Source organism: Somniosus microcephalus, chromosome 12, assembly GCF_052327205.1.
Source record: "Somniosus microcephalus isolate GS21.2 chromosome 12, FLI_Smic_1.0, whole genome shotgun sequence".
Lineage (NCBI taxonomy): Eukaryota > Metazoa > Chordata > Chondrichthyes > Squaliformes > Somniosidae > Somniosus > Somniosus microcephalus.
The window spans coordinates 184,005,680-184,127,743 of record NC_140998.1 but is presented as its reverse complement, the minus strand read 5'-3'; the positions used below and the strand labels follow the sequence as shown (position 1 = coordinate 184,127,743).

Genomic DNA, 122,064 nt, shown 5'->3' with positions numbered 1-122,064 from the left:
CCCCCTCCCCTCCCTCACCTTCACTCCCCTCCCCTTCACTCCACTCCCCTCCACTCCACTCCCCTTCACTCCACTCCCCTTCAGTCCACTCCCCTCCCCTCCCTTTCACTCCCCTCCCCTTCACTCCCCTCCCCTCCCCTACTTCCCTTCAATCCCCTCCCCTTCACTCCCCCTCCCCTCCCCTCCTTCACTCCCCTTCAATCCCCTCCCCTTCACTCCCCTCCCCTCTTTCACTCCCCTTCACTCCCCCTTCTCCTTATTCCCCTCCCCTTCACTCACCTCTCGCCCCAAACCTCATCTCTCCTACTTCCTCACTCCCCCCTCCTCACTCCCCTCCTTCAAACACCTCCCCCTCACTCCCCTCCCCCTCACTCGCCTCCCCCTCACTCGCTTCTCCCTATCTCCCTCCCCTTCACTCCTCCCCCCAGCTGGTGCCCCATGCTATCCAGAGGCCGTGTGGACAGTGCTGCTGGTGACGCGCGGTGTGTGAGCGGGGAGTGTCAGCACCCCCTGCTGGTGACGGGCGGTGTGTGAGCGGCGGGGAGTGTCAGCACCCCCTGCTGGTGACGGGCGGTGTGTGAGCGGCGGGGAGTGTCAGCGCCCCCTGCTGGTGACGGGCGGTGTGTGAGCGGGGAGTGTCAGCGCCCCCTGCTGGTGACGGGCGGTGTTGTGAGCGGGGGAGTCTCAGCGCCCCCTGCTGGTGACGGGCGGTGTGTGAGCGGGGAGTCTCAGCGCCCCCTGCTGGTGACGGGCGGTGTGTGAGCGGGGAGTGTCAGCGCCCCCTGCTGGTGACGGGCGGTGTGTGAGCGGGGGAGTGTCAGCGCCCCCTGCTGGTGACGGGCAGTGTGTGAGTGGCGGGGTGTCAGCGCCACCTGCTGGTGACAGGCGGTGTAAGTGAGCGGCGGGGGTGTCAGCGCCCCCTGCTGGTGAAGGGCGGTGTCGTGAGCGGCGGGGGATGTCAGCGCCCCCTGCTGGTGACGGGCGGTGTGCGAGCGGCGGGGGTTTCAGCGCCCCCTGCTGGTGACGGGCGGTGTGTGAGCGGGCGGGGGTGTCTGCGCCCCCTGCTGGTGACAGGCGGTGTGCGAGTGGCGGGGTGTCTGCGCCCCCTGCTGGTGACGGGCGGTGTGCGAGTGGCGGGGTGTCTGCGCCCCCTGCTGGTGACGGGCGGTGTGGAGCGAGTGGCGGGGTGTCTGCGCCCCCTGCTGGTGACGGGGCAGTGTGCGAGCGGCGGGGTGTCTGCGCCCCCTGCTGGTGACGGGCGGTGTGTGAGCGGCGGGGGATGTCAGTGCCCCCTGCTGGTGACGGACGCTGTGCGAGCGGCGGAGTGGGGGGGTGCCAGCGACGGTCTCTCTCCGCGGGGCTCAGGGCTGCTCCAGCTGGCTGTCGCTCACCCTGTAGTTCGCCACATCCTGATACATGCACTGTTGGCCCCGCGTGATGTCCTCGTACGTCGACTGATCCGCTTGGTTGAGACCCTGCAGGGGAGAGGGAGAGCGTGAGGGAGGCACGTTTGAGAGAGAGGGACAGAGAGAGCGAGAGGGACAGAGAGAGAGAGAGAAGGACAGAGAGAGAGAGAGAGGGACAGAGAGAGAGACAGAGAGAGAGAGAGAGGGACAGAGAGAGAGACAGAGAGAGAGAGAGCCATAAATGTTTTTCGATGCTTTGGCAACATAAGATGTACCTTGTCATCATGCCAATAAAGCGATTTGAATTGAATTGAATTGAATTGAATTGAGAGAGAGCGAGAGAGAGAGAGAGAGAGAGGGACAGCGAGAGAGAGAGGGACAACGAGGAGAGAGAGAGAGAGTGACAGAGAGAGAGAGAGAGAGGGGGACAGAGAGAGAGAGACAGAGAGAGAGAGGGAGAGAGAGAGAGGGACAGAGGGAGAGAGAGAGAGGGACAGAGAGAGAGAAAGAGGGACAGCGAGAGAGAGAGACAGCAAAGAGAGCGAGGGACAGCGAGAGAGGGACAGAGAGAGAGAGGGACAGAGAGAGAGAGAGACAGAGAGAGAGAGAGAGAGAGAGAGGGAGAGAGAGGGGGACAGAGAGAGAGAGAGGGACAGCGAGAGAGAGAGGGACAGCGAGAGAGAGACAGAGAGAGAGAGGGACAGAGAGAGAGAGAGGGACAGAGAGAGAGAGAGAGAGGGACAGAGAGGGAGAGAGAGAGAGGGAGAGAGACAGAGAGAGAGAGAGACAGAGAGAGAGCGAGGGACAGAGAGAGAGCGAGAGACAGAGAGAGAGAGAGACAGACAGACAGAGAGAGACAGAGAGAGAGAGAGACAGACAGACAGACAGAGAGAGAGAGGGACAGAGAGAGAGGGACAGAGAGAGAGAGAGGGACAGAGAGAGAGGGAGGGACAGCGAGAGAGAGAGAGACAGTGAGAGAGAGAGACAGAGAGAGAGCGACAGAGAGAGAGGGACAGAGAGAGTAGAGGGACACAGAGAGAGGGACAGAAAGAGAGAGAGAGACAGAGAGAGGGAAATAAAGAGAGGGAGACGGAGTGCAAGAGAGAGGGATAGAGAGAGAGGTGAACAGAGCGAGAGAGAGGAACAGAGAGAGAGGGGAACAGAGAGAGAGGGAGAGAGCATGAGGGGTGCACGGTTGAGGGGGAGAGTCACAGAGAGAGAGTCACAAAGAGAGAGGGCAGAGAGAGGGGCAGAGAGAGAGAAAGAGAGGGACAGAGAGAGTAACAGACAGAGAGAGAGAGAGAGGGACAGAGAGGGCTCGCCCATCTCACCGACACTCTTTAATATTTACATAAATGAATTGGCAAAACTACTTGAACAATCTACAGCACCCGGCCTCACCCTATATGAATCCAAGGTTAAATTCCTCCTCTATGCAGATGACCTGGTTCTGCTGTCACCAACTAAGGAGGGTCTACAGCAGAACCTGGATCTGCTAGAGTCATTCTGTCAGACCTGGGCCCTGACAATAAACCCCCCAAAAACCAAAGTCCTTGTGTTCCAGCAAAGATCCAGACATCAGGGACCCAGAATAAATTTCACACTAGAAACAACTAAAATTGAACAAACCACTAACTACACATACTTGGGCTTAAAAATCAGTTCTACGGGAAACTTTCACCTGGCTGTGAATGAACTGAAAGAGAAAGCAAGAAGGGCTTTCTATGCCATTAAAAAATCAATCCAAATAGAAATTCCAATTAGCATTTGGCTCAAAATTTTTAAATCAGTAATTGAACCAATTGCACTCTATGGCAGTGAGGTGTGGGGACTGCTAACACAACAAAAATTCGCAAAATGGACAAACACCCCATTGACATCCTACATGCAGAATTCTGTAAAAGTATCCTCCGGACCCAAAGGAAAACCGTAAACAATGCATGCAGGGCAGAACTAGGCCAATATCCATTAATAATTACTATCCAAAAAAGAGCCACCAAATTTTGGAAACACCTAAAAATGAGCAACCCCCAATGCTATCATTACGAAGCCCTGAAATGCCAAGAGAGGACCATAAAGAAGAATACCCTCAGTCAACTAGTCCTGGGACTCAGTGAAGTAACTACTAACACTACTAACAATAACCAGCCCCAGGACAGTGACATTGTAGCACAGAGAACTCGACCCAACACAATTGTCACTAAGCAAAAGGAAAAATATCTGTCATATTGGGGCAGAAACAACAAAAACCCAAAACAAACTCAATTGCTACTTGGCTCTAAACAGACAATACAACATGGCTGAATACCTGACCATGGTAAAGGATAGCAAACTGAGAAAAATCCTGACAATGTACAGACTTAGTGTACATAGCCTGGCCTGCAGTCAGGGAGTGGTGGAGACAGAGATGCACTTTCTCACAGCTTGTGGAAAATATCAGGGCATCAGGGAGAATTTCTACCCAAAATTCACAAAAATATGCCCTGAATTCAGAAATTTGAATGACGACCAAAAACTCCCATACCTACTAGGGGAACAGAGAAATTCTATAACTTTAGCGGCACACTATGTTACAGCTTGCCATAAACAGAGGGACAACCATTAAATCTGAAAAAAAGAGTATGTACAAATTATATGAATGTATATTTATACACTCAGGGATATATCTGTTTATACACTGTATGGATAGATCTGCGTTTATGTGTTCAACCATAAATGTTTTTCGATGCTTTGGCAACTGTGATGAAATAACTGTGTTCTGATATTTGTACTTGCACTTGTAATGTCTGGAATGTTCCACCAGGGGGAACCACTAATGCTCCTCCCTGGCCCCGCCCCTCTTCTGGTATGTTCTACCAAGGGCTCGGTCGATGATGGACTCTGTTAACTCTGCCATGATTCTTATTTAATAAAAGGCTTCAGTCTTAAGCTTTAACTTCGGATTCGGGCAGTTATTTGGCACATCAGCAACATAAGATGTACCTTGTCATGCCAAAAAAGCGATTTGAATTGAATTGAATTGAATTGACACAGAGAGAGAGTAAGAGAGGGACAGAGAGAGAGAGAGAGAGAGAGACAGACAGACAGAGAGAGAGAGGGACAGAGAGAAAGAAGAGAGGGACAGAGAGAGAGAGAGACACAGCGAGAGAGTAAGAGAGGGACAGAGAGAGAGAGAGAGACAGACAGAGAGAGAGAGAGGGACAGAAAGAAAGAGAGAGGGACAGAGAGAGAGAGAGGGGACAGAGAGAGAGAGAGACGGACAGAGAGAGGGACAGAGAGAGAGTAAGAGAGGGACAGAGAGAGAGAGAGAGAGAGAGAGACGGACAGAGAGAGGGACAGAGAGAGAGAGAGACGGATAGAGAGACGGACAGAGAGACAGAGAGAGAGAGACAGAGAGAGAGGACAGAGAGAGAGAGAGAGAGAGGGACAGAGGAGAGAGAGAGAGACAGAGAGAGACAGAGAGAGAGAGAGGGGGGACAGAGAGAGAGAGAGAGGGACGGAAGAGAGCGACAGAGTGAGAGAGACAGAGAGGATTAAAAGAGGGAAAATGAAGAGCAAGAGAGAAGGACAGACAGAGAGAGAGACAGCAAGGGACAGAAAGGGAGGGAGACAGAGAGCAAGAGGGAAAGGGCAGAGAGAGTGACAGAGAGAGAGAAAGAGAGGGACAGAGAGAGAGAGACTGACAGAAAGAGAGAGAGGGACAGAGAGAGAGGGAAAGCGGGACAGAGAGAGAGAGAGGGGGGGACAGAGAGAGAGAGAGGGACAGAGAGAGAGGGAGAGCGGGACAGAGAGAGAGAGAGAGGGAAATGGAGAGCAAGAGAGAAGGACAGACAGAGAGAGAGACAGAGAAAGATACAGAAAGGGAGGGAGACAGAGCAAGCGAGAGAGGGACAGAAGAGAGAGACACAGAGAGAGACAGAGAGAGAGAAGGACAGAAAGAGAGGGAGACTGAGAGAAAGAAAGACAAAGACAGAGAGAGGGACAGCCAGAGAGAAAGACGGGAAGAGAGACAGAATGAGAGAGAGAGCAAATGAAGTACTTTTGAAGTGTAGTCACTGTAGGAAACTCGGCAGCCAATTTGCACACACTAAGATCCCACAACCAGCGGGGGTGATAAATGATCTGTTTTAGTGATGTTGGTTGAGGATAAATATTGGGCCCCTGGACAGCGGGGAGAACTCCTCTGCTCTTCTTCCAAATGGTGGCAGTGGGATCTTTCACGTCCACCTGAGAGGGCAGACGAGACCTCGGTTTAACGTCTCATTCGAAAGACCGGCCCCTCCGACAGTGAGGGAGCCAGACTGCTGGCAAGACATCTGTCTGCATCCACACCGTGTAGGAGACAGACAACTGGGCAGAAGTCTGATCACATGGTGTGGATGACAGGCTGCTCGGGAGACGTCTCTCTAGTGCCAACCAGCGGGCGGGGGACTCGTACCTCATACAGATTCTCATTCTCCTCCTTATAACGCTGTATCCTCTCTTTCAAGCTTTTCTGTGATTTCTGTTTGAAAAGAAAAACACAAATGATCTCAGCGTCCCATCAAACACTCCCAGGGCAGGTACAGCAAGGGTTAGATACAGAGTAAAGCTCCCTCTACACTGCCCCATCAAACACTCCCAGGGCAGGTACAGCAAGGGTTAGATACAGAGTAAAGCTCCCTCTACACTGTCCCATCAAACATTCCCAGGGCAGGTACAGCACAGGTTAGATACAGAGTAAAGCTCCCTCTACACTGTCCCATCAAACACTCCCAGGGCAGGTACAGCACGGGTTAGATACAGAGTAAAGCTCCCTCTACACTGTCCCATCAAACACTCCCAGGGCAGGTACAGCACGGGTTAGGTACAGAGTAAAGCTCCCTCTACACTGTCCCATCAAACACTCCCAGGGCAGGTACAGCACGGGTTAGGTACAAGAGTAAAGATCCCTCTACACTGCCCCATCAAACACTCCCAGGGCAGGTACAGCACGGGTTAGGTACAGAGTAAAACTCCCTCTACACTGTCCCATCACACACTCCCAGGGCAGGTACAGCACGGGTTAGGTACAGAGTAAAACTCCCTCTACACTGTCCCATCACACACTCCCAGGACAGGTAAAGCACGGGTTAGATACAGGAGTAAAGCTCCCTCTACACTGTCCCATCAAACACTCCCAAGGCAGGTACAGCACGGGTTAGATACAGAGTAAAGCTCCCTCTACACTGTCCCATCAAACACTCTCAGGGCAGGTACAGCACAGATTAGATACAGAGTAAAACTCCGTCCACACTGTCCCTACCAAACACTCCCAGGGCAGGTACAGCACAGGTTAGATACAGAGTAAGGCTCCCTCTACACTGTCCCATCAAACACTCTCAGGGCAGGTACAGCACAGGTTAGATACAGAGTAAAGCTCCCTCTACACTGTCCCATCAAACACTCCCAGGGCAGGTACAGCACGGGGTTAGATACAGAGTAAAGCTCCCTCTACACTGTCCCATCAAACACTCCCAGGGCAGGTACAGCACGGGTTAGGTACAGAGTAAAGCTCCCTCTACACTGCCCCATCAAACACTCCCTGGGCAGGGTACAGCACGGGTTAGGTACAGAGTAAAACTCCCTCTGCACTGTCCCATCAAACACTCCCTGGGCAGGTACAGCACGGGTTAGATACAGAGTAAAGCTCCCTCTACACTGTCCATTCAAACACTCCCAGGGCAGGTACAGCACGGGTTAGATACAGAGTAAAGCTCCCTCCACACTGTCCCATCAAACACTCCCAGGGCAGGTACAGCACGGGTTAGGTACAGAGTAAAGCTCCCTCTACACTGCCCCATCAAACACTCCCAGGGCAGGTACAGCACGGGTTAAGTACAGAGTAAAACTCCCTCTACACTGTCCCATCACACACTCCCAGGACAGGTAAAGCACGGGTTAGATACAGAGTAAAGCTCCCTCTACACTGTCCCATCAAACACTCCCAAGGCAGGTACAGCACGGGTTAGATACAGAGTAAAGCTCCCTCTACACTGTCCCATCAAACACTCTCAGGGCAGGTACAGCACAGATTAGATACAGAGTAAAACTCCGTCTACACTGTCCCACCAAACACTCCCAGGGCAGGTACAGCACAGGTTAGATACAGAGTAAGGCTCCCTCTACACTGTCCCATCAAACACTCTCAGGGCAGGTACAGCACAGGTTAGATACAGAGTAAAGCTCCCTCTACACTGTCCCATCAAACACTCCCAGGACAGGTACAGCACAGGTTAGATAGAGAGTAAAGCTCCCTCTACGCAGTCCCATCAAACACTCCCAGGGCAGGTACAGCACAGGTTAGATACAGAGTAAAGCTCCCTCTACACAGTCCCATCAAACACTCCCAGGGCAGGTACAGCACTGCTGAGATACAGAGTAAAGCTCCCTCTACACTGTCCCATCAAACACTCGCAGGGCAGGTACAGCAAGGGTTAGATACAGAGTAAAGCTCCCTCTACACTGTCCCATCAAACACTCCCAGGGCAGGAACAACACGGGTTTGATACAGAGTAAAGCTCCCTCTACACTGTCCCACCAAACACTCCCAGGGCAGGTACAGCACGGGTTAGATACAGAGTAAAGCTCCCTCTACACTGTCCCATCAAACACTCCCAGGGCAGGTACAGCACAGGTTAGATACAGAGTAAAGCTCCCTCGACACTGTCCCATCAAACACTCCCAGGCAGGTACAGCACGGATTAGATACAGAGTAAAGCTCCCTCTACACTGTCCCATCAAACACTCCCAGGGCAGGTACAGCACGGGTTAGATATAGAGTAAAGCTCCCTCTACACTGTCCCACCAAACGCTCCCAGGGCAGGTACAGCACGGATTAGATACAGAGTAAAGCTCCCTCTACACTGTCCCATCAAATGCTCCCAGGGCAGGTACAGCACAGGTTAGATACAGAGTAAAGCTCCCTCTACACTGTCCCATCAAACACTCCCAGGGCAGGTACAGCACAGGTTAGATACAGAGTAAAGCTCCCTCTACACTGTCCCATCAAACACTCCCAGGGCAGGTACAGCACGGGTTAGGTACAGAGTAAAGCTCCCTCTACACTGCCCCATCAAACACTCCCAGGGCAGGTACAGCACGGGTTAGGTACAGAGTAAAACTCCCTCTACACTGTCCCATCAAACACTCCCTGGGCAGGTACAGCACGGGTTAGATACAGAGTAAAGCTCCCTCTACACTGTCCATTCAAACACTCCCAGGGCAGGTACAGCACGGGTTAGATACAGAGTAAAGCTCCCTCCACACTGTCCCATCAAGCACTCCCAGGGCAGGTACAGCACGGGTTAGGTACAGAGTAAAGCTCCCTCTACACTGCCCCATCAAACACTCCCAGGGCAGGTACAGCACGGGTTAAGTACAGAGTAAAACTCCCTCTACACTGTCCCATCACACACTCCCAGGACAGGTAAAGCACGGGTTAGATACAGAGTAAAGCTCCCTCTACACTGTCCCATCAAACACTCCCAAGGCAGGTACAGCACGGGTTAGATACAGAGTAAAGCTCCCTCTACACTGTCCCATCAAACACTCTCAGGGCAGGTACAGCACAGATTAGATACAGAGTAAAACTCCGTCTACACTGTCCCACCAAACACTCCCAGGGCAGGTACAGCACAGGTTAGATACAGAGTAAGGCTCCCTCTACACTGTCCCATCAAACACTCTCAGGGCAGGTACAGCACAGGTTAGATACAGAGTAAAGCTCCCTCTACACTGTCCCATCAAACACTCCCAGGGCAGGTACAGCACAGGTTAGATAGAGAGTAAAGCTCCCTCTACGCAGTCCCATCAAACACTCCCAGGGCAGGTACAGCACAGGTTAGATACAGAGTAAAGCTCCCTCTACACAGTCCCATCAAACACTCCCAGGGCAGGTACAGCACTGCTGAGATACAGAGTAAAGCTCCCTCTACACTGTCCCATCAAACACTCGCAGGGCAGGTACAGCAAGGGTTAGATACAGAGTAAAGCTCCCTCTACACTGTCCCATCAAACACTCCCAGGGCAGGAACAACACGGGTTTGATACAGAGTAAAGCTCCCTCTGCACTGTCCCACCAAACGCTCCCAGGGCAGGTACAGCACGGGTTAGATACAGAGTAAAGCTCCCTCTACACTGTCCCATCAAACACTCCCAGGGCAGGTACAGCACGGGTTAGATACAGAGTAAAGCTCCCTCTACACTGTCCCACCAAACGCTCCCAGGGCAGGTACAGCACGGATTAGATACAGAGTAAAGCTCCCTCTACACTGTCCCATCAAACACTCCCAGGGCAGGTACAGCACGGATTAGATACAGTGTAAAGCTCGCTCTACACTGTCCCATCAAACACTCCCAGGGCAGGTACAGCACGGGTTAGATACAGAGTAAAGCTCCCTCTACACTGTCCCATCAAACACTCCCAGGGCAGGTACAGCACTGGTTAGATACAGAGTAAAGCTCCCTCTACACTGTCCCATCAAACACTCCCAGGGCAGGTCCAGCACGGGTTAGATACAGAGTAAAGCTCCCTCTACACTGTCCCATCAAACACTCCCAGGGCAGGTCCAGCACGGGTTAGATACAGAGTAAAGCTCCCTCTACACTGTCCCATCAAACACTCCCAGGGCAGGTACAGCACGGGTTAGATACAGAGTAAAGCTCCCTCTACACTGTCCCATCAAACACTCCCAGGGCAGGTGCAGCACGTGATAGATACAGAGTAAAGCTCCCTCTACACTGTCCCATCAAACACTCCCAATGTCGGTGCAGCAGTGTAGAGGCAGGAAATTGAACCTGGGCCAATCCCGCTCTGTGTGTGCAGCTCAGTAACACTGCAAGCTGGGCACATGTCCACTGAGCCATCGAGAGGGGAAGCTTGCATACGCCTCAATGTTTGTTGCCCCCTCGTACTATTTATCTTTAAGGGTCTCCAATATTGCTGCAAAGAGTGGCACTGACCTCCCGGAGCAGAATGGTCCCGGGGATCACAACACAGCTGATGAGCAGAATCCCCTCCACCATCAGGATGATGTTCTTCACCGAGTCCCTCATGTTGAAGATGTTGGAATGAGATGTCCCTGGACCACAGAGATGAGGAAAGGAAGGATGCCATTTATCATGGGAAGTGAAGATTAGGAATAATAAACTCCCTACTGACTGTAAATATTGTCGTAAATCTCAATCCTGCTACCCTATCGATGAACTCTTCCCCCTGTTCCGCTCTCCTGGATGGGACACAACGGGCCCAATTGCTGATCCGCATCCCATCTCCTGGCTTCTTACCTCTCTTCCCTTGCCTGCCTCTCTCCATCTTATTGATAACCGTCCCCTGAACTCTCCTCTCTCCGCCCTTCTACGCTCCCATTCCCCCTTCCCACAAACTCTACCTCCTCCCTGTGTCGAGACTCATCGCTCCATCTCCTGCTCCAACCCAATCATTGCCCTCAAAAGCCTGGGACTCCTCACCTCGCTTGAACTGCCCTCCTCCTCTTCCTCCTCCTCCTTTTTCTAATCCTCCTTCCTCCTCCTCCTCTTCCTCCGCCTACCTCTTCCTCTTCCTTCCCCTCCTCTTCTTCCTCCTCCTCCTCCTCTTTCTCCCCCTCTTTCTCCTCTTCCTCTTCATCTTCCTACTCCTCCTTCCTCCATCTCCTCTTCCTACTCCTCCTTCCTCCCTCCTTCCTCTTCCTCCTCCTCCTCTTTCTCCTCCTCTTTCTCCTCTTCCTCTTCATCTTCCTACTCCTCCTTCCTCCTCTCCCTCCTCCTTCCTGTTCCTCCTCCTTCTCCTCTTCCTCCTCCTTCCTTCCTCCTCTTCCCCCTCTTCCTCTTCCTTCCCTTCCTCCTCTTCCTTCTCCCTCCTCCTCCTCTTTCTCCTTCCTCCTCCTCCCAAATTCCTTGATCCTACTTAATGTGGAAATGATGCCAAAATTTACACCTGTTTTTACGCCGATGTTTCCCTCAGGAGTTTATGACTAAATTTCCTTCCAATCTCTTTAGCAGATACCGGAATGAAAAAATCACAGTAAACCATCAGAAATCAGAGTAAACAGTCCGAGTCCAAGGACGAACTCTGTCTTCCCTCCCCAACCCCCGCAACACGACAATTAAAGTTTGAAGCGTTCAAATTGAATTTCACGCACATTAATCCCGGCGGCCTGGAGGTTCCCCCATGGGCACAACCAGAGAGTTAGACCCAGAAACGCCCATTCCCGCCCATTCCCCCGCCCATTCCCCCGCCCATTCCCCCGCCCATTCCCCCACATTCCCCCGCCCATTCCCCCGCCCATTCCCGCCCATTCCCCCGCCCATTCTCCCGCCCATTCTCCCGCCCATTCCCCCGCCCATTCCCCCGCCCATTCTCCCGCCCATTCCCCCGCCTATTCTCCCACCCATTCCTGCCCATTCCCCCGCCCATTCTCCCGCCCATTCCCCCGCCCATTCCCCCGCCCATTTCCCCGCCCATTCCCCCACCCATTCCCGCCCATTCCCCCGCCCATTCCCCCGCCCATTCCCCGCCCATTCTCCCGCCCATTCTCCTGCCCATTCCCCCGCCCATTCTCCCGCCCATTCCCCCGCCCATTCTCCCGCCCATTCCCCCGCCTATTCTCCCACCCATTCCTGCCCATTCCCCCGCCCATTCTCCCGCCCATTCCCCCGCAAATTCCCCCGCCCATTTCCCCGCCCATTCCCCCACCCATTCCCGCCCATTCCCCCGCCCATTCCCCCGCCCATTCCCCCGCCCATTCTCCCGCCCATTCCCCCGCCCATTCCCCCGCCCATTCCCCCGCCCATTCCCCTGCCCATTCTCCCGCCCATTCCCCCACCCATTCCCGCCCATTCCCCCGCCCATTCCCGCCCATTCGCCCGCCCATCCCGCCCGTCCCCTCGCCCATTCCCCAAATTTATCCCACCCATTCCCCCCACCCATTCCCCACCATCCCCCCCACCCATTCCCCCCGCCCATTCCCCTCTTCCCCCCGCCCACCCCTGCCCACTCCTCCCACCCATTCCCCACCCATTCCCCCTGCCCATTCTCCGCCCATTCCCCCTGTCCATTCCCCTCTTTCCCCCCGCCCAACCCCCGCCCACTCCCCCGCCCATTCCCCCCCATTCCCCCTGCCCGTTCCCCCCGCCCATTCTCCGCCCATTCCCCCCCATTCGCCCCGCCCACCCCCCGCCCACTCCCCCCGCCCATTCTCCGCCCATTCCCCCACCCTCCCCCCGCCCTTTCCCCCCGCCCGTTCCCCCTGCCCATTCTCCGCCCATTCCCCCTGCCCACCCCCCGCTCATTCCCCCTGCCCACCCCCCACCCACTCCCCCGCCCATTCCCCCCCATTCCCCTGCCCACCCCCCACCCACTCCCCCCGCCCATTCCCCCTGCCCGTTCCCCCCGCCCATTCTCCACCCTTCCCCGCCCTTTCCCCCCCATTCCCCCCCGCCCATTCCCCTGCCCACCCCCCACCCACTCCCCCCGCCCATTCCCCCCCATTCCCCCCGCCCATTCTCCGCCCTCCCCCCCATTCCCCCCCATTCCCCCCCGCCCATTCCCCCTGCCCACCCCCGCCCACTCCCTCCGCCCATTCCCCCCCATTCCCCCTGCCCACCCCCCGCCCACTCCCCCCGCCCATTCCCTCCCATTCCCCCCGCCCGTTCTCCCTGCCCATTCTCTGCCCATTCTCCCCGCCCACCCCCCGCCCACTCCCCCCGCCCACCCCCCACCCAGTCCCCCTGCCCATTCCCCCCGCCCGTTCCTCACCCATTCCCCCCACCAGTTCCTGCCCATTTCTCCCGCCCATTCCCCCGCCCATTCCCCCCAATTCCCGCCCATTCCCCCCACCCATTCCCCCCGCCCATTCCCCCCATTCCCCCGCCCATTCCCCCGCCCATTCCTCCCGCCCATTCCCCTCCCATTCCCCAGCCCATTCCCCCACCCATTCCCCTCCCATTCCCCTGCCCATTCCCCCCGCCCATTCCCCTCCCATTTCCTCCGCCCATTTCCCCCGCCCATTCCCTGCCTATTCAGGGCCTGAAGTGCCAAACTCCCACCATAAATTTAAGTGTGTAAATGGATGCCTCATTTAACCACCATTCGCGCACATCAGTGTTTAAGGACATGCGATTGGAGGAGCTGTTCAATTTCTGACAGGACCCAAAACGGACGCCATAAAAATCCATCCAAAGAAATGGACAGCACGGAGCGGGAACCAGTCCGGGCCAATCTCAAAAGGACTAAAAGCTCGAGGAATTACAATAAAGCACCAGGACAGTGACTCTCCTTGCTGCCGACCCCCTGGAAAGCTGATCGTAAGTGAAAGAGTCTCTGAGCGATCGGAGGAAAGTCATAGGTGGGGGAGTTCTGTAACTCGGGGGAGCGGCTAGTCTTACGGGCAGTGGGGGGGGTGGCTGGGGGGCTCACTTGTAAACGATCGAGGCTTTTTGGGCGTACTGCAGTTACGCACGGAACACACTCATGCCCAGAATATCTCCTTGCAAAGGAAATGGAATGGGCAGCTCTATGGGGAAAGGGCAGGGGGGGAGTGGGATTAACTGGAGAGCTCTACCAAAGAGCCGGCACAGGCACGATGGGCCGAAGGGCCTGCTTCAGCGCCGTATCGTTCTATGATTCTATAATTCCGCCATCTTTTTAAGTCGCTTATTCCACCTGCACGCTCCGATCGTGCGTGTATTTTGGCTGCAAGTACGCAGGAAATTCCAGGCGCAGCGTGTTTCAAGAACCTGTAATCGGGGAAGCTTTTGAATTTTTTTGCTAGGCTCTTTCCAATGCCATTAAAATGTGTTCAAGGGCACAGGATGTGCAGTGCAGCTCACGGTTATATATAAAGCTCCGGCCAGACCCCATCTGGAGTCAGTGCCTTCAGTCCTGGGCCCCGCACCTCAGGAAGGATATCTTGGCCTTGGAGGGGGGAGCAGCCCAGATTCACCAGAATGATACTGGGGATAAAAGGGTTAAATCACGAGGACAGGCTGCACAGACTGGGCTTGTAGACCCTCGAGTTTAGAAGATTGAGGGGTGATCCAACCGAGGTGTTTAAGATGATTAAAGGATTCGATGGGGGTAGAGAGAGAGAAACTATTTCCTCTGGTGGGGGGAGTCCAGAACAAGGGGGGCATCACCTTAAACTTAGAGCCAGGCTGTTCAGGGTGATGTCAGGAAGCACTTCTTCACACAAATGGTGGTGGAAATCTGCAACTCTCCCCCCAAAAAAGCAGTCGAGGCTGGGAGTCAATTGAAATTTTCAGAATTGGGATCGATAGATTTTTGTTAGACAAGGGTATTAAGGGATATGGAATCAAGGCAGCCAAATGGAGTGAAGATACAGATCAGCCATGATCTAATTGAATGGTGGAACAGGCTCGAGGGGCAGGATGGCCTCCTCCAGTTCATGGGATGTGGGCGTTGTTGTGTATGTAATATGTGTGCTACTTTGAACCTATGGACAGGACTGCACTACTTGTAGGGCGTAGTGATACGCAGTACCACTCCTGGCCATAGGGGTATAAATAGTACTGTGGGTACTGATCTCCCCTCAGTTCCTGCCTGTGGGCATGAAGTAAAGACCTACGTATAGTCCCTACCTCCAACCAGTAAAGACCTGTTTGAGTTATATGTTTAAGTCTTTGTGTTAATTGTTCAATACAATACACATACTTAACACTGGCGACGAGTCAGGTTCTTACCCTGCGGCAGTTGAAGAGAGGTTTCAAACATCACCACCCCACTAGAAGCGACAGGCTTTAGGACTCTGAAGCCTCCATCAGCGACTGAGCACTGGAGTGCAGCAGCCATCCTGACAGCTTCCAGCGACTGACAGAAGTCTTTCTGCAGTTTCCTTGTTCAACCTAGGTGGTGGGGTAAGCCGTGCAGCGTTGGCTGCAAAGACAGGGCTGGGGAAGTTGGAGAAGATAAGGGCGATCGCAATCCCTGATAAGAGCCGCGGTGAAACGCGTGAGCGGGTAAGCCAGAGCCCGGGAGGGAGCGAGCAAGAGCCGCGCGAGCGGGTGAGCCAGAGGGCGGGAGCCGCTTCAAGTGCGAGGCGCAGCGCGGGCCAGCGATCGGGACCAAAGATAAGGGCCGCACTCGGACTGAAAGGCGCGGCGGCTGCAGAAGCTCAAGGTGCGAGAGCCGCGGTGCACAGCGCGGGCTATCGATCGCGGCGAAGATAAGGGCCGCACTCGGGGGCTGAAGGGAGACGGCGTCGGGGGACGGGTGAAGACTGCCAAGCGCGGGAAAACCGCCATTTTGTGGGCGGAGGACGACGGCAAGAGCGGGAAGCCGCCATCTTTGATAACAAGTAAACAAAATAAAATCTGAGAAATTGCAAATCTACAATGCCTAAACACGGGAATATTAGCACCTTTGATAGTGACCTCGAAGATTGGGCCATATATGTTGAAAGAGTAAAAAATTATTGTAAGGCCAATAAAATTCGTGACCAAGATAAAGCTCTAACATTATTAAATTTAATGGGTGCGAAGACATATGGGCAATTGAAACACCTGTTATCACCAGATGAACCGGCGGATAAGACGTTCGATGAGATTGTTACTGTCCTGAAAGATCATCTAAACCCCACGCCGCTGATGCTAGCGGAACTATTTAAATTTTACGACAGAAGGCAGCTACAGCATGAAAGCAATGCTGAATATTTGCTGGAATTGCGTAAATTAGCGAAATATTGCCAGTTTGGAACGGGACTGACAGATGCACTACGAGACAAATTTGTGTGTGGTTTATTTAAACAGGATACACAAAAGCGACTGCTCGAGGAGAATGAGCTGATGCTTGAGAAGGCGGTCACTATGGCAGCAGCACACGAAGCCGCAGCGAGAGGCACGGCAGTAATGCAGCTACGGTCACCGGAGCTCAGTGCACACAAATTGGGTGTGAGTTCTGGCAAATGTTATCGTTGTGGAAAGACAACGCATGATCAGAACCAGTGTTGGTTTAAAAACCAAGAATGTAGAACTTGTGGTAGGCTTGGACATATAGTTAGAGTATGCAGGTCAGGGAAGAAGACCAGCAACAAGAAGTCACCGCAAGGAAAATACGCAAAGGTACACAAGGTGACCGAACAGGAGTCTGATTCAGACGCTAGCAGTAATGAACTGGCTAGCTTAAGCTGTAATGAACTGGCTAGCTTAAGAGTACTCAACGCTGGTAAGGGTGCAGACCTCCAGACAATTTGGGTCACTCTTCAGATAGAAGGAGTCCAAGTAAAACTGGAATTGGACACTGGATCGGCATTGACGGTCATAAATAAGAAAGATTACGGAAAGTTATTCCAACGTGTTCCCCTACAGGATACGGGGATTATATTGAAAACATACACGGGGCAAAGAGTGTACCCCATCGGGAAAATAGAGGTTGCAGTGGTCCACAAGGGCGAAGACAGTCAAATAATGGACTTATATGTGATATCTGAAGGAGGTCCTCCACTACTAGGACGGGAGTGGATTAGGAAAATGAATATGGACTGGCATTTCCTACAAACAATAACGAGTGAGAACTCGGTGAAGATAGTCGGCCCAGACTCTGGAACGGATGATGGTAAGCCCAACTCAGGTGCAAAAGACAAAGTTTCAGCACAGAATTTCACTGAGCAATAACAACATAGTTTAACTGTGGATTCTGAGTCTGGCAAGTCTACTGATGTGCCCATTTCTGAGGGACACCGGGCTCGAACTCAACTCCATTTCAAACTACAACAGCAATTAGAACAAATGCTTCGCCGTTTTGAGCAAGAGTTGAATGCAACGAAAGAGTTCTTTGATATAGAGTTGGAGAATCTGGAAAGACAACAGAAGCAGCTGATGGAGAAAATGGAGCAGGAGCACACAAAACGTCTGATGTCAGAGGAGTTAACGGTCAGCCAACTCCTGCATATGCTGAAGGACAGGACTCTGAAATGGGAAAAACTTGAACACGAACTTCAATATTCAAACAAAAGGGGTTCGGAGCTCTCAAAGGTTATTGGAAGAGCTGAGGTGGCAACACAGACTGAGATGACTGCAACAGAGCAGCCCTTGGATGCCAAAAGTACGCTGACTCACGTCAACATAGAACAACAGACCGCTGAAACAGCTGCTCCGGTAGAGGGATTGAATAGTCCGATCAATCAATCTCCAAAAGAAGTTGAAGTAGTAAAATCTCAAATGAGGTCATTAGTAAACGACTTGCTGAAAGCCCAGAAAAAGCTGGATGAAGAGGTACGCATGAAGAAGTCTCTTCAGGAAAGATGTCTGGACTTGGAACAAAAGCTGGCAGCTGACAGTGGAGCCCAGAGAGTCTCCAAGAAGCAGAAAAGGAAAAGTCAAAACAGAAGATGACCCATCTGAACCATTATTACCTCTACCAGATCACACACGTGGTCCCTCCGAACGGAGCCAATTCAGTTCGGAAGTTCAAACTGTTAAATCCATGGAAGGACTATTGAATGAGTCACTCCAGCAACGTGAACCGACTACACCACAGAGATTGAATCTGTGAACTGTTTTCCGCAGAGACTGAATCTGTGATCTGTTTTGACATGAAGTTATCTATGTATCTATGTTATTCTGTTATGTAAACCTGAAGTTATATATGTATATATGTTATTACGTTATGTTAAATGGGGAGATGACTGTAAAGCTAGGAAGGGAGGAATGTTGTGTATGTAATATGTGTGCTACTTTGAACCTATGGACAGGACTGCACTACTTGTAGGGCGTAGTGATACGCAGTACCACTCCTGGCCATAGGGGTATAAAAAGTACTGTGGGTACTGATCTCCCCTCAGTTCCCGCCTGTGGGCATGAAGTAAAGACCTACGTATAGTCCCTACCTCCAACCAGTAAAGACCTGTTTGAGTTATACGTTTAAGTCTTTGTGTTAATTGTTCAATACAATACACATACTTAACAGGCGTCACTGGCAAGGCCAGCATTTATTGCCCGTCCCCAATTGCCCCTTGAGAAGGTGGTGGTGAGCCGCCTTCTTGAACAGCTGCAGTCCATGTGGTGAAGGTGCTCCCACAGTGCTGATCGGGAGGGAGTTCCAGGATTTTGACCCAGCGACGATGAAGGAACAGCGAATTGAATGGTGGAACAGGCTCGAGAGGCAGAATGGCCTCCTGCCATTCCTACACGAGGGAGAAAGGAATAGAAGGATATGGTGATAGGGTGAGATGAAGTAAGGTGGGAAGAGGCTCGTGTGGAGCATGAAGCAGTTGGGCCAAATGGCATGTTCCTGTTGTGTAAAATCCCATGTAATTCCTCTCCTCTTTGACCAGCTGCACAGGAGAGGGCGGGAGTGGCAGAGCAGGAAAGGGAAGTGAAGGGAGAGGAGAGATGAGCTGGCCAGCAGCGAACAGGCTCGAGGGGCTGAATGGCCTCATCCTGTTCTTGTGGATGCTCAGTGAGGAGAATTGCTTGGAAGCTGTCCCCCGCCGTAATTAAAACTCGGGGATGTCCGGGTTCCAGGCGTAAATTCCTAAACCGCCACAAACCGCGTCCTTTGGCCGCTTGCGATGGGCACGGCAAGGTGCAGCTTTGTCAACGAGCGGCAGAATCGGCGCAAAAGGTGGAGGGTACATGGGCTTGAAAGCGGGCGTGAGTCACTAGCGCGTGATCGTCGGTGCCGCATGACGGTCTTGCGCCGACCTAACGGCGAGCGACACGAGGAAACACGCGGCCTTGGGGGATTGTGCAGAAGCATGGCAGATGCAATATAACGTGGATAAATGCGAGGTTATCCACTTTGGTGTCAAAAACAAGAAGGCAGATTATTATCTGAATGGCAATAGATTGGGAGAAGGGGAAGTGCAACGAGACCTGGGTGTCCTTGTGCACCAGTCGCTGAAGGTAAGCATGCAGGTGCAGCAGGCGGTGAAGAAGGCAAATGGTATGTTGGCCTTCGTAGCGAGAGGGTTCGAGTACAGGAACAAGGATGTCTTGCTGCAGTTGTGCAGGGCCTTGGTGAGACCACATCTTGAGTATTGTGTGCAGTTTTGGTCGCCTTATCTGAGGAAGGATGTTCTTGCCATGGAGGGAGTGCAGTGAAGATTCACCAGGTTGATACCTGGGATAGCAGGAATGACGTATGAGGAGAGATTGTGTCGATTGGGCTTATACTCACTGGAGTTTAGAAGAATGAGAGGGGATCTCATTGAAATTTATAAAATTCTAACAGGACTAGACAAACTAGATGCAGGAAGGATGTTCCCGATGGCAGGGGAGTCCAGAACCAGGGGTCATAGTCTAAAGATAAGGGGTAAGCCATTTAGGACAGAGATGAGGAGGAATTTCTTCACCCAGAGAGTGGTGAACCTGTGGAATTCTCTACCACAGAAGGCAGTAGAGGCCAATTCATTAAATATATTCAAGAAGGAGTTAGATATATTTCTTAAGGCTAAAGGGATAAAGGGATATGGGGAGAAGGCAGGGACAGGGTACTGAATTTGGATGATCAGCCATGATCGCATTGAATGGCGGAGCAGGCTCGAGGGGCCGAATGGCCTACTCCTGCTCCTATCTTCTATGTTTCTATGTTTAATAACCCCAGCTTGGTGCTGACTGGCGGCTGCTCTCCGATTGGCCCCATCTTCCGGCCTACCCTTGGCAAATTGCGGGGGGTTGGTTCCCCTTTGACCTTCCACCACCCCCGCGCCCTGCGGCCAACCCAAGAATCGACCTACTCACTGTAGACCCGGAGTCCGATCTCGCACGAGGTACGTTTGGTCAGCAGGTGCCGACAGCGGTAAATTCCCAGGGCAGTCTCCTCCACCTTCCACCAGGTGACCTCAGCACTGTCTGAGGGCACAGGTTGCCAGGTGGAGCCATTGTAGGCCCTCTTCTCCCAATTCACCGCCTTCTTGGACCCGATGTTGCACCGCAGCAGGAATGCACTCCCGATCTCAGCCCGCATGGAAGGCGCCTGAAAATCCATGGTCCCCACTGTAACCAAAAGCCAGCAGTCAACCTCACGACCGAACACCGGCATAGAATCTTCGAGCACAGAAAGAGGCTGCCCAGCTCTTTGAAAGAGCTCTCCAATTAGTCCCACACCCCTGCTCTTTCCCCATCGCCCAAGTCTTTATCCAATTCTCTTTTGAAAGTTACTATTGAATCTGCTTCCACCACCCTTTCAGGCAGCGCATTCCAGATCACAACAACTCATTGCGTTAAAAAACACCTCATCTCCCCTCTGGTTCTTTTGCCAATTACCTTAAATCTGGTTACCGACACTCCTGCCAATGGGAACAGTTTCTCCTAATTTACTCTATCAAAACCCTTCATGATTTTTGAACACCTCTATCAAATCTCCTCTGAACCTTCTCTGCTCTGAGGAGAACAATCCCAGCTTCTCCAGTCTCTCCACGCAACTGAAGTCCCTCATCCCTGGAACCATTCCAGTAAATCTCCTCTGCACCCTCTCCAAGGCCCTGGACATCCTTCCTAAAGTGCGGTGCCTAGAATTGGACACAATACTCCAGCTGGGGCCTAACCGGTGTTTTATAAAGGATCAGCAGGACTCCCTTGCTGTTGTACTCTATGGAGATGAAATTCGACTTGGGCAGGGTGGCAAGACTGACAGTATCGCGTCTGGTGCCCATTATAGGCTCTGCCCGATATTAAGTTTTATTCAGGTCAATGGAACTGAAAATTGGGCGGGACAAATAACGGGTGCCAGAGGCGACACCATCCGTTTTGCATTCCCTCCCCTGGTGAATTTCACCACCCCCCCCATGTCTCTATTCATAAAGTCAAGGATCCCATATGCTTTTTTAACAGCCTTCTCAACTTGGCAACTTGCCAAAGACTTGAGTACGAACACCCCCAGGTCTCTCTGTTCCTGCACCCTCTTTAAAATTGCACCATTCAGTTCATATTGCCTCTCCTCGTTCGTCCCACCAAAATGTATCACTTCACACTTCTGTGTGTTAAATTTCACCCGCCATGTGTCTGTCCATTTCACCAGTCTGTCTCTGTCCTCCTGATCTCTGTTACTATCCTCCTCACTGTTTACTCCATTTTCGAGATCTTTTCATCTGCAAACTTTGAAATGATGCCCTGTATACCCAAGTCCAGGTCATTAATATAAATCAAAAAGAGCAGTGGTCCTAATACCGCCCCCTGGGGGACACCACTGGATACCTCCCTCCAGTCTGAACAACACCTGTTCACCACTGCTCTCAGCTTTCAGTCCCTTAGTTAATTCTGTATCCACACTGCCCCTGGCCCTTAATCCAAGGGGCTTTAATTTTGCGAACAAGTCAATTATGTGGTACTTCACCAAATCCTTTTTAAAAGATCAATCACCCAGCACGGGTTAGATACAGAGTAAAGCTCCCTCAACACTGTTCCATCAAACACTCCCAGGGCAGGTACAGCACAGGTTAGATACAGAGTAAAGCTCCATCTATACTGTCCCATCAAACACACCCAGGGCAGGTACAGCACAGGTTAGATACAGAGTAAAGCTCCCTCTATACTGTCTCATCAAACACTCCCAGGGCAGGTACAGCACAGGTTAGATACAGAGTAAAGCTCCATCTATGCTGCCCCATCAAACACTCCCAGGGCAGGTACAGCACAGGTTAGATACAGAGTAAAGCTCCCTCTATACTGTCTCATCAAACACTCCCAGGGCAGGTACAGCACGAGTTAGATACAGAGTAAAGCTCCCTCTACACTGACCCATCAAACGCTCCCAGGGCAGGTACAGCACGGGTTAGATACAGAGTAAAGCTCCCTCTACACTGTCCCATCAAACACTCCCAGGGCAGGTACAGCACAGGTTAGATACAGAGTAAAGCTCCCTCTATACTGTCCCATCAAACACTCCCAGGGCAGGTACAGCACAGGTTAGATACAGAGTAAAGCTCCCTCTACACTGTTCCATCAAACACTCCCAGGGCAGGTACAGCACGGGTTAGATACAGAGTAAAGCTCCCTCTACACTGTCCCATCAAACACTCCCAGGGCAGGTACAGCATGGGTTAGATACAGAGTAAAGCTCCCTCTACACTGTCCCACCAAACACCCCCAGGGCAGGTACAAAACAGGATAGATACAGAGTAAAGCTCCCTCTATACTGTCCCATCAGACACTCCCAGGGCAGGTACAGCACGGGTTAGATACAGAGTAAAGCTCCCTCTACACTGTCCTGTTATGTTCATTAATAACTAGACATTCTTATTATGAACACAACTAGCTTCTAGCTAGTTATTTATTCAGTACACGTTCTCTAGGTACAGTATCTGTAGAGGCTTCCATGTGTGCTCCTGTGTGCAGGCTGCCATCTTGACTGCCTTGTGGGTAGCCTAGCCTCATGGGTAATGTAGTCTTATACATATAGCTAATACAGCTCTACTGCTCCACCTAGTGTCCACCACAGAATGACATGTTATTGATCATTACATCCCCCTTTCTTTGGAGGTTTAACAAAATCAATATCACTCAACTTTCAAGAAAACAATAAAGATAATATCAGTAACACTTTTGTTAGTGCTCTATAAACATAAACATTTTCAAAACAGTCAACACATTTTCAAAGCTTTACATTGCACTCAAAGATTAAGTCTATCAGGCTCTTTTACTTCACATGTGGATCTTCTCAACACGGGTAAGTCTGATGTGTCTTCATGAGATTGTTCTGGCGGTGAATGACAAGATGCAGTTGCGGCATTGTCATCAATCTGCTCTTGTATAGATCGAGGTCTCCTTGCGATCTTTGCTTGGAGAGGGTTTCAGTGTTTCCTTCACTCTTCATGCCATAACTCTCAATGTAGTCAATGCACTCTCGAAAAACTGCTGGCAGCTGGATCCCATCATACAGCATAGTCCTCTCAGCAGCCTCGGCTAATGGAACACCAAAGATTGGCCTGAGGGAAGAAGGAGTATCCACCGGAACTGCTTCCTGCTCTGGTGCAGGCTTCTTCTTTTTCTTTTTCTCTTTCCACTGCTTTTCTTTGACCTTAAAGTCTTTTTCTTTCTTCTTGGAGAAACTAGGCTTTTTGAAGACATGGATACCCATTGGCCTTTTCATCCTTGATGGGCTCTCTGCTTCATCACCTGAGTCATCTGGTCTGCTTATTGTTAAATCTGTGAGTTGTTCAAGTAATTAATACTCAGACTTAATCAGTAACAATAAAACAGGTCTTTACTGGTTGGAGGTAGGGACTATACGTAGGTCTTTACTTCATGCCCACAGGCGGGAACTGAGGGGGATCAGTACCCACAGTACTATTTATACCCCTATGGCCAGGAGTGGTACTGCGTATCACTACGCCCAACAAGTAGTGCAGTCCTGTCCATAGGTTCAAAGTAGCACACATATTACATACACAACATTCCTCCCTTCCTAGCTTTACAGTCATCTCCCCATTTAACATAACGTAATAACATATATACATATATAACTTCAGGTTTACATAACAGAATAACATAGATACATAGATAACTTCATGTCAAAACAGATCACAGATTCAGTCTCTGCGGAAAACAGTTCACAGATTCAATCTCTGTGGTGGAGTCGGTTCACGTTGCTGGAGTGACTCATTCAATAGTCCTTCCATGGATTTAACAGTTTGAACTTCCGAACTGAATTGGCTCCGTTCGGAGGGACCACGTGTGTGATCTGGTAGAGGTAATAATGGTTCAGATGGGTCATCTTCTGTTTCGACTTTTCCTTTTCTGCTTCTTGGAGACTCTCTGGGCTCCACTGTCAGCTGCCAGCTGCATGCGCAGTTCCTCCTTCTCTCCCTCCTTTTTCCGTAGTAGAGCCACCTTCTCCCGATGTTCCGTAGACTTTCGGTGCTCCTCCATGATTTCTGTATGGTGGGAGTCGAAGTTACAAGTTGGGCAGGACAGGACATAGTAATATTCGGTGTCGTCCTGATCTAGGCCAGCGAGAGGGTCTTCTATTTCCTCCATACCCAGCTGGGCGTTAGCCAGCTTTTGTTCCAAGTCCAGACAACTTTCCTGAAGAGACTTCTTCATGCGTACCTCTTCATCCAGCTTTTTCTGGGCTTTCAGCAAGTCGTTTACTAATGACCTCATTTGAGATTTTACTACTTCAACTTCTTTTGGAGATTGATTGATCGGACTATTCAATCCCTCTACCGGAGCAGCTGTTTCAGCGGTCTGTTGTTCTACGTTGACGTGAGTCAGCGTACTTTTGGCATCCAAGGGCTGCTCTGTTGCAGTCATCTCAGTCTGTGTTGCCACCTCAGCTCTTCCAATAACCTTTGAGAGCTCCGAACCCCTTTCGTTTGAATATTGAAGTTCGTGTTCAAGTTTTTCCCATTTCAGAGTCCTGTCCTTCAGCATATGCAGGAGTTGGCTGACCGTTAACTCCTCTGACATCAGACGTTTTGTGTGCTCCTGCTCCATTTTCTCCATCAGCTGCTTCTGTTGTCTTTCCAGATTCTCCAACTCTATATCAAAGAACTCTTTCGTTGCATTCAACTCTTGCTCAAAACGGCGAAGCATTTGTTCTAATTGCTGTTGTAGTTTGAAATGGAGTTGAGTTCGAGCCCGGTGTCCCTCAGAAATGGGCACATCAGTAGACTTGCCAGACTCAGAATCCACAGTTAAACTATGTTGTTGTTGCTCAGTGGAATTCTGTGCTGAAACTTTGTCTTTTGCACCTGAGTTGGGCTTACCATCATCCGTTCCAGAGTCTGGGCCGACTATCTTCACCGAGTTCTCACTCATTATTGTTTGTAGGAAATGCCAGTCCATATTCATTTTCCTAATCCACTCCCGTCCTAGTAGTGGAGGACCTCCTTCAGATATCACATATAAGTCCATTATTTGACTGTCTTCGCCCTTGTGGACCACTGCAACCTCTATTTTCCCGATGGGGTACACTCTTTGCCCCGTGTATGTTTTCAATATAATCCCCGTATCCTGTAGGGGAATATGTTGGAATAACTTTCCGTAATCTTTCTTATTTATGACCGTCAATGCCGATCCAGTGTCCAATTCCAGTTTTACTTGGACTCCTTCTATCTGAAGAGTGACCCAAATTGTCTGGAGGTCTGCACCCTTACCAGCGTTGAGTACTCTTAAGCTAGCCAGTTCATTACTGCTAGCGTCTGAATCAGACTCCTGTTCGGTCACCTTGTGTACCTTTGCGTATTTTCCTTGCGGTGACTTCTTGTTGCTGGTCTTCTTCGCTGACCTGCATACTCTAGCTATATGTCCAAGCCTACCACAAGTTCTACATTCTTGGTTTTTAAACCAACACTGGTTCTGATCATGCGTTGTCTTTCCACAACGATAACATTTGCCAGAACTCACACCCAATTTGTGTGCACTGAGCTCCGGTGACCGTAGCTGCATTACTGCCGTGCCTCTCGCTGCGGCTTCGTGTGCTGCTGCCATAGTGACCGCCTTCTCAAGCGTCAGCTCATTCTCCTCGAGCAGTCGCTTTTGTGTATCCTGTTTAAATAAACCACACACAAATTTGTCTCGAAGTGCCTCTGTCAGTCCCGTTCCAAACTGGCAATATTTCGCTAATTTACGCAATTCCAGCAAATAATCAGCATTGCTTTCATGCTGTAGCTGTCTTCTGTCATAAAATTTAAATCGTTCCGCTAGCATCAGCGGCGTGGGGTTTAGATGATCTTTCAGGACAGTAACAATCTCATCGAACGTCTTATCCGCCGGTTCATCTGGTGATAACAGGTGTTTCAATTGCCCGTATGTCTTCGCACCCATTAAATTTAATAATGTTAGAGCTTTATCTTGGTCACGAATTTTATTGGCCTTACAATAATTTTTTTTACTCTTTCAACATATATGGCCCAATCTTCGAGGTCACTATCAAAGGTGCTAATATTCCCGTGTTTAGGCATTGTAGATTTGCAATTTCTCAGATTTTATTTTCTTTACTTGTTATCAAAGATGGCGGCTTCCCGCTCTTGCCGTCGTCCTCCGCCCACAAAATGGCAGTTTTCCCGCGCTTGGCGGTCTTCACCCGTCCCCCAACGCCGTCTCCCTTCAGCCCCCGAGTGCGGCCCTTATCTTCGCCGCGATCGCCCGAGTGCGGCTCTTATCAGCGGATGCGATCACTGGATCGCGAAGCGGCTCTCGGCTCTTATCAGGAGATGTGATCGCTCCGTTGAAACGCCTCCCGCTCGAAGCGGCTCTCGCGCCCTATTCCTCCAGCTCCCCCAGCCCCGTTCGTGCGGCCAACGCGGTCGACTGCCTGTCGCGTCGCTGCCCGGCTCAGACAACGGCTTACCCACCACCAAGCTGGAGAAGAAGCTGACGGTCGCCGATGGAGGCTCTGAGGTCAGGATGTCTTCCAGTGGGGTGGAGAGGGTGGAAACCTCTCTGCAACGTCCTGGCTGTGGACGAAGCTGCCGTGGAGTGGCTGCCGCAGGGTCCGAATCAGACTCGTCGCCAGTGTTAAATCTGTGAGTTGTTCAAGTAATTAATACTCAGACTTAATCAGTAACAATAAAACAGGTCTTTACTGGTTGGAGGTAGGGACTATACGTAGGTCTTTACTTCATGCCCACAGGCGGGAACTGAGGGGGATCAGTACCCACAGTACTATTTATACCCCTATGGCCAGGAGTGGTACTGCGTATCACTACGCCCAACAAGTAGTGCAGTCCTGTCCATAGGTTCAAAGTAGCACACATATTACATACACAACACTTATGGCACAGTTTATACGGTAGACTCTTTTGACCAGTTCTAACTCCTCACAAGCTTTGTCACCCAGTAGTGAATCAAGCCTTTCAGCCACAACAGAAAACATGAGATGATGCACTTTGTCTTTGACTGTCACTTTAAGTCTGCATACACCTAAGCTATCTATTTTCTGTCCATTATTGTCCTTCAGTAGTACTGACTTTTTCTGTATTTTGGGCTTTTCTTTCATATTGTTAATGTCACTCAGACTGATTAAGTTTGCTTTTGCCCCAGTGTCCAGTTTCAATGTAACTAATGCTCCATTTATCTGCAGTGGGACCATCCATTTGTCCTCTTTTACTGCATTAACTTTATGTTCAGCATTGTCTATTTCTGAGGGCTGCACATTTTCTGTATCTTTTTTGCTATCGTCACATGACACCATTCGTACAAAAAATGTCTCACTTACATCAGTGTCCTCAATCACATTAACTCGTTGCCCTTTCGTCGTTTTTACTTTTGAAAAGCATTGTTTGGCAAAGTGATTCTTTCCATTACACTTTGTGCGCATTTTTCCAAATGCTGGGCATTGTCTGAACTGGTGTTTGTAACCACAGCGTTTACAATTAAAAATTTCATCCTCCGATTGCTTTTCATTTCTGTTCTGCCCACGTTTCTTCCCCTTGTAGGACACAGCACCGACAGCAGCATTATCACTCATTACATTCGCATCATTATTGATTTCACTGAAAGTCTTCGCGTGCTTTCGAGCTAGCTCGCTGGCTTTGCATATTGTCACAGCATTTTCCAAATTTAGTTCGATTTCTCTCAACAGACGTTCCCTGACTTTTTTATCATGAATACTAAGCACAATCTGGTCACGAATCATGGTTGCTTTGAGCTCAGAGAAATTACATGTCTGTGCTTTCAGTTTCAGATCAGTTATAAAGCTAACAAAAGTCTCATTTTGTTGCTGTGTCCGAGAACGGAAGATGTATCTTTCATATGCCTCATTCTTTTTGGGAGAGCAATGTGCATCAAATTTTTTTAGCACATCTTCTAATTTTTCTGTGTTCTCCGCTGGATTAAATACAAATGTATTAAATACCTCTATCACCTGTGGGCCTGCAACCGTAAGCAGCAACGCTATCTTCCTTGCGTCTGGCTTCGTACCGAATCCGATGGCTGCAATGTAGAGTTCGAATTGTTGTTTAAAAATCCGCCAATTGTAGTCGACATTTCCCTCGAGATTCAAACCTCCTGGTGGCTTCACATTCTCCATGTCGCTTTTCACAATTTTCAGCAGATCTTCACCACCCTGGTACCATGTTATGTTCATTAATAACTAGACATTCTTATTATGAACACAGCTAGCTTCTACGTGGTTATTTATTCAGTACACGTTCTCTAGGTACGGTATCTGTAGAGGCTTCCATGTGTGCTCCTGTGTGCAGGCTGCCATCTTGACTGCCTTGTGGGTAGCTTAGCCTCATGGGTAATGCAGTCTTATACATACAGCTATATACAGCTCTACTGCTCCACCTAGTGTCCGCCACAGAATGACATGCTATTGATCACTACATGTCCCATCAAACACTCCCAGGGCAGGTACAGCATGCGTTAGATACAGAGAAAGCTCCCTCTACACTGTCCCATCAAACACTCCCACGGCAGGTACAGCACGGGTTAGATACAGAGTAAAGCTCCCTCTACATTGTCCCATCAAACACTCCCAGGGCAGGTACCTCACGGGGTAGATACTGAGTAAAGCTCCTTCTACACTGTCCCATCAAACACTAACAGGGCAGGTACAGCACGGGTTAGATACAGAGTAAAGCTCCCTCTACACTGTCCCATCAAACACTCCCAGGGCAGGTACAGCAAGGGTTAGATACTGAGTAAAGCTCCTTCTACACTGTCCCATCAAACACTTCCAGGGCAGGTACAGCACTGATGAGATACGGAGTAAAGCTCCCTCTACACTGTCCCATCAAACACTCCCAGGGCAGGTACAGCAAGGGTTAGATACTGAGTAAAGCTCCTTCTACACTGTCCCATCAAACACTTCCAGGGCAGGTACAGCACTGATGAGATACGGAGTAAAGCTCCCTCTACACGCTCCCATCAAACACGCCCAGGACAGGTACAGCACAGGTTAGATACAGAGTAAAGTTCCCTCTACACTGTTCGACCAAACACTCCCAGGGCAGGTACAAAATGGGATAGATACAGAGTAAAGCTCCCTCTATACTGCTCCATCAGACACTCCCAGGGCAGGTACAGCATGGGTTAGAGCCAGAGTAAAGCTCCCTCTACACTGTCCCATCAAACACTCCCAGGGCAGGTACAGCACGGGTAAGATACGGAGTACAGCTCCCTCTACACTGTCCCATCAAACACTCCCAGGGCAGGTACAGCACGGGTTAGGTACAGAGTAAAGCTCCCTCTCCACTGTCCCATCAAACACTCCCAGGGCCGGTACAGCACATGTTAGATATTGAGTAAAGCTCCCTCTGCACTGTCCCATCAAACACTCCCAGGGCAGGTGAAGGACTGCTGAGATACAGAGTAAAGCTCCCTCTACACTGTCCCATCAAACACTGCCACGGCAGATACAACACGGGTTAGATACAGAGTAAAGCTCCCTCTACACTCTCCCATCAAACACTCCCAGGGCAGATACAGCACACGTTAGATACAGAGTAATGTTCCTTCTAAACTGTCCCATCAAACATTCCCAGGGCAGGTACAGCACAGGGTTAGATACATAGTAAAGCTCCCTCTACACTGTCCCACCAAACACTCGCAGGGCAGGTACAGCACGGGTTAGAAACAGAGTAAAGCTCCCTCTACACTGTTCCACCAAACACTCCCAGGGCAGGTACAGCACGGGTTAGATACAGAGTAAAGCTCCCTCTAATCTGTCCCCATCAAACACTCCCAGGGCAGGTACAGCACGGGTTAGATACAGAGTAAAGCTCCCTCTACTCTGTCCCATCAAACACTCCCAGGGCAGGTACAGCACGGGTTAGATACAGAGTAAATCTCCCTCTACACTGTCCCACCAAACACTCCCAGGGCAGGTACAAAACGGGTTAGATACAGTGTAAAGCTCCCTCTACACTGTCCCATCAAACACTCCCAGGGCAGGGACAGCACGGGTTAGATACAAAGTAAAGCTCCCTCTACACTGTCCCATCAAACACTCCCAGGGCAGGTACAGCACTGCTGAGATACAGAGTAAAGCTACCTCTACACTGTCCTATCAAACAGTCCCAGGGCAGGTACAGCAAAGGTTAGATACAGAGTAAAACTCCCTCTACACACTCCCATCAAACACGCCCAGGGCAGGTACGGCACAGGTTAGATACAGGGTAAAGCTCCATCTACACTGTTACACCAAACACTCCGAGGGCAGGAAAAAAATGGGATAGCTACAGAGTAAAGCTCCCTCTATACTACCCCATCAAACACTCCCAGGGCAGATACAGCACACGTTAGATACAGAGTAAACCTCCCTCTACACTGTCCCATCAAACACTCCCAGGGCAGGTACAGCACGTGTAACATACAGAGTAAAGCTCCCTCAACACTGTCCCATCAAACACTCCCAGGGCCGGGACAGCACGGGTTAGATACAGAGTAAAGCTCCCTCTACACTGTCCCATCAAACACTCCCAGGGCCGGTATAGCACGGGTTAGATACTGAGTAAAGCTCCCTCTACACTGTCCCATCAAACACTCCCAGGGCAGGTGCAGCACTGCTGAGATACAGAGTAAAGCTCCCTCTACTGTCCCATCAAACACTCCCAGGGCAGATACAGCACACGTTAGATACAGAGTAAAGCTCCCTCTACACTGTCCCATCAAACACTCCCAGGGCAGGTACAGCACGGGTAAGATACAGAATAAAGCTCCCTCTACACTGTCCCATCAAACAGTCCCAGGGCCGGTCCAGCATGGGTTAGATACAGAGTAAAGCTCCCTCTACACTGTCCCATCAAACACTCCCAGGGCCGGTACAGCACGGGTTAGATTCAGATTAAAGCTACCTTTCCACTGTCCCATCAAACACTCCCAGAGCCGGTACAGCACGGGTTAGATGCAGAGTAAATCTCCCTCTACACTCTCCCATCAAACACTCGCAGGGCAGGTACAACACGGGTTAGATACAGAGTAAATCTCCCTCTACACGCTCCCATCAAACACGCCCAGGGCAGGTACAGCACAGGTTAGATACAGAGTAAAGTTCCCTCTACACTGTTCGACCAAATACTCCGAGGGCAGGTACAAATTGGGATAGATACAGAGTAAAGCTCCCTCTATACTGCTCCATCAGACACTCCCAGGGCAGGTACAGCACGGGTAAGATACAGAGTAAATCTCCCTCTACACTCTCCCATCAAACACTCGCACGGCAGATACAGCACACGTTAGATACAGAGTAAAGCTCCGTCTACACTGTCCCATCAAACACTCGCAGGGCATGTACAACACGGGTTAGATACAGAGTAAAGCTCCCTCTACACTTTCCCATCAAACACGCCCAGGGCAGGTACAGCACAGGTTAGATACAGAGTAAAGCTCCCTCTACACTGTTCCACCAAACACTGCCAGGGCAGGTACAAAATGGGATAGATACAGAGTAAAGCACCCTCTATAATGTCCCATCAGGCACCCCCAGGGCAGGTACAGCACGGGGTAGAGAGAGATTAAAGCTCCCTCTACACTGTCCCATCAAACACTCCCACGGCAGGTACAACACGGGTTAGATAGAGAGTAAAGCTCCCTCTACACTCTCCCATCAAACACTCCCAGGGCAGATACAGCACACGTTAGATACAGAGTAAAGCTCCCTCTACACTGTCCCATCAAACACTCCCAGGGCCGGAACAGCACGGGTTAGATACAGAGTAAAGATCCCTCTATACTGTCCCATCAAACACTGCCACGGCAGGTGCAACACGCGTTAGATACAGAGTAAAGCTCCCTCTACACTCTCCCATCAAACACTCCCAGGGCAGATACAGCACACGTTAGATGCAGAGTAATGCTCCCTCTAAACTGTCCCATCAAACATTCCCAGGGCAGGTACCGCACAGGGTTAGATACAGAGTAAAGCTCCCTCTATACTGTCCCGTCAGACACTCCCAGGGCAGGTACAGCATGGGTTAGAGACAGAGTAAAGCTCCCTCTACACTGTCCCATCATACACTCCCAGGGCAGGTACAGCATGGGTTAGATACAGAGTAAAGCTCCCTCTACACTGTCCCATCAAACACTCCCACGGCAGGTACAGCACAGGTTAGATAAAGAGTAAAGCTCCCTCTACACTGTCCCATCAAACACTCCCAGGGCAGGTACAGCACTGCTGAGATATAGAGTAAAGCTCCCTCTATACTGTCCCGTCAGACACTCCCAGGGCAGGTACAGCATGGGTTAGAGACAGAGTAAAGCTCCCTCTACACTGTCCCATCAAACACTCGCAGGGCACGTTCAAAACGGGTTAGATACAGAGTAAAGCTCCCTCTACACGCTCCCATCAAACACGCCCAGGGCAGGTACAGCACGGGTTAGAAACAGAGTAAAGCTCCCTCTACACTGTTCCACCAAACACTCCCAGGGCAGGTACAAAATGGGATAGATAGAGAGTAAAGCTCCCTCTATGCTGCCCCATCAGACACTCCCAGGGCAGGTACAGCACGGGTTAGAGATAGAGTAAAGCTCCCTCTACACTGTCCCTATCAAACACTCGCAGGGCAGGTACAGCACGGGTTAGATACAGAGTAAAGCTCCCTCTACACTGTCCCATCAAACACTCCCAGGGCAGGTACAGCACGGGTTAGATACAGAGTAAAGCTCCCTCTACACTGTCCCACTAAACACTCCCAGAGTAGGTACAAAATGGGTTAGATACAGAGTAAAGCTCCCTCTAAACTGTCCCATCAAACATTCCCAGGGCAGGTACAGCACAGGGTTAGATACAGAGTAAAGCTCCCTCTACACTGTCCCACCAAACACTCCCAGGGCAGGTACAGCACTGCTGAGATACAGTGTAAAGCTACCTCTACACTGTCCCATCAAACACTCCCAGGGCAGGTACAGCAAAGGTTAGATACAGAGTAAAGCTCCCTCTACACGCTCCCATCAAACACGCCCAGGGCAGGTACAGCACAGGTTAGATACAGAGTAAAGCTCCATCTTCACTTTTCCACCAAACACTCCGAGGGCAGGTACAAAATGGGGTAGATACAGAGTAAAGCTCCCTCTATACTACCCCATCAGACACTCCCAGGGCAGGTACAGCACGGGTTAGAAACAGAGTAAAGTTCCCTCTACACTGTCCCATCATACACTCCCACGGCAGGTACAACACGGGTTAGATACAGAGTAAAGCTCCCTCTACACTATCCCATCAAACACTCCCAGGGCAGATACAGCACATGTTAGATACAGAGTGATGTGCCTTCAATAACCACAAAACTAGAAGTTATAGACTTAAGCAAGTTGGCTTTTAATCACTAAGATCAGAGCTAACACCTCAACACGCCGACTGGTTCACAGGAATGAATCATACAGATCTTGGGATCTTTATGTAAGAGAAATCAGGGGCGGAGCCAAGAGCCAAGACCTGGAAACTTCCAGGTTAGTCAGGAAAGAGGAAGTGAAACTATACACAGTGTGGGGGAGGGTAATATACATGAGTGCAAAACGAATACAGGAAATACAGGATCAAGACAAACAGATTTCATTACATTCACCCCTTCTTTAGATTTAGTCCATCGGGGTGATGTTTCTTAAGAGTTGGTATAAGTGAGTCTGTCAGGAGGTTTTGCAGTTCTCAGTGATCGGCGCAAAGCCGGTTGGGGTGCCTTTAGGGGAGTGGATCCTGGTTCCTCCACTGTCCGGACCTCCGCAGTGTCTTCCAGGTTATCTGCAGTGTCCTCCAGGTTAAAGTTGGGTATTGATACCTCTGGGCGTCCTGTCTCTTTGTAGTGTAGGTCTTCATCGGGTAGTCTCTCATCGTTCTCTCCGCTCCCCGAGGGAGCGAGGTCTTTTATGGAAACAGTGTCCTCTCGCCCGTCAGAGTATTCGATATAGGCGTACTGAGGGTTTGCATGGAGGAGCTGTACCTTTTCCACAAGGGGGTCCATTTTATGGCCTCTCACGTGCTTCCGCAATAGTACTGTCCCCGGAGACGTCAGCCACGCGGGTAGAGATATGCCCAAGGTGGATTTCCGGGGGAAAACGAACATCTTTTCGTGAGGGTTAGCGTTAGTGGCTGTACATAACAGAGACCTTATGGAGTGGAGCACGTCTGGGAGGACTTCCTGCCAGCGGGAGGTCGGAAGGCCTTTTGACTTTAAGGCTAACGTGACAGCCTTCCAAACGGTAGCATTCTCCCTTTCCACTTGCCCATTACCCCGGGGGATGTAGCTAGTGGTTCTGCTAGTGGCTATCCCCTTCGAGAGCAAGAACTGGCACAGTTCGTCACTCATGAATGACGTCCCCCTATCGCTGTGTATGTAGTTCGGCATGCCAAACATGCAGAATAGATTACAGAGACACTTGATGACCGTGGCACTGGTCATGTCTGGGCAGGGAATGGCGAAGGGGAAGCGGGAATATTCATCAATGATATTGAGGAAGTATACGTTACGGTCGGCAGAGGGAAGGGGTCACTTGAAGTCCAGACTTAGGCGCTCGAATGGCCGTGTGGCTTTGATAAGGTGTGCACGGTCAGGCCTGTAGAAACGAGGCTTGCATTCCGCACAGATGCGGCAGGCTCTGGTCATTGCCCTGACCTCCTCGATGGAGTGGGGCAGATTGCAGGACTTTATAAAATGGTATAGTCGGGTGACCCCTGGGTGACAGACGTCGTTGTGGAGACCCTGTAATTTGTCCGTATGAATGCTGGCACACATTCCCCGCGATAGGGCGTCTGGGGGTTCATTAAGGGCTCCCGGCCTGTACATAATATCATAGTCGAACATGGATAGTTCGATCCTCCACCTGAGTATTTTGTCATTCTTGATTTTCCCCCTTTGTTTGTTATTAAACATGAAAGCCACCGACCGCTGGTCGGTGAGCAGGGTGAAACGTTTGCCAGCTAGGTAGTGTCTCCAGTGCTGCACTGCCTCCACTATAGCCTGTGCCTCCTTCTCGACAGAAGAGTGCCTGATTTCAGGTCCCTGAAGGGTTCGGGAGAAGAAGGCCACAGGTCTCCCAGCCTGATTGAGGGTCGCAGCTAAGGCAAAGTCTGACGCATCGCTTTCAACTTGAAAGGGAATGCGTTCATCCACTGCACACACTGCAGCCCTTTCAATGTCCTGTTTGATACTGGTGAAAGCCTCCTGAGCTTCAGCTGATAGTGGGAAGGACATCAATTTAATGAGGGGTCGGGCCTTATCAGAGTAATTGGGCACCCATTGGGCATAATACGAAAAAAATCCCAGGCACCTTTTTAAAGCTTTGGGATTGTGTGGCAGGGGCAGTTCCTTTAGGGGGCGTAATCGGTCAGGGTCCGGTCCAATTACCCCATCTTCCACCACACAGCCGAGGATACAGAGACGGGTTGTGTTGAAGACACATTTGTCTTCGTTGTAGGTTAGATTCAGCTTTAGGGCAGTTTTTTAAAATCTCGCAAAATTTAGATCGTGGTCTTGCTGGTTGTGCCCGCAGATAGTGACATTGTCCAGATAGGGGTAGGTAGCTTATAGTTTATTCTCGTCAACCATGCGGTCCATCTCACGTTGGAAGACCGAGACCCCATTTGTTACCCCGAAGGGCACTCTGAGAAAATGGTAGAGGCGCCCGTTCGCCTCAAAGGCGGTGTATGGGCGGTCCTCCGTTCTAATGGGGAGCTGGTGATACGCGGATTTGAGGTCGATAGTCGAGAAGACTCGGTACTGCGTAATCTGGTTGACCATTTCTGATATGCGGGGTAAAGGGTAGGCGTCCAGCTGGGTATAAATATTAACAGTCTGGCTGTAGTCAATTACCATCCGTTTCTTTTCGCTATTTTTAACTATGACTACTTGGGCACGCCACGGACTGGTATTCCATTCAATAATGCCTTCCCGCAGGAGTCTGTCCACTTCTGCCTTGATAAAGTATCTGTCTTCCAGACTGTACCGTCTACTTTTGGTCGCTATGGGCCTACAGTTCGGAGCGAGATTAGCGAATAAAGAGGGCGGGCTGATTTTTAAGGTTGATAGGCCACAGGCTGTGAGTGGCGGCTGGGACCTGCCATATGCTAGCGTGACACTTTCGTGGTGGCACTGGAAGCCCAGGCCCAAGATTACATTAACACAGAGTTCTGGCATCACGAGGAGTTTAAAATCCTTGTAATCCGTGCCTTTTACAGTTAGTGTTACCACACAGCAGCCCAAAATGTCCGAAGTGTGGGGCTTAGCAGCCATAGCAATTCTGCTCTGTGTAGGGGTTACCGTTAATGAGTGCCGCCGTACCAGGCTAGGGTGGATGAAACTCTCGGTACTCCCACAGTCAATTAAACATTTCGTTAAATTCCCGTTTACCTGTATATCCATCATGGATTTTGTCAACGGGTGTGGCCTAGATTGATCCACCGTGATCGAAGCCACTGTTGGGCCCTGGGCGGCCGTTGAGTCGGGAAAAGATGGCGGATCCCAAGATGGCGGATCGCACGGCACGCACGAGGCAGTGACGGAGTTGGAAATCGGATTCCCCCTGCAGACTTTGCTAAAATGCCCCTTTTTCTTACATTTGAAGCATGTAGCGTCCTTCGCTGGGCATCGTTGTCTGGGGTGCTTGGCCTGGCCGCAGAAGTAGCATTTCGGGCCTCGAGACATTGCCGCTGTAGTAGGACTCCTGGGTGGACTTCTGTCTGGGGACTCCGGCGGCGTAGAGCTGGTCTGAGACCTGGATGGGGAAGATGGCTGATTCCAAGATGGCGGCCCGCTCGGCGCGCACGAGGCGGTGAGGGCCGCATGGCCGAAAGAATAAGAGTCAGAGTTTTTCTGGGCCACGTCCAGCGATCGCGCAGTGGCCGCTGCCTTTTTTAAGTCCAGGACCTCCTTCTCCAGCAGTCTCTGCCGGATATAATTCGATTTGAGGCCCGTGATGAAGGAATCGCGGACCAATTCGTCAGAGTACACGTTGGCCGTCACGGCCTTGCAGTTACAGTCCCGGACCAAGTCCTTTAGGCCCTGTAAGAAATCGTCCATTGATTCCTCAGGTCGCTGCCTGCGTGTAGCCAGCAGATGTCTGGCGTACACTTCGTTTACCGGCCTCTGGTATTAGGCCTTCAGGATAGTGATGGCCTCCGTGTAAGAGCTGGCGTCCCGGATGAACGAATAAATCCGATGACTAACACGAGTAGTCAGTAGACTCAGTTTATCTACCTCGCTAGCGGATGAGGCCCCCGCAAAGAGTTCGAAGCATTTGAGCCAGTGTCCAAATTGATTTGATGCTTCAGCAGAATGTGGATCCAAGTCCAGACGCTCTGGTATAAGGAGTCGATCCATCCTAGTATTCTTTAGTGATTAAAATTGATGTGCCTTCAATAACCACAAAGCTAGAAGTTATAGACTTAAACAAGTTGGCTTTTAATTACTAAGCTCAGAGCTAACATCTCAACACGCCAACTGGTTCACAGGAATAAGTCATACACATCCTGGGATCTTTAAGTAAGAGAAGTCAGGGGCGGAGCCAAGAGCCAAGACCTGGAAACTCCCAGGTTAGTCAGGAAAGAGGAAGTGAAAACATTACACAGTGTGGGGGAGGGTAATAATCATGAGTGCAAAACGAATAAAGGAAACACAGGATCAAGACAAACAGATTTCATTACACAGAGTAAAGCTCCCTCTACACTGTCCCATCAAACACTCCCAGGGCAGGTACAGCACGGGTAAGATACAGAGTAAAGCTCCCTCTCCACTGTCCCATCAAACACTCCCAGGGCAGGTACAGCACGGGTTAGATACAGAGTAAAGCTCCCTCTCCACTGTCCCATCAAACACTCCCAGGGCCAGTACAGCACGGGTTAGATACAGAGTAAAGCTCCCTCTAAACTGTCCCATCAAACATTCCCAGGGCAGGTACAGCATGGGTTAGAGACAGAGTAAAGCTCCCTCTAAACTGTCCCATCAAACACTCCCACGGCTGGTACAGCATGGATTAGATACAGAGTAGAGCTCCCTCTACACTGTCCCATCAAACACTCCCAGGGCATGTACCGCACGGGTTAGATACTGAGTAAAGCTCGCTCTACACTGTCCCATCAAACACTCCCAGGGCAGGTACAGCACTGCTGAGATACAGAGTAAAGCTCCCTCTACACTGTCCCATCAAACACTCCCAGGGCAGGTACAGCAAGGGTTAGATACAGAGTAAAGCTCCCTCTACACTGTCCCTTCAAACACTCGCAGGGCAGGTACTACACGGGTTAGATACAGAGTAAATCTCCCTCTACACGCTCCCATCAAACAGGCCCATGGCAGGAACAGCACAGGTTAGGTACAGAGTAAAGTTCCCTCTACACTGTCCCATCAAACACTCCCAGGGCAGGTACAGCACGGGTTAGATACAGAGTAAAGCTCCCTCTACACTGTTCCACCAAACACTCCCAGGGCAGGTACAAAATGGGATAGATACAGAGTAAAGCTCCCTCTATGCTGCCCCATCAGACACTCCCAGGGCAGATACAGCACGGGTTAGAGACAGAGTAAAGCTCCCTCTACACTGTCCCATCATACACTCCCAGGGCAGGTACAGCATGGGTTAGATACAGAGTAAAGCTCCCTCTACACTGTCCCATCAAACACTCCCACGGCAGGTACAGCACAGGTTAGATAAAGAGTAAAGCTCCCTCTACACTGTCCCATCAAACACTCCCAGGGCAGGTACAGCACTGCTGAGATACAGAGTAAAGCTCCCTCTATACTGTCCCGTCAGACACTCCCAGGGCAGGTACAGCATGGGTTAGAGACAGAGTAAAGCTCCCTCTACACTGTCCCATCAAACACTCGCAGGGCAGGTTCAAAACGGGTTAGATACAGAGTAAAGCTCCCTCTACACGCTCCCATCAAACACGCCCAGGGCAGGTACAGCACGGGTTAGAAACAGAGTAAAGCTCCCTCTACACTGTTCCACCAAACACTCCCAGGGCAGGTACAAAATGGGATAGATAGAGAGTAAAGCTCCCTCTATGCTGCCCCATCAGACACTCCCAGGGCCGGTACAGCACGGGTTAGATACAGAGTAAAGCTCCCTCTGCACTTTCCCATCAAGCACTCCCAGGGCCGGTACAGCACAGGTTAGATACTGAGTAAAGCTCCCTCGACACTGTCCCATCAAAAACTCCCAGGGCAGGTACAGCACTGCTGTGATAAAGAGTAAAGCTACCTCTACACTGTTCCATCAAACATTCCCTGGGCAGGTACACCACAGGGCTAGATACAGAGTAACGCACCCTCTACACTGTCCCACCAGACACTCCCGGGGCAGGTATAAAACGGGATAGATACAGAGTAAAGCTCCATCTATACTGTCACATCAGACACCCCCAGGGCAGGTACAGCATGGGATAGAGAGAGATTAAAGCTCCCTCTACACTGTCCCATCAAACACTCCCAGGGCAGGTACAGCATCGGTTAGATACAGAGTAAAGCTCCCACTACACTGTTACATTATACACTCCCACGGCAGGTACAGCACGGGTTAGATACTGAGTAAAGCTCCCTCTACACTGTCCCATCAAACACTCCCAGGTCAGGTACAGCACTGCTGAGATACAGAGTAAAGCTCCCTCTACACTGTCCCATCAAACACTCGCAGGGCAGGTACAGCAAGGGTTAGATACAGAGTAAAGCTCCCTCTACACTGTCCCATCAAACACTCCCAGGGCAGGTACAGCACGGGTAAGATACAGAGTAAAGCTTCCTCTACACTATCCCATCAAACACTCCCAGGGCCGGTACAGCACGGGTTAGATACAGAGTAAAGTGCCCTCTACACTGTCCCATCAAACACTCACAGGGCCGGTACAGCACGGGTTAGGTACAGAGTAAAGCTCCCTCTACACTTTCCCATCAGACACTCCCAGGGCAGTTACAGCATGGGTTAGAGACAGAGTAAAGTTCCCTCTACACTGTCCCATCAAACACTTCCACGGCAGGTACAGCACGGTTTAGATATAGAGTAAAGCTCCTTCTACACTGTCCCATCAAACACTCCCAGGGCAGGTACCGCACGGGTTAGATACTGAGTAAAGCTCCCTCTACACTGTCCCATCAGACACTCCCAGGGCAGGTACAGCACTGCTGTGATAAAGAGTAAAGCTACCGCTACACTGTCCCATCAAACATTCCCTGGGCAGGTACAGCATGGGATAGAGAGAGAGTAAAGCTCCCTCTACACTGTCCCATCAAACACTCCCAGGGCCGGTACAGCACGGGTTAGATACAGAGTAAAGCGCCCTCTACACTGTCCCATCAAACACTCACAGGGCCGGTACAGCACGGGTTAGGTACAGAATAAAGCTCCCTCTACACTTTCCCATCAGACACGCCCAGGGCAGGTACAGCATGGTTTAGAGACAGAGTAAAGCTCCCTCTATGCTGTCCCATCAAACACTCCCACGGCAGGTACAGCACGGGTTAGATATAGAGTAAAGCTCCTTCTACACTGTCCCATCAAACACTCCCAGGGCAGGTACCGCACGGGTTAGATACTGAGTAAAGCTCCCTCTACACTGTCCCATCAAACACTCCCAGGGCAGGTACAGCACTGCTGTGATAAAGAGTAAAGCTACCTCCACACTGTCCCATCAAACATTCCCTGGTCAGGTATAGCACAGGGTTAGATACAGAGTAACGCACCCTCTACACTGTCCCATCAAACACTCGCAGTGCAGGTACAAAACGGGTTAGATACAGAGTAAAGCTCCCTCTACACTGTCCCGTCAAACACTCCCAGGGCAGGTACAGCACGGGTTAGATACAGAGTAAAGCTCCCTCTACACTCTCCCATCAACCACTCCCAGGGCAGGTACAGCAAAGGTTAGATACAGAGTAAAGCTCCCTCTACACTGTCCAATCAAACACTCCAAGGGCAGATGCAGCACACGTTAGATACAGAGTAAAGCTCCCTCTACACTGTCCCATCAAACACTCCCACGGCAAGTACAGCACGGGTTAGATACAGAGTAAAGCTCCCTATACACTGTGCCATCAAACACTCCCAGGGCAGGTACAGCACGGGTTAGATACAGAGTAAAGCTCCCTCTATACTGTGCCATCAAACACTCCCAGGCCAGGAACAGCACGGGGTTAGATACAGAGTAAAGTTCCCTCTACACTGTCCCATCAAACACTCCCAGGACAGGTACAACACGGGTTAGATACAGAGTAAAGCTCGCTCTGCACTGTCCCATCAAACACTCCCGGGGCAGGTACAGCACGGGTTAGATACAGAGTAAATCTCCCTCTACACTGGCCCATCAAACACTCCCAGGACAGGTACAGCACAGGTTATATAGAGAGTAAAGCTCCCTCTACACTGTCCCATCCAACACTCCCAGGGCAGGTACAGCACGGATTAGATACAGAGTAAAGCTCCCTCTACACTGTCAATACAATACAATACAAATCGCTTTATTGGCATGATAAGGTCCATCTTATGTTGCCAAAGCATCAAAATACATTTATGGTTGAACACATAAACGCGGTTCCATTCATACAGTGTATAAACAGGTATATCCCTGAGTTTATAAATATATTTTCGCCTTGTTTATATATACTCTTGTCTTAGTTTACTGGTTGTCCCTCTGTTCATGGCAAGCTGTAACATAGTGTGCCGCCAGTGTTACACAGCTTCTCTCCTCCCCCAGTAGGAATGGGAGTTTTTGGTTGTCAGTCAGATTTCTGAATTCAGGGCATATTTGTGAGAATTTTTGATAGAAATTCTCTCTGATGCCCTGATATTTTCCACAGGCTGTGAGGAAGTGCATCTCTGTCTCAACTACTCCCTGACTGCAGTGAGAGCATATCCTGTCTTCTCTTGGCAGCCTGGTCTGCCTGTGTCTGCCTTTTTCGATCGCTAGGCTATGTTCGCTAAGTCTGTACCTTGTCAAGGTTCTTCTCAGTTTGTTATCCTTTACCATGGTCAGGTAATCAGCTATGTTGTATTGTCTGTTTAGGGCCAAGTAGCAATTGAGTTTGCTTTGGGTTTTTGTTGTTTCTGCCCAATATGACAGATATTTTTCCTTTTGCTTAGCGACGATTGTGTTGGGTCGAATTCTTTGTGTTACCCTGTCACTGTCCTGGGGCTGGTTATTGTTAGTATTGTTATTAGTTACTTTATTGAGTCCCAGGACTAGTTGACTGAGGGTATTCTTCTTTATGGTCAGCTCTTGGCATTTCAGGGCGTCGTAGTGATAGCATTGGGGGTTGCTCATTTGTAGGTGATTCCAAAATTTGGTGGCTCTTTTTTGGATAGTGATTATTAATGGGTATTGGCCTAGTTCCGCCCTGCATGCGTTGTTTACTGTTTTCCTTTGAGTCCGGAGGATACTTTTACAGAATTCCGCATGTAGGATCTCAATTGGGTGTTTGTCCCATTTTGCAAAATCTTGTTGTGTTAGTGGTCCCCAGACCTCACTGCCATAGAGTGCAATTGGTTCAATTACTGATTTGAAAATTTTGAGCCAAATGCTAATTGGGATTTCTATTTGGATTGATTTTTTGATGGCATAGAAAGCCCTTCTTGCTTTCTCTTTCAGTTCATTCACAGCCAGTTTGAAGTTTCCCGTAGAACTGATTTTTAAGCCCAAGTATGTGTAGTGAGTGGTTTGTTCAATTTTGGTTGTTCCTACTGTGAAATTTATTGTGGGTCCATGTTGTTTGGATCTTTGCTGGAACACAAGGACTTTGGTTTTTTGGGGATTTATTGTCAGGGCCCAAGTCTGGCAGTACGACTCCAGCAGGTCCAGGTTCTGCTGTAGACCCTCCTTAGTTGGTGACAGCAGAACCAGGTCGTCGGCATAGAGGAGGAATTTAACCTTGGATTCATATAGGGTGAGGCCGGGTGCTGTAGATTGTTCAAGTAGTTTTGCCAATCCATTAATGTAAATATTAAAGAGTGTCGGTGAGATTGGCGAGCCCTGTGTCACCCCCCGCCCCTGTGGGAAGTATTTTATTTGTTTGTCTCCAATTTTAACTGCACATTTATTGTTTGTATACATTGATTTAATTACATCATATGTTTTACCTCCTACCCCGCTTTCGATAAGTTTCAGGAATAAACCGTCATGCCAGATGGAGTCGAAAGCCTTCTGGAAATCTACAAAGCATGCGTAGATTTTGCTTTTGTTATGGTGAACGTGTTTGTCAATTAGGGTCTGTAGGGTGAAGATATGATCGGATGTTCTATAGTTTGGCAGGAATCCAATTTGGCTTTTACTCAAGACATTGTGCTCTTCAAGGAAGTTTATAAGTCTTTAGTTTATGATGCTACAGAATACCTTCCCCAGGTTACTGTTTACACAGATGCCTCGATAGTTGTTTGGGTCGATTTTGTCCCCACTTTTGTATATGGGTGTTATGAGTCCTTTGTTCCAGATGTCAGGGAAATAACCGACACTCAGAACCAAGTTGAAGAGTTTTAGGATAGCCAGTTTCAGTTTGTCGTCTGCGTGTTTAATCATCTCGTTTAGTATGCCGTCTGTCCCGCAAGCTTTTCCTGGTCGCAGGTCCTTGAGTTTTTCAAGAAGTTCTTTTTCTGTTATTATGGCGTCTAGCGGGTTTTGGTTATCTTTTATGGCCATTTCAAGCTTTTCAAGTTTTTTGCGTATTTGGTGTTGCTCTGGTCCAAGTGTGTTTTTCTGGTATAATTTTTCAAAGTGGTTTACCCATGTGTCCCCATTTTGAATGGACAAATCGTCGTGTTGTTTTTTGTGTAGTGTTTTCAAGTTGTCCCAGAAACAATTCGACTCAATGGATTCCTCCATGGAGCTGAGTGTATCAAACACTCCCAGGGCAGGTACAGCACGGGTTAGATACAGAGTAAAGCTCCCTCTACACTGTCCCATCAAACACTCCCAGGGCCGGAACAGCACGGGTTAGGTGCAGAGTAAAGCTCCCTCTATACTTTCCCATCAGACACTCCCAGGGCAGGTACAGCATGGGTTAGAGACAGAGTAACACTCCCTCTATGCTGTCCCATCAAACACTCCCAAGGCAGGTACAGCATGGGTTAGATACAGAGTAAATCTCCCTCTACACTCTCCCATCAAACACTCCCACGGCAGGTACAGCACGGGTTAGATATAGAGTAAAGCTCCTTCTACACTGTCCCATCAAACACTCCCAGGGCAGGTACAGCACGGGTTAGATACAGAGTAAAGCTCCCTCTACACTGTCCCATCAAACACTCGCAGTGCAGGTACAAAACGGGTTAGATACAGAGTAAAGCTCCCTCTACACTCTCCCATCAAACACTCCCACGGCAGGTACAGCACGGGTTAGATACAGAGTAAAGCTCACTCTACACTGTCCCATCAAACACTCCCAGGGCAGGTACAGCACAGGTTAGATACAGAGTAAAGCTCCCTCTAAACTGTCCCATCAAACACTCCCAGGGCAGATGCAGCACACGTTAGATACAGAGTAAAGCTACCTCTACACTGTCCCATCAAACACTCCCAGGGCAGGTACAGCACGGGTTAGATACAGAGTAAAGCTCCCGCTACACTGTCCCATCAAACACTCCCAGGGCAGGTACAGCACGGGTTAGAAACAGAGTAAAGCTCCCTCTACACTGTGCCATCAAACACTCCCAGGGCAGGTACAGCACGGGTAAGATACAGAGTAAAGCTCCCTCTACACTGTGCCATCAAACACTCCCAGGCCAGGTACAGCACAGGTTAGATAGAGAGTAAAGCTCGCTCTGCACTGTCCCATCAAACACTCCCGGGGCAGGTACAGCACTGGTTAGACACAGAGTAAATCTCCCTCTACACTGGCCCATCAAACACTCTCTGGACAGGTACAGCACAGGTTAGATAGAGAGTAAAGCTCCCTCTACACTGTCCCATCAAACACTCACAGGGCAGGTACAGCACGGGTTAGATACAGAGTAAAGCTACCTCTACACTGTCCCATCAAACACTCCCAGGGCAGGTACAGCACGGGTTAGATACAGAGTAAAGCTCCCTCTACACTGTCCCATCAAACACTCCCAGGGCAGGTACAGCACGGGTTAGATACAGAGTAAAGCTCCCTCTAGACTGTCCCATCAAACACTCCCAGGGCTGTTACAGCACGGGGTAGGTACAGAGTGAAGCTCCCTCTAAACTTTCCCATCAGACACTCCCAGGGCAGGTACAGCATGGGTTAGAGACAGAGTAAAGCTCCCTCTATGCTGTCCCATCAAACACTCCCAGGGCAGGTACAGCATGGGTTAGATACAGAGTAAAGCTCCCTCTACACTGTCCCATCAAACAATCCCACGGCAGGTACAGCACGGGTTAGATATAGAGTAAAGCTCCTTCTACACTTTCCCATCAATCACTCCCAGGGCAGGTACCGCACGGGTTACATACTGAGTAAAGCTCCCTCAACACTGTCCCATCAAACACTCCCAGGGCAGGTACAGCACTGCTGAGATACAGAGTAAAGCTCCCTCTACACTGTCCCATCAAACACTCCCGGGGCAGGTACAGCACGGGTTAGATACAGAGTAAAGCTCCCTCTACACTGTCCCATCAAACACTCCCAGGGCAGATGCAGCACACGTTAGATACAGAGTAAAGCTCCCTCTACACTGTCCCAACAAACACTCCCAGGGCAGTTACAGCACAGGTTAGATACAGAGTAAAGCTCCCTCTACACTGTCCCTTTCAAACACTCCCAGGGCCGGTACAGCACGGATTAGATACAGAGTAAAGCGCCCTCTACACTGTCCCATCAAACACTCACAGGGCCGGTACAGCACGGGTTAGGTACAGAATAAAGCTCCCTCTACAGTTTCCCATCAGACACTCCCAGGGCAGGTACAGCATGGGTTAGAGACAGAGTAAAGATCCCTCTATGCTGTCCCATCAAACACTCCCACGGCAGGTACAGCATGGGTTAGATACAGAGTAAAGTTCCCTCTACACTGTCCCATCAAACACTCCCAGGGCAGGTACCGCACGGGTTAGATACTGAGTAAAGCTCCTTCTACACTGTCCCATCAAACACTCCCAGGGCAGGTACCGCACGGGTTAGATACTGAGTAAAGCTCCCTCTACACTGTCCCATCAAACACTCCCGGGGCAGGTCCAGCACGGGTTAGACACAGAGTAAATCTCCCTCTACACTGGCCCATCAAACACTCCCAGGACAGGTACAGCACAGGTTATATAGAGAGTAAAGCTCCCTCTACACTGTCCCATCAAACACTCACAGGGCAGGTACAGCACGGGTTAGATACAGAGTAAAGTTCCCTCTACACTGTCCCATCAAACACTCCCAGGGCAGGTATAGCACGGGTTAGATACAGAGTAAAGCTCCCTCTACACTGTCCCATCAAACACTCGCAGGGCAGGCACAGCATCGGTTAGATACAGAGTAAAGCACCCTCTACACTGTTACATTATACACTCCCACGGTAGGTACAGCACGGGTTAGATACTGAGTAAAGCTCCCTCTACACTGTCCCATCAAACACTCCCAGGTCAGGTACAGCACTGCTGAGATACAGAGTAAAGCTCCCTCTACACTGTCCCATCAAACACTCCCAGGGCAGGTACAGCACGGGTAAGATACAGAGTAAAGCTTCCTCTAAACTATCCCATCAAACACTCCCAGGGCCGGTACAGCACGGGTTAGATACAGAGTAAAGGGCCCTCTACACTGTCCCATCAAACACTCACAGGGCCGGTACAGCACGGGTTAGGTACAGAATAAAGCTCCCTCTACACTTTCCCATCAGACACTCCCAGGGCAGGTACAGCATGGGTTGGCGACAGAGTAAAGCTCCCTCTATGCTGTCCCATCAAACACTCCCACGGCAGGTACAGCACGGGTTAGATATAGAGTAAAGCTCCTTCTACACTGTCCCATCAAACACTCCCAGGGCAGGTACCGCACGGGTTAGATACTGAGTAAAGCTCCCTCTACACTGTCCCATCAAACACTCCCAGGGCAGGTACAGCACTGCTGTGATAAAGAGTAAAGCTACCTCTACACTGTCCCATCAAACATTCCCTGGGCAGGTACAGCACAGGGTTAGGTACAGAGTAACGCACCCTCTACACTGTCCCATCAAACACTCGCAGTGCAGGTACAAAACGGGTTAGATACAGAGTAAAGCTCCCTCTACACTGTCCCGTCAAACACTCCCAGGGCAGGTACAGCACGGGTTAGATACAGAGTAAAGCTCCCTCTACACTGTCCCATCAACCACTCCCAGGGCAGGAACAGCACAGGTTAGATACAGAGTAAAGCTCCCTCTACGCTGTCCCATCAAACACTCCAAGGGCAGATGCAGCACACGTTAGATACAGAGTAAAGCTCCCTCTACACTGTCCCATCAAACACTCCCAGGGCAAGTACAGCACGGGTTAGATACAGAGTAAAGCTCCCTCTACACTGTGCCATCAAACACTCCCAGGGCAGGTACAGCACGGGTTAGATACAGAGTAAAGCTCCCTCTACACTGTGCCATCAAACACTCCCAGGCCAGGTACAGCACGGGGTTAGATACAGAGTAAAGTTCCCTCTACACTGTCCCATCAAACACTCCCAGGACAGGTACAGCACGGGTTAGATACAGAGTAAAGCTCGCTCTGCACTGTCCCATCAAACACTCCCGGGGCAGGTACAGCACGGGTTAGACACAGAGTAAATCTCCCTCTACACTGGCCCATCAAACACTCCCAGGACAGGTACAGCACAGGTTATATAGAGAGTAAAGCTCCCTCTACACTGTCCCATCAAACACTCACAGGGCAGGTACAGCACGTGTTAGATACAGAGCAAAGCTCCCTCTACACTGTCCCATCAAACACTCCCAGGGCCGGTACAGCACGGGTTAGGTACAGAGTAAAGCTCCCTCTACACTTTCCCATCAGACACTCCCAGGGCAGGTACAGCATGGGTTAGAGACAGAGTAAAGCTCCCTCTATGCTGTCCCATCAAACACTCCCAAGGCAGGTACAGCATGGGTTAGATACAGAGTAAAGCTCCCTCTGCACTCTCCCATCAAACACTCCCAGGGCAGGTACCGCACTGGTTAGATACAGAGTAAAGCTCCCTTTACACTGTCCCATCAAACACTCGCAGTGCAGGTACAAAACGGGTTAGATACAGAGTAAAGCTCCCTCTACACTCTCCCATCAAACACTCCCACGGCAGGTACAGCACGGGTTAGATACAGAGTAAATCTCACTCTACACTGTCCCATCAAACACTCCCAGGGCAGGTACAGCACAGGTTAGATACAGAGTAAAGCTCCCTCTAAACTTTCCCATCAAACACTCCCAGGGCAGATGCAGCACACGTTAGATACAGAGTAAAGCTCCCTCTACACTGTCCCATCAACCACTCCCAGAGCAGGTACAGCACGGGTTAGGTACAGAGTAAAGCTCCCGCTACACTGTCCCATCAAACACTCCCAGGGCAGGTACAGCACGGGTTAGATACAGAGTAAAGCTCCCTCTACACTGTGCCATCAAACACTCCAAGGGCAGGTACAGCACGGGTAAGATACAGAGTAAAGCTCCCTCTACACTGTGCCATCAAACACTCCCAGGCCAGGTACAGCACGGGGTTAGATACAGAGTAAAGTTCCCTCTACATTGTCCCATCAAACACTCCCAGGGCAGGTACAGCACGGGGTAGATACAGAGTAAAGCTCGCTCTGCACTGTCCCATCAAACACTCCCGGGGCAGGTACAGCACGGGTTAAACACAGAGTAAATCTCCCTCTGCACTGGCCCATCAAACACTCCCTGGACAGGTACAGCACAGGTTAGATAGAGAGTAAAGCTCCCTCTACACTGTCCCATCAAACATTCACAGGGCAGGTACAGCACGGGTTAGATACAGAGTAAAGCTACCTCTACACTGTCCCATCAAACACTCCCAGGGCAGGTACAGCACGGGTTAGATACAGAGTAAAGCTCCCTCTACACTGTCCCATCAAACACTCCCAGGGCCGTTACAGCACGGGTGAGGTACAGAGTAAAGCTCCCTCTAAACTTTCCCATCAGACACTCCCAGGGCAGGTACAGCATGGGTTAGAGACAGAGTAAAGCTCCCTCTATGCTGTCCCATCAAACACTCCCAGGGCAGGTACAGCACGGGTTAGATACAGAGTAAAGCTCCCTCTACACTGTCCCATCAAACACTCCCAGGGCAGGTACAGCACGGGTTAGATACAGTGTAAAGCTCCCTCAACACTGTCCCATCAAACACTCCCAGGGCAGGCACAGCATGGGTTAGATACAGAGTAAAGCTCCCTCTACACTGTCCCATCAAACACTCCCAGGGCAGGTACAGCACAGGTTAGATACAGAGTAATGCTCCCTCTACACTGTGCCGTCAAAAACTCCCAGGGCAGGTACAGCACGGGTTAGATACAGAGTAAAGCTCCCTCTACACTGTCCCATCTTACACTCCCAGGGCAGGTAGAGCGCGGGTTAGATACAGAGTAAAGCTCCCTCTACACTGTCCCATCAAATGCGGCAGCTATGTTGCACACAATAAGACCGCACAAACTGTATTGCTACATTCTATCATTTTTTTACTGATGTTATTTTACTGCTCCTCCGACAGTGCGGCGCTCCCTCAGTATTGCCCCTCCGACAGTGCAGCGCTCCCTCAATACTGCCCTTCTGACAGTGCAGCGCTCCCTCAGTACAGCCCCTCCGACAGTGCAGAGCTCCCTCAGTACTGCCCCTCCGACAGTGCAGCGCTTCCTCAGTACCGCCCCTCCAACAGTGCGGCGCTCCCTCAGTACTGCCCCTCCGACAGTGCAGAGCTCCCTCAGTACTGCCCCTCCGACAGTGCGGAGCTCCCTCAGTACTGCCCCTCCGACAGTGCAGCGCTCCCTCAGTTCTGCCCCTCCGACAGTGCAGAGCTCCCTCAGTACTGCCCCTCCGGCAGTGCAGCGCTCCCTCAGTACCGTCCCTCCGACAGTGCAGCGCTCCCTCAGTACCGTCCCTCCGACAGTGCGGCACTCCCTCAGTACTGCCCCTCCGACAGTTCAGCGCTCCCTCAGTGCCGTCCCTCCGACAGTGCGGCACTCCCTCAGTACTGCCCCTCCGACAGTTCAGCGCTCCCTCAGTACAGTCCCTCCGACAGTGCGGCACTCCCTCAGTACTGCCCCTCCGACAGTTCAGCACTCCCTCAGTACCGTCCCTCCGACAGTGCGGCACTCCCTCAGTACTGCCCCTCCGACAGTTCAGCGCTCCCTCAGTACCGTCCCTCCGACAGTGCGGCGCTCCCTCAGTACTGCCCCTCCGATAGTTCAGCGCTGCCTCAGTACTGTCCCTCCGACAGTGCGGCACTCCCTCAGTACTGCCCCTCCGACAGTTCAGCGCTCCCTCAGTACCATCCCTCCGACAGTGCGGCACTCCCTCAGTACTGCCCCTCCGACAGTTCGGCGCTCCCTCAGTACTGCCCCTCCGACAGTGCGGCGCTCCCTCAGTACTGCCCCTCCGACAGTGCGGCGCTCCCTCAGTACTGCCCCTCCGACAGTGCGGCGCTCCCTCAGTACTGCCCCTCCGACAGTGCGGCGCTCCCTCAGTACTGCCCCTCCGACAGTGCGGCGCTCCCTCAGTACTGCCCCTCCGACAGTGCGGCGCTCCCTCAGTACTGCCACTCCGACAGTGCGGCGCTCCCTCAGTACTGCCCCTCCGACAGTGCGGCGCTCCCTCAGTACTGCCCCTCCGACAGTGCGGCGCTCCCTCAGTACTGCCCCTCCGACAGTCCGGCGCTCCCTCAGTACTGTCCCTCCGACAGTGCGGCGCTCCCTCAGTCCTGCCCCTCCGACAGTGCGGCGCTCCCTCAGTACTGTCCCTCCGACAGTGCTGCGCTCCCTCAGTATTGCCCCTCTGACAGTGCAGCGCTCCCTCAGTACTCTCCCTCCGACAGTGCAGTGCTCCCTCAGTACTGCCCTTCCGACAATGCAGCGCTCCCTCAGTACTGCCCCTCCGACAGTGCACCGCCCACTCAGTACTGCCCCTCCGACAGTGCTGCGCTCCCTCAGTATTGCCCCTCTGACAGTGCAGCGCTCCCTCAGTACCCTCCCTCCGACAGTGCAGTGCTCCCTCAGTACTGCCCTTCCGACAATGCAGCGCTCCCTCAGTACTTCCCTCCGACAGTGCAGCACTCCCTCAGTACTGTCCCTCCGACAGTGCAACGCTCCCTCAGTACTGCCCCTCCGACAGTGCGGCGCTCTCTCAGTACTGGCGCTCCGCCAGTGCGGCACTCCCTCAGTACTGCCTCTCCAACATTGCAGCACTCCCCTCAGTACTGCTCCTCCGACAGTGTGGCGCTCCCTCAGTATTGCCCCTCCGACAGTGCAGCGCTCCCTCAGTACTGCCCTTCTGACAGTGCAGCGCTCCCTCAGGACAGCCCCTCCGACAGTGCAGAGCTCCCTCAGTACTGCCCCTCCGACAGTGCAGAGCTCCCTCAGTACTGCCCCTCCGACAGTGCAGCGCTCCCTCAGTACCGTCCCTCCGACAGTGCGGCACTCCCTCAGTACTGCCCCTCCGACAGTTCAGCGCTCCCTCAGTACCGTCCCTCCGACAGTGCGGCACTCCCTCAGTACTGCCCCTCCGACAGTTCAGCGCTCCCTCAGTACCGTCCCTCCGACAGTGCGGCGCTCCCTCAGTACTGCCCCTCCGACAGTTCAGCGCTCCCTCAGTACCGTCCCTCCGACAGTGCGGCACTCCCTCAGTACTGCCCCTCCGACAGTTCAGCGCTCCCTCAGTACTGTCCCTCCGACAGTGCGGCACTCCCTCAGTACTGCCCTTCCGACAGTTCAGCGCTCCCTCAGTACTGCCCCTCCGACAGTTCAGCGCTCCCTCAGTACCGTCCCTCCGACAGTGCGGCACTCCCTCAGTACCGTCCCTCCGACAGTGCAGCGCTCCCTCAGTACCGTCCCTCCGACAGTGCGGCACTCCCTCAGTACTGCCCCTCCGACAGTTCAGCACTCCCTCAGTACCGTCCCTCCGACAGTGCGGCACTCCCTCAGTACTGCCCCTCCGACAGTTCAGCGCTCCCTCAGTACCGTCCCTCCGACAGTGCGGCACTCCCTCAGTACTGCCCCTCCGACAGTTCAGCGCTCCCTCAGTACTGCCCCTCCGACAGTGCGGCGCTCCCTCAGTACTGCCCCTCCGACAGTGCGGCGCTCCCTCAGTTCTGCCCCTCCGACAGTGCGGCGCTCCCTCAGTACTGTCCCTCCGACAGTGCGGCGCTCCCTCAGTACTGCCCCTCCGTCAGTGCGGCGCTCCCTCAGTACTGTCCCTCCGACAGTGCGGCGCTCCCTCAGTACTGTCCCTCCGACAGTGCGGCGCTCCCTCAGTACTGCCCCTCCAACAGTGCACCGCCCACTCAGTACTTTCCCTCCGACAGTGCAGCGCTCCCTCAGTACTGCCCCTCCGACAGTTCAGCGCTCCCTCAGTACTGTCCCTCCGACAGTGCGGCGCTCCCTCAGTACTGCCCCTCCGTCAGTGCGGCGCTCCCTCAGTACTGCCTCTCCAACATTGCAGCACTCCCCTCAGTACTGCTCCTCCGACAGTGCGGCGCTCCCTCAGTATTGCCCCTCCGACAGTGCAGCGCTCCCTCAGTACTGCCCTTCTGACAGTGCAGCGCTCCCTCAGTACAGCCCCTCCGACAGTGCAGAGCTCCCTCAGTACTGCCCCTCCGACAGTGCAGCGCTTCCTCAGTACCGCCCCTCCAACAGTGCGGCGCTCCCTCAGTACTGCCCCTCCGACAGTGCAGAGCTCCCTCAGTACTGCCCCTCCGACAGTGCAGAGCTCCCTCAGTACTGCCCCTCCGACAGTGCAGCGCTCCCTCAGTACTTCCCCTCCGACAGTGCAGCGCTCCCTCAGTACTGCCCCTCCGACAGTGCGGCACTCCCTCAGTACTGCCCCTCCGACAGTTCAGCGCTCCCTCAGTACCGTCCCTCCGACAGTGCAGCACTCCCTCAGTACCGTCCCTCCGACAGTGCGGCACTCCCTCAGTACTGCCCCTCCGACAGTTCAGCGCTCCCTCAGTACCGTCCCTCCGACAGTGCAGCGCTCCCTCAGTACCGTCCCTCCGACAGTGCGGCACTCCCTCAGTACTGCCCCTCCGACAGTTCAGCGCTCCCTCAGTACCGTCCCTCCGACAGTGCGGCACTCCCTCAGTACCGTCCCTCCGACAGTGCGGCACTCCCTCAGTACCGTCCCTCCGGCAGTTCAGCGCTCCCTCAGTACCGTCCCTCCGACAGTGCGGCGCTCCCTCAGTACCGTCCCTCCGACAGTGCAGCGCTCCCTCAGTACCGTCCCTCCGACAGTGCAGCGCTCCCTCAGTACTGCCCCTCCGACAGTTCAGCGCTCCCTCAGTACTGCCCCTCCGACAGTGCAGCGCTCCCTCAGTACTGCCCCTCCGACAGTGCAGCGCTCCCTCAGTACCGTCCCTCCGACAGTGCAGCGCTCCCTCAGTACTGCCCCTCCGACAGTGCAGCGCTCCCTCAGTACTGTCCCTCCGACAGTGCAGCGCTCCCTCAGTACTGCCCCTCCGACAGTGCAGCGCTCCCTCAGTACTGCCCCTCCGACAGTGCAGCGCTCCCTCAGTACTCCACTGGGAGTGTCAGGCTGGATTTTGTGCTCAAATCTCTGGAGTGTGACTCGAACCCACCACCTGCTGACTCATTGTCGAGAAGGAGACTGCTATCCACTGAGCCAGCTCGACAGAGCGTAGAGTTGAGATCACAGCCCGCTGGTCCTGTGCAGTTTCAGGTCCTCTTTCAGCGCAGCTGTCTGTCTATATCGGCCTCACAATCTTGTTCAGAACTAATCAGAGCCTCCCCACTGCCCCCAGGGACCCAATGGGTAACGGTGGCTCGCGATGTGGGACTGAGCTGTAGCCACCCACAGGGACCCAGGTGCAATGCTGTGTCTGTGCTCAGTTCCCCCTGGCCCCACCCCCCCCGCCCCCCCACAGCTCACAGCGGAGACTGTCACTGGCCTCAGCACCTCTGGGTCGAGCAGGGGAAATAAAATCACAAAGCGTTCTTGCTCCTGGTCACTGTCCTGTGACCTTTGCTGGCTAGTCTGTGTGCATGTATGTGATTGTGTGTGTGTACGTGTGTGTGTGAGTGTGAGTTGTATGGAAGTGAATGGGTGTGTCTCGCTATGCCTGCGTGCGTGTGAATCAGTGAGTGTGTATGAGTGCGTACTTGAGTGTGTGTGTGTCTGTGTGTGTCTATTGGCCTGAGTATATATGTGGTTGAGTGTGTCTGTGTGTGTCTCTGTGTATGCGAGAATATGCATGTGAGTGTGTGTGTGTGTGTCGTGTATGTGTGTTTGAGTGTGAGTGTGTGTCTGTGTGTTTGTATGTATGACAGTGTGTGTGTGTCTGTGTGATTGAGTGTGTGAGTGAGTGTGTGTGTATATGTGATTGAGAGTGTGTGAGTGAGTGTGTATGTGTGGTATGTGAGTGAGCGTGTGTCTGTGTGTGTAAGAGTGTGTGTGCGTCTGTGTGTGAGTTTGCGTCTGTGTAAGAGTGTGTGTGTGTGAGTGTGTCAGTGTGTGAAAGTGTGTCTGAGTGTGTGTGTCATTGTGTGTGTGTGTGTGTCAGTGTGTCAAAGTGTGTCTGAGTGTGTGTGTCATTGTGTGTGTGTGTGTGTCAGTGTGCGAGAGTGTGTCTGAGTGTGTGTGTCAGTGTGTGTGTGTGTGTGTGTGTCAGTGTGTGAGAGTGTGTGTGTGTGTCAGTGTGTGTGTGTGTGTGTCAGTGTGTGTGTGTGTGTGTGTGTCAGTGTGTGAGAGTGTGTGTGTGTCAGTGTGTGTGTGTGTGTCAGTGTGTGAGAGTGTGTGTGTGTCAGTGTGTGTGTGTGTGTCAGTGTGTGAGAGTGTGTCTGAGTGTGTGTGTCATTGTGTGTGTGTGTGTGAGTGTGTGAGAGTGTGTCTGAGTGTGTGTGTGTCAGTGTGTGTGTGTGTGTGAGTGTGTGAGAGTGTGTCTGAGTGTGTGTGTGTGTCAGTGTGTGTGTGTGTGTGAATGTGTGAGAGTGTGTGTGTGTCAGTGTGTGTGTGTGTGTCAGTGTGTGAGAGTGTGTCTGAGTGTGTGTGTGTGTCATTGTGTGTGTGTGTGTGAGTGTGTGAGAGTGTGTCTGAGTGTGTGTGTGTCAGTGTGTGTGTGTGTGTCAGTGTGTGAGAGTGTGTCTGAGTGTGTGTGTGTGTCAGTGTGTGTGTGTGTCAGTGTGTGAGAGTGTGTGAGAGTGTGTGTGTGTGTCAGTGTGTGTGTGTGTGTCAGTGTGTGAGAGTGTGTCTGAGTGTGTGTGTGTCAGTGTGTGAGAGTGTGTCTGAGTGTGTGTGTGTGTGTGTCAGTGTGTGTGTGTGTCAGTGTGTGAGAGTGTGTGAGAGTGTGTCTGAGTGTGTGTGTGTGTCAGTGTGTGTGTGTGTCAGTGTGTGAGAGTGTGTGTGTGTGTGTCAGTGTGTGTGTGCGTGTCAGTGTGTGAGAGTGTGTCTGAGTGTGTGTGTGTCATTGTGTGTGTGTGTGTGAGTGTGTGAGAGTGTGTCTGAGTGTGTGTGTGTCAGTGTGTGTGTGTGTGTGAGTGTGTGAGAGTGTGTCTGAGTGTGTGTGTGTGTCAGTGTGTGTGTGTGTGTGAATGTGTGAGAGTGTGTGTGTGTGTGTGTCAGTGTGTGAGAGTGTGTCTGAGTGTGTGTGTGTCAGTGTGTGTGTGTGTGTGTGTGTGTGTGTGAGTGTGTCTGAGTGTGTGTGTGTGTCAGTGTGTGTGTGTGTGTGTGAGTGTGTGAGAGTGTGTGTGTGTGTCAGTGTGTGTGTGTGTGTGTGAGTGTGTGAGAGTGTGTGTGTGTGTCAGTGTGTGTGTGTGTGTGTCAGTGTGTGAGAGTGTGTGTGTGTGTCAGTGTGTGTGTGTGTGTCAGTGTGTGAGAGTGTGTGAGAGTGTGTGTGTGTGTCAGTGTGTGTGTGTGTGTCAGTGTGTGAGAGTGTGTCTGAGTGTGTGTGTCATTGTGTGTGTGTGTGTGTGTGAGTGTGTGAGAGTGTGTGTGTGTGTCAGTGTGTGTGTGTGTGTCAGTGTGTGAGAGTGTGTCTGAGTGTGTGTGTGTGTGTGCGAGTGTGCCTATGTGCACAGGAGGAAAATCTCTTGAGCAGGTGCCTCTCTTGAGACAGGATGTACGCAATCAGGAGCTGTGAAGGTCTTTCAGTCCCTCGAGCTTTGAAAAGGATCAGTGGAACAATCGAGACGGGTTTGGAATTTGCTGTTGTTGTCTTTGTCTGGAATTCGGTATCCAATCAGCTTCCTGTTTTCCTTTCTTACTTCTTTTCTTCTGTCTGTGTGTGTATGAGTGAGTGAGTTTGTGTGAGTGAGTTTGTATGTGTGTGTGTGAGTATGTGTTTGAGTGTGTGTGTTTCTGTGTGTGAGTGTGTGTGAGTGTGTGTAAAAGTGTGTGTGAGTGTGTGTAAGGGTGTGTGAGTGTGCTTGTGTGTATGTGAGAGTTTGTGTGAGTGTGATTGTGTGTAAGAGTGTGTGTGTCAGTGTAAGTGTGTGTGAGAGAGTGTGCCAGTGTGTGAAAGTGTGCCTGAGTGTGTGAGTGTGCCTGTGTGTGTGTGTCAGTGTGTGAGACTGTGTGTGTGTGTGTGTCAGGGTGTGAGAGTGCGTGTGTGAGAGAGTGAGTTTATGTGTGTGTGAATGTTTGTGTGTGAGTGAGTTTGTGTGTGTTTGTGAGTGAGTATGTGTGTGAGTGTATGTGTGAGTGTGTCTGTTAGTGTGTTAGTGTGTGAGGGTGTGTGTGTGTTTGTGTGTGAGTGTATGCGTGTGAGGGTGTGTGTGAGTGAGTGAGTTTGTGTGTGTGAATGTGAGTGTGTGTGAGTGGGATTGTGTGTGTGTGTGAGTTTGTGTGTGTGAGTATGTGTGTGTGAGTGTGTGTGTATGTGAGTGAGTGAGTGTGTGTGTGAGTGTGTGCGTCTGTGTGTGAGTGTGTGTCTGTGCAAGAGTGTGTGTGTGAGAATGTGTCAGTGTAAGAGTGTGTGTGTGAGAGTGTGTCAGTGTGTGAAACTGTGTCTGAGTGTGTTTGTAAGTGTGTGTGAGTGTATGTATATGAGGGTGTGTGTGTGAGTGTTTGTGTGTGAGGGTGTGTGTATGTGAGCGTGTGTGTGAGGAGTGTGTGAGTGAGTGTATGTATATGAGGGTGTGTGTGTGAGTGTATGTATATGAGGGTGTGTGTGTGAGTGTATGTATATGAGGGTGTGTGTGTGAGTGTTTGTGTGTGAGGGTGTGTGTATGTGAGCGTGTGTGTGAGGGTGTGTGTATGTGAGCGTGTGTGTGAGGAGTGTGTGCGTGATTCCGTGTGTGTAAGTGTGTGTGAGTGTGTGTGTGAGAAGTGTGTGTGTGAGAAGTGTGTGTGTGATAGGGTGTGTGTTTGAGTGTGTGTGTCTGTGAGTGTGTGTGTGCGTGTGCGTGCGCGCGTGTTAATGCGTGTGTGCATGTCTGTGTCTGTGTATTTGTGTGAGTGTGTGTGTGAGTGTGTGAGTGAGTGTGTGCATGTCTGTGTGTGTGTGTGTGTGTATGTTCATGGCAGCTCATCTCCCATCTGAAACTAGATACAATGCCCCCACAGCCTCAGCACCACTGATAGTGCAGCTCAACCCGGGTCCAGATAGGGTGGCACCAGGTTTAACCAACCGCTCAGTGTCACAACCTTCACTCCATATCTTCAATCCCACCATCACTCCAAATCCCTCAACTCCACCTTCTCTCCATATCCCTCAACTCCATCTATCCACCTTCTCCCTGTATCTCTCAAGCCCACCTACACCCCTTCTCCCCATATCCCTCAACCCCCCCTACCCACTTTCTCTCCATATCCCTCAACCCCACCTACCCACCTTCCCCCCATATCCCTCAACCCCACCTACCCACCTTCTCCCCATATCCCTCAACCCCACCTACCCATCTTATCCCCAATCCCTCAACACCAGCTACCCATCTTCTCCCCATAACCCTCAACTCCACCAACCCACCTTCTCTCCATATCTCTCAACCCAATCTCACCACCTTCTCCCCATATACCTCAAACACAAACTACCCACCATCTCCCCATATCCCTCCACCCCACCTAACTCCCTTCTCCCCATATCCCTCAAATCTCACCTACACACCTTCTCCCCATATCGCTCAACCCCAATGACCCACCTTCTCCCCAATCACTCAACCACACTTAACCACCTTCTCCCCATATCCCTCAATCCCAGCTACCCACCTTCACCGCACCTTCTACCCATTTCCCACAACCCCACCTACCCACCTTCTCCCCATATTCCTCAACCCACCTACCCACCTTCTCCCTGCATCCCTCAATCCCACCAACCCACCTTCTCCCCATATCCCTCAATCCCACCTACCCACCTTCACCCCATATCCCTTAACCCCACCTACACACCTTCTACCCATATCCCTCAACCCCAACTACCCACCTTCCCCCCAAATCCCTCAACCCCACCTAACCACCTTCTCCCCATTTCCCTCAACCCCACCTATCCACCTTCTCCCCATTTCCCTCAACCCCACCTACCCACCTTCTCCCCATATCCCTCAACCCCACCTACCCACCTTCTCCCTGTATCCGCCAGTCCCACCTACGCACCTTCTCCCCATATCCCTCAACACCACCTACCCACCTTCTCCCCAGTCCATCAATCCTACTTACCTGCCCTCCCCAATCTCTCAACCCCACCTTCCCCTCTTCTCCCCAACCCCTCAGCACCACCTACCCACCTTCTCCCCATATTCCTCAACCCCAGCTACCCACCTTCTCCCCATATCCCTCAACCCCACCTACCCACCTTCTCCCCATATCCCTCAACCCCACCTACCCAACATCTCTCCATATCCCTCAACCCCACCACCCACCTTCTCCCCATATCCCTCAGCACCACCTACCCACCTTCTCCCCATATCCCACAACCCCACCTACCCACCTTCTCCCCATATCCCTCAGCGCCACCTACCCACCTTCTCCCCATATTCCTCAACCCCACCTACCCACCTTCTCCCCATATCCCTCAACCCTAGCTGTGGTGTATGTGCCTTTAAGAGCCCCTGTGTACTGTAATGTCTGTAGTGGCCACTCGGGCTATATAAGCCTGTATAGTGTCTTGTATCTTTTAGTTCACCTCCAGACTTTGTTCAGTAAACACCTGTTAAACCAGCTCCTGCATTTCGTGTCTCCATTAACACACGGATACAACAGTGGCGACGAATTGGAAACGGACTTACCTGCAATTCGGCAGCACCTCAAGGAGATCGATTCCTCAGACGAAGGTTGAAGAAAAAAAAAAGAAAAAACTCTGGTTTCACCAGCTAGCCGGGCTGGTGGCAGGTACTGCAATAATCCTTCCTGGGCGGCGGGCTGGGGCTCGATCGGCTGGCTCTGCAGCGGGGCCGAGCAGCGAAGGCGGAGGCAAACAGAGACGGCGGGTGGAGCACTCGGGAGACGGCCAGCGCTGCAAAGCAGGTCGGCGTTCGGACCAAGCAGAGGGAGGGAAAAGTCCCAGAGAGTCCGGCGGGAACGAATCTCCAACTATTAAAAATATCTGTATAAATAAAAACCGCGGAGAACAGCGTTGTCAGCAGCGGCAGCGGCGGGAAAGCGCGGGAGGCACCTTTTTTCTCGGCAGGGAAGAAAGGAAAGCGCGGGAGGCGCCATTTTTTTTTCAGGATGCCTAAGACTGGCAATATTACTGCTTTCGATAGTGATGTAGAGGATTGGACCACATATGTGGAAAGAGTGGAGGTATATTGCACAGCGAATGAAATAGAGGATGATAAAAAGGCATCGGTACTTCTAAATCTAATGGGCGCAAGGACATACGGGCTGTTACGAAACTTAATCACTCCAGCCAAACCGATGGACAAGAATTTTAAAGAGATTGTTGATACCCTACAGGAGCACTTAAACCCAAAACTGCTGCTGATAGTGGAACAATTCAAATTCTTCAGGAGGAATCAGCACAAGCATGAAAGTAACGCTGATTACCTCACCGAATTAAGAAAGCTGTCAAAGCACTGCCAATTCGGGGCAGGACTGGCAGATTCTCTTCGAGACAAATTCGTCTGCGGTCTCCTAAGTGAAGGAACACAGAAAAGGCTACTTTCTGAGAAAGATTTAACACTGGACAAGGCTTTCAGTGTGGCTGTATCATACGAAGCAGCAGCAAGAGGAGCTGCAGAGATACAGCAAAAGCCACAGGACTTCGGCACCCATGAAATGACACAGGGTTTCGAGAGATGTTATCGCTGCGGCAGATCCACCCATGACCAGAGGGACTGCTGGTTCAAGGACAAAGCATGCAGGCAATGCGGAAAGATGGGACACATTGCACGTGTATGCCGATCTGGAAACAAAAAATCCACTGACAAAAAAAAAAGCAATAAGGAAAAGTACAGAAAGGTACAAATGATGACGGACAGTAGCTCCGAAGACCAGAAGAGCGATAGCGACTCCGGAAACAAGAGACTAAGCTGTCTCAAATTACATAATGTAATTGCCAAAGAAGATTACCAGACCATTTGGGTTACCCTCACGATAGCGGGGTCCCCAGTTAAAATGGAGCTAGATACAGGATCAGCTCTGACCGTCATAAGTCGACGGGATTACGAGCGGCTATTTCCGCATATACCTTTGAAAGACACATCCATTATCTTGAAAACATATACGGGGCAGAAAGTATACCCCAGAGGGAAAATAAGGGTGCCTGTTGTATACAACGGCAAGGAAATACAGAAGTTGTATTTATACGTTCTGCAAGATGGTGGTCCACCGCTGTTGGGACGTGAATGGATCAGGAAGATACGTTTAGACTGGCACTCCATTCAGGCACTGACGGTGACCAGTAAGAAAAAAAATGATGATGACGTCATACCTGAACGATTAAAAGACATCTTGGCCAACGCCAAAGAAGTGTTTCAACAGGAACTAGGAACCTTGAAAGGCGTCACCGCCTCAATAAAAGTGGAAGATGCGGCAATTCCCAAGTTTTTTAAGGCAAGGCCGGTGCCATACGCAATTCGTCCAGCAGCCGAGGCAGAGCTGGAGAATTTGGAAAAGGCAGGCGTGTTATCCAAGATAGATTGGAGCGAGTGGGCAACACCCATCATCCCGGTCATGAAGAAAACGTTGAATAATGATAAAGTTGAAGAACAGGGAAAAATTCGCATCTGTGGGGACTTCAAGGTGACTGTAAACCCGGTCCTTCACACGGTACAGTATCCTCTTCCGAGGATAGAAGATATTTTTGCCTCACTATCCGGAGGGAAACGTTTCACCAAAATTGACTTGGCACAGGCATATCTACAGATGGAGGTTGAGGAGGCCTCTAAAAAGTATCTCACGATAAACACACACAAAGGCCTGTACCAGTACAATCGACTGGTTTTCGGAGTAGCATCAGCTCCAGCTATCTGCCAAAGAGCTATGGAGCAAGTCCTGCAAGGGATTCCGGGGACTCAATGCTACCGAGATGACATCCTTGTAACAGGAGAAAACGACAACGAGCACCATCCCAATTTGGAGCAGGTGCTCACTAGGCTGAGAGAACGGGGCCTACGAACAAATCGCCCCAAGTGCGAATTTTTCCAGAAACAAATATCATATTGTGGCCACATAATTAACGAAGAAGGGTTGCATAAGTCACCTGAAATAATTGAAGCGGCCATAAAAGCCCCAGCACCTGAAAATGTCTCACAATTAAGGTCGTTCCTGGGATTGATAAATTACTATCATAAATTTTTACCGAACTTGTCAACTGTTCTGCACCCTCTTAACGAACTGCTACAAACGGGAGTAAATTGGAAATGGAGCGAAGACTGTAAACGTGCCTTCCATAAATGCAAAGGCTTGATCACGTCCAAGGAAGTTTTAGCTCATTACAACCCATCACTGCCAATCAGACTGGCGTGCGATGCATCCCCTTACGGCGTAGGAGTGCTATTATCGCATAGATTCCCTGATGTCTCAGAGCGGCCGATAGCTTTTGCGTCACGCTCATTGAACTCAGCTGAGCGTAACTATGCCCAGATCGACAGGGAAGCACTCAGCCTGGTATGGGGAGTGAAGAAATTCAACCATTACCTACACGGACAAAATTTTACCTTGTTGACTGACCATCAACCCCTCGTCTCCATATTCAACCCTAAAAAGGGGGTTCCCATTATGACAGCGCAAAGGCTACAGAGGTGGTCCCTTTTCCTAGGGGCACACCAATATGACATAGAATACAAAGGATCAAAACAGCATGGAAATGCTGACGGTTTATCGCGTCTACCATTGCCAACGGTAGAAGAGGCACCTACAGTGGACCCAGTGGAGATGTTCCACTCAACCATACCATTGAAAAGGAAACAAGAAATGACCCGACTCTCTCACGAGTCTACGATTTAACGGTGAAGGGATGGCCAGCACATGGCGAACCACTGTTGCCAGCATTCTCGCAAAGAAGAGAACAGCTGTCAGTGTGCCGAGGAACCTTGATGTGTGGATCCAGAGTGGTGATTCCACCCAAACTCCAGGATAAAGTGCAAAAGGAGCTTCACGGGGGGCATCTGGGTGGAGTGAAAATGAAGAACCTAGCCAGAGCGTTTGTGTGGTGGCCAGGTATCGATGGAGACATCGAAGAAATGACCAAGGGCTGTCTAGGATGCCAGAAGGTCCAAAACGCCCCACCACAAGCCCCTCTACATCCATGGGAGTGGCCCTCATCTCCATGGCAAAGGGTACACATCGACTTTGCTGGTCCATTTATGGACTCAATGTTCTTAATCGCGGTTGATGCACACTCCAAGTGGCCGGAGGTAATAAAGATGTCCTCCACCACCACGGAAAAAACCATCACAGTATTAAGGACCATATTTGCCAGGAATGGGCTGCCTGAACAGATCTGTTCTGATAATGGACCGCAATTTGTGTCCGAAGAATTCAGGAAGTTCTTAAAAAACAATGGGGTTAAGCACTACACGTCCGCCCCATACCATCCCACCACCAATGGATTGGCTGAAAGGTTTGTCCAGAACTTCAAGAAGGCCATAAAGGCCATGGGTAATGAAGACATAAATCTACAGCATAAGGTAGATAACTTCTTGTTTGCATACAGGAATGCAACACATGTGGTTACAAACCAAACTCCCGCCATGATGTTTTTCAATAGAAGACTAAGATGCCGGCTGGATTTGATCAAGCCAAACATCAGAACGGACGTAGAGAACCAGCAATTTCAAGGCATGAATGAAAGGCCAACTAGAACCTTCCAGATAGGTCAACAAGTTTTGGCCCGGGACTACCATACCGAGAAATGGCAGCCTGGAACTATTTGCACACGACTAGGACCGCTGATGTATACCGTGGACATTGGAGAAAGCATAATAAGGCGCCATGCTGACCAGATCATAGAGTCATCCGAAAAGAGACAACCTACACCACAACTCTATACGCCTAATGAGGAAGCAGAGATACCCATAGTATCTACCTCCGATCCGGTGATACTGGAACCAGATGAACCCGACACTGACATTCAAGCCGAATCGACCTTGCCAAAAGAACCTACTACACCACCGAAAACTACTACACCACCGAGGCGTTATCCGGACCGAGTCAGGAAGCCTCCAGAGAGACTGACTTATAATTGATTAACTGCAGCAAATGTGTAGATTATTGTTCTTGTAAACATGTTAATTAATGATTACTTAAAATGTTATGTACTGTTTGTCTAAAAGGGGAGGAATTGTGATGTATGTGCCTTTAAGAGCCCCTGTGTACTGTAATGCCGGTAGTGGCCACTCGGGCTATATAAGCCTGTATAGTGTCTTGTATCTTTTAGTTCACCTCCAGACTTTGTTCAGTAAACACCTGTTAAACCAGCTCCTGCATTTCGTGTCTCCATTAACACACGGATACAACACTAGCTACCCACCTTCTCCCCATATCCCTCAACCCCACCACCCACCTTCTCCCCATATCCCTCAGCACCTACCCACCTTCTCCCCATATTCCTCAACCCCACCTACCCACCTTCTCCCCATATCCCTCAATGCCACCGACCCACCTTCTCCCCATATCACTCAACACCACCTACCCACCTTCTCCCCATATCCCTCATCCCCACCTACCCACATTCTCATATCACTCAACCCCATCTACCCACCTTCTCCCCATATCACTCAACCCCAACTACCCCCTTCTCTCCATATTCCTCAACCCCACCTACCCGCCTTCTCCCCATATCCCACAACCCCACCCACCTTTTCCCCATATCCCTCAACCACACCTACCCACCCTCTCACCATATCCCTCAACCCCACCTACCCACCTTCTCCTCATATCCATCAACCCCTCCTACTCACCTTCTCCACATATCCCTTAAGCACACCTACCCAGCTTCTCCCCATATCTTAGGCTTAGAGGGTGCAGAATTCTTAAACTGCATGATGTGCCTCAATAATTCCGAGATTCGATGTTAGCGAAACAAAACAAGGCTTTTATTAACTTAGAAGGTAACACACAGTGGAGAGAGGTATCTTCCATCCGGAGGTCTGCAGTACTGGATATGAGGCAGGCTGAGCTTGCTTACATAGGGGCCAGGTATGGGCGGAGCCCTACACACAATACATTACAATATACAATACAATGGTGAGGAAACGGAACTGGGGTAAGGGAAATGAAACCGAAACTAAACCACAGTCACAGGCAGAGAAATACTGATTGAGTGATGAATGGCATATTTCATCACATTGCATCCAGGAGAGCTTTTTGAGCCAGCATGTAGAAAGTCCTACAAGAGAGGGGGCGGTACTGGTCCTAATCCTAGGGAATGTGGCCGGGCAAGTGGTAGAAGTGTTAGTAGGTGAGCACTTTGGTGACAGTGACCATAATTCGGTGAGATTTAAGGTAGTCATGGAAAAGGACAGAGATGGACCGGAAATAACAGTTCTAAATTGGGGGAAGGCCGATTTTAATATGATAAGGCAGGATCTGGCCAAAGTGGACTGGGATCAGCTACTTGTAGGGAAATCCACATCGGAGCAATGGGAGTCTTTCAGAAAGGAAATTGAGAGAGTACAGTGGCAACATGTTCCCGTAAAGGTCAAGGGTGGGACCAACATCCCAGGGAACCTTGGATGTCAAGGGATATACGAGAATGGATTAGGAAAAAAAGGGGGGCTTTTGGCAGATACAAAGGACTAAAGACAGAGGAAGCTCTAGAGGAGTATAAAAAGTGTGGGGGGATACATAAAAAAGAAATTAGGAGAGCAAGGAGGTGCTATGAAATTACATTGGCGAGCAAAATAAAGGAAAATCCTAAGGTGTTTTATAAGTATATTAAGGGCAAGAGGATAACTAGGGAAAGAGTAGGGCCCATTAGGGACCAAAGTGGCAATCTGTGTGTGGAGCCAGAAGATGTAGGTGGGGTTTTAAATGAATTTTTTGTATCTGTGGTCACTATGGAGAAGGACGATGTAGACATAGAAATCAGGCAGGGGGACTGTGATATACTTGAACATATTAGCATCGAGAGGGAGGAGGTACTAGCGGTTTTAGCAGGCTTAAAAGTGGATAAATCCCCAGGCCCAGACGAGATGTATCCCAGGCTGCTGTGTGAGGCAAAGGAGGAGATTGCAGGGGCTCTGACACAAATTTTCAAAACCTCTCTGGCCACAGGGGATGTGCCAGAGGACTGGAGAACAGCTAACGTAGTACCATTATTCAAGAAGGGTAGTAGGGATAAACCAGGGAATTACAGGCCAGTGAGCCTAACATCAGTGGTAGGGAAATTATTGGAAAAAATTCTGAGGGACAGAATTAGTCTCCACTTGGAGAGGCAAGGATTAATCAGGGATAGTCAGCATGGCTTTGTCAAGGGAAGATCATGTCTGACCAATTTGATTGAATTTTTCGAGGGGGTGACTAGGTGTGTGGATAAGGGTAGTGCAGTGGATGTGGTATACATGGATTTCAGTAAGGCTTTCGATAAAGTCCCGCACAGGAGACTGGTCAAGAAGGTAAGAGCCCATGGGATCCAGGGTGCCTTGGAACCTTGGATCCAAAACTGGCTTACTGGCAGAAGGCAGAGGGTGATGGTCGAAGGTTGTTTTTGTGACTGGAAGCCTGTGTCCAGTGGGGTACCGCAGGGATCGGTGTTGGGTCCCTTGCTGTTTGTGGTCCTCATTAATGATTTGGATGTGAATGTAAAAGGTATGATCAGTAAGTTCACAGATGACACGAAAATTGGTGGGGTGGTAAATAACGAGGGGGGTAGCCTCGGTCTGCAGGACGATATGGATGGGTTGGTCAGATGGGCGGAACAGTGGCTAATGGAATTTAGCCCTGAAAAGTGTGAGGTGATGCATTTTGGAGGGACTAACAAGGCAAGGGAATACACAATGAATGGTAAGACCCTAGGAAAGACAGAGGATCAGAGGGACCTTGGTGTGCATGTACATAGATCCCTGAAGGCAGCAGAACAGGTGGATAAGGTGGTTAAAAAGGCATATGGGATACTTGCCTTCATTAGCCGAGGCATAGAATATAAGAGCAGGGAGGTTATCATGGAGCTGTACAAAACGCTGGTTAGGCCACAGCTGGAATACTGTGTGCAGTTCTGGTCGCCACACTATAGGAAGGATGTGATTGCTTTGGAGAGGGTGCAGAGGAGATTCACCAGGACGTTACCTGGGCTGGAGCACTTCAGCTATGAAGAAAGACTGGACAGGCTGGGGTTGTTTTCCTTGGAGCAGAGATGGCTGAGGGGGGACCTGATTGAGGTGTACAAAATTATGAGGGGCATAGATAGGGTAAATAGAAAGGAACTTTTTCCCTTAGTAGAGGGGTCAATAACAAGGGGGCAGAGATTCAAGGTAAGGGGCAGAAGGTTTAGAGGGGATTTGAGGAAGAACTTTTTCACCCAGAGGGTGGTTGGAATCTGGAACTCACTGCCTGAAAGGGTGGTAGAGGCAGGAACCCTCAACATTCAAGAAGCATTTGGATGAGCACTTGAAACGCCATAGCATACAAGGCTACGGACCAAATGCTGGAAAATGGGATTAGATTAGACAGGGCTTGATGGCCGGTGTGGATGCGATGGGCCGAAGGGCCTCTTTCTGTGCTGTATAACTCTATGACTCTATGACTCTATGACTCATATCACTCAGTCCCACCTACGCACCTTCTCCCCATATCCCTCAACACCACCTACCCACCTTCTCCCCAATCCCTCAACCCTACCTTGCCGCCTTCTCCCCAATCCCTCAACCTCACCTACACACCTTCTCCCCAATCCCCCAACACCACCTACCCACCTTCTCCCCAATCTCTCAACCCCACCTACCTATTTCTCCCCAATCCCTCAACCTCACCTACCCACTTTCTCCCCAACCCAGCTACCCATCTTCTCCCCAATCCCTCAAACACACCGACGCACCTTCTCCCCATATCCCTCTACCCCACCTACACAGCATCTCCCCAATCCCTCAACCCCACCAACTCACCTTCTCCCCACATCCCTAAACCCCACCTACCCACCTTCTCCCCATAGCCCTCAACTCCACCCACCCACCTTCTCTCCATATCCCTCAACCCCACCTCACCACCTTCTCCCCATATCCCTCACACCCCACCTACCCAACTTATCCCCATATCCCTCAAACTCTACCTACCCAACTTCTCCCCATATCCCTCAATCCCAGCTACCCCCTTCTCCCCATCTTCTCCCCATATCCCACAAGCCCTCCTACTCACCTTCTCCACATATCCCTCAACCACACCTACCTACACTTTCCCCATATCCCACAACCCTACCTAGCCACCTTCTCCACATATCCCTCAACCACACCTACCCACCCTTTCCCCATATCCCTCAGCCCCACCTACCCACCTTCTCCACATATCCCTCAACCCCACCTACCCACCTTCTCCCAATATCCTTCAACCATACCTACCCACCTTCTCCCATTATCCCACAACCCCACCTACCCACCTTCTCCACATATCTCTCAACCCCACCTACCCACCTTCTCCCCATATCCCACAACCACATCTAGCCATCTTCCCTCCATAAACCTCAACCCCACCTACGCCCCTCTCTCCACATCACTCAGCCCCACCTACCCACCTTCTCCACATATCCCTCAACCCCACCTACCCACATTCTCCCAATGTCCTTCAAACATACCTACCCACCTTCTCCCATTATCCCACAACCCCACCTACACACCTTCTCCCCATATCCCACAACCACATCTACCCATCTTCCCTCCATAAACCTCAACCCCACCTACCCACCTTCTCCCCATATCCCTCAACCGCACCTACCCACCTTCTCTCCATTTCCCTCAACACCATCTACCCACCTTCTCCCCAATCCCTCAACCCCACCTACCCACCTTCTCCCCAATCCCTCAACCCTACCTACCCACCTTCTCCCCAATCCCTCAACCCCACCTACCCACCTTCTCCCCAACCCACCTACCCATCTTCTCCCCAATCCCTCAACCCCACTGACACACCTCCTCCCCATATCCCTCTACCACACCTACCCACCTTCTCCACATATCCCTCAACCTCGCCTACCAACATTCTCCCCATATCACTCAACACCAACTACCCACCCTCTCCCCAATCCCTCAACCCCACCTACACACCTTCTCCCCAATCCCTCAACCCCACCTACCCACCTTCTCCCCAATCCCTCAACCCCAACTACCAACCTTCTCCCCATATTCCTCAACCCCACCTACCCACATTCTCACCATATCGCTCAACCCCACCTACCCCCTTCTCTCCAGATCCCTCAACCCGACCTATCCACCTTCTCTCCATATCCCTCAACCCCACCTAACCAAATTCTCCCCATATCCCACAACCTCACCCACCCACCTTCTCCCAATATCCCTCAACCCCACCGACCTACCTTCTCCACATATCCTTCTACAACACCTACCCATCTTCTCCCAATAGCCCTCAACCCCACCAACCCACCTTCTCCCCATATCCCTCAACCCCACCTACCCACCTTCTCCCCATACCCCTCAACCCCATCTACCCACCTCCCCATATCCCTCAACCCCACCTACCCATCTTCTCCCCACATCCTCAACACCACCTACCCAACTTCTCCCCGTATCCCTCAACCCCACCTACCGACCTTCTATCCATATCCCTCAACGCCATCTACCCACCTTCTCCCCATACCCCTCCACCCCACCTACCCAGCTTCTCCCCATATCCCTCAGCCCCACCTACCCACATTCTCATATCACTCAACCCCATCTACCCACGTTCTCCCCATATCACTCAACCCCAACTACCCCCTTTTCTCCATATTCCTCAACCCCACCTACCCACCTTCTCCCCATATCACTCAACCCCAATTACCCACCATTTCCCCATATCTCTCAACCCCAACTGCCCCTTCTCTCCATATTCCCTAACCCCACCTACCCACCTTCTCACCATATCCCTCAACCACACCTACCCACCCTCTCACCATATCCCTCAACCCTACCTACACACCTTCTCCCCATATCCCTCAAACCCACCTACCCACCTTCTCCCCATATCTCTCAACCCCACCTACCCACCTTCTCCCCATATCCATCAACCCCTCCTACACACCTTCTCCACATATCCCTTAAGCACAGCTACCAAGCTTCTCCCGATATCACTCAGTCCCACCTACGCACCTTCTCCCCATATCCCTCAACACCACCTACCCACCTTCTCCCCAATTCCTCGACCCAACCTACCCGCCTTCTCCCCAATCCCTCAACCCCAACTACACACCTTCTCCCCAATCCCGCAACCCCACCTACCTACCTTCTCCCCAATCTCTCAATCCCACCTACCCATCTTCTCCCCAATTCCTCAACCCCACCTACCAACCTTCTCTCCATATCCCTCAACCCCACCTCTCCACCTTCTCCCCATATCCCTCACACCCCACCTACCCACCTTCTCCCCATATCCCTCAAACTCCACCTACCAAACTTCTCCCCATATCCTTCATTCGCAGCTACCCGCCTTCTCCCCATCTTCTCCCCATATCCCACAACCCCTCCAACTCACCTTCTCCACATATCCCTCAACCACACCTACCCACCCTTTCTCCATATCCCTCAGCTGCACCTACCCACATTCTCCACATATCCCTCAACCCCACCTACCCACCTTCTCCCAATGTCCTTCAACCCTACCAACTCCGTTCTCTCCACAACCCTCAACCCCACCTACCCATTTCTCCACATATCCCTCAACCGCACCTACCCACCCTCTCCCCATATTACTCAACCCCACCTACCCACCTTCACCCCATATCCCTCAACCCCACCTACCCAACTTCTCCACATATCTTTCAACCCCACCTACCCATATTCACCCCATATCCATCAAACCCACCTACCCACCTTCTCTCCATTTCCCTCAACACCACCTACCCAACTTCTCACCAATCCCTCAACCCTACCTACCCACCTTCTCCCCAATCCCTCAACCCCACCTACCCACCTTCTCCCCCATCCCTCAACCCCACCTACCAACATTCTCCCCAATCCCTCAACCCCACCTACCAACATTCTCCCCAATCCCTCAACCCCACCTACCCACCTTCTCCCCAATCCCTCAACCCCACCTACCCACCTTCTCCCCAATCCCTTAATCCCACCTACCCATCTTCTCCCCAATCCCTCAACCCCACTTACACACATTCTCCCCAACACAACTACCCATCTTCTCCACATTTCCCTCAACCCCAGCTACCCACCTTCTCCCCATAGCCCTCAACTCCACCAACCCACCTTTTCTCCATATCCCTTAGCCCCACCTCACCACCTTCTCCGCATATACCTCGAACACACCTAACCCCCTTCTCCCCATATCCCTCACACCCCACCTAACCACCATATCCCCATATCCCTCCAGCCCACCTAACCACCTTCTCCCCATATCCCTCAAACCGCACCTACCCACCTTCTTCCCAATCCCTCAACCACACCTACCCAACTTCTCCCCATATCCCTCAATCTCAGCTTCCCGCCTTCTCCCCATCCTCTCCCCATATCCCACCAGCCCACCTACCCACCTTCTCCCCATATCCCTCAACCCCACCTACCCACCTTCTCCCCATATCACTCAACCCCAACTACCCATCTTCTCCCCATATCCCTCAACCCCAACTACCCACCTTCTCCCCATATCCCTCAACCCCAACTACCCACCTTCTCCCCATATCCCTCAACCCCAACCACCCACCTTCTCCCCATATCCTTCAACCCCACCTACACACCTTCTCCCCATGTCATTCTGTCCCACCTGCGCACCTTCTCCCCAATCCCTTACCCTACCTACCCACCTTCTCCCCAATCCATCAACCCCACCTACCCACCTTCTCTCCAATTCCTCAACCCCACCTACACACCTTCTCCCCAATCCCTCAACCCCATCTACCCACTTTCTCCCCAACCCAGCTACCCATCTTCTCCCCAATCCCTCAACCCCACCGACCCACCTTCTCCCCAATCCCTCAACCCAACCAACACACCTTCTCCCCATATCCGTCAACCACACCTACCCACCTTCTCCCTATAGCCCTCAACTCCACCCACTCAACTTCTGTCCATATCCCTCAAGCCCACCTCACCACCTTCTCCCCATATCCCTCACACCCCACCTACCCACCTTATCCCCATATCCCTCAAACTCCACCTACCCAACTTCTCCCCATATCCCTTAATCCCAGGTGCCCGCCTTCTCCCCATCTTCTCCCCATATCCCACAACCCCACCTACCCACCTTCTCCCATTATCCCACAACCCCTCCTACCCACCTGCTCCCCATATCCCTCAACCCCACCTACCCACCTTCTCCCCATATCCCTCAACCACACCTACCCATCTTCTCTCCATAAACCTCAACCCCACCTACCCCCCTCTCTCCACATCCCTCAACCCCACCTACCCACCTTCTCCCCATATCCCTCAACCCCACCTACCCAGCTTCTACCCATATCCCTCAACCCCACCTACCTACCTTCTCCCCATATCTCTCAACCCCACCTACCCACCTTCTCCCCATATCCATCAACCCCACCTACCCATCTTTTCTCCATTTCCCTCAACATCACCTACCCACCTTCTACCCAATCACCCCACCCTACCTGCCCGCCTTCTCCCCAATCCCACAACCCCACCTACACACCTTCTCTCCAATCCCTCAACCCACCTACCCACCTTCTCCCCAATCCCTCAACCCCACCTACCCATCTTCTCCCCAATCCCTCAACCCCACCTTCCCAACTTCTCCCCAACCCACCTACCCATCTTCTTCACAATCCCTCAACCCCACCGACCAACCTTCTCCCCATATCCCTCTACCGCACCTACCCACCTTCTCTCCAATCCCTCTACCCCACCTACCCATCTTCTCCACATATCCCTCAACCCCACCTACCCACCTTCTCCCCATAGCCCTCAATTCCACCAACCCACCTTCTCTCCATATCCCTCAACCCCACCTCAACACCTTCTCCCCATATCCCTCAACCACACCTAACCCCCTTCTCCCCATATCCCTCACACCCCACCTACCCACCTTCTCCCCATATCCCTCAACCCCACTTACCCACCTTCTCCACATATCCCTCAACCTCACCTACCCACCTTCTCCCAATATCCTTCAACCCTACCTACCCACCTTCTCCCTATATTCCTCAACCCCACCTACCCACCTTCTCCCCATATCCCTCAACCCCACCTACCCACCTTCTCCCCATATCCCTCAACCCCACCTACCCACCTTCTCCCCATATCCCTCTACCGCACCGACCCACCTTCTCTCCAATCCCTCTACCCCACCTAGTCATCTTCTCCACATATCCCTCAACCCACCTACCCACCTTCTCCCCATAGCCCTCAATTCCACCAACTCACCTTCTCTCCATATCCCTCAACCCCACCTCACCACCTTTTCCCCATATTCCTCAACCACACCTAAACCCCTTCTCCCCATATCCCTCACACCCCACCTACCCACCTTCTCCACATATCCCTGAACCCCATCTACCCACCTTCTCCCAATATCCTTCAACCCTACCTACCCACCATCTCCCCATATCCCTCAACCACACCTACCCATCATCTCCATAAACCTCAACCACACCTACCCCCCTCTCGCCACATCCCTCAACCCCACCTACCCACCTTCTCCCCATATCCCTCAACCCCACCTACCCACCTTCTCCCCATATCGCTCAACGCCAACTACCCACCTTCTCCCCATATCCCTGTGGTAAACCACTGTTATACCTGTCTGTGTCTGTATGTGTATTCCACTAGGTACAGGTCTGGACATGCCTCGGCTGACTCCTCCCACTATTCCAGGTATATAAGTGACTACCTCCCAGTCCCTTAGTATTCTGGACGGGTCGACCACTCGAGACTAGACCTTCATTCTTTAGTTAATAAAAGCCTGGTTGTTACTCGCTTAACCTCAGTCTTTTGAGTAATTGATGGCGCATCAATTTTATTAACTAAATTTTTTATAATGGAGAAGATCCTCACACCAGCATGCCTGGACCTGGACAGTCGGGAAGCGGACGCTTCCATCAAGTTTGCTCACTGGCTCACGTGCTTCGAGGCATTCCTGACTGCCTCCACTGCGGTCGTAACGGATGCGAACAAACTGTCTGTCCTGATCTCCAAGGTGAACCACCGAGTGTACTCAGTCATCCGGGACGCGACCTCGTACACAGCCGCCCTCCAGCTCCTCAAGACCCAGTACACGCACCCTGTGAACGAAGTTTACGCCAGGCACCTCCTGGGGAGTCGCAAGCAACAACCTGGGGAATCGACTGAGGAATACCTCCAAGCACTGTCCGTGCTTGGCCGGGCCTGTGGGTGTAAGGCGGTAACGCCCACTAAGTACACGGAGGAACTGATCCGGGATGCCTTCGTAGCGGGCCACAGGTCCAACTACACCCGACAGCGACTGCTGGAGCAGAGTGACCTCACCCTCGACAAAGCCTCCGAAATCGCACTAACGCTGGACGCAGCCTACCGGGGCATGGATGCCTACTCCTCTGCACCGTGGACGCCGCGGGGAACGACAACCTGGGACACGGTAGGACAGCCCCATAGCACCGTGCCACCCCAGCCACAGCCCAACAACGGCCCAACCACCGCAGCAGTGTCCCAAAGCCAGACAGCAGTATCCCAAGGCCAGAAATGCTACTTCTGTGGCCAGGCCAAACACCCCAGAGCGCGCTGCCCGGCGAAGAATGCGACCTGCTCGGGCTGCGGGGAAAAGGGACACTACGCTAGCGTCTGCAAGGCCAAAGCCACCCCAAATGCCAGCAGCGCCGCGTGTGGGCCGTGCGAGCCGCCATCGTGGGCCCCCAACAGCGCCGCGTGTGAGCCGTGCGGGCCGCCATCTTGGGCCTCCCCAGCCATGTGCGAACCACCGCAGCAGCAGCCATCTTGGACGACTCCAGCCACATGGGAATCATGGACGCCGCCATCTTGGACACCAGCCGGGACGCAGCAGGCCGCCAACCACCCCCCATCTGATACCCGCAGCGACACACCGACCCCTACGCTGGCCTCTGTTACGCTGGACCAAATGAGACCGCACCAACTAGCTCGGTCCAAAATGGACGTTAAGGTAAACGGCCATGCAATAAACTGCCTTTTTGACTCCGGGAGCACAGAGAGCTTCATCCACCCCGACACGGTGCGGCGTTGCTCTCTCCCAGTCCTGCCTGCGCACCAGCGGATTTCTATGGCCGCCGAGTCCCAGTCAGCGGACATTGGCGGCTACTGCGTGGTGACACTAGTAGTAGACGGGACTGTGTTCAATAATTTTAAACTCCTGGTCCTGCCCCAACTTTGCGCTGCCGTTCTACTGGGGTTGGATTTCCAGTGCCACCTCAAAAGCGTTACGATGGCGTACGGTGGCCCCCTCCCCCCACTCACAGTCCACAGCCAGCAGCCTCCAAATTGCCCGCCGCGCACCAGATGCAACCTCTCCACACTCAGAGTCCCACCCCCCCCACTGTTTGCTAACCTCACCCCCGACTGTAAGCCCATCGCCACAAAGAGCAGGCGATACAGTGCCGGGGACAGGGTTTTCATCAAAACCGAAGTGGAGCGGCTCCTGAAGGATGGGATTATTGAGGGCAGCTCCAGCCCCTGGCGAGCCCAGGTTGTGGTCGTTAAGACCGGCGAGAAACAACGCCTGGTCATCGACTACAGCCAAACAATAAACCGCTACACCCTGCTGGACGCCTACCCACTCCCCCGCATAGCTGACATGGTCAACCAGATCGCGCAGTACCGCGTCTTTTTGACCATTGACCTGAAATCAGCGTACCACCAGCTCCCCATCCGCCCCGAAGACCGCCAGTATACTGCTTTTGAGGCAAACGGCCGCCTCTATCACTTCCTTAGGGTTCCCTTTGGCGTTACCAACGGGGTCTCCGTCTTCCAAAGGGAGATGGACCGGATGGTCGATCAAAACGCGCTGCAGGCCACTTTCCCTTACCTAGACAATGTGACCATCTGCGGCCATGACTTGCAGGACCATGACGCAAACCTCGAGAAATTCCTCCGCACCGCCCAACTCCTGAACCTGACATATAACAAGGAGAAGTGCATATTCCGCACAGACCGCCTCGCCATCCTTGGCTGTGTTGTGGAACACGGGGTCATCGGTCCCGACCCGGACCGGATGCGTCCCCTTATGGAACTCCCACTGCCCCACTGCCTAAAAGCTCTGAAGAGGTGCCTAGGGTTTTTTTCCTACTACGCCCAGTGGGTCCCCTACTATGCAGACAAAGCCCGTCCGCTGATCAAATCCACCTCTTTTCCCCTGATGGCAGAGGCCCGCTCGGCCTTCCACCGTATCAAGGAGGACATTGCCAAAGCCACCATGCACGCAGTGGACGAATCCATCCCCTTCCAAGTGGAAAGCGATGCGTCCGACTTCGCTCTGGCCGCCACCCTTCATCAGGCGGGGAGACCTGTGGCATTCTTCTCACGAACCCTCCAGGGCCCGGAGACCAGACACTCCGCGGTCGAGAAGGAGGCCCAGGCTATTGTGGAGGCTGTGCGTCATTGGAGGCACTACCTGGCCGGAAAACGATTTACCCTGCTCACTGACCAGCGTTCAGTTGCTTTTATGTTCAACAACAAGCAGAGGGGCAAAATCAAAAATGACAAGATCTTGAGGTGGAGAATCGAACTTTCCACCTACAATTACGAGATCTTGTACCAGCCTGGGAAGCTCAATGAACCCCCAGATGCCCTGTCGCGTGGCACCTGCGCCAGCGCGCAGATCGATAGGCTGAGGGCCCTCCACAATGACCTCTGCCACCCGGGGGTCACCAGGTTCTTCCGCTTCATCAAGGCCCGCAACCTGCCTTACTCCATTGAGGAGGTCAGGACCATGACCAAGAACTGCCAAGTCTGCGCTGAGTGCAAACCGCACTTTTATAGACCAGACAGAGCCCACCTGATAAAAGCCACTCGCCCTTTCGAACGCCTGAGCGTCGATTTTAAAGGGCCTCTCCCCTCCTCCGACCGCAATGTGTACTTCCTCAACATCATTGACGAGTACTCCCGTTTCCCGTTCGCTATCCCCTGCCCGGACATGACCAGTGCCACGGTCATTAAATGTCTGAACAGCCTCTTCACCCTGTTCGGTTTCCCCAGCTATATCCATAGCGACCGGGGCTCATCGTTTATGAGCGACGAACTCCGCCAGTACCTGCTCGCTAGGGGTATAGCCACAAGCAGGACCACCAGTTACAACCCCCGGGGGAACGGACAGGTGGAAAGAGAGAATGCAACAGTTTGGAAGGCCGCCCTACTAGCCTTAAAGTCTAGGGGCCTTCCGACCTCCCGCTGGCAGGAGGTGCTCCCCGATGCTCTCCACTCGATTCGGTCACTGCTCTGCACTGCCACCAATGCCACCCCTCACGAGAAAATGTTTGTCTTCCCAAGGAAGTCCACATCGGGGACAGCGTTACCGCCATGGCTGACGTCCCCAGGGCCGGTACTACTGAGAAGACACGTGAGGGCCAATAAAACGGACCCCCTGGTCGAGAGGGTCGACCTCCTCCACGCCAACCCCCAGTACGCTTACATTGTGTACCCGGACGGGCGGGAGGACACAGTCTCCATACGAGACCTCACACCCTCGGGGACTGCTGTAACCGACTACCCATTACCACCCCCCCCCACGACACCCTCGGGGACCGCTGTAACCCACTACCCATTACCACCCCCCCCCACGACACCCTCGGGGACCGCTGTAACCGACTACCCATTACCACCCGCCCCCACGACACCCTCGGGGACCGCTGTAACCCACAACCCATTACCACCCCCCCCACAACCCGATATCCAACCCCAGCAGCCGGCTCACCTTGGACCGTCACACACGAGGACTACACTCCAGTGCCCCAGCCTACATGGGACGCGACGCCGGAAGCTCCACCACCCCTGCCGTCGCCACGTCGATCACAGCGGCAGACAAGACCTCCGGAGAGACTCCAATACACGAACTTTTAAATACACTTCACCCCGCCGGACTCATTTTTAAACAAGGGGTGAATGTGGTAAACCACTGTCATACCTGTCTGTAGAGGTATGTGTATTCCACTAGATACAGGTCTGGACATGCCTCGGCTGACTCCTCCCACTATTCCAGGTATATAAGTGACTACCTCCCAGTCCCTTAGTATTCTGGACGGGTCGACCACTCGAGACTAGACCTTCATTCTTTAGTTAATAAAAGCCTGGTTGTTACTCGCTTAACCTCAGTCTTTTGAGTAATTGATGGCGCATCACTCCCTCAACCCCACCGACCAACCTTCTCCCCAATCCCTCAACCCCACCTACCCATCTTCATCACATATCCCTCAACCCCACCTATCCACCTTCTCCCCAATCCCTCCACCCTACCTGCCCGCCTTCTCCCCAATCCCTCAACCCCACCTACCCATCTTCTCCCCAATCCCTCAACCCCACTGACCCACCTTCTCTCCAATCCCTCAACCCCACCTACCCATCTTCATCACATATCCCTCAACCCCACCTACCCACCTTCTCCCCATAGCCCTCAATTCCACCAACCCACCTTCTCTCCACATCCCTCAACCGCACCTCACCACCTTCTCCCATTATCCCACAACCCCACCTACCCACCTTCTCCCATTATCCCTCAACCCCACCTACCCCCCTCTCTCCACATCCCTCAACCCCACCTACCCCCCTCTCTCCACATCCCTCAACCCCACCTACCCCCCTCTCTCCACATCCCTCAACCCCACCTACCCACTTTCTCCACATATCGCTCAACTACACCAACCAACCCTCTCCCCATATTGCTCAACCCCACCTGTCCAGCTTCTCCGCATATCTCTCAACCTCACCTACCCACCTTCTCCCCATATCCATCAACCCCACCTACCCACCTTCTCCCCATATCCATCAACCCCACCTACCCACCTTCTCTCCACTTCCCTCAACACCACCTACCCACCTTCTACCCAATCCCCCCACCCTACCTGCCCGCCTGCTCCCCAATCCCACAACCCCACCTACACACCTTCTCTCCAATCCCTCAACCCCACCTACCCACCTTCTCCCCAATCCCTCAACCCCACCTACCCATCCTCTCCCCAATCCCTCAACCCCACCTTCCCAACTTCTCCCCAACCCACCTACCCATCTTCTTCACAATCCCTCAACCCCACCGACCAACCTTCTCCCCATATCCCTCTACCGCACCTACCCACCTTCTCTCCAATCCCTCTACCCCACCTACCCATCTTCTCCCCATAGCCCTCAATTCCACCAACCCACCTTCTCTCCATATCCCTCAACCCCACCTCAACACCTTCTCCCCATATCCCTCAACCACACCTAACCCCCTTCTCCCCATGTCCCTCACACCCCACCTACCCACCTTCTCCCCATATCCCTCCACCCCACCTACCCACCTTCTCCACATATCCCTCAAACTCACCTACCCACCTTCTCCCAATATCCTTCAACCCTACCTACCCACCTTCTCCCCATATCCCTCAACTCCACCTACCCACCTTCTCCCCATATCCCTCAACCACACTTACCCATCTTCTCTCCATAAACCTCAACCCCACCTACCCCCCTCTCTCCACATCCCTCAACCCCACCTACCCACCTTCTCCCCATATCCCTCAACCCCACCTACCCACCTTCTCTCCATTTCCCTCAACACCACCTATCCACCTTCTCCCCAATCCCTCCACCCTACCTGCCCGCCTTCTCCCCAATCCCTCAACCCCACCTACACACCTTCTCCCCAATCCCTCAACCCCACCTACCCACCTTCTCCCCAATCCCTCAACCCCACCTACCCATCTTCTCCCCAATCCCTCAACCCCACTGACCCACCTTCTCCCCCATATCACTCAACGCCAACTACCCACCTTCTCTCCAATCCCTCAACCCCACCTCACCACCTTCTCCCCATATCCCTCAACCTCTTCAGCTCACCCAATCAACACCAGCCTCCTTCCACCCCTCTTCATCTCACCCCATCAACACCAGCCTCCTCACAACCTCGTCATCTCACTCCATCTAAACGAACCTCCTCCCACCCCTCTTCATCTCACCCTATCAACACCAGCCTCCTCCCACCCCTGTTGATCTCACCCCATCAACACCAGCCTCCTCCCACCCCTCTTCATCTCGCCCCATCAACACCAGCCTCATCCCACTGCTCTTCATCTCACCCCATCAACACCAGCCTCCTCCTACCCCTCTTCACCTCACCCCATCAACACCAGCCTCCTCCCACCCCTCTTCACCTCAACCCATCAACATCAGCCTCCTCCCACCCCTCTTCATCTCACCCCATCAACAACAGCCTCCTCCCACCCCTCTTCACCTCAACCCATCAACATCAGCCTCCTCCCACCCCTCTTCATCTCACCCTATCAACACAAGCCTCCTCCCACACCTCTTCATCTCACCCCGTCAACACCAGCCTCCTCCCACTCCTCTTCATCTCACCCCATCAACATGAACCTCCTTCCCACCCCTCTTCATCTCACCCCATCAACACGAGCTTCCTCCCACCCCTCTTCATCTCAACCCATCAACACAAGCTTCCTCCCACCCCTCTTCATCTCACCCCATCAACATTTATTTCTCCCTCACATGTTTATCTAGCTTCCCCTTAAATGCATCTACAGTATTTGCCTCAACCACTCCCTGTGGTAGCGAGTTCCACATTTTCACCACTCTCTGGGTAGAGAAGTTTCTCCTGAATTCCCCATTGGATTTATTAGTGACTATCTTAATTTGATAGCCCCTAGTTCTGTTCTCTCCCACAAGTGGAAACATCTTCTCTACGTCTACCCTATCGAACCACATCATAGTCTTAAAGACCTCTATCAGGTCACCCCTCAGCCTTCACTTTTCAAGAGAAAAGAGCCCCAGCCTGTTCAAGCTTTCCTGATAGTTATAACCTCTCACTTCTGGTATCAACCTTGTAAATCTTTCTTGCACCTCCTCTAGTGCCTCTCTATCCTTTTTATAGTATGGAGACCAGAATTGCACACAGTGCTCCAAGGGTGGTCTAACCAAGGTTCGATACACGTTCAGCAGCGAGACCCTTCCTCCGGGCGCCTTCAAAATCTGCGACTAACGAGTTGCAACGTTAAACTTCAGACCCAACTTTGATTCGCGCGATTTGCCCTCCGCCCCGTGAAACCCTCCCCGCTGAGACCCCAATCTGAGATACACCTGCCAACCCTCCCCTCAGAGCACCCGTCGTCCCTCCCCTCTAAGACCCCCTGCTCTGAGCTTCCGTGGCCACCACCACCCCCGCACTCACCAGGGACCACCATCGCCATCAGCATCAGTCCCAGCGCCAAGGTACAGAACCGAGAGTTCGCCATCCCCGATCTGCCCCGTGGCAACGCGATCGCGGACTGATCGGGCAGCCACAGCCCCCCTCCTGTGCGGCGTCAGAGGGCTAGCGAGCAACTAGACTCCCCAGGGGTGCGCCTGGCCGGATGTTTATCCGTTTTTCGCGGTCGTGGCCTGCTGCCCATCGCAGATGTTTCTCAACTTCTCCTTTCCTCTATTAATAGCGCACAGCAAAGCTGACAGAGTCCCCCTGAGACTGCACTCCCACCCACTCCCGCGAGGCGATCGCCCGGCCTGTATCTGCTCCAGGACTGATCGATCGGACAGTGTAGAGTGAGCTTTACTCTGTATCTAACCCCGTGCTGTACCAGCCCTGGGAGTGTTTGATGGGACAGTGTAGAGGGAGCTTTACTCTGTATCTAACCCGTGCTGTACCTGCCCTGGGAGTGTTTGATGGGACAGTGTAGAGGGAGCTTTACTCTGTACCTAACCCGTGCTGTACCTGCCCTGGGAGTGTTTGATGGGACAGTGTAAAGGGAGCTTTACTCTGTATCTAACCCCGTGCTGTACCTGCCCTGGGAGTGTTTGATGGGACAGTGTAGAGGGAGCTTTACTCTGTATCTAACCCGTGCTGTACCTGCCCTGGGAGTGTTTGATGGGACAGTGTAAAGGGAACTTTACTCTGTATCTAACCCGCGTTGTACCTGTCCTGTGAGTGTTTGATGGGACAGTGTAGAGGGAGCTTTACTCTGTATCTAACCTGCAGTGTATGTACTTTGCAGAAGGAACTATATTCTGCAGCCCCTGTATACTGCAGTACCAGTAGTGACCACCCCTGTATATAAGCCTGTGTAGTAACTTTTGCATAGTAGTTCCAGTTTGTCTCCACTCAGTAAAGACCTGTTGTAACCCACTCCTGCAGTCCGTGCCTCAATTACACACGGACATAATACTGGCGACGAGCAGATTCGAACTTACCTACAGTTCTGCACCACCTCATGGGGATCCATCCCTGAAACGAAGTTGTTAGAGGTCGAGGCCAGAAGGAAGAAAGAAAAAAAAAACAAACAGAAGAAACGGGCGTCGACCGTGGGCAACCGCCTCTGATTCATCAGAGTTGAAGATTTGCAGGAGAGGCTGTCGAGAGCGGGGCTTGGTTATCCTGTCTATGGTGTTCCAGCTAATCGGGCTGGTGGCAGGTAGTACACTTCCTGGGCTGCGGCGGGCTAGAGCTCGATCGGGTGGCTTTTCAACGGGGCCGAGCAGCGTTGTCAGGAAAAGGAGAGAGAGAGAGAGGGTGGAGCACACAGGGCGCGGCCGGTGCTACGAAGCCAGGCAGCATACAGACCCGAGAAGAGGGAGGAAAGTGTCCCGTAGGGTTGCTCTGACGACGGGAACAAAAAAGAAATTAGAAGCGCAGAAAGCCGCGAGGAGCTGCAGTTTGCCACGGGAACCGTGGAGAGCGGCGTTAGCAGCAGCGCAGGGGGAAGTGCGCGAAGACCATAGGGCGTCACCATCAAGGCATAAAACACCAGCAACAGCGCTAGCAGCAGCGGAGAAGACGGAAAGCGCGGGAGGCGCCATCTTAATCCAGCGGGGAAGAAGGCAAAGCACGGGAGGCACCATTTTGTTAAATCGGGGAAGAAGGCAAAGCGCGGGAGGCGCCATCTTAGATTTCCAAGATGCCAAAGACTGGCAATATCACTGCCTTTGATAATGCAATAGAAGACTGGACCACGTATGTGGAAAGAGTCGAAGTATATTGCAAGGCAAACGAAGTAGCCGATGAGAAAAAGGCATCTGTACTACTAAACTTAATGGGCGCAAGAACGTACGGCCTATTGCAGAACCTGATCACTCCAGCCAAACCGATGGCGAAGAGTTTTAACGAAATTGTTGATATCCTACAGGAACACCTAAATCCTACACCGCTGCTGATAGCAGAAAGATTTAAATTCCACAGGAGGAATCAGCATAAAGATGAGAGCAATGCTGATTACCTTATGGAACTACGCAAGCTATCAAAGCACTGCCAGTTCGTAGCAGGACTGACAGATACTCTATGGGACAAATTTGTCTGTGGACTCCTGAGTGAAGGAACCCAGAAGAGGTTACTCTCAGAGAAAGAGCTGACGCTAGATAAGGCTTTCAGCGTGGCAGTATCGTACGAAGCAGCAGCAAGGGGAGCTGCAGAAATACAGCAAAAGCCATAGGAATACGGCACCCACGAAATGACACGGGGATTTGAAAAATGTTATCGCTGCGGCAGAACAACCCACAACCAGCAGGACTGCTGGTCCAAGGACAAAATATGCAGGCAATGCGGAAAGATGGGACACATTGCACAAGTTTGCAGGTCTGGGAAGAAGACTAACGACAACAAAAAGGCTACTAAGGAACAGTACAGGAAAGTACAAAAGATGACGGACAGTAGTTCCGAAGACCAGAAGAGCGATAATGAATCCGGGAACAAGAGACTAAGCTGTCTCAAACTTCACAACGTAATCGCAAAAGAGGATCACCGAACCATGTGGGTCACCCTCACGATAGCAGGGTCCCAAGTCAAAATGGAATTGGATACAGGATCAGCCCTGACCGTCATGAATCGACGAGACTATGAGCGGCTATTCTCACACATACCCTTGAAACAGACATCCATTGTCTTGAAGACGCATACGGGGCAGAAAGTATACCCCAGAGGGAAAATAAGGGTGCCTGTCGAATACAACGGCAAGGAAATACAGAAATTGTATCGGTACATACTGCAAGATGGTGGACCACCGTTATTGGGACGTGAATGGATCAGAAAGATAAGTTTAGACTGGCACTCCATTCAGGCACTGACGGTGGCTGGTAAAAAGGATGACGACGTCACACCTGGACGATTGTCAAAAATCTTAGCTAACACCAAAGAGGTATTTCAACAAGAACTGGGAACTCTTAAAGGCGTAACCGCCTCGATAAAAATAGAAGAGAATGCAATTCCCAAGTTTTTCAAAGCAAGACCGGTACCGTATGCAATTCACCCAGCCGTCGAGGCAGAGCTGGAGAATCTGGAGAATGCAGGCGTGTTATCTAAGGTAGACTGGAGTGAGTGGGTGACACCCATCGTTCCTATCATGAAGAAAACGTTAAACAATAAGTCTGAGGAGCCAAGGAAGGTTCGCATCTGTGGGGACTTCAAGGTGACGGTGAACCCAATCCTTCACACAGTACAATATCCTCTCCTGAGGATAGAAGATATTTTCGCCTCACTATCTGGAGGGATGCGTTTTACAAAAATTGACCTAGCACAAGCATATTTGCAGATGGAGGTTGAAGAATCCTCTGGGAAGTACCTCACGATAAACACTCACAAAGATCTTTACCAGTATAATCGACTGGTATTCGGAGTAGCATCAGCTCCGGCGATATGGCAAAGAACGATGGAACAAGTCCTGCAAGGGATTCCGGGGACTCAGTGTTACTTGGACGACATCCTAGTGACAGGTGAAGATGACAGTGAACACCTTGCCAACCTAGAGCAGGTGCTCACTAGACTAAGAGAACATGGGCTACGAGCCAATCGCCCCAAGTGCGAGTTTTTTAAGAAACAGATATCGTATTGTGGCCACGTGATTGATGAAGAGGGGTTACATAAGTCCCCTGACAAAATTGAAGCGGTGGTTAAGGCTCCAGCGCCTGAAAATGTGTCGTAACTGAGGTCATTCCTCGGATTGGTGAATTACTACCATAAGTTTTTGCCAAATTTGTCCACAATTTTGCACCCACTGAACGCCCTACTACAGACTGGAGTAGCATGGAAATAGAGCGATGAATGTAAGCGGGCCTTTCAGAAGAGTAAAGACCTAATCACTTCAAGAGAAATATTGGCTCACTACAACCCATCACTACCGATAAGACTGGCGTGTGATGCGTCTCCCTACGGCATTGGAGCGGTACTGTCACATAAATTCCTTGATGGTTCAGAGAGGCCAATAGCTTTTGCGTCACGCTCGTTAACTTCAGCCGAGCGTAACTATGCCCAGATTGACAGAGAGGCCCTCAGCCTGGTGTGGGGGGTGAAGAAGTTCAATCACTACCTGCACGGTCAGAAATTTACTCTACTAACGGATCATCAACCTCTTGTCTCCATTTTCAACCCTCAGAAGGGCGTCCCGATAATGACAGCACAACGGCTACAGAGGTGGTCCCTTTTCCTAGGGGCACACCAATATGACATCGAGTACAAAGGAACTAAACAGCATGGGAATGCTGATGGATTGTCGCACCTACCGTTGCCGACGGTGGAAGAAGCACCTGCAGTGGATCCTGTGGAGATATTCCACTCGACCATAGTCGAATGTCTACCTGTGACGAATGCAAACATAGAAAAGGAAACACGAAATGACCCGACACTCTCCTGGGTCTATGATTTAACGGTGAAGGGATAGCCAGCACATGGTGAACCACTGTTGCCAGCATTCTCGCCGAGAAGAGAACAGCTGTCAGTGTGCAGAGGAACCTTGATGTGTGGATCCAGAGTAGTAATTCCACCCAAATTTAAGGATAGAGTGCTCAATGAGCTTCATGAGGGTCATCTGGGAGGGGTAAAAATGAAGAACTTAGCCAGAGCGTTTGTGTGGTGGCCGGGAATCAATAGAGAAATCGAAGAGATGACCAAGAGCTGTACAGGATGCAAGAAGGTCCAGAACGCCCCACCACAAGCCCCTCTACATCCATGGGAGTGGCCCTCATCTCCATGGCAAAGGGTGCACATTGATTTTGCTGGTCCATTTATGGACTCGATGTTTTTAATTGCGGTGGATGCACATTCAAAGTGGCCAGAGGTAATAAAAATGTCCTCAACCACCACAGAAAAAACTATCACAGTCTTACGAACTATATTCGCCAGAAATGGGCTGCCTGAACAGATTTGCTCCGACAATGGACCACAGTTTGTGTCTGAAGATTTCCGGAGGTTCTTAAAGAACAATGGTGTTAAGCATTACACATCCGTCCCATATCATCCAGCCACCAATGGATTGGCTGAGAGGTTCGTTCAAACATTCAAGAAGGCTATCAAGGCAATGTGTAATGAAGACATACCCCTACAACACAAGGTGGATAACTTCTTGTTTGCCTACCGGAATGCGACACATGCGGTTACCAACCAAACTCCAGCCATGATGTTCTTCAATCGAAGACTACGATGCTGCTTGGATTTGGTTAAGCCAAACATCAGAAGAGATGTGGAGAACAGGCAGTTTCAGAATATGAATGAAAGGCCGACCAGGAGTTTTAAGATAGGTCAACCAGTTTTGGCCCGGGACTACCGCACAGAGAAATGGCAGCCAGGAACGATCTGCACACGGCAAGGACCCCTAATGTATACCGTGGATGTTGGAGAGAGCATTGTAAGACGCCATGCTGACCAGATTCTAGAGTCACTGGAAAACGTCAATTCCACACCACGATCCGATACACCTGGTGATGAAACCGAAGTACCAATTGCATCTACCTCAGAATCGGTGATATTGGAAGCAGACGAACCAAACAACGACGTTGATCCTGAATCAACTTTGCCAGAAGAACCTGATACCCCAAAGAGGCGTTATCCAGACAGAATCAGGAAGCCTCCTCAAAGACTGAACTTATAATTGCTTAACTTCAGCTAATGTATCTAGCAACTGTAATTGTAAATATGTTATTTAATTATTAATCGAATGTTATGTACTGTTTAGCTAAAAGGGGAGGAATTGTAGTGTATGTACTTTGCAGAAGGAACTATATTCTGCAGCCCCTGTATACTGCAGTACCAGTAGTGACCACCCCTGTATATAAGCCTGTGCAGTAACTTTTGCATAGTAGTTCCAGTTTGTCTCCACTCAGTAAAGACCTGTTGTAACTCACTCCTGCAGTCCGTGTCTCAATTACACACGGACATAATATAACCCATGCTGTCCTGGCCCTGGGAGTGTTTGATGGGACAGTGTAGAGGGAGCTTTACTTTGTATCTAACCCGTGTTGTACCTGTCCTGGGAGTGTTTGATGGGACAGTATAGAAGGAGCTTTACTCTGTATCTAACCCCATGCTGTACCTGCCCTGGGAGTGTTTGATGGGACAGTGTAGAGGGAGCTTTACTCTGTATCTAATCCGTGCTATACCTGCCCTGGGAGTGTTTGATGGGACAGTGTAGAGGGAGCTTTACTCTGTATCTAACCCGTGCTGTACCTGCCCTGGGAGTGTTTGATGGGACAGTGTAGAGTCATAGTCATAGAGAGGTAGAGTCATAGATTTATAGAGCACAAAAAGAGGTTCTTCAGCCCATCGTGTCCACGTTAGCCATCAAGCCCTATCTATTCTAATCACATTTTCCAGCACTTGGTCCATAGCCTTGTATGCTATGGCGTTTCAAGTGCTTATCTAAATGCTTCTTGAATGTTGTGAGGTTTCTGCCTCTACCACCCTTTCAGGCAGAGAGTTCCAGATTCCAACCACCCTCTGGGTGAAAAAGTGTTTCCTCAAATCCCCTCTAAACCTCCTGCCCCTTACCTTGAAACTATGCCCCCTGGTTATTGACCCCTCTATGAAGGGGAAAAGTTCCTTTCTATCTACCCTATCTATGCCCCTCCTAATTTTGTACACCTCAATCAGGTCCCCCCCTCAGCCTTCTCTGCTCTAAGGAAAACAATCCCAGCCTGTCCAGTCTCTCTTCATAGCTGAAGCATTCCAGCCCAGGTAACATCCTGGTGAATCTCCTCTGCACCCTCTCCAATGCAATCACATCCTTCCTATAGTGTGGTGACCAGAACTGCACACAGCATTCCAGCTGTGGCCTAACTAGCTTTTTGTACAGCTCCATCATAACCTCCCTGCTCTTATATTCAATGCCTCGGCTAATGATGGCAAGTATCCCATATGCCTTCTTAACCACCTTATCTACCTGTCCTGCTGCCTTCAGGGATCTATGTATATGCACACCAAGATCCCTCTGATCCTCTGTCCTTCCTAGGATCTTACCATTCATTGTGTATTCCCTTGCCTTGTTAGTCCTCCCAAAATGCATCACCTCACACTTTTCAGGGTTAAATTCCATTTGCCACTGTTCTGCCCATCTGACCAAACCTTATATATCGTCCTGCAGCCTGAGGCTTCCCTCCTCGCTATTTACCACTCCACCAATTTTCGTGTCATCTGTGAACTTACTAATCATACCTCCTACATTCATATCTAAAACATTAATGTGCACTACAAACAGCAAAGGACCCAGCACCGATCCCTGCGGTCCACCGCTGGACACAGGCTTCCAGTCACAAAAACAACCTTCGAACATCATCCTCTGCCTCCTGCCACTAAGCCAATTTTGGATCCAACGTGCCAAATTGCCCTGGATCCCATGGGCTCTTCTCTTCTTGACCAGTCTCCCATGCGGGATTTTGTATAAAGCCTTACTGAAGTCCATGTGGACCACATCAACTGCACTACCCTCATCCACACATTTAGTCACCCCCTCGAAAAATTCAATCAAATTGGTTAGACATGATCCCCCCCTGACAAAGCCATGCTGACTATCCTTGATTAATCCTTGCCTCTCCAAGTGGAGACTAATTCTGTCCCTCAGAATTATATCCAATAACTTCCCTGCCACTGATGCTAGGCTCACTGGCCTGTAATTCCCTGGTTTATCCCTACTGCCCTTCTTGAATAATGGTACTATGTTAGCTGTCCTCCAGTCCTCTGGCACCGCCCCTGTTTTGTGTCAGAGCCCCTGCAATCTCCTCCCTTGCCTCATAGTGCAGCCTGGGATACATCTCATCTGGGCGTGGGGGTTTATCCACTTTTAAACCCGCTAAAACCACTAGTACCTCCTCCCTCTCAATACTAATTTGTTCAAGAATATCACAACCCCCCTGCTTGACTTCTATGCCTACATCGTTCATCTCCATAGTGTAAAGTCTGTAGGTATTATGGCGAATTAATACACAGACTACAAGAGTAACTTTAACAGGACTTTACTATTCGAAGGTCAGGGCGAATCTGCCCAATAAATCCTGACACAGCACTTATATACCGGTGTGGTCACCGTCGGTATTACAGTATACAGCAGCCAAGATAAAGTAGTGCCACACCTAAAATAGTTCTCTTAAAGGTGGACGGTTACATACAATAGTTCTCTTAAAGGTAGAACAGTTACATACACTACAATCCTCCCTTTTTAGCTTACAACATACTTATTCCCCATTAACATAACATCATAACATATATACAACTTATGCAAAACAGTTCACAGATTCAGTCTCTCTGGAGGCTTCCTGACTCTGTCCGGATAACGCCTCGGTGGTGTAGTAGTTTTCGGCGGGGTAGTAGGTTCTTCTGGCAAGGTCGATTCGGCTTGAAGGACAGTGTCAGGTTCATCTGATTCTAGTATTACCAGATCGGAGGTAGGTGCTCTGGGTATCTCTGCTTCAACATTAGCCGTGTAAGGTTGTGGAGTAGGTTGGTCCTTTGTGGATGACCCTATGATCTGGTCAACATGTCGCCTTATAATGCTGTCACCAATGTCCACGGTATACATCAGCGGCCCTAGCCTTTTCCCAATAGTTCCAGGCTGCCATTTCTCGGTACGGTAGTCCCGGGCCAAAACTTGTTGACCTATCTGAAAGGATCTAGTTGGCCTTTCATTCATGCCCTGAAATTGCCGGTTCTCTACGTCCCTTCTGACGTTTGGCTTAATCAAATCCAGCCGGCATCTTAGTCTTCTATTGAAAAACATCATGGCGGGAGTTTGGTTTGTGACCGCATGTGTTGCATTCCTGTACGCCAACAAGAAGTTATCTACCTTATGTTGTAGGTTGATGTCTTCATTACCCATGGCCTTTATGGCCTCCTTGAAGGTCTGGACAAACCTTTCAGCTAATCCATTGGTGGCGGGATGGTATGGGGCTGACGTGTAGTGCTTGACCCCATTCCTTTTTAAGAACTTCCTGAATTCTTCGGACACAAATTGCGGTCCATTATCAGAACAGATCTGTTCCGGCAGCCCATTCCTGGCAAATATGGTCCGTAATACTGTGATGGTTTTTTCCGTGGTGGTGGAGGACATCTTTATTACCTCCGGCCACTTGGAGTGTGCATCCACCGCGATTAGAAACATTGAGTCCATAAATGGACCAGCAAAGTCGACGTGTACCCTTTGCCAAGGAGATGAGGGCCACTCCCATGGATGCAGAGGAGCTTGTGGTGGCGCGTTTTGGACCTTCTGGCATCCTAGACAGCTCTTGGTTATTTCTTCGATGTCTCCATCAATACCTGGCCATCACACAAACGCTCTTGCTAGGTTCTTCATTTTCACTCCACCCAGATGCCCCTCGTGAAGCTCCTTTAGCACCTTATGCTGAACTTTGGGTGGAATCACCACTCTAGATCCACACATCAAGGTTCCTCGGCACACTGACAGCTGTTCTTTTCTTTGCGAAAATGCGGGCAGCGTTGGTTCGCCATGTGCTGGCCATCCCTCCACTGTTAAATCGTAGACTTGTGAGAGAGTCGGGTCATTTCTTGTTTCATTTTCGATCATCGAATTTGTTACTGGTAGACATTCCACTATGGATGAGTGGAACATCTCTACCGGGTCCACTGTAGCCGCCTCTTCTACTACTGGCAACGGTAGGCGCGATAACCCATCAGCATTTCCATGCTGTTTGGACCTTTTGTATTCGATGTCATATTGGTGTGCCCCAAGTAACACGGACCACCTCTGTAGCCTTTGCGCTGTCATAGTGGAAACGGCCTTGTTAGGGTTGAATATGGACACCAACGGCTGGTGGTCTGTCAGTAATGTGAACTTCTTGCCCTGCAGGTAATGATTGAATTTCTTTACTCCCCACACAAGGCTGAGGGCTTCCCTATCTATCTGAGCATAATTTCGCTCAGCGGAGGTCAATGATCGGGACGCAAATGCGACTGGCCTTTCCGAGCCATTTGGTAACTTGTGTGAAAGTACTGCTCCAATTCCATAAGGGGGAGCATCACAAGCTAGACGAAGAGGTAACGTTGGGTTGAAATGAGCCAACACTTCCTCAGAGGTAATCAACGCCTTGCTTCTGCGAAAGGCCTTCTTACAGTCCTCGCTCCACTTCCATGGTACTTCTTTCCGCAACAGAGCATTCAGCGGATGCAGCACCGTGGATAGATTTGGCAGAAACTTGTGGTAATAATTAATCAATCCCAGTAACGATCTCAACTGTGATACATTTTCCGGAGCAGGGGCCTTCACGACAGCTTCTATCTTGTCAGGTGACTTGTGCAGCCCCTCTTGGTCAATGACATGACCGCAGTACGAGATCTGTTTCTGGAAGAACTCACATTTCTGGCGATTAACTCGAAGGCCATATTCCTTCAACCTGGTGAGCACCAGTTTCAAATTTGTGAGGTGTTCCTCCTCGTCTTCTCCCGTAATCAGGATATCGTCCAAGTAACACTGTGTGCTTGGAATACCCTGTAAGACCTGCTCCATGGCCCTCTGCCAAATTGCTGGAGCCGAAGCTACTCCAAAAACCAGCCTATTATAACGATACAAGCCTCTGTGCGTGTTGATTGTGAGATACTGGCGCGACTCTTCCTCGACTTCCATTTGTAAGTATGCTTGTGCCAGGTCTATCTTGGTGAAGTGTATCCCGCCAGACAATGAAGCAAAGATATCCTCAATCCGCGGAAGCGGGTATTGTACCGTGTGAAGCACCGGATTAACTGTGATCTTGAAGTCTCCGCAGATGCGGACCTTTCCCGGTCCCCCTGGCTTGTTACTTGATGAAGACTTCATGACGGGAACAATGGGCGTGGCCCACTCACTCCAGTCCACCTTAGACAGTACCCCTGAACGTTCAAGCTCTTCCAGTTCTGCCTCCACAGCAGGTCGTATCGCGTAAGGTACCGATCTGGCTTTGAAAAATTTTGGGCTTGCATGTTCTGCAATCTTGAATTTTGCTTTAATTCCTCTCAGTGTTCCCAGTCCTTGCTGGAATACCTCTTTAGCTTCGTCCAATATTCTGGACAACCGTTCAGGTTTGACATCTACCGTCATTGTGTTTAGTGAATGCCAGTCTATCTTTATTTTCCTGATCCACTCCCATCCCAGAAGTGGTGGACCTCCCTTGGGCAGCACATACATGTCCATCCCTTGGTGATCTTTGTCCTTGTATCTCACCTTGACTTTTATCTTTCCGATGGGGTATACTTTGTGCCCCGTGTATGTCTGCAATACTATCTCCGTATCCCGTAGGGGAATATGTTTGAATAACTTTTTGTAATCTTGCTTATTCATGACCGTCAACGCCGATCCGGTGTCCACTTCCATCTTCACTTGGACTTTTGCAATCTGTAGTGTGACCCAGATAGTTTGTCGGTCAGCTTCTTTACTCACATTGTGAATCCTCAGACTACCCAGTTCCTTGCTGTTGGAGTCTGAGTCCGAATTCTGTTCATCTGGACTCTTCCCAGTCACCTTATGTACCTTTCTGTACTTCTTCTGCGGTGACTTATTATTGCTGGTCTTCTTTCCTGACCGGCATACCTTAGCTATGTGACCAAGCTTGCCACATTTTCTACATTCCTGGTTTTTAAACCAGCATTGGTTCTGGTCGTGTGTTGTCTTCCCACAACGATAACATTTCGTTGTACCCGAAGTCATTTGATCCACACTGAGTACCGCTGTCTTCCGCTGCATTTCCACCGTGCCTCTCGCTGCGGCTTCGTGCGATGCTGCAATAAGGACAGCCTTATCAAGTGTAAGATCGTTCTCTTCGAGCAGTCGTTTTTGTGTTCCTTCCTTCGACATCCCGCACACGAACTTGTCTCTCAGTGCCTCTGTCAGATTTACCCCAAACTGACAGTATTTTGCTAGCCTACGCAGTTCAACCAGGTACTCCGCGTTGCTTTCCTCTTTTTGTTGTGTTCTCACGTAAAATTTAGATCGTTCCGCTAACATCAGCGGTGCGGGGTTAAAATGATCCTTCAGGACAGCAACAATATTAGCGAAAGACTGATCCGCCGGTTTAGCTGGTGATAGAAGATGCTTCAATAACCCGTATGTCTTCGCACCCATTGAGTTTAGTAAGGTTAGAGCTTTGTCATAATTTGCTATCTTATTGAACTTACAATATATCTCGATGCATTCTACATACGTGGCCCAATCTTCCACATCGGAATCGAAACCGTTGATGTTACTTACGCTTAGGCATCTTCACACTCTTCCTGAGAAACAACAACGAAATATTTCTTTAACTTTTTTTTTTAAATGGCGGTTTCCCGCGCTTGTCTTCTTTCCCCGCCCACTTTCAAAATGGCGGTTTCCCACTTCTGTCTTCTTCCCCCCGCGGGAGGGGTAAGCTTTTCCCTCGGGCGACGACCGCTGGCTTTCGGGGTTCGCAGCCTGCGCGTCGGCTTCAGTGCGTTCCTTGTTCCCTTTTCTCGGCAGGGCAACCGACGCTGGGTACAACCCGTTGACGGCGAACAGTTTCAGCCGCTGGGCTGGATCTCGCTCAGTCTCCCTCGCTCGGGCTCTGTCTCTCCCGCTCGCTCGGGCTCTGTCTCTCCCTCAGCGGCTTCCAATCACGCCTCCCAGCCCTCTCGCAGTCCGGTGCTTTCCTCCCCGGCTGCGGCTGAGTTCTCCGCGATTTATTTATTTTTATATCTTCCCGCGCCTTACGATCCCGGTCGCAGCGCCTCGTGGCCTCGGTAGCTGCCCGGCCTTTTTCGCCGGTCGCGGTCTAGCTGTCTCACGACGCCGTTGCGTCTCCCAGCCCGCTTGTACCGCGGCTTCCGTGCTCCACGCTGCCCCAGTCTCAGCGCCTCTGGGCCCGACTTCTGTCCGGCTCCTTTCCCCCGACCGTGGTCGAGTTCACCGCCCTTATCCTCCGTTTATTTTTTTTTTATTTTCCCTTTACTCACAGTCACCGTGGCCGACTTGCTTCTCGTGCTGATCGGCTCACTCACCACCGTGGCAGAAGGGACAATCAGTGCCTGTTGCTGATGGAAGGCTTTGTGTCTGAATTCTTCCTTCTTCCTTGCTCTGCAGACTCGAGTTTTCTCTCAGCAGAACGACGAGGGCGGGTGCCCCTTCTCGACGCTCGTTAACTGCTTCGGAAGTATTGTTGCCGCAGGGTAAGATCGAACTCGTCGCCACTGTAAAGTCTGTAGGTATTATGGCAAATTAATACACAGACTACAAGAGTAACTTTAACAGGACTTTACTATTCGAAGGTCAGGGCGAATCTGCCCAATAAATCCTGACACAGCACTTATATACCGGTGTGGTCACCGTCGGTATTACAGTATACAGCAGCCAAGATAAAGTAGTGCCACACCTAAAATAGTTCTCTTAAAGGTGGACGGTTACATACAATAGTTCTCTTAAAGGTAGAACAGTTACATACACTACACATAGTGAACACAGATGCAAAATATTCATTTAAAACCTCACCTACATCTTCCGGCTCTACACACAGATTGCCACATTGGTCACTAATGGGCCCTACTCTTTCCCTGGTTAACCTCTTGCCCTTAATATACTTATAATAAAACACCTTGGGATTTTCTTTTACTTTGCCCGCAAGTGCTTTTTCATGTCCCCTCTTCGCTCTCCTACATTCTTTTTTTAAGTACCCCCCTGCACTTCCTATACTCCTCCAGGGCTTCCACTGTTTTTAGTCCTTTGTATCTGCCAAAAGCCTCCCTTTTTTGCATATTCAATTCTTGCATATCCCTTGGCATCCAGGGTTCCCTGGGCTTGTTGGTCCCACCCTTGACCTTTACGTGTAGGGGGAGCTTTACTCTGTATCTTACCCATGCTATACCCGCCTTGGGAGTGTTTCATGGGACAGTGTAGAGGGAGCGTTACTCTGTATCTAAACCTGTGCTGTACCTGCCCTGGGATTGTTTTTTGGGACAGTGTAGAGGGAGCTTTACGCTGTACCTAACCTGTGCTGTACCTGCCCTGGGAGTGTTTGATGGGACAGTGTAGAGGGAGCTTTACTCTGTATTTAACCTCGTGCTGTAGCTGCCCTGGGAGTGTTTGATGGGACAGAGTAGAGGGAGCTTTACTCTGTATCTAACCCGTGCTGTAGCTGCCCTGGGAGTGTTTGATGGGACAGAGTAGAGGGAGGTTTACTCTGTATCTAACCCCTGCTGTACATGCCCTGGGAGTGTTTGTTGGGACAGTGTAGAGGGCGCTTTACCCTGTATCTAACCCGTGCTGTACCTGCCCTGGGAGTGTTTGATGGGACAGTGTAGAGGGAGCTTTACCCTGTATCTAACCCGTGCTGTACCTACCCTGGGAGTGTTTGATGGGGCAGTGTAGAGGGAGCTTTACTCTGTAACTAACCCGTGCTGTACCTGCCCTGGGAGTGTTTGATGGGGACAGTGTAGAGGGAGCTTTACTCTGCATCTAACCCGTGCCCTACCTGCCCTGGGAGTGTTTGATGGGACAGTGTAGAGGGAGCTTTACTCTGTCTCTAACCCGTGCTGTACCTGCTCTGGGAGTGTTTGACAGGACAGTGTAGAGGGAGCTTTACTCTGTATCTAACCTGTGCTGTACCTGCACTGCCAGTGTTTGATGGGACAGTGTAGAGGGAGCTTTACTCTGTATCTCAACCGTGCTGTACCTGCCCTGGGAGTGTTTGATGCGACAGTGTAGAGGGAGCTTTACTCTGTATCTAACCTGTGCTGTACCTGCACTGCCAGTGTTTGATGGGACAGTGTAGAGTGAGCTTTACTCTGTATCTCAACCGTGCTGTACCTGCCCTGGGAGTGTTTGATGCGACAGTGTAGAGGGAGCTTTACTCTGTATCTAACCCGTGCTGTCCCTGCCCTGGGAGTGTTTGAATGGACAGTGTAGAGTGAGCTTTACTCTGTATCTCAACCGTGCTGTACCTGCCCTGGGAGTGTTTGATGCGACAGTGTAGAGGGAGCTTTACTCTGTATCTAACCCGTGCTGTCCCTGCCCTGGGAGTGTTTGAATGGACAGTGTAGAGGGAGCTTTACTCTGTATCTCTACGTGCGTGTGGGTCGGGCTGTACCTCTTGCTTTGCCCTGTGGGTCTGGCACCAGGGAGCTGTGGCAGAGAGCGGTTGTGTGCCCCACGTGACCCGGCTGTGTTGAGAGGAAGCTCGGGCAGCCAGTGCTCCGGAAAGCACCAGCGAGTCTCTCTGCTTCCTGCTGCTCGTGAATGAAGCCTTTCTGGGAGCTGTGAACCCAGAGCGGGAGAGACAGTCAGGCGCAGGTAAGCCGGGGGATTTCTGACTGGCTTTGGGGTAGCTGAGAGCAGGGCGAGCACGAGAGAGAGAGTCAGGGCGAGGGAGAGCGAGGAGACAGCACGGGCTGGAAAGGAGAGAGAATGAGGAAATGCTGCTCTCTGAGGCTTCTGTCGACCTCAATTCTGCTCAGTGACAGGAAGTTTGGCTTCGAGCCACTCACCCAGTTACTGCTTCTGTGCGAGAGTCGGAGTGTGGGTGTCAGGGGGCGGGTTGAGGAAAGGTGAGGTCGGAGTGCAGTCCTGACGTTAAGTGCGGCTTAATTGAGGTCGGTGTCGAGTAGATTAAAGGGCGGAGAGGAACAAGGAGAGAGAGGGATGGCGGGGGAGAGTGCGCAGCTCTGAAGCACCCACAGTCTCCACGTTCCTCTGACCTCATTCCGCGCCATTCCCGCAACAAAGATGGCGTCCGCACGACCCCCCATTCCCCCTGGCTTGTGTCTGCCATGTCGCGATTTCCTACTTACGTCACGGTTTTGCTGATGGTCTGACCCTCACAGCACTGCCGATATCTGTGCTGCACACACCCCGGGTTACTACCTGTGTGTTGAATGCAGAGGGGAGAGGTTACCCGCCCCTCGCTGGATATGGGTGCAGCCCCCCACAGCCACACAGCCGGCACCCTCCAGGGCCACTTTGTGCAGGCTGGCACTCGCTCAGCGCAGGCTGATGCTCGGTCTCTCCGAACAGGCTCAGGTACAAGGGGAGGGAGAGAGAGAGACATAGAAACATAGAAGATAGGAGTAGGAATAGGCCATTCGGTCCCTCGAGCCTGTTCTGCCATTTATTGAGATCATGGCTAATCATCCAAATTCAGTACCCTGTTCCTGCTTTCTCCTCTGACACACAGAGACAGAGAGGGGCAGAGAGAAAGAGATAGAGAGAGAGAGATGGAGAGAAAGTGGGAGAGGGAGAGACAGAGGGAGAGAGAGAGCGACAGAGAGAGAGAATGAAGGGAGAAAGAGGGGGTCAAGAAAGACAGACTGAGTGAGACAGAGAGATGTGGAGAGAGAGAAAATGTTCTTTTAGAGAATTTGAGTGAAATGATGAAGATTCTTGCTTCTTAAAGTAGCTTCTTGAGATCTGATACGAGAATGGAACACATTTATCTGACTCAATCAGCGAAAATCTTGATCAGACAGCAACCCACAGACACAGTTACAGAGAATGACAAAATGAGGGTGAGGTCATTGAGATAGATTTCCGTTGGCCACAGGTCCCACACACAATGACTCTCACTGGGGTACGGGTTCCACAGATACAGACTCTCACTGGGGTACGTGTTCCACAGACACTGACTTTCACTGGGGTACGGGTTCCAGAGACACTGACTCTCACTGGGGCACGGGTTCCACACACACTGACTCTCACTGGGGAACGGGTTCCACACAGACTGACTCTCACTGGGGTACGGGTTCCACAGACACTGACTTTCACTGGGGTACGGGTTCCAGAGACACTGACTCTCACTGGGGCACGGGTTCCACACACACTGACTCTCACTGGGGAACGGGTTCCACACACACTGACTCTCACTGGGGTACGGGTTCCACAGACACTGACTCTCACTGGGGTACGTGTTCCACAGACACTGACTCTCACTGGGGTACGGGTTCCAGAGACACTGACTCTCACTGGGGCACGGGTTCCACAGACACTGACTCTCACTGGGGCACGGGTTCCACAGACACTGACTCTCACTGGGGTACGGGTTCCACAGACATTGACTCTCACTGGGGTACAGGTTCCACACACACTGACTCTCACTGGGGTACGGGTTCCAGAGACACTGACTCTCACTGGGGCACGGGTTCCACACACACTGACTCTCACTGGGGCACGGGTTCCACACACACTGACTCTCACTGGGGTACGGGTTCCACAGACACTGACTCTCACTGGGGTATGTGTTCCACAGACACTGACTCTCACTGGGGTACGGGTTCCAGAGACACTGACTCTCACTGGGGCACGGGTTCCACAGACACTGACTCTCACTGGGGTACGGGTTCCACACACACTGACTCTCACTGGGGTACGGGTTCCACAGACACTGACTCTCACTGGGGTACGGGCTCCACAGACACTGACTCTCACTGGGGTACGGGCTCCACAGACACTGACTCTCACTGGGGTTCGGGTCTCACACACACTGACTCTCACTGGGGTACGGGTCTCACACACACTGACTCTCACTGGGGTTCGGGTCTCACACACACTGACTCTCACTGGGGTACGGGCTCCACACACACTGACTCTCACTGGGGCACGGGTTCCACACACACTGACTCTCACTGGGGTACGGGTTCCACACACACTGATTCTCACTGGGGTTCGGGTCTCACACACACTGACTCTCACTGGGGTACGGGTTCCACAGACACTGACTCTCACTGGGGTACGGGTTCTACACACACTGACTCTCACTGGGGTACGGGTTCCACACACACTGACTCTCACTGGGGTACGGGTTCCACAGACACTGACTCTCACTGGGGTACGGGTTCCACACACACTGACTCTCACTGGGGTACGGGTTCCACAGACACTGACTCTCACTGGGGTACGGGTTCCACACACACTGACTCTCAGTGGGGTACGGGTTCCACACACACTGACTCTCACTGGGGTACGGGTTCCACACACACTGACTCTCACTGGGGTACGGGTTCCACACACACTGACTCTCACTGGGGTACGGGTTCCACACACACTGACTCTCACTGGGGTACGGGTTCCACACACACTGACTCTCACTGGGGTACGGGTTCCACACACACTGACTCTCACTGGGGTACGGGTTCCACACACACTGACTCTCACTGGGGTACGGGTTCCACAGACACTGACTCTCACTGGGGTACGGGTTTCACACACACTGACTCTCACTGGGGTACGGGTTCCACACACACTGACTCTCACTGGGGTACGGGCTCCACACACACTGACTCTCACTGGGGTTCGGGTCTCACAGTGATGGGTTAGTGTTTCGAATGATGCTCTGTTGACGGGCTTACATCCATAACATGAACCTCTTGTGTCTCTTCATGCGCTGAACTGCTTCAACTAGTTTGTTGAGCACTCTGTAATCGTGTCACATGCACTTATATGTTTACACGGATTTGAAATGCAGGAACAGCAAAAGGAAAGCTGTGTCACATCTAGTAGCCATGTGCCGTTCAAATGAGTGGATTATCTCACGTTACCGGAGGTTCTGGTGATCAATGCAGCATCTTCAGCTGATCGCAGCCCTAGGGCTAAGGGAGAGAGTCGCCCAGGGTCCCTGCTTCTGATCACTGTGTAACTGAGCATGTGTGTGCATGTATGTGTTTGTGTGTCTGCACGTGTGTTTATATCTGTGGATGCCTGTGCGTGTGACAATGTCTGTGTGTGAGTGTGTGTGTTTGTGTGTCTGTATCTCCTAAGCCCCACAACCCTCCGAGATCTCTGCGCTCCTCCAATTCTGGCCTCTTGCGCATCCCCCGATTCCCTTCGCTCCACCATTGGCGGCCGTTCCTTCAGCTGCCTGGGCCCCGAGCTCTGGAATTCCCTCCCTAAACTTCTCCGCCTCTCTCTCTCCTCCTTTAAGACGCTCCTTAAAACCGACCTCTTTGACCAAGCTTTTGGTCACCTGTCCTAATATCTCCTTATGTGGCTCGGTGTCAAATTTTGTTTTATATCGCTCTTATGAGGTGCCTTGGGACGTGTTACTACATTAAAGGTGCTATATAAATGTAGGTTGTTGTTATTGTTGTGTCTGTGTGTGAGTCTGCACTGACTCTTTCGAAGAGCAATCTAGTTCGTCCCACTCCCCCGCTCTTTCCCCATGTCCCTGCAGTTTTTCCTCTAAGTATTTATCCAATTCCCTTTTGAAGGCGACTATTGAATCTGCCTCCACCACCCTACCAGGCAGTGCATTCCAAACCCTAACCACTCACTGCATAAAAAAGTCTTTTCCCCCTGTCGCCTCTGGTCCCTTTGCCAATCACCTTCAATCTGTGTCCTCTGGTTAACAACCCTCCAGCCATTGGAAACAGTTTCTCTTTATCTACTCTATCAAAACTCTTCATAATTTTGAACACCTCTATTCGCTTATGGGATGTGGGCATCGCTGGCAAGGCCGGCATTTATTGCCCATCCCCAACTGCCCTTGAGACGGTGGTGGTGAGCCACCTTCTTGAACCGCTGCAGTCCCTGTGGTGAAGGTACACCCACAGTGCTGTTAGGGAGGGAGTTTCAGGATTTTGACCCAGCAACGATGAAGGAACGGCCGATATATTTCTAAGTCGGGATGGTGTGTGATTTGGAGGGGACCTTGGAGGTGGTGGTGTTCCCATGTGCCTGCTGCCCTTGTCCTTCTAGGTGGAAGAGGTCGTGGGTTTGGAAGGTGCTGCTGAAGAAGCCTTGGCGAGTTGCTGCAGTGCATCTTGTAGATGGTACACACTGCAGCCACGGTACGCCGGTGGTGGAGGGAGTGAATGTTTAAGGTGGCGGATGGGGTGCCAATCAAGTGGGCTGCTTTGTCCTGGATGGTGTCTGTTGCGTCCGTGTATAATAAGACACAGACTGCAGAGAACGGTACAACAGGTGTTTACTCAACGTGGCTCACACTGCAACTGATCTGTACAGATTGCTACTCAGTGCTATATACAGGTGTGGTCACTGCCGGTACTGCAGTATACATGAGCTGTAAAACATAGTTCCCCCCTTATAAAGGTATATACATTACAGTGTCGAGCTTCTTGAGTGTTGTTGGAGCTGCACTCATCCAGTCAAGTGGAGAGTATTCCATCACACTCCTTACTTGTGCCTTGTAGATGGTGGAAAGGCTTTGGGGAGTCAGGAGGTGAGACACTCACCACAGAATACCCAGCCTCTGACCTGCTCTTGTTGCCACAGTATTTATGTGGCTGTTCCAGTTAAGTTTCTGGTCAATGGTGACCCCCAGGATGTTGTTGGTGGGAGGCATTCGGTGATGGTAATGCCGTTGAATGTCACGAGGCGGTGTTTAGACTCTTGCTTGTTGGAGATAGTCATTGCCTGGCACTTGTGTGGCGCGAATGTTACCTGCCACTTATCAGCCCAAGCCTGAACGTCGTCCAGGTCTTGTTGCATGCGAGCACGGACTGCTTCATTATTAACCTTCTCTCCTCTAAGGAGAACAAGCCCAGCTTCTCCAGTCTCTCCACACAACTGAAGTCTCTCATCCGTGGAACCATTCTAGTAAATCTCCTCCACACCCTCTCCAAGGCCTTGACATCCTTCCTAAAGTGTGGTGCCTAGAATTGGACACAGTACTCCAGCTGGGGTCGAACTAGTGTTTTATAAAGTTTTAGCATAACTTCCTGGCTTTTGTACTCTAGGCTTCTATTTATAAAGCCCAGGATCCCATTTATTAACCGCTTTGTTAACATGGCCCGCCACGGTCAAAGATTGAGAATCCTGCTGATTCTCCACTTGAACGCGCTCTTTGACTTTAATGTCCCTTACATAATGGGTCTCCCAAATGGCAGGCAGTGCTCTACCTGTGAGCGAATCGGTGGTTTTATATAAATGTATCATTACGCCTTCTCCTCCTGGACCCTATTCTCCTCTTGATCAAACCCAGATTGCTGCAAGGCCCCAACTAAAGTTAGCACATCCAGGGCAGATAGGGAGTACATAGAGGAACAATTTCGAGATAGTGAGTGGAGCAGTATGCTGAGAGGTGGGGTGTTTTATATATACGCAACAGCTTTAGGGGGAATAATTCACGCCGTTATCGGCCGTGCGCAAAGTTTAGCGCCTGGCGCTAATTATCGCCTCCGACGGCAAACTTGGCTTTTATCGCCCCTGGAGGCGATTGGAGCGCTAAATCAGGTGCTTCACACCTGTCTTAAGGCGCAAAGGCCGAGGAGCGAGGCGCTACCTCAGAGCGCTGGCGAAGCAAGGATGGGCAAATCAAAATGAACCTGCAAAGCGCTGCTCAGCACCCAAAACTCCTTCACCCAGCGTTGAATCTCTCCAGAAGTCTCTCTCTCTCTCTCTCTCTCTCTCTCTCTCAGAATGCGTGGTGCAAAAATGTCACCGACAAAAAAAGGCAGGAAGCGGTCGCCTTTAAATAGCGCTCCCCTAGTCCCTTTCTGACAGCATAACACTCCCCTCAACCTGTCGTTGCTAGCGGCAGGTGGTAAGGCAGGGGGCGCCGGTCAATATCCGGTCCGGGGCGCTAACTGGGCGTTGCACACTCGACTGATGTCATGATCTGCCGGCACAGGAGATCGTGGCGACAGTGTTTAGCGCCACCGCAAAATGTCTAGTTAATTTCGCGAGCGGCGCAAACATCGTCGCGCCCGGGCGCTAGTTGCTTTGTGCCCCATTAGCGCCCTCTTAAGGCGCTAACGGGAGGCGCAAACAACTGAATTTTCCCCTTTAGTATTTCCCACCCACCCACAGGGTTCCCACGACTGTGCATGGTTTAATCCAGCACGCACTGGCTGGGCCGAGCGGCCTGTATATTCTGTGTGATCAATCCAGCACCAGTTAATCTGTCCCGGCTTCAGCGAGAGTTGCTTCCTGCCAGCCACATTGTTTGCCTTTATCAGTCTTTACGGTGTAATATTCTGTCAGTTGCACCGTGCACAGTCCATAATATGAATGTGTAAAAGAAAAGAACGAACAGACTTGCATTTCTATAGCGCCTTTCACAACCTTAGGACATCCCAAAGCACTTTACAGCCAATGAAGTATTTTTGAAGTGTAGTCACTGTTTAAATGTAGGAAATGCGGCAGCCAAATTGTGCACAGCAAGCTCCCACAAACTGCAATGTGATAATCACCAGATCATCTGTTTTTATTATGTTGATTGAGGGATAAATATTGGCCAAGACACTGGGGAGAACTCCCCCTTCTCTTCTTCAAAGAGTGACATGGGATCTTCTATATCCACCTGAGGGAGCAGATGGGGCCTCGGTTTAACATCTCATCTGAAAGACGGCACCTCCGACAGTGCAGCGCTCCCTTGGTGGGAGTGTCAGCTTGGATTATGGGCTCAAGTCTCCGGAATGGGATTTGAACCCACAAACTTCTGTCTCAGAGGCGAGAGTGATACCACTCTGTTTGGTTAACAGTGGAGCCTTGCTCAGAATGAAACAAGATAAAATCACTGGTCAGAAAGTCACCGGCAGTGCAGCCATGATCTTCCGATAAACCTCCCAATGCGTAGGAGAGAAAGAGAGAGAGAAAAAGAAAGAGAGAGAGCGACAGAGAGAGACAGAGAGAGAGAGAAAGAAAGAGAGAGAGAGAGGCAGAGAGAGAGGCAGAGAGAGAGACAGAAAGCGAGAGACAGAGAGAGAGAGACAGAGAGAGAGAGACAGAGAGACAGACAGAGAGAGAGACAGAGAGAGAGACACAGAGGGAGAGAGACAGAGAGAGAGAGAGAGAAACAGAGAGAGAGGCAGAGAGAGAGAGAAAGAGAGTGACAGAGGGAGACAGAGAGAGAGACAGAGAGAGAGATAGACAGACAGACAGACAGAGACAGAGAGAGACACAGAGAGACAGAGAGAGACAGACAGACAGAGAGAGAGAGAGCGAGAGCGGGACAGAGACATAGAGAGAGAAAGGCAGAGAGAGAAACAGAGAGAAAGACAGAGATAGAGAGGCAGAGACAGAGACAGAGAGAGGGAGAGGGAGAGAGAAAGAGAGACAGAGAGCGGGATTGATAGACAAAGAGAGAGAGATACAAAGAGAGAGAGAGTGTCAGAGAGAGCGACAGAGAGAGAGAGAGAGACAGAGAGACAGAGAGAAAGAGAGAGAGACAGAGACAGAGAGAAAGAGAGAGAGACAGGGAGAGAGAGAGAGAGAGAGTGACGGGAGAGAGACAGGGAGAGAGAGAGAGAGTTCCGGGAGATTGCCAGTATCAGAGGGGGTGAGTGTCAGCATGAACTGGGTTGGACGGAGTGCAGTCTCTCTCTGAGCTGGGGTGGAGTGGCCCTCCCACACTCTCCGACCTCTCACTGCTTGTTGTTGCTTACACCGACAGTTTCTGGGCCAAACCCCTGGAGTCAGGGATTTATTTTTTTGAACCGTCAGCTTTTCAGGGTCTGTGTCAGCTTTTTTTTTTGGGTTGGGGGGAGTTGCTCGGCAGAGTTTGCTTGTTTTCTAGGTTGGCTTGTGGGAAGCGGAGAGGGAGAAACGGAGTGAGAGGTCTGGGGAGAGAAAGAGCCAGAGAGAGAATAGGAGACCGACACGGAGTCAGAGCGAGGGAAAGAGTGAGAGACAAGGGAGAGGGGAGAGAGAAAAAGAGAAGACAGGAGAGAGAGAGAGAGAGAGAGAAACTGAGACAGCACAAGCCAATTAGATAGAACTGACAGCACTGAAACAGGCCATTCAGCCCATCCAGTCTGGTGTTCATTGCCCACACGAGCTGTATCCTAACCCTATGACCCCATATCCCTTTATTCCCCCTTTCATTCAACCACCTGTTCTGAAATCTTGACCTGTTCTCGGCCTCAGTCACTAACTCGATGACTGAATTCCACAGCCTCACAACCCTGTGTGTAGCAGATTCCTCCGGCTCGCTGTCTGAAATTTCTTACATGTGAATGAGAAAGTGAGAGACATGGGGTGGAGAGAGAGAGAGTGAGAGTCAAAGACAGGGACAGGTGCCGAGAGGCAGAGAGAGCGAGAGGCAGAGAGAGACACAGAGAGTCAGAGAGAGAGAGGGAGAGGCAGCGAGTGAGAGAGTCAGAGAGAGGGAGAGACAGAGTGAGACAGAGAGAAGGAGAGAGAGAGTCAGAAAGAGAGAGAGGCACTAAGAGACAGAGGGAGAGAATCAGATAAAGGGAGAGAGTCAGAGAGAGGGATAGACACAGAGGGAGAAAGAGAGATAAAGAGAGACACATACAAAGTGAAGGGAGAGAGAATCAGAGAGAGGGAGAGACATCGAGAAAGGAAGAGAGATGTGGGAGTGAGAGAATGAGAAACAGACAGAGAGCAAGAGTAAGAGAGAAATAAAGCAAAAACGATTGATAAAAGAGAGCGAGACTGAAAGAGTGCGATAGCGAGGCAGAGAATGAGTGCAATAGGCATTGTGACAGAGAGTCAGCCAGGTAGGTAGTGATGAAAAGGTTGGAGGGGCCGCTGTGCTGCTGTGGGATCCGCGAGGGTGTGTGATCAAAGTACAGGCAGCTTGAAAGCTGCTGATCTGTGGCCCATGCTCACTGCAGCCTTAACACTCAGCGTTTCAACTGTGTTTGAGATAAGAAGGTGAGGGAACGGCTGCAAATTATACACAGGCACGCTGAGCACAGGACTCACACAGCAAGCTAAAGGGGCAATCAAGGAGCGGGGTCTAGAAGTCAATGAGTGCAATCGGAAGCTTTTCGAGGGGTTAGAGAGCAGGGTAAGACGAGATTCCCTCAGCACTCAAACCATCAGTAAAATGGCTCCTCTCCAAACGACAAACAGGAAATGAGTCCTTTGCTCGTAAGCGGAATGCACTTTGTATTTTAAAAAACAGCAAGAATTTGCAATTTCTCCAGCGCTTTTCACCACCTCAGGACGTCCCAAAGCACGTAACAGCCAATGAAGGACTTTTTGAAGTGTGGTCACTGTTGTAATGTAGGAAACGCGGCAGCCAAATTGCGCACAGCAAGCTCCCACAAACAGCAATATGATAATGATCAGAAATATCTGTTTTTGTGATGTTGATTGAGGGATAAGTATTGGCCCAGGACACCGGGGAGAACACCCCCACTCTTCTTCAAAATAGAGGCAGTGGTGTAGGAATTGACGAAATCCTAACCAATAACTGAGGTCGACTCAGGAGATCAATCAAACAGGTCTTTAATGTAAGACTAAACGAGTTCAAACAGTTTGTTGAGATCGATACAGGAGAATCACGAAAACAGGTCTTAACAAGATGGAGATTCCAGGAGGACTGCCCGGACAGTCACGTGGTTTGCGACGTGACGTCATCGCATTTGCCCGCGTTTTCCCGCGCTCTTAAAGGGGCCATGCCCCGTACATACAAACACTATATACAAAACACAGTAATGTCTAACACAATGGTACAGGCTTAGGCTGGTGTTAGAACATCGTTAAAGGGAATTATATACAGTTGCCCAGAGTCATTCAGTGGTTCTGCCACATGCGCCCCCCCAGAATTCGCTTTAACGGACAAAGTCAAATGGTGAGGGGGTCTGATGAGCCTGTCAGAACGACTCCGGTACTCCTGAGGCGGAGGCTGTTGGGCGGCTGGCGGTCTGGCGGGCGGTTGCACTTGGTCTGCTGTAACGGCGATGGGTGGCCGACCTCGTCTCAGCAGTTGTGCTGTCTCGACGGGGCGGTCGAGGTCCAGATGTGCTGGCTTTAAGCGATCGACCGAAATGTGGTTCGGTTTACCATTGACATCTGCCGTGAAGGTTTTGTCCCCTGCCTCCAACACGCGGAAGGGACCAGTATATGGGGCCTTGAGTGGATCCCTATGAGCATCATGGCGAATAAAGACGTACTTAGCCTTGTGAAGCTCCGGGGGAACGTGCGAACTCTGAAGCCCGTGGTGCGAAGTGGGCACCGGTGCGAAGCATCTGGCCGCCTCCTGGTGACTAGTAAGCTGGTCAGACGTGGACCATGGCTTCGTCGAAGCTGGCAGGAAATCCTCCGGGACTCGCAGCGATTGACCGTACAACAGCTCTGCTGATGAAGAGTGAAGGTCTTCTTTGGGGGCCGTGCGAAGGCCCAACAGGACCCACGGTAGCTTGTCTGCCCATCCAGCATCCTGGAGGCTGACCCTCAGGGCGGCTTTCAGTGATCGGTGGAAACGTTCACAGAGGCCATTCACCTGTGGGTGGTAGGCTGTGGTGCGATGTAATTTGACACCGAGTCCTTGGGCCACTGCATTCCAGAGTTCGGAGGAAAACTGCGGTCCCCTGTCAGAAGAAATATCTGCGGGCACTCCGAAACGGGCGACCCAGGTGGAAATGAACGCCCTGGCCACGTCCGCCGAAGTAGTGGATGACAGGGGAACCACCTCCGGCCATCTGGTGGTGCAGTCAACCATGGTCAGGATGTGTGAAAAACCACGGGAGGGTGGGAGTGGTCCTACCAGGTCCACATTGACATGGTCAAACGTCGCTCCGGAACTGTGAAGGTGGCCAACGGAGCTTTGACATGGCGCTGTACTTTGGCCTTTTGGCAGACCACGCAGGTGTTGGCCCAGTCGCGGACATCCTTGTGCATGCCATGCCATACGAATTTCGCTGACATCAGCTTCTGAGAGGCCTTCATTCCTGGGTGTGACAACCCATGTATGGCGTCGAACACTTTACAGCGCCAGACGACCGGCACGACCGGGCGAGGGTCCCGTACGGAGACGTCACACAACAGCGTGGTACCTGCCGAATGGAACTTGACGTCGGCCAACCGGAGGCCAGTGACGGTCGTTCTGCAGGCTTGGACTTCTGGGTCTGAGGCTTGGTCCGCTGCCATAAGGGTGTAATCGATGCCCAAATGAACCGTATTGACGGTCGCACCGGAGAGGCAGTCTGCCACCAGGTTGTCCTTACCGGCCACGTGCTGTATATCCGTGGTGAATTCGGATATGTAGGTCAGTTGATGTTGCTGTCGGGATGACCATGGTTCGGCGGTCTTGGCCATGGCAAAAGTTAGTGGCTTATGGTCCACAAAGGCGGTGAAAGGACGTCCTTCCAGGAGGAAGCGAAAATGGCGGATGGCCAGAAAAAGGGCGAGCAACTCCCGGTCGAACGTGCTATACGCTCTCTCGTTCCGCCGTAGTTGATGGCTGAAGAATGCCAACGGCTGCCACATCCCGTTCACCCACTGCTCTTGCACGGCGCCGATTGCGTAGTCTGACGAGTCAGTGGTGAGGACGATGGTGGCTCCTGGCAGCGGGTGCGCCAGCATGGTTGCGTCGGCTAAGGCGCTTTTGGTGTCGTCGAACGCTCGGGCCATGTCGTCCGTCCAGTCTACCGGGTTCTTGCCAGTCTTGCCCTTGCGGGCCTCGTACAGGGGCTGCATGAGTAGTGCTGCCTTAGGCACGAAACGGTGGTAAAAGTTTACCATGCCTAGGAATTCCTGCAAGGCCTTAATGCTTTGTGGGCGTGGGAAGGATATCACCGCCTCTACCTTCACTTGTAAAGGAACCGCTCCCTCTGCGGTGATGCGATGTCCCAGGAAATCAATTTGGTGCAGGCCAAACTGACACTTGGCCGGGTTGATAATCAGGCCATGTTGGCTGAGGTGTCGAAAAGGGGTGCGTAGGTGACAGATATGTTCTTCTTTAGTGGGACTGGCAATTAGGATATCATCCAGGTAGACGAAGAGGAACTTGAGGTCCCGCAGCATGGAGTCCATCAGGCGTTGGAAAGCCTGGGCGGCGTTCTTTAACCCAAACGGCATTCGCAGAAACTCGAAGAGGCCGAATGGGGTGATGACTGCAGTCTTCTGGACGTCCTGTGGGTGCACTGGGACCTGGTGGTAACCCTGATCGAGGTCGACTTTCGAGAAGACGGTGCTCCCTGCCAAATGGGCAGAGAAATCCTGGATGTGGGGGATCGGGTACCGATCAGGAGTGGTGGCGTCATTTAGGTGTCGATAGTCGCCGCATGGTCGCCTTCCGCCGCCACGCTTCGGGACGATATGGAGGGGTGAAGACCAGGGACTATTCGACCGGTGAATAATCCCTAACCGTTCCAAGGTCGCGAACTCCGTCTTTGCGACTGCCAGCTTGCCAGTTTCCAGGCGCCGGGCCCACGCGTAGACCGGAGGGCCGTTGGTGGTGATGTGGTGTTCCACACCATGTTTCGTGGCTGTGGAGGAGAACGTGGGTCTCGTCAGGTCGGGGAATTCGCCGAGCAGGCGAGCGAACTCATCAGGAGTCGGGAACGCACAGTAGACGGTGCGCGACGTAGTGTTACTGCGGTAACAAGGGATAGAATTGAAAGTTGCCGCGTTGATCAACCGCCGGTTCTTCACGTCGACCAGGAGGCTGTTGGCGCACAGGAAATCCGCGCCGAGAATGGGTTGAGAAACCTTGGCCGTCACAAACTCCCAGTGAAAACGTTGCCCCCTGAAGCACACCTCCACTCACCGTCTGCCGAAGGTCCAAATTGCTCCGCCATTGGCCGCTTCAAGGGCGAGGCCGTGATTCCCTGCCTGCACATCGAGGGCAGACGCGGGTAAAATGCTGCACTGCGCTCCGGTGTCGCACAGAAAACGACAGCCGGAGAGCGTATCGGTGATGAAAAGCAACTTGCCCACGTTGCCGATCGCCATGGTGGCCGCGGGGCGCCCGTTAGACCCGTTCCTCAGCAGTCGCAGTTGTTTTTTGGGGGGGAAAGCTGCAGGGAGGGCGGCAACGTCACACCTTCGCGCCGAACTGCGCGTGGTAGAAACACATCCCAGCAGGCTGACGAGCTGGGACGGCGTCTGTGGGGGATGGGCGCCTCGTGGCGGTGCAGTACTGCTGCATTACCGCGAAAATTTTGTCCGCTACTGCCGCGAGTGCCGCGCAGCCTTCCACCTCAGACCTGGCCAGGGCAGCTTGCACCTGCTCAGGCAGCTGGCTGAGGAATAGTTCACAGAATAGGAAGCATTCCGGTTCTGAGCCCAGGAGTGTGAGCATTTGGCTCATCAACTCCGAAGGCTTGAAGTCCCCGAGCCCGGGCATAGCGAGCAATCGACGGGCGCGCTCCGATTTAGTGAGCCCGAAAACTTGCAGCAACCACGCCTTGAGGGTTTCATACTTGCGCTCCGTTGGAGGGTTCTCGAGGAGGCTGACGATCCGCGAGGCAGTAGAGCTGTCGAGTGCGGAGACCACATAGAGATATTTGGTCTGATCCGCAACGATGTCCCTCAGGGCGAACTGTGCCTCGGCCTGAATGAACCACGAGGTCGCTTGCTGCTCCCAGAACTGCGGTAGATTCAGCGAAACGGCGTTGGCCTCCATGCTGTGTACTTTTTGCGAAAAACGTTCACAAAAAACAGGGTCACCAATGTAGGAATTGACGAATTCCTAACCAATAACTGAGGTCGACTCAGGAGATCAATCAAACAGGTCTTTAATGTAAGACTAAACGAGTTCAAACAGTTTGTTGAGATCGATAAAGGAGAACCACGAAAACAGGTCTTAACAAGGTGGAGATTCCACGAGGACTGCCCGGACAGTCACGTGGTTTGCGACGTGACGTCATCGTGTTTGCCCGCGCTCTTAAAGGGGCCATGCCCCGTACATACAAACACTATATACAAAACACAATAATGTCTAACACAATGGTACAGGCTTAGGCTGGTGTTAGAACATCGTTAAAGGGAATTCTATACAGTTGCCCAGAGTCATTCAGTGGCTCCGCCACAGTGGGATCTTTTCCATCCACCTGAAAGGGCAGTTTTAACATCTCATTTGAAAAATGTCAAATCCGACAGTGCAGCGCTCCATCAGTACCACCCCTCCGACAGTGCAGCACTCCCTCAGTACTGACCCTCCGACAGTGCAGCGCTCCCTCAGTACTGCCTCTCCAACAGTGCAGCGCTCCCTCAGTACTGACCCTCCGACAGTGCAGCGCTCCCTCAGTACTGACCCTCCGACAGTGCAGCGCTCCCTCAGTACTGCCCCTCCAACAGTGCAGCGCTCCCTCAGTACTGCCTCTCCAACAGTGCAGTGCTCCCTCAGTACTGACCCTCCGACAGTGCAGCGCTCCCTCAGTACTGACCCTCCGACAGTGCAGCGCTCCCTCAGTACTGCCCCTCCGACAGTGCAGCACTCCCTCAGTACCGCCCCTCCAACAGTGCAGCGCTCCCTCAGTACTGCCCCTCCGACAGCGCGGCGCTCCCTCAGTACCACCCCTCCGACAGTGCGGCGCTCCCTCAGTACTGCCTCTCCAACAGTGCAGCGCTCCCTCAGTACTGCCCCCCCGACAGTGCGGCGCTCCCTCAGTACTGCCCCTCCGACAGCGCGGCGCTCCCTCAGTACTGCCCCTCCGACAGCGCGGCACTCCCTCAGTACTGCCTCTCCAACAGTGCAGCGCTCCCTCAGTACTGCCCCTCCGACAGTTCAGTGCTCCCTCAGTACTGCCCCTCCGACAGCGCGGCGCTCCCTCAGTGTTTGATCCCCGAGACCCTCAGTGTTCGATCCACTCCGAGACCCTCAGTGTTCGATTCCCGAGACCCTCAGTGTTCAATCCCCGAGACCCTCAGTGCTCCCCGAGGCCCTCGGTGTTCGATCCCCGAGACCCTCGGTGTTCGATCCCCGAGACCCTCGGTGTTCGATCCCCAAGACCCTCAGTGTTCGATCCCTGAGACCCTCAGTTTTCCCCAAGACCCTCAGTGTTCGATCCCTGAGACCCTCGGTGTTCGATCCCCGAGACCCTCAGTGTTCGATCCCCGAGACTCTCAGTGTTCGATCCCCGAGACCCTCGGTGTTCGATCCCCGAGACCCTCGGTGTTCGATCCCCGAGACCCTCTGTGTTCGATCCCCGAGACCCTCAGTGTTCGATCCCCAAGACCCTCAGTTTTCCCCAAGACCCTCAGTGTTCGATCCCTGAGACCCTCGGTGTTCGATCCCCGAGCCCCTCAGTGTTCGATCCCCAAGACCCTCAGTGTTCGATCCCTGAGACCCTCGGTGTTCGATTCCCTAGACCCTCGGTGTTCGATCCCCGAGACCCTCGGTGTTCGATCCCCGAGACCCTCGGTGTTCGATCCCCGAGACCCTCAGTGTTCCCCGAGACCCTCAGTGTTCGATCCCCGAGACCTTCAGTGTTCGATCCCCGAGACCCTCAGTGTTCGATCCCCGAGACCCTCAGTGTTCCCCGAGGCCCTCAGTGTTCCCCGAGACCCTCAGTGTTCGATCCAGTCTGGACTTACCGTCTTTCGGATGAGACATTAAAGCGAGGCCCCGTCTGTCCTCTCGGGGTGGATGTAAAATATCCCACGGCTCTGTTTTGAAGGAGAGAAGGGGAGCGAGCTCTCCCTTGTGTCCTGGGCCCAATAGTTATCCCTCAGCAAACACATAAAACAGATTCTCTGGTCCATTATCTCATTACTGTTTGTGGGAGCTTGCTGTGTGCAAATTGGGTGCCGCGCTTCCTACAGTGCCTAAACTTTAGAAATATTTAATTGGCTGTAAAGGGCTTTGGGATGGCCTTAGATCGGGAAAGGCGCTATATAAATGCAAGTTCTTTATTTTTCATTGACTTTCAGTCCTCACTCCACCGGGTGCACTGTGGTGGAAGCCTCCCAAGTCTGGCCGCCATTGTCGTTCTCTGCTGCCCTTACCTGGGTCGCCACCCTGTGCTTTACATTATAATTTACATTTCAGTCCTTCCTCTTTTATATTTAAATTAAATCTCCTATCTAGGTCTCACATGTTGCCTGGCCCTGGGCTCCGTCCAGTGGTGCTCTCCTGGCCCTCCTCCCACATTCCACCCTACGTAAACTTGACCTCATCCAAAACTCTGCTGCCCCATGTCCTAACTCGCCCCAAGTCCCGTTCACCCATCACCCCCTGTGCTCGCTGCCCCATGTCCTAACTCGCCCCAAGTCCCGTTCACCCATCACCCCCTGTGCTCGCTGCCCCATGTCCTAACTCGCCCCAAGTCCCGTTCACCCATCACCCCCTGTGCTCGCTGCCCCATGTCCTAACTCGCCCCAAGTCCCGTTCACCCATCACCCCCTGTGCTCGCTGCCCCATGTCCTAACTCGCCCCAAGTCCCGTTCACCCATCACCCCCTGTGCTCGCTGCCCCATGTCCTAACTCGCCCCAAGTCCCGTTCACCCATCACCCCCTGTGCTCGCTGCCCCATGTCCTAACTCGCCCCAAGTCCCGTTCACCCATCACCCCCTGTGCTCGCTGCCCCGTGTCCTAACTCGCCCCAAGTCCCGTTCACCCATCACCCCCTGTGCTCGCTGACCTGCATTGGCTCCCAGTTAAGCAACGCCTCGATTTTAAAAATTCTAATCCTTGTTTTCAAATCCCTCCGTGGCCCTCGCCCCCTCCCTATCTCTGTAACCTCCTCCAGCCCCACAACCCTCCAAGATCTCTGCACTCCTCTAATTCTGCCCTCATGCGCATCCCCCGATTTCCATCGCTCCACCATTGGCGGCCGTGCCTTCAGCTGCCTGGGCCCTTACCTCAGAAATTCCCTCCCTAAACCTCTCCGCCTCTCTACCTCTCTCTCCTCCTTTAACTCGCTCCTTAAAATCTACCTCTTTGACCCAGCTTTTGGTCATCAGTCCTAATATCTCCTTATGTGGCTCGGTGTCAAATTTTGTCTTTGATTAACGCTCCTGTGGAGCGCCTTGGGACGATTTAATTGGGCCAGAAATTCGGGTCCCCACGGGTGAGTACGTGCTGTGTACTCACGCGTAGGCCCAACGAAAGTGCCGGTTTCGTGCAGGCACAGCGCATGCGCAGGAAACCGGAACTTCCGTTCCCTTGAAGGAAGGGGTTCACAGGTCGAACGCGTGCACTGGAGAGGCAGCACGTCCGCCTGGAACTTCCAATTTTTTTCTAGGTTTCTCCGGGAGGCTAAGTCTCCAGGAGCTGCACGTTTAAAAAGCAGGTGCAAGGCCTGCTTTTAACAAGGTAAGTGGTGAATTAAGTAAAATTTAAACATTTTTTCCACAGGTTTATTATTTTTAAATACTTTAAAGAAAGGTAAGATTATTTTTAGCCCCGTTAAAAACTGTAATTATATTTTCAAAAATTTAAATTATTGTTTAAAATAGTTATTTTATGTAATTTATAGTTATTTTAAAAATGTGATTTAAAAAAAAATGTATTTGAAGTTTTAGTTAGGATTTGGGGCCGATCTCTATTCATAGGTTTGACCAGTCTTCCTGTCAAATCTATGAATGGGCATTCCCTACTCCGATTGGCTCTCCATGGCCCACGTGATCCCAGGGGACGCATCGAACTAACTGCGCCCCTGGGATACGCAAGCACTGCGCGCCGGCAGCTGGAGGAGGCCCAGGATCGGAATCCCACGCGGGCCCACAGCACAACGGCTGGCGCGCTAGGTAAGTGCAGGTCGGGGGTTTGCACCCGCAGGAAGCCTCCAACCTGAATTGCTGGCCCATTACGTTGAAGGCGATATGGCAATACAAGTTGTTGTTGGTGATGTTCACTGCAGCCATCGTCCCGATCCTAGACCCTGCTGCTTATGTATGCTTGGATCTTCAAAGCATTTGGGGGCCAGCTTGCTGGGGTGACAGGGAGTCATGTAGTTTGCTGGGATGGGTTGGGGAGGCAGGGTACAGGGCCCCTGGGCTCAGACAGATAGGTGGGTTCAAGGCAGAAAGGGAAAATAATGGGATCGATGGGGATTACATTTTTTAAAATACATTGTCGGGATGTGGGCGTCGCTGGCAAGGCCAGCATTCATTGCCCATCCCTAATCGCCCTTGAGAAGGTGGTGGTGAGCCGCCTTCTTGAACCGCTGCAGTCCGTGCGGTGATGGTACTCCCACAGTGCTGTTAGGGAGGGAGTTCCAGGATTTTGACCCAGCGACAATGAAGGATTGGCGATATACTTCTAAGTCAGGATGGTGTGTGACTTGGAGGGCAACTTGGAGGTGGTGGTGTTCCCAGGCGCCTGCTGCCCTTGTCCTTCTAGGGGGTAGAGGTCGCGGGTTTGGGAGGTGCTCTTGAAGAACCTGCGAGGGTTCACCGCACGTCAATTACAAGAGAAATGCAGGGAACAGCACCAACCGCTGTACATGGCCTTCTTTGATCTCACAAAGGCCTTCGACACTGTCAAACATGAGGGATTATGGAGTGTCCTCCTCAAATTCGGCTGGGCTCAAAAGTTTGTCACCATCCTCTGCCTGCTTCACGACGACATGCAAGCTGTGATCCTGACCAACGGATCCACCACAGACCCAATTCACATATGAACTGGGGTCAAGCAAGGCTGTGTCATTGCACCAACGCTCTTCTCGATCTTCCTTGCTGCAATGCTCCATCTCACCCTCAGTAAGCTCCCCGCTGGAGTGGAGCTAATTTACAGAACAAACGGGAAACTGTTCAACCTCCATCGTCTCCAGTCCAGATCCAAGGTCATCCCATCCTCTGTCGTCGAATTACAGTATGCAGACGACGCTTGTGTCTACGCTCACTCAGAGGTCAAACTCCAAACCATCGTCCACACCTTCACCGAAGCATAGAAACATAGAAGATAGGAGCAGGAGTAGGCCATTCGGTCCCTCGAGCCCGCTCCGCCATTCAATGAGATCATGGCTGATCATCCAAATTCAGTACCCTGTCCCTGCCTTCTCCCCATATCCCTTGATCCCTTTAGCCTCAAGAAATATATCCAACTCTTTCTTGAATATATTTAATGAACTGGCCTCCACCGCCCTCTGTGGCAGAGAATTCCACAGGTTCACCACTCTCTGGGTGAAGAAATTCCTCCTCATTTCAGTCCTAAGTGGCTTACCCCTTATCCTTAGACTATGACCCCTGGTTCTGGACTCCCCGGCCATCCAAAACATCCTTCCTGCATCTAGTCTGTCCAGACCTGACAGAATTTTATAGGTTTCGATGAGATCCCCTCTCAATCTTCTAAACTCCAGTATAAGCCCAATCGACACAATCTCTCCTCATACGTCATTCCTGCCATCCCAGGTATCAGCCTGGTGAATCTTCGCTGCACTCCCTCCATGGCAAGAACGTCTTTCCTCAGGTAAGGTGACCAAAACTGCACACAATACTCAAGGTGCGGTTTCACCAAGGCCCTGTACAACTGTAGCAAGACATCCTTGTTCCTGTACTCGAACCCTCTTGCTACGAAGGCCAACATACCATTTGCCTTCTTAACCGCCTGCTGCACCTGCATGCTTACCTTCAGCGACTGGTGCACAATAACACCCAGGTTTCTTTGCACTTCCCCTTCTCCCAATCTATTGCCATTCAAATAATAATCTGCCTTCCTGTTTTTGCCACCAAAGTGGATAACCTCACATTTATCCACATTATAGTGCATTTGCCATGTTTCTGCCCAATCACCCAACCTGTCCAAATCGAAGCATATGAGAACATGGGCCTTACACTAAACATCCTTAAGACAAAGGTCCTCTACCAACCTACCCCCACCACACAGTACTGCCCCCCGACTATCAAAATCCAACAAGGCCTTGGACAACATGGACCACTTTCCATACCTCAGGAGCCTACTGTCAACAAGGGCAGACGTCGATGATGAAGTCCAACACCGCCTTCAGTCTGCCAGTGCAGCCTTTGGTCGCCTGAGGAAGAGAGTGTTTGAAGACCAGGACCTCAAACCCGGCACTAAGCTCATGGTCTACAGAGCAGCAGTGATACCCGCCCTGCCTCAAAGACATGGATCATGTACAGCAGGCACCTCAAAGCACTGGAGAGGTACCACCAACGCTGCCTCCGCAAGATCCTGCAAATCCATTGGCAGGATAGGCGCACCAATGTCAGTGTTCTTGCTCAGGCCAACATCCCCAGCATCGAAGCTTTGACCATGCTCAATCAGCTCTGATGGACGGGTCACATTGTCCGCATGCCCAATACGAGACTCCCACAACAAGCGCTCTACTCGGAACGCCGACACGGCAAGAGTGCCCCAGGTGGGCAGAGGAAATGCTTCAAAGCCTCCTTGAAAAAGTGTAACATCCCCACTGACACCTGGGAATCCCTGGCCCAAGACCACACAAAGTGGAGGAGAAGCATCCGAGAAGGCGCCGAACACCTCGAGTCTCTTCACCGGGAGCAAGCATTAGCCAAGCGCAGGCAGCGCAAGGAGCGCACGTCAACCCAAGCACCCCACCCACCCGCCCCTTCAACCACCGTCTGCCCCACCTGTGACAGAGACTGTAGGTCCCGCATTGGACTCATCAGTCACCTGCAAACTCATTTTTAATGTGGAAGCAAGTCATTCTCGGTTCCGAGGGACTGCGTAAGAAGAAGAAGACATATCAGGAAAGGACGAACAGGCTGGGTCTCTTTTCTGTTGAAAAGAGAAGGCTGAGGGGTGACCTAATAGAGGTCTTTAAAATTTTGAAAGGTTTTGATAGAGTGGATACAGTGAGAATGTTCCACTTGTGGGGAAGAGCAAAACTAGAGGCCATCAATATAAGATAGTCACCAAGAAATCCAATAGGGAATTCAGAAGAAACTTCTTTACCCAGAGAGTGGTGAGAATGTGGAACTTGCTAAAAGATAAAAGAAAGACTTACAGTTATATAGCGCCTTTCACGACCACCGGACGTCTCAATGCGCTTTACAGCCAATTAAGTACTTTTGATGTGGAGTCACTGTTGTAATGTAGGAAACACAGCAGCCAATTTGCACACAGCAAGGTGCCACAAACAGCAATGTGATAATGACCAGATAATGGCCCAGAAATTTGTGTCGAGGGCTTCCCGCGGGTGTAAGCCCCCGACCTGCACTTACCTAGTGTGCCGGCTATTGAGCTGTGGGCCCGCGTAGGGTTCTGATCCTGGGCCTCCTCCAACTGCCGGCACGCAGTGCTTGCGTATCCCAGGGGCGCAGTTAGTTCAACGCGTCCCCTGGGATCACGCGGGCCATGGAGAGCCAATCGGAGCAGGAAATGCTTCATTCATAAGTTTGACAGGAAGGGCTGTCAAACCTATAAATGCTATAAGCCCCAAAACATCACTAAAACTTCAAATACATTTTTTTTTATCACATTTTTAAAATAACTATAAATTACATGAAATAACTATTTTAAACAATAATTTAAATTTTTGAAAAAATTAATTACATTTTCTAACAGGGCTAAAAATAAACTTGCCTTTCTTTAAAGTATTTAAAAATAATAAACCTGTGGAAAATAATTTTAAATTTTAATTAATTCACCACTTACCTTGTTAAAAGCAGGCCTTGCGCCTGCTTTTTAAAAGTGTAACTGCTGGAGACTTACCCTCCCGGAGAAACCTGCAAAAAAAACGTACGTTCAATGCGCACACGCCGCCTCTCCGGCGCACGCGTTCCACCTGTCAACCCCTTCTTTCAGGGGAACGGAAGTGCCGGTTTCCCGCACATGCACAGTGCATCCACGAAACCGGCACTTTCGTTGGGCCTACGCGTGAGTACATTGGGCCCCGAATTTCTGGGCCAATCTGTTTTTTTAGTGATGTTGATTGAGGGATAAATATTGGCCAGGACACTGGGGAGAACTCCCCTGCTCTTCTTCGAAATAGTGCCATGGGATCTTTTATGTCCACCTGAAAGAGTAGACTGGGCCTCAGTTTTAACATCTCATTCGAAAGACAGCACCTCCAACAATGCAGCAATCCTTCAGCACTGTACTGGGAGTGTCAGCCTAGCTTTATTTGTTCAAGTCCCTGGAGGGGGACTCGAACCCACAACCTTCTGACTCAGAGGTGAGTGTGCTACCCACTTTTTTTTTAATTAATATACTGTATTGAACATTAAGAACATTTACAACATCGTGATCATTTCATTGTATGATACAAATCAATTCCGCCGCTCTGCACAGCCATTCTGCCACCACATTTTAACATCAAAACCTGAAGTTTAATTTGTCACCTGTAACACATATTAATCGATTGTACTTTAAAAATTGGTTGTAAAATACTGTCCTTAAATTCCTTTCTGAATAAAACATTCACAGAGCCTTATAATGATCTTTTAGCTTATATTTAAAATACTCTTTTAGATTGATTCTCCTCCCCTTAAAAAACTGAGCATTCCTTCTTTGCACAATCACGAATCTAGCCAAACTGAACATTAAATTAATTGCCGCTCCACTAGACTCGGGCAGACTCTCCTGCAATCCCCATCTCAAAATTGAGTCCCACGGGATTCCCATTCACGCTCTTCGGTCCCCACCCAGCAAAAAAGCTTCACACAACTGTCGAACATAGTACTTAAAGTCATTTAACTGCGGACATAACACCAGTAAATGGGACAGAGTCTCATCCCGTGTCCCACACATTGGGCAAGTTGCCGCCTCCACTCGTCCAATCTTGCACAAGACCGTTATGGTAAAAATCCGGTTATGAGCCAATTTGAAATCCAGTTCAATCCATTCTGGACATTTAAAATTCACCCACACTCCCTTCCAAATCCTGTTGAAGTCCAGCTCTGAGTATATACTCTGCCAAAACTCCTGACCAGCAGGTGTCTTGAATCTCCATTCTCTAAATACCTCATAGAAATCTCGAGTATTACAGTTGTCAAATTGAACAAACTCTCCCCCTTTTTTTCTTCCATCCAATCCTGTGGCATTGCCCTCACAATCTTCTCATACATGATTCCTATTGCTTTTTCCTCTACCTCCTGATCCTCCTCCCACACCATGTCCCTCACTATCGCTTCCGGCAACCAACCTGGAATTACCTCGTATAATACATCTTTCACAGATATAATCCCAGCTTTTATAAAAGCTTGATTAAATAAAACCCCTCCTTCGATGTTGACCCACCTGTTCAAAAATAAGGGCTGTTCTAAAAATTCCTCAGCCCCCTTGGGCATAAACTGCACACTTTTTAAAAATTGGGCCCAAGTCTCTACAACCCCCTTATAAAACCTAGGGAGAAGTTTAATCGATTTCAAAAACATATTATTGTATTCCATATACAATATCCCCTGCCCTCCTATCCCACTTCATTTAAAAAAAATGCTCAAAACAACTCTTCCAAAAACTTGTATTTGACTTCTGAAGAAATCTCTTCACCCATTTGCTTCTAAAGGATTTTTTCTTCAAATCAATATCTGGGAAATTGAGTCCTCCCTGATTTCTCCGTCAAATGATGATATTGTAAGCCACCAAGGCTGGTTTCCCTTCCCATAAAAACCTCACACAAGCCTCTCGGATGGACTTTTCCGCCCACTCAGGAATATCCTCCACCGTCAATAAGTACCCTAGCTTAGATAACAGGAGAGCAGACACCACTGTCGCTCTTCCTTGCACTTTCAACCACCTTCTTTCCCATCTTCCCAAAATCTTTTTAATTTTCATAACCTTCGGTTCCCAATTTAATCGATCTACTTCATCCCTGTCTTTCTTGCACCCCAAATGCACCCCCAGAACTTCCAAAACCTCCACCACCTTAAAGGGACATTCCCCCAACCATTCCCCCCTACCCCTCCCTGCAACCAGGCATTGGGACTTACTATAATTCACTCTGGCTCCTGAAGCTCTACAATATTCCTCTACTACCTCCATAGCTTTCCTCACTGACTCCCCATTTCTCAATGTTAAGGTTGTGTCATCTGCATATTGGTGTATCACCGACACCAGCCCAGAACCGGGGACCACAATCCCAACTACACCTTGTTTCTTTCGCATCATGTAACCTAATGGTTCTGCTTCCAATGTGTACAACAATGGGGACAGGGGACAACCCTGTCTCACTGATCTCTGTATCGGAAAAAACTTGGATAAAAAACCATTACATTTAACACAGCTAAGTATGTTTGAATAAAAAATCCTTATCCACAGAATGACATTTTCCTTGAAACCAAATGCTTCCAAAACCTTCAATAAAAACTCATGAGAGACCCTATCAAAGGCTTTCTCTTGATCTATCTTTATTACATAAGCCTCCCTCCCACTCTCTTCCATGAGCTCTATCGCATCTCGGATTGAGACCACAGAGTCTGCGATGTCCCGGCCTATGTCTCCATAGGACTGAGAGGGCCAAACTATCTGCGGTAACACCTCCTTCAAATGATTTGCCATAACCCTCGCCAAGATCTTATAATCCACATTTAATAATGTGATGGGCCTCCAATTCTTCAAATCCCGTCTATCCCCTTTATTTTTATATAAGCTAAGCTTATGATCCCTCTCCTCATAGATGGGGCCAGGCTTCCCTCAATTTTAATTTCCTTAAAAACTTCTAAGAGCAATGGACTTATAATCTCGCAAAATTCTTTATAAAATTCTGCACTTAGTCCATCGGACCCTGGGCTTTTCCCCCCCTTCATTCCACTTATTGCTATTTTTATTTCCGCTAATCCTACTTCTTTATCACACATGCTTCTCTCATCCTCCTTTAAACCCTTTTCAATAAAAGCAGTAACCTTCTCCATCACCAAATTGGAAATGTCTTCTTTAGTATATAACTCTTGATAAAAGCTGCTAGCCACCTCTAAAATCTCCCCACTTTCATGAATGATCTTCTCCCCAACCTTCAACTTCTCAATTAACGATAATCTCTGTCGCAGCTTCTCTTGCTCTAGAAAATATCTAGTGCATCTTTCGCCCTCCAATGCATCTCTAGCCTTTGCACGGAGAATGGCCCCCTTGCATTTTTCAGCTTGCAATAATTCCCACTCTTCCTTTAGCACCCGGAACTTAGTCTCCGCTCCCTTATCCCCTACATCAACTGCTTTACAGACATCTGTAAACCTTTTATTTATATTCTCTTCTCGACGCTGGTTAGGTGCCGCCCTCTTTTTCCCATAACGTACCGAAAAAACTTTTACCTCATATTTGAAATTATCCCACCAAACTCTTCTTTCTTTCAAGAACAAAGGTTCCTTCCGAGCATCCTTTATTATATTTATAATCCTTTCTTTATAAGCAATTT

At 51.3% G+C, this 122,064-nt stretch overlaps 1 protein-coding gene across 2 annotated transcripts; it reads right to left on the bottom strand.

Annotated features, from left to right (window-relative positions):
- Nucleotides 1-910: 910 nt before the first annotated feature.
- LOC147109756 (B-cell antigen receptor complex-associated protein alpha chain-like) lies at nucleotides 911-81,311 on the bottom strand. 2 transcript variants are annotated; one of them, XM_086003875.1, is made up of 6 exons: nucleotides 81,196-81,284; nucleotides 28,183-28,392; nucleotides 20,124-20,378; nucleotides 10,389-10,507; nucleotides 5,845-5,910; nucleotides 911-1,475 (listed from the first exon to the last, which is right to left on the bottom strand). In XM_086003875.1, exons 3-6 carry the CDS (start codon nucleotides 20,368-20,370, stop codon nucleotides 1,362-1,364), a joined length of 546 nt encoding a protein of 181 aa, XP_085860001.1. In that variant the 5' UTR covers nucleotides 20,371-20,378; nucleotides 28,183-28,392; nucleotides 81,196-81,284; the 3' UTR covers nucleotides 911-1,361. The 2 variants fall into 2 exon arrangements, with proteins under 2 accessions (XP_085860001.1, XP_085860000.1); XM_086003874.1 differs by lacking the exon at nucleotides 28,183-28,392 and having other exon boundaries at nucleotides 81,196-81,311.
- Between the last annotated feature and the right edge of the window lie 40,753 nt (nucleotides 81,312-122,064).

What these genes read in the sequence shown, in the direction of transcription:
- LOC147109756 (XM_086003874.1), bottom strand. Translation starts at nt 81,259, where the DNA reads ATGGCGAACTCTCGGTTCTGTACCTTGGCGCTGGGACTGATGCTGATG. An exon ending in GGACCATTCTGCTCCGGGAG is followed by an intron (nt 5,911 to 10,388) that starts GTCAGTGCCACT and finishes CTTTTCAAACAG; the next exon opens with AAATCACAGAAAAGCTTGAA. An exon ending in AGAATGAGAATCTGTATGAG is followed by an intron (nt 1,476 to 5,844) that starts GTACGAGTCCCC and finishes TCTCCCCTGCAG; the next exon opens with GGTCTCAACCAAGCGGATCA.